Raw genomic sequence first — 144,179 nt, 5'->3', positions numbered from 1 at the left:
GTGCGGCGGCCATCTTGGATTTCAAAAATGATCACAAAATCGTTCTCTGCACCCTCGAAAACCTCGGACACGATATCCATATTTCTGAAATCATAATTTTGTGTGGCTGCCATCTTGGATTTCAAATATGATCACAGAATAGTTCTCTGTACCCTCGAGAACCTCGGACATGATATCCATATTGCTGAAATCATTATTTTATGCGGGTGCCATCTTAGATTTCAAATATGATCACACAATCGTTCTCTGCACCCTCGAGAACCTCGGACACGATATCCATATTGCTGAAATCATTATTTTGTGCGGCTGCCATCTTGGATTTCAAATATGATCACACAATCGTTCTCTGCACCCTCGAGAACCTCGGACACGATACCCATATTGTTGAAATCATATTTTTACGCAGCGGCCAACGAGGATTTCATAAATGATCCCAAATTCGTTCTCTACACCCTTGCGAAACTCGAACACGATAACCATATTGCTGAAACCATAATTTTGTGCGACGGCCATCTTGGATTTCAAAAATGATCACAAAATCGTTATCTGCACCCTCAACAACCTCGGACACGATATCCATATTGCTGAAATCATAATTTTGTGTGGCAGCCATCTTGGATTTCAAAAATGATCCCAAAATCGTTCTCTGCACCCTCGAGAACCTCGGACACGATATCCATATTGCTGAAATCATTATTTTGTGCGGCTGCCATCTTGGATTTCAAATATGATCACACAATCGTTCTCTGCACCCTCGAGAACCTCGGACACGATACCCATATTGTTGAAATCATATTTTTACGCAGCGGCCAACTAGGATTTCATAAATGATCCCAAATTCGTTCTCTACACCCTTGCGAAACTCGAACACGATAACCATATTGCTGAAATCATAATTTTGTGCGGCGGCCATCTTGGATTTCAAATATGATCACACAATCGTTCTCTGCACCCTCGATAACCTCGGACACGATATCCATATTGCTGAAATCATAATTTTGTGCGGCACCATCTTGGATTTCAAAAATGATCACAAATCGTTATCTGCACCCTCGAGAACCTCGGACACGATATCCATATCGCTGAAATCATAATTTTGTGCGGCTGCCATCTTGGATTTCAAATATGATCACACAATCGTTCTCTGCACCCTCGAGAACCTCGGACACGATATCCATATTGCTAAAATCATAATTTTGTGTGGCTGCGATCTTGGATTTCAAATATGATCACATAATCGTTCTCTGTACCCTCGAGAACCTCGGACATGATATCCATATTGCTGAAATCATTATTTTATGCGGCTGCCATCTTGGATTTCAAATATGATCACACAATCGTTCTCTGCACCCTCGAGAACCTCGGACACGATATCCATTTTGCTGAAATAATTATTTTGTGTGGCTGCCATCTTGGATTTCAAATATGATCACACAATCGTTCTCTGCACCCTCGAGAACCTCGGACACGATACCCATATTGTTGAAATCATATTTTTACGCAGCGGCCAACTTGGATTTCATAAATGATCCCAAATTCGTTCTCTACACCCTCGAGAAACTCGGACACGATATCCATATTGCTGAAATCATAATTTTGTGCGGCGGCCATCTTGGATTTCAAAAATGATCACAAATCGTTATCTGCACCCTCAAGAACCTCGGACACGATATCCATGTTGCTGAAATCATAATTTTGTGTGGCTGCCATCTTGGATTTCAAATATGATCACACAATAGTTCTCTGTACCCTCGAGAACCTCGGACATGATATCCATATTGCTGAAATCATTATTTTATGCGGGTGCCATCTTGGATTTCAAATATGATCACACAATCGTTCTCTGCACCCTCGAGAACCTCGGACACGATATCCATATTGCTGAAATCATTATTTTGTGCGGCTGCCATCTTGGATTTCATAAATGATCCCAAATTCGTTCTCTACACCCTTGCGAAACTCGAACACGATAACCATATTGCTGAAATCATAATTTTGTGCGACGGCCATCTTGGATTTCAAAAATGATCCCAAAATCGTTCTCTGCACCCCCGAGAACCTCGGACACGATATCCATATTGCTGAAATAATAATTTTGTGCGGCGGCCATCTTGGATTTCAAATATGATCACACAATCGTTCTCTGCACCCTCGATAACCTCGGACACGATATCCATATTGCTGAAATCATAATTTTGTGCGACGGCCATCTTGGATTTCAAAAATGATCACAAAATCGTTATCTGCACCCTCAAGAACCTCGGACACGATATCCATATTGCTGAAATCATAATTTTGTGCGGCAGCCATCTTGGATTTCAAAAAAGATCCCAAAATCGTTCTCTGCACCCCCGAGAACCTCGGACACGATATCCATATTGCTGAAATAATTATTTTGTGCGGCGGCCATCTTGGATTTCAAAAATGATCACAAAATCGTTCTCTGCACCCTCGAAAACCTCGGACACGATATCCATATTGCTGAAATCATAATTTTGTGCGGCGGCCATCTTGGATTTCAAATATGATCACACAATCGTTCTCTGCACCCTCGAGAACCTCGGACACGATACCCATATTGTTGAAATCATATTTTTACGCAGCGGCCAACTTGGATTTCATAAATGATCCCAAATTCGTTCTCTACACCCTTGCGAAACTCGAACACGATAACCGTATAGCTGAAATCATAATTTTGTGCGACGGCCATCTTGGATTTCAAAAATGATCACAAAATCGTTATCTGCACCCTGAACAACCTCGGACACGATATCCATATTGCTGAAATCATAATTTTGTGTGGCAGCCATCTTGGATTTCAAAAATGATCCCAAAATCGTTCTCTGCACCCTCTAGAACCTCGGACACGATATCCATATTGCTGAAATAATAATTTTGTGCGGCGGCCATCTTGGATTTCAAATATGATCACACAATCGTTCTCTGCACCCTCGATAACCTCGGACACGATATCCATATTGCTGAAATCATAATTTTGTGCGACGGCCATCTTGGATTTCAAAAATGATCACAAAATCGTTATCTGCACCCTCAAGAACCTCGGACACGATATCCATATTGCTGAAATCATAATTTTGTGCGGCAGCCATCTTGGATTTCAAAAATGATCCCAAAATCGTTCTCTGCACCCCCGAGAACCTCGGACACGATATCCATATTGCTGAAATAATAATTTTGTGCGGCGGCCATCTTGGATTTCAAAAATGATCACAAAATCGTTCTCTGCACCCTCGAAAACCTCGGACACGATATCCATATTTCTGAAATCATAATTTTGTGTGGCTGCTATCTTGGATTTCAAATATGATCACACAATCGTTCTCTGTACCCTCGAGAACCTCTGACATGATATCCATATTGCTGAAATCATTATTTTATGCGGCTGCCATCTTGAATTTCAAATATGATCACACAATCGTTCTCTGCACCCTCGAGAACCTCGGACACGATATCCATATTGCTGAAATCATTATTTTGTGCGGCTGCCATCTTGGATTTCAAATATGATCACACAATCGTTCTCTGCACCCTCGAGAACCTGGGACACGATACCCATATTGTTGAAATCATATTTTTACGTAGCGGCCAAATTATATTTCATAAATGATCCCAAATTCGTTCTCTACACCCTTGCGAAACTCGAACACGATAAACATATTGCTGAAATCATAATTTTGTGCGACGGCCATCTTGGATTTCAAAAATGATCACAAAATCGTTATCTGCACCCTCAACAACCTCGGACACGATATCCATATTGCTGAAATCATAATTTTGTGTGGCTGCCATCTTGGATTTCAAAAATGATCCCAAAATCGTTCTCTGCACCCTCGATAACCTCGGACACGATATCCATATTGCTGAAATCATAATTTTGTGCGGCGGCCATCTTGGATTTCAAAAATGATCACAAAATCGTTCTCTGCACCCTCGAAAACCTCGGACACGATACCCATATTGTTGAAATAATATTTTTACGCAGCGGCCAACTTGGATTTCATAAATGATCCCAAATTCGTTCTCTACACCCTCGAGAAACTCGGACACGATATCCATATTGCTGAAATCATAATTTTGTGCGACAGCCATCTTGGATTTCAAAAATGATCACAAAATCGTTATCTGCACCCTCAAGAACCTCGGACACGATATCCATATTGCTGAAATCATAATTTTGTGCGGCAGCCATCATGGATTTCAAAAATGATCACAAAATCGTTCTCTGCACCCCCGAGAACCTCGGACACGATATCCATATTGCTGAAATAATAATTTTGTGCGGCGGCCATCTTGGATTTCAAATATGATCACACAATCGTTCTCTGCACCCTCGATAACCTCGGACACGATATCCATATTGCTGAAATCATAATTTTGTGCGACGGCCATCTTGGATTTCAAAAATGATCACAAAATCGTTATCTGCACCCTCAAGAACCTCGGACACGATATCCATATTGCTGAAATCATAATTTTGTGCGGCAGCCATCTTGGATTTCAAAAAAGATCCCAAAATCGTTCTCTGCACCCCCGAGAACCTCGGACACGATATCCATATTGCTGAAATAATTATTTTGTGCGGCGGCCATCTTGGATTTCAAAAATGATCACAAAATCGTTCTCTGCACCCTCGAAAACCTCGGACACGATATCCATATTTCTGAAATCATAATTTTGTGTGACTGCCATCTTGGATTTCAAATATGATCACACAATAGTTCTCTGTACCCTCGAGAACCTCGGACATGATATCCATATTGCTGAAATCATTATTTTATGCGGGTGCCATCTTAGATTTCAAATATGATCACACAATCGTTCTCTGCACCCTCGAGAACCTCGGACACGATATCCATATTGCTGAAATCATTATTTTGTGCGGCTGCCATCTTGGATTTCAAATATGATCACACAATCGTTCTCTGCACCCTCGAGAACCTCGGACACGATACCCATATTGTTGAAATCATATTTTTACGCAGCGGCCAACTAGGATTTCATAAATGATCCCAAATTCGTTCTCTACACCCTTGCGAAACTCGAACACGATAACCATATTGCTGAAATCATAATTTTGTGCGACGGCCATCTTGGATTTCAAAAATGATCACAAAATCGTTATCTGCACCCTCAACAACCTCGGACACGATATCCATATTGCTGAAATCATAATTTTGTGTGGCAGCCATCTTGGATTTCAAAAATGATCCCAAAATCGTTCTCTGCACCCTCGAGAACCTCGGACACGATATCCTATATTGCTGAAATCATTATTTTGTGCGGCTGCCATCTTGGATTTCAAATATGATCACACAATCGTTCTCTGCACCCTCGAGAACCTCGGACACGATACCCATATTGTTGAAATCATATTTTTACGCAGCGGCCAACTAGGATTTCATAAATGATCCCAAATTCGTTCTCTACACCCTTGCGAAACTCGAACACGATAACCATATTGCTGAAATCATAATTTTGTGCGGCGGCCATCTTGGATTTCAAATATGATCACACAATCGTTCTCTGCACCCTCGATAACCTCGGACACGATATCCATATTGCTGAAATCATAATTTTGTGCGGCACCATCTTGGATTTCAAAAATGATCACAAATCGTTATCTGCACCCTCGAGAACCTCGGACACGATATCCATATCGCTGAAATCATAATTTTGTGCGGCTGCCATCTTGGATTTCAAATATGATCACACAATCGTTCTCTGCACCCTCGAGAACCTCGGACACGATATCCATATTGCTAAAATCATAATTTTGTGTGGCTGCGATCTTGGATTTCAAAAATGATCACAAAATCGTTATCTGCACCCTCAACAACCTCGGACACGATATCCATATTGCTGAAATCATAATTTTGTGTGGCAGCCATCTTGGATTTCAAAAATGATCCCAAAATCGTTCTCTGCACCCTCTAGAACCTCGGACACGATATCCATATTGCTGAAATAATATTTTTGTGCGGCGGCCATCTTGGATTTCAAATATGATCACACAATCGTTCTCTGCACCCTCGATAACCTCGGACACGATATCCATATTGCTGAAATCATAATTTTGTGCGACGGCCATCTTGGATTTCAAAAATGATCACAAAATCGTTATCTGCACCCTCAAGAACCTCGGACACGATATCCATATTGCTGAAATCATAATTTTGTGCGGCAGCCATCTTGGATTTCAAAAATGATCCCAAAATCGTTCTCTGCACCCCCGAGAACCTCGGACACGATATCCATATTGCTGAAATAATAATTTTGTGCGGCGGCCATCTTGGATTTCAAAAATGATCACAAAATCGTTCTCTGCACCCTCGAAAACCTCGGACACGATATCCATATTTCTGAAATCATAATTTTGTGTGGCTGCTATCTTGGATTTCAAATATGATCACACAATCGTTCTCTGTACCCTCGAGAACCTCTGACATGATATCCATATTGCTGAAATCATTATTTTATGCGGCTGCCATCTTGGATTTCAAATATGATCACACAATCGTTCTCTGCACCCTCGAGAACCTCGGACACGATATCCATATTGCTGAAATCATTATTTTGTGCGGCTGCCATCTTGGATTTCAAATATGATCACACAATCGTTCTCTGCACCCTCGAGAACCTGGGACACGATACCCATATTGTTGAAATCATATTTTTACGTAGCGGCCAAATTATATTTCATAAATGATCCCAAATTCGTTCTCTACACCCTTGCGAAACTCGAACACGATAACCATATTGCTGAAATCATAATTTTGTGCGACGGCCATCTTGGATTTCAAAAATGATCACAAAATCGTTATCTGCACCCTCAACAACCTCGGACACGATACCCATATTGTTGAAATAATATTTTTACGCAGCGGCCAACTTTGATTTCATAAATGATCCCAAATTCGTTCTCTACACCCTCGAGAAACTCGGACACGATATCCATATTGCTGAAATCATAATTTTGTGCGACGGCCATCTTGGATTTCAAAAATGATCACAAAATCGTTATCTGCACCCTCAAGAACCTCGGACACGATATCCATATTGCTGAAATCATAATTTTGTGCGGCAGCCATCTTGGATTTCAAAAATGATCCCAAAATCGTTCTCTGCACCCCCGAGAACCTCGGACACGATATCCATATTGCTGAAATAATAATTTTGTGCGGCGGCCATCTTGGATTTCAAATATGATCACACAATCGTTCTCTGCACCCTCGATAACCTCGGACACGATATCCATATTGCTGAAATCATAATTTTGTGCGACGGCCATCTTGGATTTCAAAAATGATCACAAAATCGTTATCTGCACCCTCAAGAACCTCGGACACGATATCCATATTGCTGAAATCATAATTTTGTGCGGCAGCCATCTTGGATTTCAAAAAAGATCCCAAAATCGTTCTCTGCACCCCCGAGAACCTCGGACACGATATCCATATTGCTGAAATAATTATTTTGTGCGGCGGCCATCTTGTATTTCAAAAATGATCACAAAATCGTTCTCTGCACCCTCGAAAACCTCGGACACGATATCCATATTTCTGAAATCATAATTTTGTGTGGCTGCCATCTTGGATTTCAAATATGATCACACAATAGTTCTCTGTACCCTCGAGAACCTCGGACATGATATCCATATTGCTGAAATCATTATTTTATGCGGGTGCCATCTTAGATTTCAAATATGATCACACAATCGTTCTCTGCACCCTCGAGAACCTCGGACACGATATCCATATTGCTGAAATCATTATTTTGTGCGGCTGCCATCTTGGATTTCAAATATGATCACACAATCGTTCTCTGCACCCTCGAGAACCTCGGACACGATACCCATATTGTTGAAATCATATTTTTACGCAGCGGCCAACTAGGATTTCATAAATGATCCCAAATTCGTTCTCTACACCCTTGCGAAACTCGAACACGATAACCATTTTGCTGAAATCATAATTTTGTGCGACGGCCATCTTGGATTTCAAAAATGATCACAAAATCGTTATCTGCACCCTCGAGAACCTCGGACACGATACCCATATTGTTGAAATCATATTTTTACGCAGCGGCCAACTAGGATTTCATAAATGATCCCAAATTCGTTCTCTACACCCTTGCGAAACTCGAACACGATAACCATATTGCTGAAATCATAATTTTGTGCGACGGCCATCTTGGATTTCAAAAATGATCACAAAATCGTTATCTGCACCCTCAACAACCTCGGACACGATATCCATATTGCTGAAATCATAATTTTGTGTGGCAGCCATCTTGGATTTCAAAAATGATTCCTAAAATCGTTCTCTGCACCCTCGAGAACCTCGGACACGATATCCATATTGCTGAAATCATAATTTTGTGCGACGGCCATCTTGGATTTCAAAAATGATCACAAAATCGTTATCTGCACCCTCAAGAACCTCGGACACGATATCCATATTGCTGAAATCATAATTTTGTGCGGCAGCCATCTTGGATTTCAAAAATGATCCCAAAATCGTTCTCTGCACCCCCGAGAACCTCGGACACGATATCCATATTGCTGAAATAATAATTTTGTGCGGCGGCCATCTTGGATTTCAAATATGATCACACAATCGTTCTCTGCACCCTCGATAACCTCGGACACGATATCCATATTGCTGAAATCATAATTTTGTGCGACGGCCATCTTGGATTTCAAATATGATCACACAATCGTTCTCTGCACCCTCGAGAACCTCGGACACGATACCCATATTGTTGAAATCATATTTTTACGCTGCGGCCAACTAGGATTTCATAAATGATCCCAAATTCGTTCTCTACACCCTTGCGAAACTCGAACACGATAACCATATTGCTGAAATCATAATTTTGTGCGGCGGCCATCTTGGATTTCAAATATGATCACACAATCGTTCTCTGCACCCTCGATAACCTCGGACACGATATCCATATTGCTGAAATCATAATTTTGTGCGGCACCATCTTGGATTTCAAAAATGATCACAAATCGTTATCTGCACCCTCGAGAACCTCGGACACGATATCCATATCGCTGAAATCATAATTTTGTGCGGCTGCCATCTTGGATTTCAAATATGATCACACAATCGTTCTCTGCACCCTCGAGAACCTCGGACACGATATCCATATTGCTAAAATCATAATTTTGTGTGGCTGCGATCTTGGATTTCAAATATGATCACACAATCGTTCTCTGTACCCTCGAGAACCTCGGACATGATATCCATATTGCTGAAATCATTATTTTATGCGGCTGCCATCTTGGATTTCAATTATGATCACACAATCGTTCTCTGCACCCTCGAGAACCTCGGACACGATATCCATTTTGCTGAAATAATTATTTTGTGTGGCTGCCATCTTGGATTTCAAATATGATCACACAATCGTTCTCTGCACCCTCGAGAACCTCGGACACGATACCCATATTGTTGAAATCATATTTTTACGCAGCGGCCAACTTGGATTTCATAAATGATCCCAAATTCGTTCTCTACACCCTTCAGAAACTCGGACACGATATCCATATTGCTGAAATCATAATTTTGTGCGGCGGCCATCTTGGATTTCAAAAATGATCACAAAATCGTTATCTGCACCCTCAAGAACCTCGGACACGATATCCATGTTGCTGAAATCATAATTTTGTGCGGCAGCCATCTTGGATTTCAAAAATGATCCCAAAATCATTCTCTGCACCCCCGAGAACCTCGGACACGATATCCATATTGCTGAAATAATAATTTTGTGCGGCGGCCATCTTGGATTTCAAAAATGATCACAAAATCGTTATCTGCACCCTCAAGAAACTCGGACACGATATCCATATTGCTGAAATCATAATTTTGTGCGGCAGCCATCTTGGATTTCAAAAATGATCCCAAAATCGTTCTCTGCACCCCCGAGAACCTCGGACACGATATCCATATTGTTGAAATAATATTTTTACGCAGCGGCCAACTTGGATTTCATAAATGATCCCAAATTCGTTCACTACACCCTTGCGAAACTCGAACACGATAACCATATTGCTGAAATCATAATTTTGTGCGACGGCCATCTTGGATTTCAAAAATGATCACAAAATCGTTATCTGCACCCTCAACAACCTCGGACACGATATCCATATTGCTGAAATAATATTTTTGTGCGGCGGCCATCTTGGATTTCAAATATGATCACACAATCGTTCTCTGCACCCTCGATAACCTCGGACACGATATCCATATTGCTGAAATCATAATTTTGTGCGACGGCCATCTTGGATTTCAAAAATGATCACAAAATCGTTATCTGCACCCTCAAGAACCTCGGACACGATATCCATATTGCTGAAATCATAATTTTGTGCGGCAGCCATCTTGGATTTCAAAAATGATCCCAAAATCGTTCTCTGCACCCCCGAGAACCTCGGACACGATACCCATATTGTTGAAATCATATTTTTACGCAGCGGCCAACTAGGATTTCATAAATGATCCCAAATTCGTTCTCTACACCCTTGCGAAACTCGAACACGATAACCATATTGCTGAAATCATAATTTTGTGCGACGGCCATCTTGGATTTCAAAAATGATCACAAAATCGTTATCTGCACCCTCAACAACCTCGGACACGATATCCATATTGCTGAAATCATAATTTTGTGCGGCGGCCATCTTGGATTTCAAAAATGATCACAAATCGTTATCTGCACCCTCAAGAACCTCGGACACGATATCCATGTTGCTGAAATCATAATTTTGTGCGGCAGCCATCTTGGATTTCAAAAATGATCCCAAAATCATTCTCTGCACCCCCGAGAACCTCGGACACGATATCCATATTGCTGAAATAATAATTTTGTGCGGCGGCCATCTTGGATTTCAAATATGATCACACAATCGTTCTCTGCACCCTCGATAACCTCGGACACGATATCCATATTGCTGAAATCATAATTTTGTGCGGCGGCCATCTTGGATTTCAAAAATGATCACAAAATCGTTCTCTGCACCCTCGAAAACCTCGGACACGATACCCATATTGTTGAAATAATATTTTTACGCAGCGGCCAACTTGGATTTCATAAATGATCCCAAATTCGTTCTCTACACCCTCGAGAAACTCGGACACGATATCCATATTGCTGAAATCATAATTTTGTGCGACGGCCATCTTGGATTTCAAAAATGATCACAAAATCGTTATCTGCACCCTCAAGAACCTCGGACACGATATCCATATTGCTGAAATCATAATTTTGTGCGGCAGCCATCTTGGATTTCAAAAATGATCCCAAAATCGTTCTCTGCACCCCCGAGAACCTCGGACACGATATCCATATTGCTGAAATAATAATTTTGTGCGGCGGCCATCTTGGATTTCAAATATGATCACACAATCGTTCTCTGCACCCTCGATAACCTCGGACACGATATCCATATTGCTGAAATCATAATTTTGTGCGACGGCCATCTTGGATTTCAAAAATGATCACAAAATCGTTATCTGCACCCTCAAGAACCTCGGACACGATATCCATATTGCTGAATTCATCAATATCATATCATCATCTTGGATTTCAAATATGATCACACAATCGTTCTCTGTACCCTCGAGAACCTCTGACATGATATCCATATTGCTGAAATCATTATTTTATGCGGCTGCCATCTTGGATTTCAAATATGATCACACAATCGTTCTCTGCACCCTCGAAAACCTCGGACACGATATCCATATTTCTGAAATCATATTTTTACGCAGCGGCCAACTAGGATTTCATAAATGATCCCAAATTCGTTCTCTACACCCTTGCGAAACTCGAACACGATAACCATATTGCTGAAATCATAATTTTGTGCGACGGCCATCTTGGATTTCAAAAATGATCACAAAATCGTTATCTGCACCCTCAACAACCTCGGACACGATATCCATATTGCTGAAATCATAATTTTGTGCGGCGGCCATCTTGGATTTCAAAAATGATCACAAATCGTTATCTGCACCCTCAAGAACCTCGGACACGATATCTATGTTGCTGAAATCATAATTTTGTGCGGCAGCCATCTTGGATTTCAAAAATGATCCCAAAATCATTCTCTGCACCCCCGAGAACCTCGGACACGATATCCATATTGCTGAAATAATAATTTTGTGCGGCGGCCATCTTGGATTTCAAAAATGATCACACAATCGTTATCTGCACCCTCAACAACCTCGGACACGATATCCATATTGCTGAAATCATAATTTTGTGTGGCAGCCATCTTGGTTTTCATAAATGATCCCAAAATCGTTCTCTGCACCCTCTAGAACCTCGGACACGATATCCATATTGCTGAAATAATAATTTTGTGCGGCGGCCATCTTGGATTTCAAATATGATCACACAATCGTTCTCTGCACCCTCGATAACCTCGGACACGATATCCATATTGCTGAAATCATAATTTTGTGCGACGGCCATCTTGGATTTCAAAAATGATCACAAAATCGTTATCTGCACCCTCAAGAACCTCGGACACGATATCCATATTGCTGAAATCATAATTTTGTGCGGCAGCCATCTTGGATTTCAAAAATGATCCCAAAATCGTTCTCTGCACCCCCGAGAACCTCGGACACGATATCCATATTGCTGAAATAATAATTTTGTGCGGCGGCCATCTTGGATTTCAAAAATGATCACAAAATCGTTCTCTGCACCCTCGAAAACCTCGGACACGATATCCATATTTCTGAAATCATAATTTTGTGTGGCTGCCATCTTGGATTTCAAATATGATCACACAATCGTTCTCTGCACCCTCGAGAACCTGGGACACGATACCCATATTGTTGAAATCATATTTTTACGTAGCGGCCAAATTATATTTCATAAATGATCCCAAATTCGTTCTCTACACCCTTGCGAAACTCGAACACGATAACCATATTGCTGAAATCATAATTTTGTGCGACGGCCATCTTGGATTTCAAAAATGATCACAAAATCGTTATCTGCACCCTCAACAACCTCGGACACGATATCCATATTGCTGAAATCATAATTTTGTGTGGCTGCCATCTTGGATTTCAAAAATGATCCCAAAATCGTTCTCTGCACCCTCGATAACCTCGGACACGATATCCATATTGCTGAAATCATAATTTTGTGCGGCGGCCATCTTGGATTTCAAAAATGATCACAAAATCGTTCTCTGCACCCTCGAAAACCTCGGACACGATACCCATATTGTTGAAATAATATTTTTACGCAGCGGCCAACTTTGATTTCATAAATGATCCCAAATTCGTTCTCTACACCCTCGAGAAACTCGGACACGATATCCATATTGCTGAAATCATAATTTTGTGCGACGGCCATCTTGGATTTCAAAAATGATCACAAAATCGTTATCTGCACCCTCAAGAACCTCGGACACGATATCCATATTGCTGAAATCATAATTTTGTGCGGCAGCCATCTTGGATTTCAAAAATGATCCCAAAATCGTTCTCTGCACCCCCGAGAACCTCGGACACGATATCCATATTGCTGAAATAATAATTTTGTGCGGCGGCCATCTTGGATTTCAAATATGATCACACAATCGTTCTCTGCACCCTCGATAACCTCGGACACGATATCCATATTGCTGAAATCATAATTTTGTGCGACGGCCATCTTGGATTTCAAAAATGATCACAAAATCGTTATCTGCACCCTCAAGAACCTCGGACACGATATCCATATTGCTGAAATCATAATTTTGTGCGGCAGCCATCTTGGATTTCAAAAATGATCCCAAAATCATTCTCTGCACTCTCGAGAATCTCGGACACGATATCCATATTGCTGAAATAATAATTTTGTGCGGCGGCCATCTTGTATTTCAAAAATGATACCAAAATCGTTCTCTGCACCCTCGAAAACCTCGGACACGATATCCATATTTCTGAAATCATAATTTTGTGTGGCTGCCATCTTGGATTTCAAATATGATCACACAATAGTTCTCTGTACCCTCGAGAACCTCGGACATGATATCCATATTGCTGAAATCATTATTTTATGCGGGTGCCATCTTAGATTTCAAATATGATCACACAATCGTTCTCTGCACCCTCGAGAACCTCGGACACGATATCCATATTGCTGAAATCATTATTTTGTGCGGCTGCCATCTTGGATTTCAAATATGATCACACAATCGTTCTCTGCACCCTCGAGAACCTCGGACACGATACCCATATTGTTGAAATCATATTTTTACGCAGCGGCCAACTAGGATTTCATAAATGATCCCAAATTCGTTCTCTACACCCTTGCGAAACTCGAACACGATAACCATATTGCTGAAATCATAATTTTGTGCGACGGCCATCTTGGATTTCAAAAATGATCACAAAATCGTTATCTGCACCCTCGAGAACCTCGGACACGATACCCATATTGTTGAAATCATATTTTTACGCAGCGGCCAACTAGGATTTCATAAATGATCCCAAATTCGTTCTCTACACCCTTGCGAAACTCGAACACGATAACCATATTGCTGAAATCATAATTTTGTGCGACGGCCATCTTGGATTTCAAAAATGATCACAAAATCGTTATCTGCACCCTCAACAACCTCGGACACGATATCCATATTGCTGAAATCATAATTTTGTGTGGCAGCCATCTTGGATTTCAAAAATGATTCCTAAAATCGTTCTCTGCACCCTCGAGAACCTCGGACACGATATCCATATTGCTGAAATCATAATTTTGTGCGACGGCCATCTTGGATTTCAAAAATGATCACAAAATCGTTATCTGCACCCTCAAGAACCTCGGACACGATATCCATATTGCTGAAATCATAATTTTGTGCGGCAGCCATCTTGGATTTCAAAAATGATCCCAAAATCGTTCTCTGCACCCCCGAGAACCTCGGACACGATATCCATATTGCTGAAATAATAATTTTGTGCGGCGGCCATCTTGGATTTCAAATATGATCACACAATCGTTCTCTGCACCCTCGATAACCTCGGACACGATATCCATATTGCTGAAATCATAATTTTGTGCGACGGCCATCTTGGATTTCAAATATGATCACACAATCGTTCTCTGCACCCTCGAGAACCTCGGACACGATACCCATATTGTTGAAATCATATTTTTACGCTGCGGCCAACTAGGATTTCATAAATGATCCCAAATTCGTTCTCTACACCCTTGCGAAACTCGAACACGATAACCATATTGCTGAAATCATAATTTTGTGCGGCGGCCATCTTCGATTTCAAATATGATCACACAATCGTTCTCTGCACCCTCGATAACCTCGGACACGATATCCATATTGCTGAAATCATAATTTTGTGCGGCACCATCTTGGATTTCAAAAATGATCACAAATCGTTATCTGCACCCTCGAGAACCTCGGACACGATATCCATATCGCTGAAATCATAATTTTGTGCGGCTGACATCTTGGATTTCAAATATGATCACACAATCGTTCTCTGCACCCTCGAGAACCTCGGACACGATATCCATATTGCTAAAATCATAATTTTGTGTGGCTGCGATCTTGGATTTCAAATATGATCACACAATCGTTCTCTGTACCCTCGAGAACCTCGGACATGATATCCATATTGCTGAAATCATTATTTTATGCGGCTGCCATCTTGGATTTCAATTATGATCACACAATCGTTCTCTGCACCCTCGAGAACCTCGGACACGATATCCATTTTGCTGAAATAATTATTTTGTGTGGCTGCCATCTTGGATTTCAAATATGATCACACAATCGTTCTCTGCACCCTCGAGAACCTCGGACACGATACCCATATTGTTGAAATCATATTTTTACGCAGCGGCCAACTTGGATTTCATAAATGATCCCAAATTCGTTCTCTACACCCTTCAGAAACTCGGACACGATATCCATATTGCTGAAATCATAATTTTGTGCGGCGGCCATCTTGGATTTCAAAAATGATCACAAAATCGTTATCTGCACCCTCAAGAACCTCGGACACGATATCCATGTTGCTGAAATCATAATTTTGTGCGGCAGCCATCTTGGATTTCAAAAATGATCCCAAAATCATTCTCTGCACCCCCGAGAACCTCGGACACGATATCCATATTGCTGAAATAATAATTTTGTGCGGCGGCCATCTTGGATTTCAAAAATGATCACAAAATCGTTATCTGCACCCTCAAGAAACTCGGACACGATATCCATATTGCTGAAATCATAATTTTGTGCGGCAGCCATCTTGGATTTCAAAAATGATCCCAAAATCGTTCTCTGCACCCCCGAGAACCTCGGACACGATATCCATATTGTTGAAATAATATTTTTACGCAGCGGCCAACTTGGATTTCATAAATGATCCCAAATTCGTTCACTACACCCTTGCGAAACTCGAACACGATAACCATATTGCTGAAATCATAATTTTGTGCGACGGCCATCTTGGATTTCAAAAATGATCACAAAATCGTTATCTGCACCCTCAACAACCTCGGACACGATATCCATATTGCTGAAATAATATTTTTGTGCGGCGGCCATCTTGGATTTCAAATATGATCACACAATCGTTCTCTGCACCCTCGATAACCTCGGACACGATATCCATATTGCTGAAATCATAATTTTGTGCGACGGCCATCTTGGATTTCAAAAATGATCACAAAATCGTTATCTGCACCCTCAAGAACCTCGGACACGATATCCATATTGCTGAAATCATAATTTTGTGCGGCAGCCATCTTGGATTTCAAAAATGATCCCAAAATCGTTCTCTGCACCCCCGAGAACCTCGGACACGATACCCATATTGTTGAAATCATATTTTTACGCAGCGGCCAACTAGGATTTCATAAATGATCCCAAATTCGTTCTCTACACCCTTGCGAAACTCGAACACGATAACCATATTGCTGAAATCATAATTTTGTGCGACGGCCATCTTGGATTTCAAAAATGATCACAAAATCGTTATCTGCACCCTCAACAACCTCGGACACGATATCCATATTGCTGAAATCATAATTTTGTGCGGCGGCCATCTTGGATTTCAAAAATGATCACAAATCGTTATCTGCACCCTCAAGAACCTCGGACACGATATCCATGTTGCTGAAATCATAATTTTGTGCGGCAGCCATCTTGGATTTCAAAAATGATCCCAAAATCATTCTCTGCACCCCCGAGAACCTCGGACACGATATCCATATTGCTGAAATAATAATTTTGTGCGGCGGCCATCTTGGATTTCAAATATGATCACACAATCGTTCTCTGCACCCTCGATAACCTCGGACACGATATCCATATTGCTGAAATCATAATTTTGTGCGGCGGCCATCTTGGATTTCAAAAATGATCACAAAATCGTTCTCTGCACCCTCGAAAACCTCGGACACGATACCCATATTGTTGAAATAATATTTTTACGCAGCGGCCAACTTGGATTTCATAAATGATCCCAAATTCGTTCTCTACACCCTCGAGAAACTCGGACACGATATCCATATTGCTGAAATCATAATTTTGTGCGACGGCCATCTTGGATTTCAAAAATGATCACAAAATCGTTATCTGCACCCTCAAGAACCTCGGACACGATATCCATATTGCTGAAATCATAATTTTGTGCGGCAGCCATCTTGGATTTCAAAAATGATCCCAAAATCGTTCTCTGCACCCCCGAGAACCTCGGACACGATATCCATATTGCTGAAATAATAATTTTGTGCGGCGGCCATCTTGGATTTCAAATATGATCACACAATCGTTCTCTGCACCCTCGATAACCTCGGACACGATATCCATATTGCTGAAATCATAATTTTGTGCGACGGCCATCTTGGATTTCAAAAATGATCACAAAATCGTTATCTGCACCCTCAAGAACCTCGGACACGATATCCATATTGCTGAATTCATCAATATCATATCATCATCTTGGATTTCAAATATGATCACAAAATCGTTATCTGCACCCTCAAGAACCTCGGACACGATATCCATATTGCTGAAATCATAATTTTGTGCGGCAGCCATCTTGGATTTCAAAAATGATCCCAAAATCGTTCTCTGCACCCCCGAGAACCTCGGACACGATATCCATATTTCTGAAATCATATTTTTACGCAGCGGCCAACTAGGATTTCATAAATGATCCCAAATTCGTTCTCTACACCCTTGCGAAACTCGAACACGATAACCATATTGCTGAAATCATAATTTTGTGCGACGGCCATCTTGGATTTCAAAAATGATCACAAAATCGTTATCTGCACCCTCAACAACCTCGGACACGATATCCATATTGCTGAAATCATAATTTTGTGCGGCGGCCATCTTGGATTTCAAAAATGATCACAAATCGTTATCTGCACCCTCAAGAACCTCGGACACGATATCTATGTTGCTGAAATCATAATTTTGTGCGGCAGCCATCTTGGATTTCAAAAATGATCCCAAAATCATTCTCTGCACCCCCGAGAACCTCGGACACGATATCCATATTGCTGAAATAATAATTTTGTGCGGCGGCCATCTTGGATTTCAAATATGATCACACAATCGTTATCTGCACCCTCAACAACCTCGGACACGATATCCATATTGCTGAAATCATAATTTTGTGTGGCAGCCATCTTGGTTTTCATAAATGATCCCAAAATCGTTCTCTGCACCCTCTAGAACCTCGGACACGATATCCATATTGCTGAAATAATAATTTTGTGCGGCGGCCATCTTGGATTTCAAATATGATCACACAATCGTTCTCTGCACCCTCGAGAACCTCGGACACGATATCCATATTGCTGAAATCATAATTTTGTGCGACGGCCATCTTGGATTTCAAAAATGATCACAAAATCGTTATCTGCACCCTCAAGAACCTCGGACACGATATCCATATTGCTGAAATCATAATTTTGTGCGGCAGCCATCTTGGATTTCAAAAATGATCCCAAAATCGTTCTCTGCACCCCCGAGAACCTCGGACACGATATCCATATTGCTGAAATAATAATTTTGTGCGGCGGCCATCTTGGATTTCAAAAATGATCACAAAATCGTTCTCTGCACCCTCGAAAACCTCGGACACGATATCCATATTTCTGAAATCATAATTTTGTGTGGCTGCCATCTTGGATTTCAAATATGATCACACAATCGTTCTCTGTACCCTCGAGAACCTCTGACATGATATCCATATTGCTGAAATCATTATTTTATGCGGCTGCCATCTTGGATTTCAAATATGATCACACAATCGTTCTCTGCACCCTCGAGAACCTCGGACACGATATCCATATTGCTGAAATCATTATTTTGTGCGGCTGCCATCTTGGATTTCAAATATGATCACACAATCGTTCTCTGCACCCTCGAGAACCTGGGACACGATACCCATATTGTTGAAATCATATTTTTACGTAGCGGCCAAATTATATTTCATAAATGATCCCAAATTCGTTCTCTACACCCTTGCGAAACTCGAACACGATAACCATATTGCTGAAATCATAATTTTGTGCGAAGGCCATCTTGGATTTCAAAAATGATCACAAAATCGTTATCTGCACCCTCAACAACCTCGGACACGATATCCATATTGCTGAAATCATAATTTTGTGTGGCTGCCATCTTGGATTTCAAAAATGATCCCAAAATCGTTCTCTGCACCCTCGATAACCTCGGACACGATATCCATATTGCTGAAATCATAATTTTGTGCGGCGGCCATCTTGGATTTCAAAAATGATCACAAAATCGTTCTCTGCACCCTCGAAAACCTCGGACACGATACCCATATTGTTGAAATAATATTTTTACGCAGCGGCAAACTTGGATTTCATAAATGATCCCAAATTCGTTCTCTACACCCTCGAGAAACTCGGACACGATATCCATATTGCTGAAATCATAATTTTGTGCGACGGCCATCTTGGATTTAAAAAATGATCACAAAATCGTTATCTGCACCCTCAAGAACCTCGGACACGATATCCATATTGCTGAAATCATAATTTTGTGCGGCAGCCATCTTGGATTTCAAAAATGATCCCAAAATCGTTCTCTGCACCCCCGAGAACCTCGGACACGATATCCATATTGCTGAAATAATAATTTTGTGCGGCGGCCATCTTGGATTTCAAATATGATCACACAATCGTTCTCTGCACCCTCGATAACCTCGGACACGATATCCATATTGCTGAAATCATAATTTTGTGCGACGGCCATCTTGGATTTCAAAAATGATCACAAAATCGTTCTCTGCACCCTCGATAACCTCGGACACGATATCCATATTGCTGAAATCATAATTTTGTGCGACGGCCATCTTGGATTTAAAAAATGATCACAAAATCGTTATCTGCACCCTCAAGAACCTCGGACACGATATCCATATTGCTGAAATCATAATTTTGTGCGGCGGCCATCTTGGATTTCAAAAATGATCACAAAATCGTTCTCTGCACCCTCGAAAACCTCGGACACGATACCCATATTGTTGAAATAATATTTTTACGCAGCGGCCAACTTGGATTTCATAAATGATCCCAAATTCGTTCTCTACACCCTCGAGAAACTCGGACACGATATCCATATTGCTGAAATCATAATTTTGTGCGACGGCCATCTTGGATTTCAAAAATGATCACAAAATCGTTATCTGCACCCTCAAGAACCTCGGACACGATATCCATATTGCTGAAATCATAATTTTGTGCGGCAGCCATCTTGGATTTCAAAAATGATCCCAAAATCGTTCTCTGCACCCCCGAGAACCTCGGACACGATATCCATATTGCTGAAATAATAATTTTGTGCGGCGGCCATCTTGGATTTCAAATATGATCACACAATCGTTCTCTGCACCCTCGATAACCTCGGACACGATATCCATATTGCTGAAATCATAATTTTGTGCGACGGCCATCTTGGATTTCAAAAATGATCACAAAATCGTTATCTGCACCCTCAAGAACCTCGGACACGATATCCATATTGCTGAATTCATCAATATCATATCATCATCTTGGATTTCAAATATGATCACACAATCGTTCTCTGTACCCTCGAGAACCTCTGACATGATATCCATATTGCTGAAATCATTATTTTATGCGGCTGCCATCTTGGATTTCAAATATGATCACACAATCGTTCTCTGCACCCTCGAAAACCTCGGACACGATATCCATATTTCTGAAATCATATTTTTACGCAGCGGCCAACTAGGATTTCATAAATGATCCCAAATTCGTTCTCTACACCCTTGCGAAACTCGAACACGATAACCATATTGCTGAAATCATAATTTTGTGCGACGGCCATCTTGGATTTCAAAAATGATCACAAAATCGTTATCTGCACCCTCAACAACCTCGGACACGATATCCATATTGCTGAAATCATAATTTTGTGCGGCGGCCATCTTGGATTTCAAAAATGATCACAAATCGTTATCTGCACCCTCAAGAACCTCGGACACGATATCTATGTTGCTGAAATCATAATTTTGTGCGGCAGCCATCTTGGATTTCAAAAATGATCCCAAAATCATTCTCTGCACCCCCGAGAACCTCGGACACGATATCCATATTGCTGAAATAATAATTTTGTGCGGCGGCCATCTTGGATTTCAAATATGATCACACAATCGTTATCTGCACCCTCAACAACCTCGGACACGATATCCATATTGCTGAAATCATAATTTTGTGTGGCAGCCATCTTGGTTTTCATAAATGATCCCAAAATCGTTCTCTGCACCCTCTAGAACCTCGGACACGATATCCATATTGCTGAAATAATAATTTTGTGCGGCGGCCATCTTGGATTTCAAATATGATCACACAATCGTTCTCTGCACCCTCGATAACCTCGGACACGATATCCATATTGCTGAAATCATAATTTTGTGCGGCGGCCATCTTGGATTTCAAAAATGATCACAAAATCGTTATCTGCACCCTCAAGAACCTCGGACACGATATCCATATTGCTGAAATCATAATTTTGTGCGGCAGCCATCTTGGATTTCAAAAATGATCCCAAAATCGTTCTCTGCACCCCCGAGAACCTCGGACACGATATCCATATTGCTGAAATAATAATTTTGTGCGGCGGCCATCTTGGATTTCAAAAATGATCACAAAATCGTTCTCTGCACCCTCGAAAACCTCGGACACGATATCCATATTTCTGAAATCATAATTTTGTGTGGCTGCCATCTTGGATTTCAAATATGATCACACAATCGTTCTCTGTACCCTCGAGAACCTCTGACATGATATCCATATTGCTGAAATCATTATTTTATGCGGCTGCCATCTTGGATTTCAAATATGATCACACAATCGTTCTCTGCACCCTCGAGAACCTCGGACACGATATCCATATTGCTGAAATCATTATTTTGTGCGGCTGCCATCTTGGATTTCAAATATGATCACACAATCGTTCTCTGCACCCTCGAGAACCTGGGACACGATACCCATATTGTTGAAATCATATTTTTACGTAGCGGCCAAATTATATTTCATAAATGATCCCAAATTCGTTCTCTACACCCTTGCGAAACTCGAACACGATAACCATATTGCTGAAATCATAATTTTGTGCGAAGGCCATCTTGGATTTCAAAAATGATCACAAAATCGTTATCTGCACCCTCAACAACCTCGGACACGATATCCATATTGCTGAAATCATAATTTTGTGTGGCTGCCATCTTGGATTTCAAAAATGATCCCAAAATCGTTCTCTGCACCCTCGATAACCTCGGACACGATATCCATATTGCTGAAATCATAATTTTGTGCGGCGGCCATCTTGGATTTCAAAAATGATCACAAAATCGTTCTCTGCACCCTCGAAAACCTCGGACACGATACCCATATTGTTGAAATAATATTTTTACGCAGCGGCCAACTTGGATTTCATAAATGATCCCAAATTCGTTCTCTACACCCTCGAGAAACTCGGACACGATATCCATATTGCTGAAATCATAATTTTGTGCGACGGCCATCTTGGATTTAAAAAATGATCACAAAATCGTTATCTGCACCCTCAAGAACCTCGGACACGATATCCATATTGCTGAAATCATAATTTTGTGCGGCAGCCATCTTGGATTTCAAAAATGATCCCAAAATCGTTCTCTGCACCCCCGAGAACCTCGGACACGATATCCATATTGCTGAAATAATAATTTTGTGCGGCGGCCATCTTGGATTTCAAATATGATCACACAATCGTTCTCTGCACCCTCGATAACCTCGGACACGATATCCATATTGCTGAAATCAAAATTTTGTGCGACGGCCATCTTGGATTTCAAAAATGATCACAAAATCGTTATCTGCACCCTCAAGAACCTCGGACACGATATCCATATTGCTGAAATCATAATTTTGTGCGGCAGCCATCTTGGATTTCAAAAAAGATCCCAAAATCGTTCTCTGCACCCCCGAGAACCTCGGACACGATATCCATATTGCTGGAATAATAATTTTGTGCGGCGGCCATCTTGGATTTCAAAAATGATCACAAAATCGTTCTCTGCACCCTCGAAAACCTCGGACACGATATCCATATTTCTGAAATCATAATTTTGTGTGGCTGCCATCTTGGATTTCAAATATGATCACACAATAGTTCTCTGTACCCTCGAGAACCTCGGACATGATATCCATATTGCTGAAATCATTATTTTATGCGGGTGCCATCTTGGATTTCAAATATGATCACACAATCGTTATCTGCACCCTCGAGAACCTCGGACACGATATCCATATTGCTGAAATCATTATTTTGTGCGGCTGCCATCTTGGATTTCAAATATGATCACACAATCGTTCTCTGCACCCTCGAGAACCTCGGACACGATACCCATATTGTTGAAATCATATTTTTACGCAGCGGCCAACTAGGATTTCATAAATGATCCCAAATTCGTTCTCTACACCCTTGCGAAACTCGAACACGATAACCATATTGCTGAAATCATAATTTTGTGCGACGGCCATCTTGGATTTCAAAAATGATCACAAAATCGTTATCTGCACCCTCAACAACCTCGGACACGATATCCATATTGCTGAAATCATAATTTTGTGTGGCAGCCATCTTGGATTTCAAAAATGATCCCAAAATCGTTCTCTGCACCCTCGAGAACCTCGGACACGATATCCATATTGCTGAAATAATAATTTTGTGCGGCGGCCATCTTGGATTTCAAATATGATCACACAATCGTTCTCTGCACCCTCGATAACCTCGGACACGATATCCATATTGCTGAAATCATAATTTTGTGCGGCGGCCATCTTGGATTTCAAAAATGATCACAAAATCGTTCTCAGCACCCTCGAGAACCTCCGACACGATATCCATATTGCGGAAATCATAATTTTGTACGGCGGCCATCTTGGATTTCAATATGATCACACAATCGTTCTCTGCACCCTCGAGAACCTCGGACACGATATCCATATTGCTGAAATCATTATTTTGTGCGGCTGCCATCTTGGATTTCAAATATGATCACACAATCGTTCTCTGCACCCTCGAGAACCTCGGACACGATACCCATATTGTTGAAATCATATTTTTACGCAGCGGCCAACTAGGATTTCATAAATGATCCCAAATTCGTTCTGTACACCCTTGCGAAACTCGAACACGATAACCATATTGCTGAAATCATAATTTTGTGCGACGGCCATCTTGGATTTCAAAAATGATCACAAAATCGTTATCTGCACCCTCAACAACCTCGGACACGATATCCATATTGCTGAAATCATAATTTTGTGTGGCAGCCATCTTGGATTTCAAAAATGATCCCAAAATCGTTCTCTGCACCCTCGAGAACCTCGGACACGATATCCATATTGCTGAAATAATAATTTTGTGCGGCGGCCATCTTGGATTTCAAATATGATCACACAATCGTTCTCTGCACCCTCGATAACCTCGGACACGATATCCATATTGCTGAAATCATAATTTTGTGCGGCGGCCATCTTGGATTTCAAAAATGATCACAAAATCGTTCTCAGCACCCTCGAGAACCTCCGACACGATATCCATATTGCGGAAATCATAATTTTGTACGGCGGCCATCTTGGATTTCAATATGATCACACAATCGTTCTCTGCACCCTCGAGAACCTCGGACACGATATCCATATTGCTGAAATCATAATTTTGTGCGGCGGCCATCTTGGATTTCAAAAATGATCACAAATCGTTATCTGCACCCTCGAGAACCTCGGACACGATATCCATATTGCGGAAATCATAATTTCGTGCGGCGGCCATGTTGGATTCCAAATATGATCACACAATCGTTCTCTGCACCCTTGCGAAACTCGAACACGATAACCATATTGCTGAAATCATAATTTTGTGCGAAGGCCATCTTGGATTTCAAAAATGATCACAAAATCGTTATCTGCACCCTCAACAACCTCGGACACGATATCCATATTTCTGAAATCATAATTTTGTGTGGCTGCCATCTTGGATTTCAAATATGATCACACAATCGTTCTCTGTACCCTCGAGAACCTCTGACATGATATCCATATTGCTGAAATCATTATTTTATGCGGCTGCCATCTTGGATTTCAAATATGATCACACAATCGTTCTCTGCACCCTCGAGAACCTCGGACACGATATCCATATTGCTGAAATCATTATTTTGTGCGGCTGCCATCTTGGATTTCAAATATGATCACACAATCGTTCTCTGCACCCTCGAGAACCTGGGACACGATACCCATATTGTTGAAATCATATTTTTACGTAGCGGCCAAATTATATTTCATAAGTGATCCCAAATTCGTTCTCTACACCCTTGCGAAACTCGAACACGATAACCATATTGCTGAAATCATAATTTTGTGCGAAGGCCATCTTGGATTTCAAAAATGATCACAAAATCGTTATCTGCACCCTCAACAACCTCGGACACGATATCCATATTGCTGAAATCATAATTTTGTGTGGCTGCCATCTTGGATTTCAAAAATGATCCCAAAATCGTTCTCTGCACCCTCGATAACCTCGGACACGATATCCATATTGCTGAAATCATAATTTTGTGCGGCGGCCATCTTGGATTTCAAAAATGATCACAAAATCGTTCTCTGCACCCTCGAAAACCTCGGACACGATACCCATATTGTTGAAATAATATTTTTACGCAGCGGCCAACTTGGATTTCATAAATGATCCCAAATTCGTTCTCTACACCCTCGAGAAACTCGGACACGATATCCATATTGCTGAAATCATAATTTTGTGCGACGGCCATCTTGGATTTAAAAAATGATCACAAAATCGTTATCTGCACCCTCAAGAACCTCGGACACGATATCCATATTGCTGAAATCATAATTTTGTGCGGCAGCCATCTTGGATTTCAAAAATGATCCCAAAATCGTTCTCTGCACCCCCGAGAACCTCGGACACGATATCCATATTGCTGAAATAATAATTTTGTGCGGCGGCCATCTTGGATTTCAAATATGATCACACAATCGTTCTCTGCACCCTCGATAACCTCGGACACGATATCCATATTGCTGAAATCATAATTTTGTGCGACGGCCATCTTGGATTTCAAAAATGATCACAAAATCGTTATCTGCACCCTCAAGAACCTCGGACACGATATCCATATTGCTGAAATCATAATTTTGTGCGGCAGCCATCTTGGATTTCAAAAAAGATCCCAAAATCGTTCTCTGCACCCCCGAGAACCTCGGACACGATATCCATATTGCTGGAATAATAATTTTGTGCGGCGGCCATCTTGGATTTCAAAAATGATCACAAAATCGTTCTCTGCACCCTCGAAAACCTCGGACACGATATCCATATTTCTGAAATCATAATTTTGTGTGGCTGCCATCTTGGATTTCAAATATGATCACACAATAGTTCTCTGTACCCTCGAGAACCTCGGACATGATATCCATATTGCTGAAATCATTATTTTATGCGGGTGCCATCTTGGATTTCAAATATGATCACACAATCGTTATCTGCACCCTCGAGAACCTCGGACACGATATCCATATTGCTGAAATCATTATTTTGTGCGGCTGCCATCTTGGATTTCAAATATGATCACACAATCGTTCTCTGCACCCTCGAGAACCTCGGACACGATACCCATATTGTTGAAATCATATTTTTACGCAGCGGCCAACTAGGATTTCATAAATGATCCCAAATTCGTTCTCTACACCCTTGCGAAACTCGAACACGATAACCATATTGCTGAAATCATAATTTTGTGCGACGGCCATCTTGGATTTCAAAAATGATCACAAAATCGTTATCTGCACCCTCAACAACCTCGGACACGATATCCATATTGCTGAAATCATAATTTTGTGTGGCAGCCATCTTGGATTTCAAAAATGATCCCAAAATCGTTCTCTGCACCCTCGAGAACCTCGGACACGATATCCATATTGCTGAAATAATAATTTTGTGCGGCGGCCATCTTGGATTTCAAATATGATCACACAATCGTTCTCTGCACCCTCGATAACCTCGGACACGATATCCATATTGCTGAAATCATAATTTTGTGCGGCGGCCATCTTGGATTTCAAAAATGATCACAAAATCGTTCTCAGCACCCTCGAGAACCTCCGACACGATATCCATATTGCGGAAATCATAATTTTGTACGGCGGCCATCTTGGATTTCAATATGATCACACAATCGTTCTCTGCACCCTCGAGAACCTCGGACACGATATCCATATTGCTGAAATCATTATTTTGTGCGGCTGCCATCTTGGATTTCAAATATGATCACACAATCGTTCTCTGCACCCTCGAGAACCTCGGACACGATACCCATATTGTTGAAATCATATTTTTACGCAGCGGCGAACTAGGATTTCATAAATGATCCCAAAATCGTTCTCTGCACCCTCGAGAACCTCGGACACGATATCCATATTGCTGAAATAATAATTTTGTGCGGCGGCCATCTTGGATTTCAAATATGATCACACAATCGTTCTCTGCACCCTCGATAACCTCGGACACGATATCCATATTGCTGAAATCATAATTTTGTGCGGCGGCCATCTTGGATTTCAAAAATGATCACAAAATCGTTCTCAGCACCCTCGAGAACCTCCGACACGATATCCATATTGCGGAAATCATAATTTTGTACGGCGGCCATCTTGGATTTCAATATGATCACACAATCGTTCTCTGCACCCTCGATAACCTCGGACACGATATCCATATTGCTGAAATCATAATTTTGTGCGGCGGCCATCTTGGATTTCAAAAATGATCACAAATCGTTATCTGCACCCTCGAGAACCTCGGACACGATATCCATATTGCGGAAATCATAATTTCGTGCGGCGGCCATGTTGGATTCCAAATATGATCACACAATCGTTCTCTGCACCCTTGCGAAACTCGAACACGATAACCATATTGCTGAAATCATAATTTTGTGCGAAGGCCATCTTGGATTTCAAAAATGATCACAAAATCGTTATCTGCACCCTCAACAACCTCGGACACGATATCCATATTGCTGAAATCATAATTTTGTGTGGCTGCCATCTTGGATTTCAAAAATGATCCCAAAATCGTTCTCTGCACCCTCGATAACCTCGGACACGATATCCATATTGCTGAAATCATAATTTTGTGCGGCGGCCATCTTGGATTTCAAAAATGATCACAAAATCGTTCTCTGCACCCTCGAAAACCTCGGACACGATACCCATATTGTTGAAATAATATTTTTACGCAGCGGCCAACTTGGATTTCATAAATGATCCCAAATTCGTTCTCTACACCCTCGAGAAACTCGGACACGATATCCATATTGCTGAAATCATAATTTTGTGCGACGGCCATCTTGGATTTAAAAAATGATCACAAAATCGTTATCTGCACCCTCAAGAACCTCGGACACGATATCCATATTGCTGAAATCATAATTTTGTGCGGCAGCCATCTTGGATTTCAAAAATGATCCCAAAATCGTTCTCTGCACCCCCGAGAACCTCGGACACGATATCCATATTGCTGAAATAATAATTTTGTGCGGCGGCCATCTTGGATTTCAAATATGATCACACAATCGTTCTCTGCACCCTCGATAACCTCGGACACGATATCCATATTGCTGAAATCATAATTTTGTGCGACGGCCATCTTGGATTTCAAAAATGATCACAAAATCGTTATCTGCACCCTCAAGAACCTCGGACACGATATCCATATTGCTGAAATCATAATTTTGTGCGGCAGCCATCTTGGATTTCAAAAAAGATCCCAAAATCGTTCTCTGCACCCCCGAGAACCTCGGACACGATATCCATATTGCTGAAATAATAATTTTGTGCGGCGGCCATCTTGGATTTCAAAAATGATCCCAAAATCGTTCTCTGCACCCTCGAAAACCTCGGACACGATATCCATATTTCTGAAATCATAATTTTGTGTGGCTGCCATCTTGGATTTCAAATATGATCACACAATAGTTCTCTGTACCCTCGAGAACCTCGGACATGATATCCATATTGCTGAAATCATTATTTTATGCGGGTGCCATCTTGGATTTCAAATATGATCACACAATCGTTATCTGCACCCTCGAGAACCTCGGACACGATATCCATATTGCTGAAATCATTATTTTGTGCGGCTGCCATCTTGGATTTCAAATATGATCACACAATCGTTCTCTGCACCCTCGAGAACCTCGGACACGATACCCATATTGTTGAAATCATATTTTTACGCAGCGGCCAACTAGGATTTCATAAATGATCCCAAATTCGTTCTCTACACCCTTGCGAAACTCGAACACGATAACCATATTGCTGAAATCATAATTTTGTGCGACGGCCATCTTGGATTTCAAAAATGATCACAAAATCGTTATCTGCACCCTCAACAACCTCGGACACGATATCCATATTGCTGAAATCATAATTTTGTGTGGCAGCCATCTTGGATTTCAAAAATGATCCCAAAATCGTTCTCTGCACCCTCGAGAACCTCGGACACGATATCCATATTGCTGAAATAATAATTTTGTGCGGCGGCCATCTTGGATTTCAAATATGATCACACAATCGTTCTCTGCACCCTCGATAACCTCGGACACGATATCCATATTGCTGAAATCATAATTTTGTGCGGCGGCCATCTTGGATTTCAAAAATGATCACAAAATCGTTCTCAGCACCCTCGAGAACCTCCGACACGATATCCATATTGCGGAAATCATAATTTTGTACGGCGGCCATCTTGGATTTCAATATGATCACACAATCGTTCTCTGCACCCTCGAGAACCTCGGACACGATATCCATATTGCTGAAATCATTATTTTGTGCGGCTGCCATCTTGGATTTCAAATATGATCACACAATCGTTCCTTGCACCCTCGAGAACCTCGGACACGATACCCATATTGTTGAAATCATATTTTTACGCAGCGGCCAACTAGGATTTCATAAATGATCCCAAATTCGTTCTGTACACCCTTGCGAAACTCGAACACGATAACCATATTGCTGAAATCATAATTTTGTGCGACGGCCATCTTGGATTTCAAAAATGATCACAAAATCGTTATCTGCACCCTCAACAACCTCGGACACGATATCCATATTGCTGAAATCATAATTTTGTGTGGCAGCCATCTTGGATTTCAAAAATGATCCCAAAATCGTTCTCTGCACCCTCGAGAACCTCGGACACGATATCCATATTGCTGAAATAATAATTTTGTGCGGCGGCCATCTTGGATTTCAAATATGATCACACAATCGTTCTCTGCACCCTCGATAACCTCGGACACGATATCCATATTGCTGAAATCATAATTTTGTGCGGCGGCCATCTTGGATTTCAAAAATGATCACAAAATCGTTCTCAGCACCCTCGAGAACCTCCGACACGATATCCATATTGCGGAAATCATAATTTTGTACGGCGGCCATCTTGGATTTCAATATGATCACACAATCGTTCTCTGCACCCTCGAGAACCTCGGACACGATATCCATATTGCTGAAATCATAATTTTGTGCGGCGGCCATCTTGGATTTCAAAAATGATCACAAATCGTTATCTGCACCCTCGAGAACCTCGGACACGATATCCATATTGCGGAAATCATAATTTCGTGCGGCGGCCATGTTGGATTTCAAATATGATCACACAATCGTTCTCTGCACCCTCGAGAACCTCGGACACATATCCATATTGCTGAAATAATAATTTTGTGCGGCGGCCATCTTGGATTTCAAATATGATCACACAATCGTTCTCTGCACCCTCGATAACCTCGGACACGATATCCATATTGCTGAAATCATAATTTTGTGCGGCGGCCATCTTGGATTTCAAAAATGATCACAAAATCGTTCTCTGCACCCTCGAGAACCTCCGACACGATATCCATATTGCGGAAATCATAATTTTGTACGGCGGCTATCTTGGATTTCAATATGATCACACAATCGTTCTCTGCACCCTCGAGAACCTCGGACACGATATCCATATTGCTGAAATCATAATTTTGTGCGGCGGCCATCTTGGATTTCAAAAATGATCACAAATCGTTATCTGCACCCTCGAGAACCTCGGACACGATATCCATATTGCGGAAATCATAATTTCGTGCGGCGGCCATGTTGGATTTCAAATATGATCACACAATCGTTCTCTGCACCCTCGAGAACCTCGGACACATATCCATATTGCTGAAATAATAATTTTGTGCGGCGGCCATCTTGGATTTCAAATATGATCACACAATCGTTCTCTGCACCCTCGATAACCTCGGACACGATATCCATATTGCTGAAATCATAATTTTGTGCGGCGGCCATCTTGGATTTCAAAAATGATCACAAAATCGTTCTCTGCACCCTCGAGAACCTCCGACACGATATCCATATTGCGGAAATCATAATTTTGTACGGCAGCTATCTTGGATTTCAATATGATCACACAATCGTTCTCTGCACCCTCGAGAACCTCGGACACGATATCCATATTGCTGAAATCATAATTTTGTGCGGCGGCCATCTTGGATTTCAAAAATGATCACAAATCGTTATCTGCACCCTCGAGAACCTCGGACACGATATCCATATTGCGGAAATCATAATTTCGTGCGGCGGCCATCTTGGATTTCAAATATGATCACACAATCGTTCTCTGCACCCTCGAGAACCTCGGACACGATATCCATTTTGCTGAAATCATAATTTTGTGCAGCGGCCATCTTGGATTTCAAAAATGATCACAAATCGTTATCTGCACCCTCGAGAACCTTGGACACGATACCCATATTGTTGAAATCATATTTTTACGCAGCGGCCAACTTGGAAACTCGAACACGATAACCATATTGCTGAAATCATAATTTTGTGCGACGGCCAACTTGGATTTCAAAAATGATCACAAAATCGTTATCTGCACCCTCAACAACCTCGGACACGATATCCATATTGCTGAAATCATAATTTTGTGTGGCAGCCATCTTGGATTTCAAAAATGATCCCAAAATCGTTCTCTGCACCCTCGAGAACCTCGGACACGATATCCATATTGCTGAAATAATAATTTTGTGCGGCGGCCATCTTGGATTTCAAATATGATCACACAATCGTTCTCTGCACCCTCGATAACCTCGGACACGATATCCATATTGCTGAAATCATAATTTTGTGCGGCGGCCATCTTGGATTTCAAAAATGATCACAAAATCGTTCTCTGCACCCTCGAGAACCTCCGACACGATATCCATATTGCGGAAATCATAATTTTGTACGGCGGCTATCTTGGATTTCAATATGATCACACAATCGTTCTCTGCACCCTCGAGAACCTCGGACACGATACCCATATTGTTGAAATCATATTTTTACGCAGCGGCCAACTAGGATTTCATAAATGATCCCAAATTCGTTCTCTACACCCTTGCGAAACTCGAACACGATAACCATATTGCTGAAATCATAATTTTGTGCGACGGCCATCTTGGATTTCAAAAATGATCACAAAATCGTTATCTGCACCCTCAACAACCTCGGACACGATATCCATATTGCTGAAATCATAATTTTGTGTGGCAGCCATCTTGGATTTCAAAAATGATCCCAAAATCGTTCTCTGCACCCTCGAGAACCTCGGACACGATATCCATATTGCTGAAATAATAATTTTGTGCGGCGGCCATCTTGGATTTCAAATATGATCACACAATCGTTCTCTGCACCCTCGATAACCTCGGACACGATATCCATATTGCTGAAATCATAATTTTGTGCGGCGGCCATCTTGGATTTCAAAAATGATCACAAAATCGTTCTCAGCACCCTCGAGAACCTCCGACACGATATCCATATTGCGGAAATCATAATTTTGTACGGCGGCCATCTTGGATTTCAATATGATCACACAATCGTTCTCTGCACCCTCGAGAACCTCGGACACGATATCCATATTGCTGAAATCATTATTTTGTGCGGCTGCCATCTTGGATTTCAAATATGATCACACAATCGTTCTCTGCACCCTCGAGAACCTCGGACACGATACCCATATTGTTGAAATCATATTTTTACGCAGCGGCCAACTAGGATTTCATAAATGATCCCAAATTCGTTCTGTACACCCTTGCGAAACTCGAACACGATAACCATATTGCTGAAATCATAATTTTGTGCGACGGCCATCTTGGATTTCAAAAATGATCACAAAATCGTTATCTGCACCCTCAACAACCTCGGACACGATATCCATATTGCTGAAATCATAATTTTGTGTGGCAGCCATCTTGGATTTCAAAAATGATCCCAAAATCGTTCTCTGCATCCTCGAGAACCTCGGACACGATATCCATATTGCTGAAATAATAATTTTGTGCGGCGGCCATCTTGGATTTCAAATATGATCACACAATCGTTCTCTGCACCCTCGATAACCTCGGACACGATATCCATATTGCTGAAATCATAATTTTGTGCGGCGGCCATCTTGGATTTCAAAAATGATCACAAAATCGTTCTCAGCACCCTCGAGAACCTCCGACACGATATCCATATTGCGGAAATCATAATTTTGTACGGCGGCCATCTTGGATTTCAATATGATCACACAATCGTTCTCTGCACCCTCGAGAACCTCGGACACGATATCCATATTGCTGAAATCATAATTTTGTGCGGCGGCCATCTTGGATTTCAAAAATGATCACAAATCGTTATCTGCACCCTCGAGAACCTCGGACACGATATCCATATTGCGGAAATCATAATTTCGTGCGGCGGCCATGTTGGATTTCAAATATGATCACACAATCGTTCTCTGCACCCTCGAGAACCTCGGACACATATCCATATTGCTGAAATAATAATTTTGTGCGGCGGCCATCTTGGATTTCAAATATGATCACACAATCGTTCTCTGCACCCTCGATAACCTCGGACACGATATCCATATTGCTGAAATCATAATTTTGTGCGGCGGCCATCTTGGATTTCAAAAATGATCACAAAATCGTTCTCTGCACCCTCGAGAACCTCCGACACGATATCCATATTGCGGAAATCATAATTTTGTACGGCGGCTATCTTGGATTTCAATATGATCACACAATCGTTCTCTGCACCCTCGAGAACCTCGGACACGATATCCATATTGCTGAAATCATAATTTTGTGCGGCGGCCATCTTGGATTTCAAAAATGATCACAAATCGTTATCTGCACCCTCGAGAACCTCGGACACGATATCCATATTGCGGAAATCATAATTTCGTGCGGCGGCCATGTTGGATTTCAAATATGATCACACAATCGTTCTCTGCACCCTCGAGAACCTCGGACACATATCCATATTGCTGAAATAATAATTTTGTGCGGCGGCCATCTTGGATTTCAAATATGATCACACAATCGTTCTCTGCACCCTCGATAACCTCGGACACGATATCCATATTGCTGAAATCATAATTTTGTGCGGCGGCCATCTTGGATTTCAAAAATGATCACAAAATCGTTCTCTGCACCCTCGAGAACCTCCGACACGATATCCATATTGCGGAAATCATAATTTTGTACGGCGGCTATCTAGGATTTCAATATGATCACACAATCGTTCCCTGCACCCTCGAGAACCTCGGACACGATATCCATATTGCTGAAATCATAATTTTGTGCGGCGGCCATCTTGGATTTCAAAAATGATCACAAATCGTTATCTGCACCCTCGAGAACCTCGGACACGATATCCATATTGCGGAAATCATAATTTCGTGCGGCGGCCATCTTGGATTTCAAATATGATCACACAATCGTTCTCTGCACCCTCGAGAACCTCGGACACGATATCCATTTTGCTGAAATCATAATTTTGTGCGGCGGCCATCTTGGATTTCAAAAATGATCACAAATCGTTATCTGCACCCTCGAGAACCTCGGACACGATACCCATATTGTTGAAATCATATTTTTACGCAGCGGCCAACTTGGAAACTCGAACACGATAACCATATTGCTGAAATCATAATTTTGTGCGACGGCCAACTTGGATTTCAAAAATGATCACAAAATCGTTATCTGCACCCTCAACAACCTCGGACACGATATCCATATTGCTGAAATCATAATTTTGTGTGGCAGCCATCTTGGATTTCAAAAATGATCCCAAAATCGTTCTCTGCACCCTCGAGAACCTCGGACACGATATCCATATTGCTGAAATAATAATTTTGTGCGGCGGCCATCTTGGATTTCAAATATGATCACACAATCGTTCTCTGCACCCTCGAGAACCTCGGACACGATATCCATATTGCTGAAATCATAATTTTGTGCGGCGGCCATCTTGGATTTCAAAAATGATCACAAAATCGTTCTCTGCACCCTCGAGAACCTCCGACACGATATCCATATTGCGGAAATCATAATTTTGTACGGCGGCTATCTTGGATTTCAATATGATCACACAATCGTTCTCTGCACCCTCGAGAACCTCGGACACGATATCCATATTGCTGAAATCATAATTTTGTGCGGCGGCCATCTTGGATTTCAAAAATGATCACAAATCGTTATCTGCACCCTCGAGAACCTCGGACACATATCCATATTGCTGAATTCATAATTTTGTGCGGCGGCCATCTTGGATTTCAAAAATGATCACAAATCGTTATCTGCACCCTAGAGAACCTCGGACACGATCTCCATATTGCGGAAATCATAATTTCGTGCGGCGGCCATCTTCGATTTCAAATATGATCACACAATCGTTCTCAGCACCCTCGAGAACCTCGGACACGATATCCATTTTGCTGAAATCATAATTTTGTGCGGCACCATCTTGGATTTCAAAAATGATCACAAATCGTTATCTGCACCCTCGAGAACCTCGGACACGATATCCATATTGCTGAAATCATAATTTTGTGCGGCTGCCATCTTGGATTTCAAATATGATCACACAATCGTTCTCTGCACCCTCGAGAACCTCGGACACGATATCCATATTGCTGAAATCATAATTTTGTGTGGCTGCCATCTTGGATTTCAAATATGATCACACAATCATTCTCTGTACCCTCGAGAACCTCGGACATGATATCCATATTGCTGAAATCATTATTTTATGCGGCTGCCATCTTGGATTTCAAATATGATCACACAATCGTTCTTTGCACCCTCGAGAACCTCGGACACGATATCCATATTGCTGAAATCATTATTTTGTGTGGCTGCCATCTTGGATTTCAAATATGATCACACAATCGTTCTCTGCACCCTCGAGAACCTCGGACACGATACCCATATTGTTGAAATCATATTTTTACGCAGCGGCCAACTTGGATTTCATAAATGATCCCAAATTCGTTCTCTACACCCTCGAGAAACTCGGACACGATATCAATATTGCTGAAATCATAATTTTGTGCGGCGGCCATCTTGGATTTCAAAAATGATCCCAAAATCGTTCTTTGCACCCCCGAGAACCTCGGACATGATATCCATATTGCTGAAATAATAATTTTGTGCGGCGGCCATCTTGGATTTCAAATATGATCACACAATCGTTCTCTGCACCCTCGATAACCTCGGACACGATATCCATATTGCTGAAATCATAATTTTGTGCGGCGGCCATCTTGGATTTCAAAAATGATCACAAAATCGTTATCTGCACCCTCGAGAACCTCGGACACGATATCCATATTGCGGAAATCATAATTTTGTGCGGCGGCCATCTTGGATTTCAATATGATCACACAATCGTTCTCTGCACCCTCGAGAACCTCGGACACGATACCCATATTGCTGAAATCATAATTTTGTGCGGCGGCCATCTTGGATTTCAAAAATGATCACAAATCGTTATCTGCACCCTCGAGAACCTCGGACACGATATCCATATTGCGGAAATCATAATTTCGTGCGGCGGCCATCTTGGATTTCAAAAATGATCACAAATCGTTATCTGCACCCTCGAGAACTTCCGACACGATATCCATATTGCGGAAATCATAATTTCGTGCGGCGTCCCTCTTGGATTTCAAATATGATCACACAATCGTTCTCTGCACCGTCGATAACCTCGGACACGATATCCATATTGCTGAAATCATAATTTTGTGCGGCGGCCATCTTGGATTTCAAAAATGATCACAAATCGTTATCTGCACCCTCGAGAACCTCGGACACGATATCCATATTGCTGAAATCATAATTTTGTGCGGCTGCCATCTTGGATTTCAAATATGATCACACAATCGTTCTCTGCACCCTCGAGAACCTCGGACACGATATCCATATTGCTGAAATCATAATTTTGTGCGGCTGCCATCTTGGATTTCAAATATGATCACACAATCGTTCTCTGCACCCTCGAGAACCTCGGACATGATATCCATATTGCTGAAATCATTATTTTGTGCGGCTGCCATCTTGGATTTCAAATATGATCACACAATCGTTCTCTGCACCCTCGAGAACCTCGGACATGATATCCATATTGCTGAAATCATTATTTTGTGCGGCTGCCATCTTGGATTTCAAATATGATCACACAATCGTTCTCTGCACCCTCGAGAACCTCGGACACGATATCCATATTGCTGAAATCATAATTTTGTGCGGCAGCCATCTTGGATTTCAAAAATGATCCCAAAATCGTTCTCTGCACCCCCGAGAACCTCGGACACGATATCCATATTGCTGAAATCATAATTTTGTGCGGCGGTCATCTTGGATTTATCTTTCTTCCCTAAAGTACATATATACAAAAATCCCACGTGGCATAATATTCAAAATAATATTACGTAAATTTTATTTTAGTACTTTCCGACTTACATCTACCTATATATTTCAACAAATACGCTGTCGCAAAATCATTATTTTTTTACTATGATTCCCGCTTTGTACTTGTTTGCTAAAATCTTACGTGATGTGAGCACGAGAGACACGAATACAGTAACTTCCTTGACAGTGGTCACGGGCGTACTGCTGGCTTGAGCGAGCATGCAACCAAGGCGTAGCGTTTGGTTTATTACGAAAAAAAATAATATAAAATAATTCACAAAGCGTATTGATAAATCCCACAGTGAAAACTTATAAATACTAATAAACTATCGAATAAAATAAGTTTTGTGTTTATAACTATCATAGTTTTATGATAATATAAACAATTCAAATAAAAAAGACTTTTTTTCAAAAAATAATATATCGAGATTTTTTTCGTAATCGTGTTTTCGAAACAGCGATAATTTAGATAAAGAAATGAAGATAAACATGTCAAAAAATTGGAACCGTAGTATTTGTAGTAGTATTTTAGTAGATTTTTTAAAATGTTACTTTTTAGGACTATAGCGCCTTAAACGAGATTAGTAGCCGAATTCTAATAATATTATTTATTTCTCTCGCACGTTATGTCGCTTTTGACATTAGCGAAAACTATCACTCAGACAAAAACTTAAAATATTGTTATGGGATCTAACGAGTTATTTTTTTTTTCATTTATTGTTCAAAACAAAGCATGCAATAAAATTTCTGGGAAGTTGTCGCTCGCGATTTCAGCGTTACATTACTATAATTATAAATATTAAATAATTGTATATTAATATTTTCATGAGTCTTCACATAAATATGGTTGTTCTATAAATGTTTTTTTTTATAACTCTGTATATTTTCCATTCATTTCATATAAATTTCACAGATCTGGCAAAATGCTTAAAATATTAGGTATATCTATACTACTTAGCATTTTTGTGCCATAGATATTTTTGGTCTTTGGAATAAAATATACCCAATTTGAAATATACTGTTTGTTTGTATTTATAGATAACAAAACAATTAATTTATTAATGCTACTATGGAAGTCCTACCTGTTTCCTGCGTTAAACAGCTCTTCGGAACACTCCCCGTGATAAATGCGGTAGAGGACGCACAATGAAGCGACGTCTTTACGGCACGCAAAATGCCGTTCACAGAGCACTGGGTCCCCGACTATTCTATTATAGTTTTGTGTATCTTGCCCGTGATGATAGGTTTTAGGTTGCTTTGTTAGGTACTAACACATTATAACCCTTCGTTGGTTGAAATAAAGGATTTTATTACTATTACTATCATATATCATATTTATTATAATTCTTATAATATTATATCTATACAAAAAATGTGAAGTTAAACGGAGTACAAGAGTAATGGTAGATGATTTATTTAGACCATTAGTCGAGGATTTCAAGTATTCAACATTGTTTCAAACGACATGATCTTGGGGATCTGAAGACGTGAAATATAGGGTAAATATACCCTATTATTGCTACTATAAAGATTGATCGTGGGTGTCTATGGGTGGTATGTTGACTCGAAAACCCAACTATTTCACAGTCGATTTATCGAGCACAGAGGCGTGTTTAAAGCCTCATAGAGTACGATAGAGCACAGGTAACCTCAATATGCTTGACAATAGTATAAAGAAAGAAATTTTAAAATACCAAACTATATAGGTATTATAAGAAGAAAATAATCATAAAATGATTATGAAATTTATTTGCTAGATTGGCTAATGTCCGCAATTGCATCCAACATTGACAATATATATGTATAGTAAAACAGGTCTACCTGGCACCAAAAGCAGCTCCCGTTCACTAGTTGACGCATAGACCATCCATGTACTACGTATTACCATACCTACGCATATTATTTGTATGAACCTACTATACTTAACCTACTTTAAGTTCTCTGTGGCACCAAACAACTCTGCTTTTCAATTGACATTGTAGTACGGTAAACAATACTTTTTTAGGCCATATAGTGAATTTTGCAAAGACTCAATCATGTATGTACTTTTATTCAGCCTAACGAAACTCTCTTAGAAAAAAGCGATTTGCTCGATTGTATGAAACGTGCAGTCATTCATAGATTGACAGATGACGGCTACAATCTTGTAAAAAACGGAGATAGCCGAAATCCACTACGTTTTAAGCAACTGTCCGCTTTCTCGCTTTCAAACTTAACCAGATTATACTTCATCGCCAATCGCCATACTGTAATTACTACTATTTCAAACGAATGTCAAAGAACTGCACGTTTAATACTAAAGTAAATTTCAATTTTTTACTAAGGCAATTCGGCCTCTTATTACGTAGTATTTACATCCTCTTTGATTATGGCTGTTTGAAATGACAAATAAAAAGTAAAGAGGAGTAGAAAAATAATCATAACAACCAACAATCTCAAGCAAAATAACGATGATGGTGAAAGGTTTGAATATTTGGAATTGGTAAGGGTGCGTCTGTAACAGAATTGAAATCCATGTCGAAATTAAGTTTATCTACAACCATGCTTCAAATCCTCTATTAAAGATTCTAAAACAGTTAGCTTATTGCCAACATTAAAACACCCATTATCCTAATAACCATTACATCATCCAAACGAATGTTGTTATGTTGTACTGAATTTCATTACAACACTCGTTTGGATGATGTTATGGTATACATCTTGCATGAAACTGTTGATAATTAGGTATGAAAACACTCATCTGATGCTATTATCTAAGCCCACATTCATGTTTTAATACCCCATATTACACAATAATAAATAACTATTATTCAAATTTCGTAATGTATAGCGGAATATCATGATTATCATTCATTTCGACCACGTGATAATAATATACTAGCAGCGAAACATTTTCACAACGTTGTGGAAGTTAAAATGAAAATAACTGCAACCGATGGAGCAATAGAGGAGTCAGAATAACGACGGAAAATATTAATCTGAATTTGTTTGAATGAGAGAGCGATGCCTTTATAAAACGAACGATCATCGTTCACATTTGAAGTTCAGTCATGATAAAGTATATAACTAGAATCTCATAATATTTGTTTATACCACATTATAAAGACGATTAATATTTACAGGTGATACAAATTGCTATTCATTCTAGCTTCAAAGACAAGACATTTAAATTCAAATTCAAATATTTTTATTCAAAATTGGATATTATATCATTTATTGAAAGTCAAAAACTACTCAAGAATATATTGAGAGGCAACAGTCAAGATGTTCATTTCTTTAAATTTTGCCCTCGATGATTCTTTAGAACCAAGGTTATAAATAGCGCGAATAGCCCTCTTCTGCAGCACAAATATGGTATTGGTATCGGCAGCATTGCCCCATAGCAATATACCATAGGACACAATACTATAACATCCATGTTAATTCTGAAAATTTAATAACTCAAAAGATGTTTGACACCATAAATGTTACAGTAGATAATAAGTATTGAAAATAAAATTAATTCAATAATAATCTAGAATAGAATGGTAACTGACTAAAACCATACTAAACTAAAGTAAGTATAAATAAGCTGCCAATAGTTCCTAGTTTGACAATTAGTATGCGAAACAAAGTGCGCGTGATGCTTCTAGTTTCAATAATTGAGAATCATTATGAATAACGTTACTTCCTAAGATGAATTGTGTTAATAAAACGAAATGTAACAAATTGTTTTATATTTTGCTCAATTTTGTATAATTAAAAGGCGTCCTTAAGATATTCATTCTACAAGAAGTCCATTAAAGGCAAATGCGTTTATTCTTATCCTCAAGCAATGAAAAAGTTTGAGCACATCTCAAAAAAATTAAGACATATTACGAATACAAACAAGATATACGTCATAAATATTGTTACAATTAAAAATAAACAAAATATTACATTTGAATTTGGAATTTGTTGTGTTCATTGAGTTTTCTCATCTTAGCGCCAATACATTGTACAATATTTCGCTATATTAAAATAATGTGGGGTGATAAAGAGAACCGAATCGCCGTGATTGCATTAGACGAAGTAGGTATGGAGCCAAATTCAATTTCAAAATTCTCCATACGCTTGGTATTAGTAAAATGTTTGTGTACCGGGCTTTAAATAGGTCCAACAAGACCTCCTCTAATAAATATATGTATAATAGCACACTTATACATTCAAGAGAACTTAAGACCGTTTGTCCAGCGCCTCCGTCACCAAGACATCACTGAAAAAGAGATGATATGATATGAAAAAGAGATGAGATGACGGCGGGTTAGTACGGCGCTGACGCTAGAACTCGGCCCGAGATTATGACGGGCCAAAGTAGCGGCAATACAAAAAAACGTTTTAACGTGTCCATCTACATATACATACAAGTAAGTTAAACGCAGCAATTCCTTGGTTTATTTTATTTCTACTACCACTACGCACAAAAACTACAGCATTCTGAACAGCCTAGCGAAACTCTCTAAGAAAAAAACGAATTGCTCTATTGTATGAAACGTACAGTCAATGATAGATTGACAGATGACGGCAGTAATCTCGTAGAAAATCTATCCACTACGTTTTAAGCAACTGTCTTGCAACTGTTCGCTTTCAAAGTTAGCCAGATTATACTTCGTCAACATAATATTGTAATTACTATTTCAAACTTAAGCCAAATCACTGCACGTTTCATACTAAACTAAATTTCAATTTTTACTTAGGCAGTCCCGCCTCTTATTACGTAGTGCTTACATGCTCTTTGATGCTGACTAAACCACCGAGATCGTCGCAGTGGACAAACGATCACCGTCATGTCAACTTGATCTCGGCAAGAAATAATTTCGCTCTCGGTGACGTCCCGGTTGCGGTGGACACACGGCCTTAAACTTCAGATGTCCTCACGTTAATTACATCGAAATGTAAAACACATACGGGTGAATTATTTTTTAAGCAGCACATTAATATCTCTAAGTAAATGACCATCTGACTCACATTGTTCACGTCACGATGCCATGATAAGGGTCTGACATTATAAAAGAAATACTTACTTTTTCCATTGTTTGTGACGTAATCACACACAAGAGCTCTCGAATAATTCTAAATAAGTAAACAGTGAGACTGATAGAGAATTGAGAGAGATAAAAATCTGGTATATTATAATATACCAGATTTTTATTATACTAACAAAATGTTACTTTTTTTACGTCTGTAAAGCTAGAAAGGTCAAGTCGGCAGAATCACTCGTAATATATCTCAAAATTTAGTGCTCATTTAGTGCTAATTTAGTGCTGATAACATATATTTGGTGCTGTGATAGGGGAACTAAAAATGAGAACACTGCTAACTTTTCATTAAGCTAGCAGTGTACTATAGTGGCTAGAAAGGTCAAGTCGGCAGAATGTCTCGTTTTATATCTCAAAATTTAGTGCTCATTTAGTGCTAATTTAGTGCTGATAACAGATATTTGGTGCTGTGATAAGGGGACTAAAAATGAGAACACTGCTAACTTTTCATTAAGCTAGCAGTGTACCATTCGTGACCGCTTTATGATACAGTTGGTGCGAGAGGCACATCAGTTAATAATTTAGTGCTCAATGAGTGCTGCCTGTAGAAGCAAACAGATTTTTCAAAAAAAAAATCCGTTTTTAATTATAGATAACTGCTGAGTTAACGATACGAGCAATCATCTATGATTGCTCGTATATTCATAAAGTTTCAGCTAGAGCTGAAAGATGACTTTAAAATCGGTATTGGTGAAATTGAAAAAAAAAATTACTAATTAGTGCTCAATTAATGCTACCGGTAAACCCAGATTTTTTTTTAGAAAAACCAATTTTCAACTGCCCGCTAAAAAAATCGAAGGTTTTCAATAATTGAAAAGTAATGGTTATTATTCTGTATTGCAAATATCGAGATGTAGCCGCTGTGTATGTGTGTTAAAAAAAAAGAGGAGTTGCACTCGGGGACTGCCGCAGTAAAGCTATTGCATAGCATTTTTTATCAACTTATGCAATTATAATTATTTATTTATTTTATTTATGCAGTATTTTTTTTATTTGATATTAGTTCAATTTACACTTTTTGAGCGTGGTGACCGATAAGAAAACAATTTTTTTTCTTTTATTAAATAAATGAGAAGTTAATATTGTTCAAAATCTTAAATCTTTAAACGAGCAATTCTTGTATATATATATATATATATATATATTCTGAATCTCGGAAACGGCTCCAACGATTTTAATAAAATTTAGTATAGAGGTAGTTACGGGGGCGAGAAATAGATCTAGCTAGGTTTCAATTAAAAAAAATGTAGTTTTATCCGTGTTTTAATGAGAAACAGCTACAATAACATTACAATACAAACGTAAATTTCGCTACTAGATACAAGACTATAATAGCTCATTGGGTGATCCGGAAAGCAGAAGACCCCGGTTCGAATCCAGATGTACAATTTTTTTTTTGTTCAAGTTTTGTACAATCCTAAAAATCCGAGCAAGGCTCGGTCGTCCGGATATTATTATTATTATCTTACAATACATGTAGGTTATTCAAGAATATTTATCATTTAAACTATAGGTTTATGGTAACTGAAATAAGAAACATTAGTTTCAGACTTGATATCTAAATATCTGGAAAATACCGCGTCAATGGTGGTCCCATATTTTGTTGTGGATTCATTTCAAATTCAATATTTTCGAAAGAAAAGTTGTCAACCGCTCTGATTTTTATTCAGCGAAGTTGATGTTGAAATCGCCAGCCAAAATTAGAGGAAATTTAGAACCATTTGCACCAAGTATTTTCGGCTCTTCTTCTTTTTTTTTGGATACACTAAGTGATCCAAAAAAGTGTAAAGAAACTGGTAAATTTATTTATCGTAGTTATATATTTTAACACAAGATGGCACTCGTTTCCCATTGAATGAACCACAACTGTCGACTGACACATTTTCATATTATTAATATTTCAAAAACAAGAATGTAAATAAAAAAGTACCAGTATAGCAAAGGATTTCTGAAAATTAAAATTTTTTTCAAATCAACTAAAAAAATATTGTTAAAAACTCCCTTACTTCAACGACAGCACTAATTTAGCATTAAATAATGACTTTCAATTTCATTAATTTCCGTTTTAAAGTCTCTCTCTAGCTCTTAAGGCTGCTAGCATCGTTATACTAGCAGTAGTTGATTTGAAAAAAAAAATATTCAAAAATCTTTTGCTGTACTGACAGCACTAATAGAACACTAAATGGTGACGTCATTAATTCCATTAGTTTCCGTTCTATAGTTTTCTTCTCACTCTTAAGATTTCTGGCGTCGTTATATTAGCAGTAGATGCTTTGAAAAAAAAAATTTAAGCTATTGCATAGCTATAATCGCGGGCTTTGAGCGTGGAGACCGAATCCAGAAATTCCGTAACGAAAATAACCTAACACTCCCCCTAGATGTATATAGATATTTTGCCACGGACATTACAGTTGCCGTGGAACAGCGGTTATCACGTATGCTTTTTGAGCAGAAGGTCCCAGGTTCGAGCCCGGGGTACGTCTTGATTTTTTTTAATTTTATTATTTTTTTTATCACTTTTTTTAATTTTTATTACTATGATAAGCATTTTTATTTAGTTTCACCTGTCCCGATGACTGTCTGTAATCAAATATTGCAAGATAAATTTTACTAACTTCCCGTTTGCTTTTTTTTTAAATTAATTTTATCAAAAATAACCTCAATATTATTACTTTTTTATTTACATTCTTGTTTTTGAAATATTAATAATATGATAATGTGTCAGTCGACAGTTGTGGTTCATTCAATGGGAAACGAGTGCCATCTTGTGTTAAAATATATAACTACGATAAATAACTTTACCAGTTTCTTTACACTTTTTTGGATCACTTAGTGTATCCAAAAAGAAAGAAAAAGGGCCGAAAATACTTGGTGCAAATGGTTCTTAATTTCCACTAATTTTGGCTGGCAATTTCAACATCAACTTTGCTGAATAAAAATCAGAGCGGTTGACAACTTTTCTTTCGAAAATATTGAATTTGAAATGACTCCACAACAAAATATGGGACCACCATTGACGCGGTATTTTCCAGATATTTAGATATCAAGTCTGAAACTAATGCAACCCCGAGTCTCCGAGTGCAACTCTTCTTTTTTTTTAACACACACACACACAGCGGCTACATCGCGAGGGGAGTTAGGGTAGTTTTCTGTTACCTTATAAGGTTGAGATCTGATGAAAACTCGATATTTGCAATACAGAATAATAACCATTACTTTTCGATTATTGAAAACCTTCGATTTTTTTAGCGAGCAGTTGAAAAATGATTTTTCTAAAAAAAATTCTGGGTTTACCGGTAGCATTAATTGAGCACTAATTAGTAACTCTTTTCAATTTCACCAATACCGATTTTAAAGTCATCTTTCAGCTCTATGATTGCTCGTATCGTTAACTCAGTGGTTATCTATACTTAAAAACTGAAACTTTTTTTTTTTGAAAAATCTGTTTGCTTTTGAGCACTAAATTATTAGCTGATGTGCCTCTCGCTCCAACTGTATCATAACGCGGTCACGAATGGTACACTGCTAGCTTAATGAAAAGTTAGCAGTGTTCTCATTTTTAGTCCCCCTATCACAGCACCAAATATCTGTTATCAGCACTAAATTAGCACTAGGTATAGGTATAGGTATAGGTATTCACGGGCTACTTTCCGCAACTCGACGACTGCTGTGCGCCTATTTTACGTCATAGGGTTGGGTTGCTAATCTTGCCATCCCAACTCCTCAAGGAAGTTACTCAAACCTCTGATGTCACCCATGACCTCGGGGAGAGTCCTCGGTGACCCCAGGTGTTTGGCCCGGTATGTGGCCACACCGCAGCACTCCAGGATGAGGTGTGTGGCCGTTTCTTCTGTCTCCATGCAAGCCCTGCACAGGGGACTGTCAGTGATACCTATATTAAACAGATGTTTGCTAAAGGGGCCGTGACCCGTTATTACATGAGTTATCTTACGTAATCTTGATCGTGTGTGTTTAACCAGCTTACGAGAGAGCCTCTGATCTATGCATGGTAGAGCCTCTTTTGCTTGTCTGCATCCACTCATCTCCGTCCAGTATTTATTATGTAGCTCCTTGGTGTGCTGCCTTATGACTGATGTGGGCCAACCAGAGGGGAGTGGGGATGATCAACTTGACCATCAGGGCTGCGTCGGGAGTATAGGCCCCACTGGGTGATGCACATGCGCGACATCAGGAGTTCGAGATGAGTGGCTGGTGGATCGATCCGTTCCACCAGGTCCTCCACCCATTCTTGCCCCGTCAGCATGGCCGGACACCGATCCCAGCCGAACCTCGCCTGTGGCCCTGCCGTTGCAGGGACACGAGACCATTACCCACGTGGCGGCTACTCACGGGGCTACCGTTTAGCGTGAAATCAGGGCCAAAGGGAGCGTATTGCGTTACAGGGGTAACTGAACCCCGACCCCTGTCCCGTTCAACTCCCCAGGATTCCGTCATCCCCGCGTACGGCGATCGACTGCGCAGGCCTAGACACAGGTGGACGCTATAAAATCTTCCGGTTGGCATCCACTAACCGCCGGAAGAGTAGAGCAGATATTAGCCATCAGCCAGCAAAAGACAGCCATTGCACAGCGATTAGTGAAAATCGCAGCACAATAACTATCAATCACTGACCAATGTTACCAGGACGCACCGGGGTGGTGAGTGTCGCTCCATTCAGATTGTGGGTAACACTTCTTTACGGAGCGACGCCCCCGCCCACACTTGGAGGTTTCTGCTAAGCGCCCCAAATTAACCATGTTATTTAACAGTGTTATTAACCATGTTATTTAACACTGTTAAATAACACTGTATAATAACATGATTAATAACACTGTTAAATAACATGGTTAATAACACTGTTAAATAACATGGATAATAACACTTTAAAATAACATGGTTAATAACACTTTAAAATAACATGGTTAATAACACTGTTAAATAACACCTTTAATTTTTACCTCTATTTATTTGACACTGTAAAATAACATGGTTAATAACACTGTTAAATAACATGGTTAAATTACACTGTTAAATATAACTGTTAAATAACATGGTTAATAACACTGTTAAATAACACTTTTAATTTTTACCTCTATTTATTTGAAACTGTTAAATAACATGGTTAATAACACTTTTAAAATACTTCTGGGAATACCCGCGACGTCTCTGGAATTTGACTTGAGATGTCGCTTTAATGTTCTCGAGGAAAGGTGATGCGACCTTAGAACGGGTCCACATATAACGAATGACAGCGGAAGAACGATGGAAGGAACGAAAATCATTTACTTGGTGTTTTGAATAGCGCAGAACTAATTTGGGCTCATTGCTTAAATCCAATATGGCCGTCACTTATAGCTAGACTAGCCGAGGTTCTTGGAGTAGCTTAGATCGAATTAAAAAATGTAAATACATACATATTATATTGTAGGGTTCCGTGAAAAATTACGAAGTCATTTTACGATTATTACTCATATTTCCGCCTTCCTGTCTGAAAAAGTATACCTTTCTCATTTTAGTCCATTCGTACCAGTGGGCTAGTTATATATTTTTAGTGTTTATTGGCTTATATATTTTTTTAATTTTAATATTCGTCGGATAGACTTTGGACACCACAAAGGCGCCTATTTCTGCCGTGAAGCAGTAATGTGTAAGCATTATTGTGTTTCGGTCTGAAGGGCGCCGTAGCTAGTGAAATTACTGGGCAAATGAGACTTAACAGCATATGTCTCAAAATGACGAATGAATGGTTTTCAAGAATCTCGTCCCTTATTTTCATTAAAAAAAGACGTCTGTAAAGCTAGAAAGGTCAAGTTGGCAGAATCACTCGTAATATATCTCAAAATTTAGTGCTCATTTAGTGCTAATTTAGTGCTGATAACAGATATTTGGTGCTGTGATAGGGTAACTAAAAATGAGAACACTGCTAACTTTTCATTAAGCTACCAGTATACCATCGTGACTAGAAAGGTCAAGTCGGCAGAATGTCTCGTTTTATATCTCAAAATTTAGTGCTCAGTTAGTGCTAATTTAGTGCTGATAACAGATATTTGGTGCTGTGATAGGGGGACTAAAAATGAGAACACTGCTAACTTTTCATTAAGCTAGCAGTGTACCATTCGTGACCGCGTTATGATACAGTTGAAGCGAGAGGCACATCAGTTAATAATTTAGTGCTCAAAAGCAAACAGATTTTTCAAAAAAAAAAGCTTCAGTTTTTAAGTATAGATAACCGCTGAGTTAACGATACGAGCAATCATAGAGCTGAAAGATGACTTTAAAATCGGTATTGGTGAAATTGAAAAGAGTTACTAATAAGTGCTCAATTAACGCTACCGGTAAACCCAGATTTTTTTTTAGAAAAATCATTTTTCAACTGCCCGCCAAAAAAATCGAAGTTTTTCAATAATCGAAAAGTAATGGTTATTATTCTGTATTGCAAATATCGAGTTTTCATCAGATCTCAACGTTATAAGGTAACAGAAAACTACCCTGACTCCCCTCGCGATGTAGCCGCTGTGTGTGTGTGTGTTACAAAAAAGAGGAGTCGCACTCGGGGACTGCCGCGGTAAAGCTATTCCATAGCATTTTTTATCAACTTATGCAATTATAATTATTTATTTATTTTATTTATGCAGTATTTTTTTCCTTTGTTTTTTTTTTTATTTGATATTAATTCAAGTTACACTTTTTGGGCGTGGTGACCGATAAGAAAACAATTTTTTTTCTTTTATTAAATAAATGAGAAGTTAATATTGTTCAAAATATGTAGGTTATTCAAGAATATTCATCATTTAAACTATAGGTTTTTGGTAACTGAAATAAGAAACATTAGTTTCAGACTTGATATCTAAATATCTGGAAAATACCGCGTCAATGGTGGTCCCATATTTTGTTGTGGAGTCATTTCAAATTCAATATTTTCGAAAGAAAAGTTGTCAACCGCTCTGATTTTTATTCAGCAAAGTTGATGTTGAAATTGCCAGCCAAAATTAGTGGAAATTAAGAACCATTTGCACCAAGTATTTTCGGCCATTCTTCTTTTTTTTGGATACACTAAGTGATCCAAAAACGTGTAAAGAAACTGGTAAATTTATTTATCGTAGTTATATATTTTAACACAAGATGGCACTCGTTTCCCATTGAATGAACCACAACTGTCGACTGACACATTATCATATTATTAATATTTCAAAAACAAGAATGTAAATAAAAAAGTAATAATATTGAGGTTATTTTTGATAAAATTAATTTAAAAAAAAGCAAACGGGAAGTTAGTAAAATTTAACTTGCAATATTTGATTACAGACAGACAACGGGACAGGTGAAACTAAATAAAAATGCTTATCATAATAATAAAAATTAAAAAAAGTGATAAAAAAAATAATAAAAATTAAAAAAAATCAAGACGTACCCCGGGCTCGAACCTGGACCTTCTGCTCAAAAAGCATACGTGATAACCGCTGTTCCACGGCAACTGTAATGTCCTTGGCAAAATATCTATATACATCTAGGGGGGGTGTTAGGTTATTTTCGTTACGGAATTTCTGGATTCGGTCTCCACGCTCAAAGCCCGCGATTATAGCTATGCAATAGCTTAAATTTATTTTTTTTCAAAGCATCTACTGCTAATATAACGACAAATAGAGGTAAAAATTAAAGGTGTTATTTAACAGTGTTATTAACCATGTTATCTAACAGTGTTATTAACCATGTTATCTAACAGTGTTATTTAACAGTGTTATCTAACCGTGTTATTTAACAGTGTCATTAACCATGTTATTTTACAGTGTCAAATAAATAGAGGTAAAAATTAATAGTGTTATTTACCAGTGTCAAATAAATAAAGAGGTAAAAATTAAGTGTTGAATAAATAAAGTGCTAAACTTAACAGTGTTATTTAACCTTAAAAACATTAAAAATTGTTTAGATTTGCAGGAGCGACATCTCAAGTAATTTTCCAAATATGCAAATATTGGGGTTAAGCAGTTATCAACTGTACAGTAGATCCTGTAGAGAACACAACCTGAGAGTTGAACAAAGCATACAAGATTTTATCAACGATACATCTCTCGTACGGTTGACACAATTGGAATTGCGCTCGCATGGAACACGAGAAGTCGCGCGTTTGAATCCCGCATCGTACGTAAAATTTTGTTTTCATGTTATACTTTATTAATAAGCGTGTTATTCATTAACTCGCAAATGATTTCAGTAAATATATTTCGGTAATCGTTTCTTCATTAAATGTATAATTGCATTATAAGTTATTAAATAGAAATCACGCGTTCACATAAAACTCCTTTTCATGTAATAGGAACAAAGAGGCAAAAATGAATCGCGATATAATTAACAAAGTTAATTAAATTTTTTCTTGAACCTTTACAAAGTTGTAAAAAATCTTCACTTAGATTTTAAGTAGAAGGAGGCTTTGTTGTTGAAGCAATTTCTAAATCACGAGTTAACGAACTATGCTATTATTATGAAGGTGAGCGAGTAACCCAGTCGGAGTTACAGACTAATTTGCAAAGTTTGTAAATTGGTTACCTATTTTGGTGCAACAACTTTGTCTCAGAAAGTTGTCTCAAAATTTCAGTAAAATATGTCTTATTGAAAAAGACTTTACAGATGTGACATTTTTACCATTAAGTAGCTACGGTCTACATACATGTGAAATCCTTCCCTATTGTTTTAATTGATACATGATTTTAGTTACTAATAAACATTTGTGCTTATAACTAAATTACTCATCATTAGATAACATTGTATATAATTAATGCTTAAGTAATGAAAAATGTAAGGGGAGTTTGACAAATTTTTGACAAATATTGTCAAGGATGCTACTTGAACGTGAAACCCTTAAACTGTAACATCAGCTATCTATTTGAGTACGTCCTAACCACAGGTCCTAACAATGAAATAATTTACTCAAACATACCTGACATGCAGACAGAAATTAAAAACTTTTAAATCATTTCCAAATTGATCATTTTTAAGATGTGATCAAAATATTCATCTTTTGATAATATGTTTTATTTTTACGAGATTCCAACATCAGATTCAATGCTAACCAGTGGGAGGCTTCTTTGTACAGGATGCCTAGATTATGGGTACCACAACGGCGCTTATTTCTGCCGTGAAGCAGGAATGTGTAAGCATTATTGTATTTCGGTCACAAAGGCGCCGTAGCTAGTGTAATTACTGGGCAAATGAGAATTAACACCTTATGTCTCATGGTGACGAGCGCAAATGTAGAGCCGCACAGAATTTTTGGATTTTTTAATAATCCTGAGTGGCACTGCATTGTAATGGGCAGGGCGTACCAATACCATCAGCTGAACGTCCTGCTCGTCTCTTCCCTAATTTTCATATAAAAATCAATTATTTTATGTGCTATATTACTAAATCGCACACATATAATCTATAATATGATCCATCGAGCTACGTTCTACATAAATATCTTATAAATATAATAAAACAAGGCTTAACTAATGCAAGGGCAAAATTCATTCAAGCTAAAGCAGGGTTGGTTATATTACGGACGAAGTGTTGTTTGATGTTTCATATACAATATTAGACAAGTTTAGGAGCAAAGTTTCACACGCCCTTGGGTGAAACAAGTTAATTTAAATCATTCAATTAATTTACACATGCCCTGTATACCTTCTAATTTGATTACACTAGGATGACCTTTATTTTTAGAGAAATTTACGTGATCGGATGTTTATTTTTTGTTTATGAAAATAAGGGACGAGACGATCAAGACGTTCAGCTGATGGTTACTGATACGCCTTGTGCATTACAATGCAGTGCCGCTCAGGATTCTTGAAAAACCTAAAATTCTGAGCGGCACTACACTTGCGCTCGTCAACTTGAGACATAAGATGCTAGGTCTCATTTGCCCAGTAAGTTCACTAGATACGGCGCCCTTAAGACCAAAACACATTACTGCTTCACGGCAGAAATAGGTGCCGTTGTGGTACCCATAATCTAGCCGGCATCCCGCGCAAAGGAGCCTCCTACTGGTAAGCTTATTGTTAAGATTATATTAATAAGGCTGAATAGTTTAAACTTAATGATATAGTTTGTAAATGTCGCAGGCAAATCGCATAATTTGGCGTTTTACAAACGGCGTCGTTCGTTTACAAACTCTAAAACAAGCTCACTGTTAAGAAATATGCCTTGGGCAAATTGATAACTCATTGAATTGCTATATTTTCTACCAGTAGGATGACCATGATATAAAACAGATTGAACAAAGCAGACTTTATTTCAGTAATCAGGTACCATGAAGTCTTAAGATAAAAGCATAATACATATCAATGTGTGCCATGGCTGGATCTGGCGTGTGCTGGATCCGAATCGGCCCATGTTCATTAGTAAGCCCCGAAGACAAATTTAGACTATTAATCACAATGCACGTCACGAGTGTAGCGTGCCACGGCAGCGTACCCAGGTAAATCATAAGACATATTTAAATATTTTTTTCATTTTTACATTTCATTTTACCACCTTATTGTTTAAAGAACTTGCGAGAATGAGGTAAATTAACATACACTATAGTTATAAATTATTTTGTGGGCAAGAGAAAAAAGTAGTAGTAAGTAGGTATTTTGCAAGCACTTTCCGAGTGAATATTATCTAAGTGTGTACAAAAAATATCGGTTTACTCACAACTTCGATATGAAATTGCACTCTTTTGTCCAGTATATAATTCCACAGGTAAAATGTATTGTTTGAAACAATAGTCTCTAAGGATTGCCGTCACTGAAATTCATTTATATTCCATGTCTATGGAGGGAAACGGTGACAAATATGAAATTCTTGCGTCCATTGTTCAATAGCTGTATTGTAAGGTGGTTATTTAAAACCCTATTGTTTAAATTCTATTGTATGTCATTTTAATTTAACCGTGACGAGTGCCTGCGCAGTAATTAAATATAATTATTAGGTGTATTTTGGCTTTTGTTTTAGAGCAATAATCTTGCCATTTTGAGAGTCTTTATCAGTAATAATCCACACAATGATTGAAATAGCAGTGATGGAAATTCAGACTGATATTAACTGGAATAAATCCAAGTTGGCTACAAAGTTAAGCCGTTCGCATACTACTTTTTATATACTTTACCTATATACTTTTTACCAGTGGGAGGTTCCTTTGCACACGATGCTGGCTAGATTAAAGGTACCACAAGTGAAGAAGTGAAGCAGTAATGTGTAAGCATTACTTTATTTCGGTCTGAAGGGCGCCGTAGCTAGTGAAATTACTGGCCAAGTGAGACTTAACATCTAATGCCGCATAAGCGCAGTTGTAGTCCCGCTCAGAATTTTTGGGGTTTTACAAGAATCCCGAGCGGCACTGCATTGTAATGGGCAGGGCGCATCAATTACCATCAACTGAACGTCTTGCTCGTCTCGTCCCTTATTTTTATAAAAAAAAATACTAGCTTGTATACCGTCAGACCAATGCGTAAGACCTTTCTTCGTGTCATTAAACATACCAACAATACCAAGCCTACTACTACTATACTACAGATAGATTTTTACGCCCGGGCTCACTTACACCGGTATAAAAAAAGAGGCGACATGAGCCAGTGCCAGCTGTGGCACGCGCATCGCCTCACAATACACGCTATGAGCCCTCGGGTTTTTAATAAACTCCCGGACTATATTATCACAAGCGTGTCAAATTTTAATTAGGTTAGGTGACATATAATAAATTTATAAGTTAGTTATATTGTAATATTAAGTGTATATGACGTGTAAATAAATACAGGAACTTGTTCAAAATAAACTGACGCCTGGAATTCTACGCGTGCTAGCCCTACACCACACCCCATGTTTACGTCACCTCAATTTATTTAGATAAATATATAATATTTTTATTTCACATCACAAATTAATTTATAAAGTATTACTAACACCTAAAACTAAAACATAATAATATCGCTTAAAGTTAAGTAATATTTGTGAAAATATATAATTAAGAAAACAATCACGAATGATGGGAAAATGGACACCGCCCAGCGTATGCTGTAGCGAGAGCTACAGCGAGTGCTACAGCGAGAGGATGGATATTGGATACTTACAGGATAACACATACTTAAAACTGAAAACCTACCCAAATAACTTATACATAGAAAATACAACATCGAAGAATGAAGAAAGAAAAAATTACCAATATAAAAGTTACAAAATAAGCAAAAAATAAAAATTAATATGATACGCAACAAAAAGAATAAACCAATTGCGTAATCGTTGCTATTAAAATATAAAATAAAGCCCGATCAGAAAAAAAATGTATATTCAGTTAGAATGTGTCTGAATTTCCATCACTGCTATCAATTATGTTCTATACAGTTTAAGAACGTTATTGACTGCTACCAAACATTTTGCACAAACTGAGAGTTGAACAAACATTCCAAGATTTACGGTCGATGCGTCACTCAGACATTTGGCTCAGTTGGTAAGAGCGCTCGGACGGAATCCGGGAGGCACGGTTTCGAGCCCCGCAAAATCCATAAATTTTGAAACAAATTTAATTTGTATATTCCAAACATTGTCCTAGATGTATAATTATAACTACGCATTTGGCACAAATAATATATTTTATATACAATTATAATGTTATTCTAATTGGATAACAAGGACTAGATTTAATCAAATCAAATCAGCCACCTTAAGTAGAGCCCGTTTACGAGCTTGACGCATGGACCAGCCATCACCTCCCTTGATCGCATTTTAGGAACTGAATCACCGATTAATGAATATCAAACTTGGTATATCGTAGAGTTTGCTAGAAGTGGTTTACCGCCTTCATTTTAATATTTCCTATTAGGGAAGCTACTTGACAAGTTCCGATTTCGGTGGTACCTCCTTGCTATGAAATAAAATACACAAAAAAATATTTAACTTGATGTTGTTATTTATTTAAGGAACTATGTATACTTGATCCTTAATTTGTAATGTTAATCGGATGTTTAATACGAATCAAATATTAAATAACTAGTTTGTTTGTCTAATATGTAGACACCTTTACCAGTGGAAGGCTCCTTTGCACCGGATGCCGACTAGATTATGGGTACCACAACGGCGCCTATTTCTTCCGTGAGGCAGTAATGTGTAAGCTTTGCTGTGTTACGGTCTGAAGGGCGCCGTAGCTAGTGGGATTACTGGGCATATGAGACTTAAAATCTTTTGTCTCAACGTGACGAGCCCAGTTGTGGTGCCTCTCAGAATTTTTGGGTTTTTCAATAATCTTGAGCGGCACTGCATTGTAATGCGCAGGGCGCATCAATTACCATCAGCTGCAGGTCCTGCTTGTCTCGTCCCTGATTTTCATAAAAAAGACATGATATCTCTATTAGTAATGTCTACAGCCGTCAGTTCTAATGTCAGCAATTTAAAGTGTAACAGGAACCCATAACTATAGAACTACAATCAAGTGGACAAGTTAGGATTGGTTTATAAATCAGTATACCCCGAGGTAGCAGTCCTCATCTAAACTGAGACTCAAAGAGCTATTGTTTCTGAACAACCAATGAGAGTTGCATTCTGTATTATACAATTAAAGTTTTGCACAATGAGAAATTTTTTCGTTTATATAATCTATTATTATTCTTAGTTATAATGAAAAGCGTTGTTGGTAGTCCATTTAGTGACTAAGTAAATTAATAATCAGTTATTTGAGCTGTTGGGGTGATTTTTTATCTCATATCTAAACAGGATAATGTGGGCTGGGCTTAGCCTATCTGTAAATATTGTAAAATTGGAAAAAAATAACTATAGCACTTTTGAATATACCTGTCATTCTTGTATTTTATATATTAATAGTTGACTTAATCTTATTAGTGGAATGCTTTTCATAGGCTTATGTACGTATTTTTTATCATACAGACACATTTCTACACAAATTATCGTTAATACGGTATACATACCTTCTTAAACATTACCGAGTGGCTAGCGACCCTACCTACTAGAGGTCACGGGTTCGAGTCCCGGTAGGTGGAAACATTTATATGATGAATTTCGATTTTTGTTTCCGAGTCATGGATGTTTATGTTTATTTATATGTATTTAAGTAAGTATATCGTATTAAATACTTCGTTGTCTTGCAACCCATAGCAAAGGCTATGTCTAATTTGGGGCAAGACAATTTGTATAGAAGTGCGTCAATATTATCATTCTTATTATATTGAACATATATAATTACAAAAGTTATTACAATATTCGTGAAACATAAATAATTAAACCACACGTAAATACATAATATAAACATTCATCACTCAGAAATAAACATCTACATTAATCACATTAAAAATGTTTGCACATTTGCCGGTTCGATCCCGGAACTTCTAGCTCAGTTGACAGGGTCACTTACCACTGGGCTACATTAGTGTTGACAGTGAACTCCTCCTGAACAGCTAGACCGATTTGAATAAATTTTTTGTGTGTGTTCAAGTGGATTCGAGGATGGTTTAGATTCACAATTGAACTACTTCCTAAACGGCTGGACTGATTTTGATGATTTTTTTGTGTGTTTCAGTGAATTTGAGAATCATATAATATATCCATATATAATTCTCCTTCCCATGTGTATGTGCGTGAACTCCTCCTAACGGCTGGACCGATTTTCAATTTTAAGAGGTGAATACAGGACAAACGTCTGTCGGGTCCGCCAGTATTATATAAATACATTACTCAACTAATTAAAGTAATCTTTGGTCGACATAAATACGTCATCTTGCACCGTCACTAACAAGTGATGGAAGCTATTAGCTAGATGTGATGTATCACCTCTGAAATATTGCTTTTATGTGTATCTAGGTACTTAAGAAACTCCACATAACATAATGATTTTCTTCTGTACGTATTTATTTGATACAACAGGTAGGTAAGTTAAAACAGTTGATTTAAAAAATTTACAATAAAATATTTGATAATCTTTCACGATTCATTCAGATTTATTGTAATAATTGAGGAATAAATTCCACTGGAAATATTTAATCGATAAAATAATACCACTGGAATAAATGATTCTGTTTGCTGACTGATGTAATGAAACTCAACGATTGACTGGAACGGTACTGCTATAAAGTAATAATTGTATCTTATTATGCCTACTACTTGGCTAGGACCACTTAGTAAGTCTTTTGTGAAGTGATGTATATGCTTTCACAACATGACCGCAGAAAATGTACATAAACAAATATTTTACGAAAATCAAAATAATTTTCAAAATAACATAAATCACTTAGGCTGGTTGCATCCTATTAGCTGTTATAGTTAACGTCCAGTCAAACTTAACGTTAACAATTACGCTGACTTTAACATAGACTGCGAAATGTGTTGTACCATTGTATTCCTTGGCATAGTTAATGTTAATGTTAAAATTTTGAATATCAAGTCAATATCGAATATTTATTTTAAACTTAAATAGAAGCTTAAGCGAAGATTAGACGGTTGAAATTGTCAAATGGTGCATCACACTTTTTGCTTAACCAGTACTTTAACTTGTTTGTTATTGCTAAAGTTAGTAAATGCAACCCAGCCTTAACAATTTTTATGGAATAGGAGGACGGAAACTAGCGTACGGGTCATCTGGTGTTAAGTGATGTACGCCGCCCACATTCTCTTGCAACACCAGAGGAATCACAAGAGCGTTGCCGGTCTTTAAGGAAGGTGTACGCGCTTATTTTGAAGGTACCCATGTCGTATCGTCCCGGAAACTCCGCACAAGGAAGCTCATTCCACAGCTTTGTAGTACATGGAAGAAAGCTGCTTGAAAACCGCACTATGGAGGACCGCCACACATCCAGATGGTGGGGATGATATCCTAACTTGTGGCGTGTCGTACGAAGGTGGAATTCGGCGGCAGGAATTAGGTTAAACAGCTCTTCTGAACACTCCCCGTGATAAATGCGGTAGAAAACACACAATGAAGCGACGTCTCTACGCAACGCCAAGTGATCCAGCCGTTCACAAAGCACTGGGTCCCCGACAATACGAGCTGCTTTGCATTGCACGCGATTAAATGGATCGATGATACTGGGGTGCGCCAGACCAGAGATTACAGCAATACTCCATGTGTGGACGGACCTGCGCTTTGTAGAGCGCTAGAATGTGGGCCGGCTTGAAGTATTGCCGTGCTCTATTAATGATGCCCAGCTTCTTCGAAGCCAATTTGGCTTTGCCCTCCAGATGGTCACGGAATTGGCAATCGCTCGAGATATCGAGACCCAGTATTCCGATACTAGGCGAGGCTTTAAGGGAAGTGTTGTCGAAGAGCGGTGATACGACAAACGGGGTTTTTTCGAGGAGGAAAATACATTTACGTATTGAAGACCCCGAAACGGGGCCCATATGTTGGACTCGCCCCCCCCCCCCTACCAACTAAAAACCTCCTCTATGCTGTCAGCCCTGAAGGCTTTTACAGCGATATAGGACGTGTGCCGGAGAGGCCGCAAAGACTACGCAACATCAGTCGCGGGGTGTCTCCTAAGGAGACTCGAACCTCGTACCGGCTGTGTACTTGTGGGAGGTGTCGACGCTAGGGAGACATCGCCTTTTATAGACAACTTCACCCTGTCCACCTGTCACTGTCAATACTACAATATCAATGTGACGAAGCTGAATATGTAATTAAGCTAGAACGACGCACATGCTGCCGCTTGTTGCAATGTCAGGAATGTACTCCTACAGAATATCAACATCTTAGTATCCATCTTTTCATTACCAGTGGATGACTTTATTGCACAGGATTTTTTCCACCGGGAAGCAGTAGTACGATGCTGATGTTCGATGCAAATGATGAACTTTACTCGGAGAAGGAGATATGCCCCGAATTTAACAATTTTTTCAATAGGAATTTTAATAGTTCATCTAACATACATAGATTCATTCAATATGAACAGATTCGGATCTTATTCTTTTACTATTCAACCTGTAACAGAGGTTGAAGTTGCAAATACCTTTCGAAAATTGCAGTCAAACGCAATTGGTCCCGATGGAGTCTCACTGAATATGCTGTTGTTATCTCTTCCTTATACACTAAGTCCACTTACCAAACTAATTAATAAATCAATTGCTTCAGATATATTTCCGGATATTTGGCGTAATGCACTAGTAAGGCCTATCCCCAAAAAAAACGACCCGCTCGAAATTAACGAATTACGACCCATTAGTATTTTGCCTTGTGCTTCCAAAATTTTGGAGAAGATTGTACATAGTCAACTTCTGACCTATTTAGAAAAAAACAATATTCTACCTACATTACAGTCAGGTTTTAGGAAACAACACAGCACAACTACAGCCTTAATAAATGTAATAGACGATATACTTTCTTCACAAGATAAAGGGGAAGCTACTGTTATGGTTCTATTAGATTTTTCCAAAGCATTCGATTCCATTAATTTTGATCTTCTCTTAGCTAAATTGCGATTCTACGGCGTAGAAGAAAGAACTTTGCGGTGGTTTTCGAGCTACTTACGTGACAGACATCAATTCGTTGAAATTACTAACCATGACGGAAATGTGACCACTTCGCGGCCTCTCCCAATTAAAAAAGGGGTACCTCAGGGGTCTATCCTAGGTCCCTTATTATTTACTCTGTACACAGCGGACGTGGTTCAACATATCAAATATTTTAAATTTCATATGTTTGCTGATGACATACAAATTTACCTGTCTTTCAAGCCGTATGATAAGGAAGCCTTCAATACAATTACCTCAGACCTTAATCGGATCTTTGACTGGTCGAAATCCAATGGATTGCTATTAAATTCGAAAAAAACGAAATATATGGTTATAGGTACTCGGCATCAAGTTAAAAAAGTAGTAACTGGTAAACCCAACATTAAAATTAATAATGAACAAATAGAGAGGGTAACCGAAGTCCGAAATCTTGGCTTGCTCGTAGACGAAAACTTACGTTTCGAAAAATATATACTTCAGATTGTTCGTAGTTGCTTTTATAGACTGAAAGTACTATACCGAATCAGAAACTCAATAAAAAAAGACCTACGTGTACTCCTCTGTGAATCTTTGATTCTTTCCAAATTTAATTATATGGATGCAGCCATAGGTCCACGCTTATTGGAGCGTACTAAACGTCTCATACAACGTGTTCAAAACGCTTGTGCAAGATATTGTTTCTCCATTCCGCGGCGCGACCACGTTACCCCTTATTTAAATAGAGAGTCATTATTAAAAATGGGAAGTCGTATGAAATTGCACTTTGCTACCTTACTATTCGGTATAATAAAGAACGAAATCCCTATTTATCTATTTAAAAAGTTAAAATGGAGAAGTGATGCTAACATTCCACATAAGACCCGCGCTTCGCACGATTCTTTAAATATACCCATCTTCCACACAACCGCATTTCGTGGTAGCTTTCGCTACGCAGCCACTAAGTGTTGGAATAACCTGCCACCACCACTTCGAAATTTGCACTCAAAGGAATCTTTTAAGAATAACTACAAAAAGCTATTATTGCAAGAGCAAAAACTAAATTAAATACATCGACTGTAGTGAGGATGGGTATCATAATGGATATATTTTATCTATATAATATTAAATTACTCATGCATTTTTTTATATATATATTTATTATATACTTGTCTAGCTAGTGGGGATGTACGTAAATGCGTGTATACGCATCACTACTTGATATAAATATTTTCTTTTCAGATTTATAAATTTATTAAATTCTGAGCTTTGTTTATTAGATAGAGGATACGATAAATATTTAAATATTATAATTATTTGTTTCACTCATTACTGCCAAAATAGCTTTCACGGAAAAAAAAAAAATATAGGAAGTTCATAATATCAGTGTTAGGAAAATACGTCCTAACGTTTGCTGAGAACTTTCCTTTTTGCGAATCGCGCTGCTGCCTGGTTTGTTATCATTCTACATAGTTAGTTTTAAAGCATTAATATCTCTTTCTTTATTGTTTTTTAAACATTTGTATTGTTATTTTTCTTTTCTTTATAAAATGTTAATTGTCATATCTATTGTACTTGTAAAAAATTTGGTGGCAGTTTTTTCGCAAATAAAAAATTTATTATTATTATTATTATTATTATAACGATCAATCCTTGCATGGAAATATTGTTGCTCACGATCCACTACACACTATTCATACGAATGAAAATTTTATAATGGAAGTACTCAAAAACATTGATACTACTAAAGGAGCCGGTAGTGATGGAATACCAGCGTTATTTTACGCCAAGTGTGCGAAGTGTATTGCGCAGCCTATTTCATGTCTGTTCAACCGATGTTTTCGTGAAGTGTACTTCCCGAAAATTTGGAAATCAGCCCATATATTCCCTATTCACAAAAAGGGCACGAAGAAATCCATTGAGAACTATCGCCCGATCTCAATACTTAATACACTTAGTAAACTCATGGAAAAAATAGCTAATATATAATAATCAATATTTTTATCGAACGTTGTATTGCAATATACCTGCACAACAACATGGATTTATAAAAGATCCACTAACACTAACCTAGCCATCTTCACTAACGACATATTGCAGGGTATGGATGGTGGCTCGCAGGTAGACGTGATCTACACGGACTTTGAGAAAACCTTCGACCGACTAGACCACACCATCCTGCTACGAAAGTTACAGGACCTAGGTATTTGCGGTGATCTCTTGAGATGGACTGAATCTTACCTGCGCAATCGCTGCCAGGCAGTAGTAATAGGTGAGCGTCGTTCTGACTACACAGACAACCCTTCCGGCGTACCACAAGGCTCAGCGCTCTCACCTTTGTTATATGCCGCATACTTATATGATGTAGGAAAATGCTTTCAATACGCAATTTCTCATGTACGCAGACGACACAAAAATCTATTTTACGTATTAATAATCCAACTGACTGTCTATTAACTGACCAACTCCAAACTGACCTTAATAATTTGAACAATTACTATAAGACTAATAAAATAAAAATTAATGTAAGTAAATGCAAGTTTATTACTTTCACCAGAAAGAAAAGCACCATCATCTTCAATTATATTATAGATACCACGATCATTCAGCAAATTAACCAATCCATGACATAGGAGTTTTAATGGACACTAAAATGACATTCAATGAACACCTGTCAGAAATAGTCACCAGGACATACAAAAATTTGGGATTTATTCTGCGCGTCAGTAAACCTTTCTTAGACATAAAATGTATTAAAATACTATATTATGCTTACGTAAGAAGTATTCTTGAATATTGCAGCAATATATGGAACCCACGATACATACATAACACATGTCCAAGAAATTGAAAACATACAAGCAAAATTTTTAAAACACATCAACCATCGCGCACAACACAATTATGTGGACTACCCAGGTTTCATAATATGATGACGCTTGAGGACAGGCGCAAGGTTCTGGATCTCTCTTTCCTTCATAACATAGTTCATGGTAGGATCGACAGTACAGAGCTAACTGTAGTTCAGTACATACAATTACGAGTGCCGTCAGTTCGCACTAGACACACGTCTCTATTCCAAGTCCCGCTGAGTCACACGAATTATTATGAAAATTCGGTAATCTGTCGCACTCTATGCTGCTATAATAAGCAATTCAACAGTACTGAACTTTTTAATAACAGTAAAGGCTGCTTTAAAAGGAGTGTTAATAAAAATTTAAAGGAAGGTTAAATTTAGAGTAGTTCACAAACACACAAACACACACACACACACACACACAAACACACACACACACACAAACACACACACACAAACATTTTTTATTAGGTATCTTGGAGTACTGATTGACGCCCGTCTTAGTTTCAAGAAACATGTTGAAAGCATAACAGCAAAGTCAACAGCAGTGGTGGCCAATCTGTCACGACTAATGCCAAATGTCAGAGGACCAAAACAGAAAAGGCCACTCTTGCTGACCTCAGTAGCTACATCAGTGCTGATGTATGGCGCTCCTATCTGGTCAAATGCACTTACTAATCAAGAATCTCGTACAGACATCTGTGTACAGACTAAGTGCATTGCGGGTAGGAAGTGCGTTCCGAACTGTCTCCGAGGACCTCACAAGAGATAGCTCCCACCTGACTCCAACCGAACTGAGGTGTAAGGAAAGAAAAGGGAGCCTGGGTCATTGGCAGGCACACTGGGACGCCTCAAGTAAAGGGAGATGGACTCATCGGCTCATACCAAAAGTAGAAGTATGGTTAAACCACAAACACGGAGAAGTTGGGTACTACCTCACACAAATGCTTTTTGGACATGGTTGCTTTCGCGAATACCTGTACCGGCTTAAGCATGACGACTCTCTGGAATGCCCTACGTGCACTGGGACCAATGAAAACGCGGAGCACGTATTCTTTGTCTGTCTACCATTTGAAGCTGCCCGAAGTAAATGGGAAGAGGCGATAAAAAGCACAACCAGGATTCAGCCAGAAAATATTATAATCATACTGCTGGAATCAAAGAAGCTTGGGATGCTACAAACGGCTATGCAACTGAAGTGCTACGCACCCAAGAGAGGGAAAGATCCCAAATAAGTCAAGCATCGAGTGGAAGTAGCTGCTAACAGCTAAGTCCCCCCCCCCCCCCCGTGAAGAAATGCTTGACACGGCAATGAAGTAAAACAGTTAAAAAATATAAATAATCTTTATGAATAAAATTATAGAGGTTTTCATTTGTGTCATTGAAAGACCCATGACACAGGACAGGATATACAGACAAGATACAATACATACATTCAGAATCATATTTGATCACCCCTAACACGTTTCGTGTTTAAAAAAGGAAGATTGTAACTTATAAGCTGGATATTGGAAGTAAGGGATTCAGATGATCGTGAAAAAGCGGGAAAGTTGAACGACTTTCAATACAGAATTGAATTCCGCGGTTCATTGCTTTTCAATTCGTTGCAGGGAACGTTGCTTGGCACTTAACGACGCTAGAAAGTATCTTCGCTAGAACTCAGCGGATATTACTAAACGCTTCTTTTCTCTTTCTTGGATATCATAAGATATTTATGAGTGTAATTTGATACTTCATAAAGTTTTCTATTGTCGCATCAGATGGTAAGAAGTCTTCCGTACTGTTATAACATATTTTAAGAACTTTTAATAATTAGAGACACTTCAATTATACAATAATGTTTTTCCTTCCTTATAAATATATAGCCACAAAATAAAGTTCAATTGATTAACAAAATATGCGCCCTAAGATAGAGAATAGATCCATTTTAAAGGTGACGCTCAAATATTATATTTGCGATAGAATTTAAACATTAGTTGGACTGAAAAGTTTTTAATGATTAGATTTGAAAGAGCGACATCGTAAGTCAATTTCCTAATTTGCAAATATTGAGTAGTTTATCAACTGTAAAGAAGATTCTCTAGATGAAGCCAAACCTGAGAGTTGAACAAGATATACAAGATTTATCACCGATACGTTACTCAAACGATCGGCTCAGTGGTAAGATCGCTCGCACGGAACGCGAGAGTTCACGGGTTCGAGTCCCGCATCATTAATAATGCCTGAACAGTGGCTGGCACTTTATTATAAAAGCGTATACACCCTTAAAGCTTTTATATATCTTATGAAGCCTACTAGAATTATTACTACAAGCAATACCTTATTTCTAGTGTAACAATTATGAAAGTCACTATTTATCGAAAAGATTATATTATGAGGTAACAATTTAGAAAAGCGGATATGTTAGATAAAAAAGGCTGTATAAATAATAGACTTATATACTTCTAAACGTTCAAGAACAAGAGTTCTGTATCTGACATTTCAATTTAGTACATCTCTATCAATTGATGAAATCCTTTTCATTTGTCACGATATTGTTTAGATCTTTATTTACCTTTAAAGCAATTTATACATTTGTGTTTTTGTATGTGTGTTTGTAATGTTTTCAGACAAAAACTACTGGACCAATTTCAATAATTCTTTCACGTTTGGAAAGTTGCATCTTCACTGAGTGACATAGGTCATTACATTATTTTTAAATAGGGATCCTTAATAAAAATTCCATAATACAACACAAGATGTGAAAAAATTTGTCTTAAAAATCTGCCATCGCGTGCGCTGCGGAAACTATTGATGATAGAACGAAAAAATGTTCTTCAGTATTATAGAATGCATCATAATATTGTTATACCATATTATGTCCAACTACTGTAGTTACGCCACTATGGCTATATTTTACATTTAAAAGTTGATAGAAGTGCCGACAATAATCAAACCGAAATTCGATGTGTTTGACGAGGTATCCTCAGGAGATAATATTGACTCGCCAAATTCTACCACGAGACTGTCTATTATACTTACAACTCAGAAATAAAGCAAAGATATTATTGATTCTTGTAAATTTATTTAAACAAAAAACACGTCCGTTCAATTCGTCGTAACAAGACCAACTGCAGGGATGGGACGTTTTCAGAAGACTGTAGTGCCATCTGTTAGTTGGCCCAAAAATGAAAGCTTTGTCAGCTGTCACTCGCTTTGAAACCTTTCAACTTTTCTTTATTTGTGTCACTGACCACTGGTCATAAAATGACGGCTACATCTAGCGTTTACGCATGTATGTAGCTCTCGTGTTCCATTTTGCATATTTACACTGCTAAATCTAATCTTTATGTTCTATTATGTGGCAAAATTAAATAACTAACTCTATGCGCAATTTTAACATGGTAAAAATTTGCAATATCTACATTAAAAAGTAGAGTTAGTTATTTAATTGTGTCACAACATTAAAAGTGAATTTTATAATTTCGATGTTATATTTAGTTATTTTTGGGGCCAATATCTAGATGGCGCTAGTTTTCAAATAGACAACTCATAATGCGTAGAGAAGGCTCTCTTTTCCAATATGGGTATACGTGGGTAGCACTGGAAATGTTTAGAACTGGCCAGTTAGAAATATTGCTAATGAATACCTTTTTTGAATTTCAATTTTAGAACTCTTTGGTAACCTAATGTAGTATATTACATTTATTTATCATTTGTTTTTGTGAATTGGCGGCAAATCTAAAACAAGTTACAAGTGAAAATGAACCTAACGCGAGAAAATTTTCGGTCAATGATTTATTATGACTTTCATTGTGGGCCTACTCAACAACACAGCTATGATAGGCTACGATTAGCATTTCTTAATGAAGCCCCATCTCGTACCACTATTTACAATTGGTTTTACGAGTTTATGAATGGACGTAGCAATCTCAATGATGATCCGCGTGAGGAACGTCTTTTAACAGCGACTGCTGAAGATAACATCAGTGCTGTGCAACGAATGATATAGGAAGATAAGAGAGTGACCTATCTGTTAAAATATGTCTATAAAATCTCTGTACGCATACTGTTTAATCTATGTCATTCCTTTAGTCTTTGTCAGAGTATAAACAATGCATACTTTATAGAATTTGTTTTTTCTCTTTGCCCTTCACCGTAAAGGAAGCTACACGAAGATTACGACACTCTTGTTAAATAAGTTATGATTAAAAATACATCTTGCATAAAAACAGTTTACTAATTTCAATCCAAAAAAAGCAAATACCGGCAAGCCTAGGCATTGGTATGAGTCAAGTTCAAAAAATATTACACGAACATTTAGGCGTAAGGAAGCTTTGACCAGATGGAAGGACAGTTACTGTAGACTGGTATGTCAATCACTGTTTGCCTCTTAACTTGGAAAAAATTCGACAGCAGCGCAGTGTATATCTTAATATATAATATAAATTACGTGACACGTTGTTTGTCCGCGATGAACTCCTAAATAATGAACGGATTTTAATGGGGATAACTTCATGGAGTGCAGTTTAGTCCAACTTGAGAGATAGGATAGTTTTTATTTCGATTTGGGATTATACCCATAATTATTTTTATTTTCAATATTTGTTTTGTATGAACATATTTTCTGTGAGAATTTATTGACGCACCGTTTGATAGTTCTGCTGTGAAACAATTTCACTATAACAACAAGGACATATTCATAAAAAAAAAATAGTATTTTATTATTATATGTACAGAACAAAGTCTGTCGGGTCATCTAGTCTTATATATACAATTCTCGTGTCTCGGTGCTTGTTACCAAACTCCTCCGAAGCGGCTAAACCAATTTATTTGAAAATGTGTGTGTATGTCGGATAGGTCTGGTCTGAATCGGTCAACATCTATTTTCCATACCCTAAATGAATAAGGTTCACCCACCCCTTAATTGTTGTTTTTATTTTTTTTTGGCAATTTTTTTATTTTTATTTTATTATGATTCAGTGACATCCAACTTCAAATTTGTATCGCGATTTAACATTATTCTATTTGAAAATTTATTGAAGTAGGCGTTACTTTGCGGAAATCCATAATTATCCAAATGTTTTGAGTTTTCTTTAGTGTAGAGTTCTTTAGTCTCGTGCCAGAGTTTCGCGAGTCAACATCTCCTGAGGATGCCTCGTGTAGAGGCGAAACACGTGTCGAATTGTCTAAAGACAAATATTGGTGGAATTAACACTAAAGAAAACTCAAGACATTTGGACAATAATGGAGATCATCTTTATCACGTAATTTTTTTGAGTTACCGATTGAGAGCTTGATGAATTCTTTATTGGGTATATTTATAACGAATGTCGGTGAATAAGTCCTTTTTTATGACAATAAGGGAAAGACGAGCAGGACGTTCAGCTGATGGTAATTCTGCGCTCTAAAACTGCGCTCGTCACCTTGAGACATAAGATGTTATGTCTCATTTGCCCACTAATTTCAATAGCTACTTTGCACTTTTTGGATGAATTTATAATAAATTACCAGAATATGTGAGAAACTGGCATAAAAAGGAATTAGAACATAAACATAAAATATATATTTAGCACATACACCTTTTAGATAACAAATACATTATGAAAAGTAAATTATGTCTTTATTCGATAGATAAGTAGCAAGTAGCCTATTCGTAACTTTACTTGGATATTGTGAAACAGCCCCTTAGTATTCAAAATAGGATATGCTAATTACTTATTTATAAATCGCAAAACTTTTCTTAGCTTATCATTTATTTTAAAGTGAATTTAAAAATATTGATACATACAATGAGTATTGAAATAATTAATCAAATAAGTTATTTATCACTTCGCAAAATATAAACTGTTTCAATTCAATATCAAATTACTAATATTGCAACTGTCAAATAAGTTAAATTTTCAACCAATCTGGATAAAGTGATGTAATACTTTCAAAAGATATTTTGAAGAAATGGCAAAGATGAATGACTTTCAATATGAAATTGAATTTCGTGGCTCGAAGCAACTCAATCTACTTAAGAGGTTGGCTATATTATGTAAGCTCTGTGAAAGCAGTATTGCTGTTTTGATACAAAGTAATTTAACAAATTAATCAGAACAAAATATTTAAATTGAATGTAATTATAAAAATATGTATTTTTGAATGATTATAATATACCTTAAGATTTAAATGACAAATCTTAGTTTTGACCAGTTTTAAATAAAACTGTTAATACTCAACTTTTTACTGCAAACAAAATAATATAATGTCAAGCCTTCATTTACGGATAGAATTTTAATAACGTATTAATGTTTTCGTTAAGCCTGTTCATTAAAACTGGGTCTTCAAGAGTGACTGACGAATGCTCGACGAGTATATGAAACAGGCCACAAATTCCTATAGCTTAACCTAGATGTAGAGTCCTGATGGCATGACGTTGATTCTTTGGAGTCGTGGAAAGCCACTGGTGTGGACGCGCTAGCCCCCTCTCATATTGAACATCTAGGGTGGCAGGTGCAGTGGCGGACACTCCCAAAAATCTAAAGCGGAGGAAATATGCACCATTCGGTAATGGGTACATATTTGTTCCCTTTGGGGTGGAGATGATGGCTCCTTGGGGTTCATCGGCACAAAAACATATGATATAATAATAATAGTATTGACACACCTTTACACAAATTATCTTGCCCCAAATTAAGCATATAGCCTGTACTATGGGTACAAGACAACGATATATTTAATACAATATACTTACTTAGATATACATAAATACATATTATATATACACACATAAACATACATAAATACATATAAACATCCATGACTCGGAAACAAACATCAATATTCATCATATAAATGCTTGCACCTACCGGGATTTGAACCCGGGACCTCTAGCTTAGTAGGTAGGATCGCTGACCACTCGGCTATTCATATAACAGAGTTATCCGTCTTACCGATTTGAAAGGTGACCCAAGATCTGGTACGTACCTCTGACAAAGGATTAGTTTGCCCATACAGAGAGGTAACGTAGCTACGTACGTTCTTAAAGATATTTACTATATGTAATTTATTTTATTAGATTGCTTAAGTTTTACTTCATTATTTTTATAAAAAATAGTGTTATTAATTATTAATTCTTATATGTATAAAACCCTTATGACCCTAAAATCGTGCAAAAAAAGAAGAAAAGACACTGTGGCACTAGTTCCTAAGTCAAGACGACACATTGAAGACAGTTCAATAAGCGCTCTGCGAAATTATATTATTTAATAAATAAAGAATTACAGATCTATTCAAAAAACATACATGAATGTATACTAGATTGTTAACCTAGAGTCGAAAGAATCAATTCCCGAGGTATTTAGAATCCCGAGCGCAGCAAGGGCGGCTATAGTACGAGTAGGAATTGATTCTTTTACCCGTGTTGAACACTATACTTTTCATTTCCAGTACAAGAAAAATTAAAACTAGTTGTTTATCTAAACTATTAATTGATAATATATAATAATATTAGTAATACCTATATAAATGAATTGTCAAATTAGGACAATTTACGTCGACTTTTTAAATTTTAAATATGGAACTCACCGCGTAATTGTTGCGGCTTATCGCTCAAAGAAGTTCGCGCTAAGTTCACACTGGCTGTTTAGAAAGTCACATGGCCGCAGATTTTTTTTAAATTAGTTTTTTTACATAAAACTCTTTACAGCTGACAGCAGTTCATCCGGCTCTTAGGTGGAAAGTAATTTGTTTGAGTTTTTCCCTCTCTATGGAGGGAAGCAGCATTTTCCACCCAACAATCACATCTAAACAACATTACTTTCCGAGTATTGAAAAATGAAAAAAAAACTTACATCTAACTGGCTAGAACCCAATTTCAATGACTGGGTAGAACAGTTGCTGATAAGTATATATACACACACACGCACACACACTAAACATACATTTCCCTTATTTCCCCCTTCTCTGATCATGTCTATTTTATAAATAGTAGTAACGTAAAGTATAATGGTAGAACTTTCATAAATAGTTTTAAAGTACATATTATTTCATTTGTGTAATTTTGCGTGTTGTAAAAAAAGGATAAAGTTATATTTTTATTAGTTAACTTTTACATGTATAAATAGCTCTTAAGTATAATATAATTTTGTTTGTTATTAATAAAGGTTAAAGAGCGGTGACTCCCAACACAGGCGATAAGCTTAACGGGAGACACCTGCCCCTAGTTTTTAAGTAGTTTTTGTTAAAGAAATAAACAATTTATTATTATTATTTATTATGTAAATAATATATAAAATTAATATCCACCTAGATGTTAATTTTCTTTAAATATACAATAGTCCAGTCATTATAGTAAGTTCATCTCGGAATTCGAGATACCCAGCTGTAAGTCTCTAAATACTTGTATATTGACACCCTAAAAGTTGTCTCAAAACCTACATATGGTAGGGTGTACGCAACTATTAAATTTCAAGGTCAAAGGTTACAAAAATCTGTTTTTTGCGCTTTTTTTTGTAAATATCTCATTTCCTATGGGTTTTTTGCTTTTTGTTTTTATTATCAATATTGTAGAATACAACATTCTCTACAAATTTTGTGAAAAAAAAAATTTTATACGGTGAACCGTTTTCGAGAAAGAGGGCGGAGAGAGCGCGGTCACAGCATCACTTCAGGTCAACCGGTGCCTCCAGTCGAAAACACGCCATATATAGTTCATGAACCATTGATAAATTAATGATTATAAATATTTGTCAATTTTTATTAACTATTATATATATATATATATATATATATTATATATACTATATAACTATATTATCATTTTCTTCATGCATTAAATCTATATCTATTCAATAGTACTGATAACCGTCAAACATAACATCAACATTTCAAACGTGTATATTATCAAGTTCAAACTTGGTTAGGGCATGATTTGGAACTCCATGTAAGGGGTTGGGCAATGCGAAAAGATTTTCTGGAGCCTATCATGACAATTTTACCACCTGCTCCAGAAGATTTGCTAAATACAATTTTCTGCAATTGCTAGTAGTAAAATGTAGTATGTTCATAAATGTTTTCTTTATATATAAACAAAATGAGAATATAAATAATAATTACATGCAATTTACTCATAAGAATAATTTTTTATTAATATTATAAAGATGTTTTCTTAAAATTAATATGTTGTCAATAAGTTCGTAAGATAAAATTCATTTTTCCTCAAACAATTTGTGAAAAGGAAATGTGTGCTCATAATTTATATTCCACATAGATCCAAGAGGCCGGTTCATATTATGTGTCCGCCTGGCCGCAAGCGATAAGCCAAAGCTCCGCTATATCCCTCAAAGAAAGTAAACAAACCTTTTACACTTACATTTTTCTTACATTCTGAATGCAATATTTTGTAGTTTTCACACTATTGTTTTATAATGAAATTACATAGTTTCATATTATTTTTAAATAACAAACAGATACTTCATTTTATTTTTACAATAATTTAATAGATATTATTTTCATCTCTCCAACACGAAAAGGGCGCTATTGCTAAGTGAAAACTCGCAGCAAAAACGCTTTTTGCTGCAAGCAAAGTGATTGAAATTTCCGAACCCCACGTGACCATCCGGGAATTACTCCGAGTTGAAAAAATAAACAATTTTTTTACCCAAAATACCTGTGTAACTTCAGTGGATAGTAAAGCTCTAATAATTATGTTTAATATTATTACAATTTCATCTCAACGATCTGAGTTCGGAATTCACACATACTAAGGGCGTTCTATATTTATAGTGAGAATGAGGTGCAAACTCTTTAGAACCACAAATACGGGCTGGTACAGTATCGGGTAAAAGGCAAAATTCGAGTGATAAGAAGAAAAATATGAGAATTTCCCTCTTGTTATCAATCATGTATCTTGTTGTTAGTAGGTGTAATTGTAAGTAGGAGCAAATGCTTCACCGTATTCAACAGTTGCACGTTGGTGAGCCAATTTTAAATTTGGAAGAACATTCACTAAAGTAGACCTACGCTCGCGTAACCCATCAAAGATAAACCGACCGACAAAATCCTTAAAAATGTGAAAAAAATATTTCATTGCTGAAGATCCACTTACTCTTTGGGATGAAAAAAGTTACCACGAGCAGGGTTCCCAGAATATTTATCGATGCGAAAAACATAATATGAGACTGAACATTTCTCGAGTTATTTGGAAGTTTTACAAAAAAATCACGAATATATTTAAGCTCGATTTATAATCATGGATGAAATGTCGCTTCACTATTACGACCCAGAAACAAGATTATAGCCTGAAAGAGACCCCAATCTCCAACCTCTTAGTAGCGACAAGTTTTAAGCGAGTTGTATGGTGGGAAAGATCATGAGATCATTTAAAGGGATAGTAAAGAGTTCGTCACGATTCTTGAGAAATGGTGAGGCAAACTAGTATTACTTGTTCGATACATCAAGATATTCCCACAGCGCACAGGTTCGCCGTTAATATGGCTGCAATTTGAGGTACTGGTTTCGAAATATTTGGGCATCCTCCATATTCTCTCGTCTCTGCCATGATAACGATATCGTCTGCGAATCGTTGATGAGTGATGTATTCACCGTTGATGTTGATGCCCAGTCCGTTCCAGGCCAGAAGCTTAAAGACTTAATAGAGATTCAAAGACTATGAATTCTTATTCACTGCAGTATAGGATTTATTACTGAAAAGTTTTTTTAAGAAAGGAATCTTAAGTTTAGAATAAAGATGTTCCAAGTATTTTTGGCGTCCCAACTGCCTCTCCGTATGAAGCTGTGCGTATACAAGGCGTGCGTTCGTACGTGACTCACCTACGCAGCCATCGCTTGGTTTACGCTGAAAAGCGAGACGAGTCGCAAGTCACTGCGAGCGCAGCAGTTGCTGACGCTCCGCACCATCTCCAAAGTACCACGATTCGTGTGGAATCAGGTGACTCCAGAGATCTGCGCATGGAGAGCCTTGAGAGCTTGAACACCTCCAAGGACACGACTGCTTCCTTTCCTGACTGATGGGCGCTCACCGGTACACTACCGGCGGGCCCGAACTCGCTGAGCGGCGGGTGCAAGCTAACCACTGACGCGGGCTCGATCGCACTGCAGCAGGATACCTATAGTTGCAAGCAGCGATGACATCACTGAGAGAGGCCATTGCCCCGAACAGTTACCCCGAGGCCTGTGAGGGCCTACGCGGAAGATCCAGAAGTGACCTAACAATACGCCTGCTTAACGGGCATTTGCCCAAAGCTAACCTCAGGTGGTGTTTAGTGGGTGCCTACCCACTAAACTTAGGTTTAACGTGAGTCCCACATAACCAAAAAAACCTGACAAATGGTTATTTCAACACTGTTGTGCAGTGATTATTTGTGTGGTGAGTGTACAATTGCAGTTTATTATTGATTTCCATTAAAGCCATTCATGTTGCTATTATAATGCACGAGGTTGTCTCTCGTCATGCTTCAGTTAAAACGTAGTTGTTGACAAGATAAACGCCATAATCTATGAGCAGGTATTGTTGTTTGAACAATACAGTAACGATGCAGCGTAGAATAAAGCACTCTTAGCAAAGAGGAAAAGATATTTCAGTTAAATAATATGCATTCTTACCTAAAATATTTCAATATTGGTCTTTTAGTCGTTGTTGTAAAGTAATTGCAGAATTATTCCATAGTATAATGTATGTTATGCTTTATAAAATCAAAATAGTTGTTAAATTCATGACAGATAAATATTAATTAATGTTGCAAACCTTTGTTGTTCGTTGTTTTAAGGAATGAACTTCACGAACAAATCACTGAAAAGGTTAAATTTTCATGAACAGTTCATTATATAGATACCTGATGGTATGTTAATATATAACGGCTCACACTCTTTAAACACGACAACGCGTTTATTCCGGCACTCATATACAAAAGGCGTAGTCCCTGACTTATGGAAGTCAGCCCTTGTCCATCCGATCCAAAAAAAAGGAGACAGTTCGGATTTGGCAAACTACAGGCTTATAGCTATTACCTCCCTTCTCTCCAAAATCATGGAGAGCATAATTAACCGCCAGCTCTTGGTATACCTAGAGGGTCACTATCAACGACCGGCAATACGGCGTTTGCCATGGTCGGTCGGCAGGTAATCTTCTGGTATACCTAACAGATAAGGGGGAAGGCCTGGCAGTTAGCCTGGATATAGCGAAGGCCTTTGATCGTCTATGGCACAAGGCGCTCCTCTCAAAACTTCCATTATTTGGGCTTCCCGAGAGCTTATGCAAGTGGACCTCCAGATTCCTCACTGAGCGCAGCATGCAGGTCGATGTCGACGGTTATTGCTCAAACCCGAAGCCCGTAAACGTTGGTGTGCCCCAAGGCTGTGTGCTATCTCTCGCACTGTTTCTTCTGCATATCAATGATATGTTGGATACTTCTAACATACATTGCTATGCAGACGACAGCACGGGTGATGCCGTATACACAGGCCTTGCAGGTATCTCTAGGGAAATCGTCGACCAGTGCCGGGAGAAACTTGTGTCTTCTATCGAGTCCTCTCTTGAGAAGGTCGCGGAATGGGGAAAATTGAACCTTGTCCAATTTAACCTCCAGAAGACTCAAGTTGCGCGTTTAACACTAAACAAACCCCATTTGTCGTATCACCACTCTTCGACAACACTTTCCTTACAGCCTAGCCGCGCCTCGCCTTGAGCGATTGTCAATTCCGCGGCCATGTGGAGAGCATAGCCAAATTGGCTTCGAAGAAGCGGGGCGTCATTAATAGAGCTTCAAGCCGGCCCACATTCTAGCGCTCTACAAAGCGCAGGTCCAGCCACACATGGAGTATTGCTGTCATCTCTGGGTTGGCGCGTGGCATCCGTGTCATCCATTTGACCACGTGCAATGTAGAGCAGCTCGAATTGTCGGAGACCCAGTGCTCTGTGAACGGCTGTCATCGCTTTAATGTTTGTCCTCTACTGCATTTATCATGGCGAGTGTTCCGAAGAGCTGTTTCACCTGATTCCTGCCACCGAATTCAAGTTAGGATATCATCCCTACCATCTGGAAGTGTGGCGGTCCTCCACAGTGCGGTTTTCAAGGAGCTTTCTTCCACGTACAACACAGCTGTGGAATGAACTTCCTTGTGCGGTGGTGTTGCAAGAGAATGTGGGCGGCGATGATCACAGATGACCCGTATGCTCGTTTGTCCTCCTTTTCCATTAAAAAAAAACACACGTACGTACGTGGTGAGCGTTGTTCGAACTGGGGGAAACGAATATGTAATATGTACAGAAGTTTCACTCCGCATAATCAATTAAAGAAATAGGGTTTCTTGCGTTCATACAACAAGATGTAATTCAGGTCGCATAGCGCTATTAACCTACATTTTAATCACCTAGAATTTGCCTCTCTTTCTATCGCGTGACTCTTACCTCTTCTGACGACATTAGGGTTGTTCTTTACCTAAAACTACCTTGGTAAGGTCAAATTACAAAAATAACTCAATTTTTTATAATCTAAATAGGTATGTAATCGTAATCTAAATTCAATGTTCGAAATTAATGTTTGCATTGGAATACCACCACATTGTCAAACCTACCTAGGAAATAAATAGGTAGCTGACATGAATGGTAATTGCATTAAAAAAATAATAATTACTTTAGATTAGATTTTTTCAGTGTCTTTAATATGCTATGTTTTTTTTATGTTTTCCATTTTTAAATGATTGGTCGGAGGTGACGAACGAATCTAGCACGTGCGTCACTGCTCGCTCGTGAGTCCTTACTCGATAGCCTCTCTGTAGAGGCCGCCGCGCATACTTACGATTTCGATACCTACACGGGGAGTGTGACAAGCCTGCTGAGGGCTCCGTGGCGAAAGACAAATCTTCTCCCTATAGAGCCACCGTCGCTTTTACATTATATTTTAAATCTCACACTTATCAGTATATGACTGCAAACATAGTAGTCATAGTTTTTATTATTATCTAGCCTAAAATGCGAAGGGTTATAGATAATTTTTTTTTCTCGAAACAATAATATGTTTGTTATTGGTAATTTTTTGTCAAAAGTTTAAAGTTTAATTCATTCTATATAAGAAAAGAAAAGCGTGAGTCTAACTCACATACTGAAAGTGTGGAACTGAAGAATTAGGAAGGACAAAATCTTTTTTTGTCATTAATACTATTTGGAAGTTAAGTTGACGTTTCGAATCTTTTTTATATTTCAATGGGAGTATCTTTATAACTAGATATTATATATTTTCTGAATTTTACAACTGAATACCTCCACCCGTTTATTCTAAAAATCTCTGAACAGGCGAATACACGCATAAACATGATAAGAAGCCATCTTAGTAATTAAATTCTGCCAGGAAATTGTACTCTGAATGTCTAAAGTAAAGGACACATTTATAAATAATACACCCAAGTCGAAGAGGGTAATCATGTTACATTAATAACACGAGGTCCAGACCTACGACTAAGTGCAGAGTCATGTAGCGGTCTCAAAATCCCTAGTATGTTCAATTTTACGTCAAAGCCCTTGTATAGTTAAATACGTTTCAATTTTCCAAATAATTTTGTTCTTGTTTGAAATTTTAAGTACTGAACTCATTCGTTAAACTTCATTAATTATTGTGACGACCCCTACAGCCCAGTCAGCTTATTGTCCATTTTCTCTGTGACCTTAAAAACGTAACATTCGTAAATAAAAAAAAATATGTTAGAGTCTGTAATATTTAATAGCTAGTCGTAAAGTTTTATAAGTGAATCAAATCATCGAGAAGAAAGTAATACGATACCAGCGGAAGTTTATGAATAAAATTATCTTTTTGTGGAATTGATTCTGCGGAACAGTAACTCGTGTTATAGAACTAGCGAAGATTATTGGCCTTTTAATGTATTATAATTTAACTCTTTATTATAACATAGATTTATATTGGTTTCAGTTGTGAAAATGTGTAATGAGAGTTCATATTTTCATATTATTATGTTTACATATTTTATCTTAGTGCGATTTATTCATTACTATTGAGAAAATTTAATTCTGATACTAATTGCGCTGGAGAAGGGTTTATAACTTAGGTAAGATTATAAATAGCGCAAATAGCCCTCTAAAGAATCATTGAGAGAAAAATTTTGAAAAAAGCAATTTAACTGTTGCCTCTCAATATATTATTGATATTGTTAAGCATGTACATAGGTACCTAAGTGAATTTGCTAGAAACTGTCATTACCAAGAACAAGCATAAACTTATTATGCTACTATCCCGCTTAGTCAAGATAGTAATTCTTTTGTGGGGTGATGTAAACATCAGCGTAAACGCTTTTACAACAAGATCCCAGAAAATGTTCAAAACAAATGTAGGTATTACGAAATACAAAAGAATTGTTAAAAACGTTTGTTTCATAAAGGTTTACTATAACATTAATGACTTTCTTAATGATACCACTTATTAGGAATGGAGCGTACCCCACCACCCTTCGGCTATTAAATAATAAATTTTATCGTAGGATATAACATAATATTAACGAATTTTTTATGAAAATAAAAGTAAATTTCTTGCGTCAGTTCTTCTTAGGTCTGAGGCATACTTATTCGAATTTGTGATAGTTTTTGACTTTCAATAAGTCATTTGATATTTTGAATAATAATATTTAAATTGGAATAACTACTCGTATTTATTTCCAGAAATGATACGACTTAGGGACTTAGTACTCTACTCCAAGCTTAGCGCATAAGACGGACAACATCGTATCTTTTAACCCCTAGTATTGTGGAGTTCCATGGGCGGTTACCTCACCACTTCCCAACTCTTGTATATTTGCCACCTCTTTTATAAAAATAAACTTATTGTAGAAGGGTTTGGTAATTTAAACGCACATAATAAAATTGAAATATCTGTATTTTACAGGTTCCATTAATAATCACAATTTGGACAGCGTTACCACTTAGAATTCACAATAAGTAATGCCCACTCGAAGTTTTTTTCGAGAGGAGGAAAATATATTTACGTATTTGGGCCCCGAAACGGGGCCCATATGTCGGACTCGAGTGTCCGCGCAAGCGGACACCCCCTACCGACTAAAAACCTCCTCTATGCTGTTAGCCCTGATGGCTTTTACAGCGACATAAGACGTGGGCCGTGGAGGGCGCAAAGACTACGCAACAACAGTCGCGGGGCATTCCACTTGAACTTAGAGCTCTGGCTTATATAGGGCACGACCGTCTACCGTGATGATGCTACCAACTGTTATTTGGCACTGCTGTAGTGCCAACTAAGTTACACGAATCAAGTTAACTAAAGACCTTAATATTATATGCTATTGTAGTTATTTCTAATCATAGTGATAATTATATTAAAAAGTATTTAAATATTAACATTACTTATAAAATGTAATTATTTGTTGGGATATCGAATGACAGTTCATGAAGTTGGTAGCGCTTTTTAACACATCAAGCTGACATTATTAATAGTTACAGAACTTATGATACAGACTTGGTATTTTATAAACGATTGGCTCAAGCCCAAACGAAAGCGGTGACGACAGACCTCGAATGCTGTTCCTATCGGATGTACGAGGCTCGACATTATTTTTCTTGAGAATACAAATACTGTGCCAAATTGTCTGCCATCGAAATAGTCTTACTTTGAAAGCAATTTCGCAAGCTATTCGTTTAGCAATCACATCAAATATTATGTAAATGTACATGATCTAGTCTTGCTATGTAGCTATATTGTATATTATTGTTTTTCTGCTCCTTGCATTAATTATCAATATGTCGTTTAAATTCAGTCCTCCTTCTAAATCCTGCAACGGATTTTGATAGGGTTTTCTCGATAAACCTTTTTTTATGAAAATAAGTGACGAGACGAGCAGGACGTTCAGCTGATGGTAATTGATACGCCCTGCAAATGACAATGCAGTTCCGCTCAGGATTATTGAAAAACCCCAAAAATTCTGAGCGTTACTACAACTGCGCTCGTCACCTTGAGACATAAGATGTTTAGTCTCATTTGCCCAGTAGTTTCACTAGCTATGTCAACCTTAAGAAACTAAAGGCTTAAACTTCAATTTTAAAGTAAAGGTTAAGAAATTCACAACAAACAAGAAATAATTTATTCGCTTAGATCATAAATGACATTTAAGTTAAAAGCAGTGGCAAGAAATTGCCTTATTTTAAATATTTCATTAACCTTCAGCATTATTATATTATATTCATACAATATATACAAGATGGTGAAAAAAATATTCAACGTTTCGATTCTATTGTTGTGGTTGAAAAAAAAAGTATTTAAATCATAAAGAAAAATTCAAAATAGTAACGAGTGTGTTACATGGATCAATCCACGTACATTGGTAATGAGTAAAGGTATTAGGCGAGTATTTTATACAAATCAAGATTTTTATTTCATTTATAAACTATAAATCAAAAGAAATAATAATTACTTTAAAATATGTTATTTTATCAACATAAAAATATTTGGCAGTGTTGCAGACCAGGCACTACAAGCGGTGCCCGTTCACGAGCATGACTTACGGACTAGCCATAGTTTCCTTGGCATATATTTTAGACAAGAAAACCCGCCCTACGTTGTCGCTACGAATAATGACATTTAAACGAGAATGACAAACCCATAATACGAATTGGATAACAAAACAGAATTATGTAAAAATGGTTGACTAAAGAATTATAGTTTCAAAAATCATTAAACTAAATTCTCACTTTTACGGTTGACTTTAGGGTAGCTTTATTATTTCTTTATTATTATTTATTAATATATTTATTATCAATGGGCAAACTCTTTTAACTTACCAGTAAATAATAATAATATTTTTTTTACACATATTACTTTCTAATTATAAACAAACATGGTTTTAATGTGAACAGATAATAAACTTGTATTACATAAATTAATTCAGTTTATCTGGTAGTTACTGTTTAAATATTTATTAATATTGCAGTATTAATCCTTTATCAAATAACTAATATGATCGTATTCTTTTAATAGTACTCATTAAAAGTAAATTAGTGGGTTTTTTCAACTCAAATTCAAATTATTCACCTCGCTTTTTCTAAATTACACCCGTGCAGAGCACTCGTTCGTAATTATAATAAATTCATTCTCGTTAAGGGTACTAATATCGTGACTGACTCTGAAACAAATTCAATTTCAAATATTTTAATTCAAAATAGGATGTGACTTCACTTATTCGACCGTCATTTTCACGAAGCATCCTAACACAAGAAATGAGGTGAAGCTCTAAAGGGATGCATCCAATATACGATAATTTATATACATATTTATGCATTTAATTCTTTATTACTATTCATGAAATAATTAATATTATTTAAACAAGACTCAGCACCTTACAAACTACTTTGTTATGTATATACTCAGCTATTGTAAAATACTTACTCTATTTGATTGAAAAGAGTGGCCGTTGAGTTTATTATATTATGTTCTTCTCACGAGCTCAACTTTCTTACAAACGTAATATGGTAAATTCAGTAATTTATAACAAATATTTATTGTGACGATTCAGAAGTTATAAATCATATAGATGACTATTTTAATGTTTTCTCGAGTTATGGAATAATTATTGGATAGCAGAATCGTTACGGAAACGGAAACGCTCAACTCTAAATAGATTTAATATCATATCACATCAAAGACAAAAAATATTTTGTGGTAATTTACACAAAGGTGTAATAAATAATTCAATTTGAATAACTAGTTACTGAATTTACTATAATTTTTCAAGCAGCCGGATATTTTACATAAAATTAATTTCATTACATTGACTTTGCTCAAGAAAATTTAACGTATTTTGGTAAATTCTCAGCTTCTAAGCTTTTAAGAGCATGGATGTGTCGGAGTTAAAAGTCATCTTACTTAATAAGCTTTAGTTGGATTGAATAGCTTGGATAGTTGAAAAGGGATTGCCTTCACACATCTACCGTTACTATATTGCAGTAAAAATACAGAATATATATAAAGTTTTCAGTAATTTTGTTCAAGTTATGCACGTAGTATGTGGTCGTGTATATGATCAGCTATTTTTATATAATAATAATATAACTACTGACATACTCTAACACAAATTATCTTGCCCCAAACTAGGCATAGGTACTAAAGGTGCACGATAACGATATATTTAATACAATATACTTACTTAAACATAAATAAATCCATATAAACATCTATAACTCGGAAACAGATATTAATATTCATCATATAGATGATTTTAACTGCCGGGATTCGAACGCGGGACCTCTAGCTCAGTAGGTAGGGTCACTAACGATTGGGTTATAGGGGGTCGTCTATATTCTTAAAAATATTATACAATTTTTTTTCAATTACTTTAAATGGTATTCTTGATCCCTCTTATAAAGTTTCTTCCGACGATATTTTTGTTTTATTTCTCAGATTTCTATTTTGCAACTTCAAGCTGGATATGGAAGTAGCTCTAGTGACCATGATTCTATTCTTTTTTTCCCAGTGTTATATCCATTGGACAAATCTCAAGAAATTTCACTTATTTTAATTTAAAATTTCGAAGGTTTATGTACATGAACATTTGCTCTTACTTTTATTGCGTTAATGATAAAGAAATTAGTAGTATATAATATTCTGGTACAAAATAAAACAGAATATCGATATGAATATTTCTTTGACTATGAGTTTGCGACGAAAATAGTGATGTGTGATTAAATGCTAAAGTTTAATGAACTAATATTTTCAAGGTTTTTTTATAAACTGTTTTTTTATGTAATAGGAGGACAAACGAGCGTACGGGTCAGCTGGTGTTAAGTGATGAACGCCACCCACAATATCTTGCAACACCAGTGGAATCACAGGAGCATTGCCGGCCTTTAAGGAAGGTGTATGTGCTTTTTTTGAAGGTACCCATGTCGTATCGTCCCGGAAACACCGCACAAGGAAGATCATTCCACAGCTTTGTGGTACGTGGAACAAAGCTCCTTGAAAACCGCACCGTGGAGGACCGCCACACATCCAGGTGGTGGGGATGATATCCTAACTTGTGGCGTGTCGTGCGAAGGTCGTATTCGGCGGCAGTAATCAGGTCTTCGGAACACTCCCTGTGATAAACGCGGTAGTTATAAATGCACTGTTACATACACTTTGCAACATATCGTGTTTATTGTATTTCACAAAGAGCAATATCGCGACATATTTCTCTCATAATTTTGCCGGGAGTGAGACATTTTAATATTGCCAGTAGTGCTATACACCCACGTGCACTCCAGCATTCACGGGCTTCGGGTTCGAGCAATATCCGTCGACAACGACCTGTATGCTACGCCCAGTGAAGAAGCTGGAGGTCCACTTGCACAAGCTCTCGGGAAGCCCAAATGATGGAAGTTTTGATAGGAGCGCCTTGTGCCATACACGATCAAAGGCCTTCGTTATTTTCAGGCTAACTGCCAGGACTTTCCCCTTGCTTTCAATAGCCGTCGCTCATCTATGTGTTAGGTATACCAAAAGATAGATGATCGTCCGACCGACCATGGCGAAAGCCGTACTGTCGGTCGTTGATTATCTGATGACCCTCTAGGTATACCAAGAGCTGGCGGTTGATTATGCTCTCCATGATTTTGGACAGCAGGGAGGTAATAGCAATAGGCCTGTAGTTTGCTGGATCCGAACTGTCTCCAATTTTTTTGGATCGGATGGACAAGGGCTTACTTCCATGAGTCAGGGACTACGCCTTTTGAATAAGAGTGCCTGAATAAATGCGTTAGCACCGGCGTCAACTCAGGGGCACACGTTCTAAGCACGATTGGAGAAATGCCATCCGGCCCGCTCGACTTCCTGACGTCCAACGAAAACAGAGCTCGCCTAACAGTTTTCTGTCGGAACTGTACTTCAGGCATAGAGCTCTGACACCGCGGGATGGTCAGCGGTGTTTTTCCGTTGTCGTCAAGAGTCGAGTTGGAGGCAAAAAGAGCGCACAGGAGATCTGCCTATGACCAAATCTGCTTATGATATGTAAATTATTGTATGCATGAGACTAAAAGATTTAACGGAATGGATAAATGTTGTCATCTTACCGTGAAATAAATAATAATAATATGTGTTGAAATTTTATTTAAACCCCTATTACTAAGTATTAACTCCCCTCTGGCCTTAACCAAAAATAATAAAGCTCATTAATAAACAGTAATGTTTATGAACTGAAATGTTGAAATCTCGTGAAAGTTTTGCACAACAATAGAATAACAGAGCTGGTAGTGAAACAAAGAGATTCATTGTTACTTGAACGAGTTTGAATGCAACCTGTGTCAATGAAATAACAACACAATATTTAATTTAGAACACTTATGGCGGACACACGTTTTGTATATTACTTACGGTAACTGTTTTCTGAGAAAATGTGACCAGGTGAACAAGATATTCACCCAAAGCTATGTGATACGTCGTGCCCACTACAGTGCAGTACCGCTGAAGATCCTTGATTGAACCCAAAATTATTTGTGGCATCACAATAATTGGGCTCTTCAATTTGAGACATCATTAATGAAATTGTAATAATATTACGGCTTTGTTAATATACCTTCGGACAACAATAATAATTATATTATTTTCTAATATAACTAAAGTAAGTGTGAAAATTGGCGAGTGCATGATATTTACTGACGACACACAGATTTACGGTCGTTTCAATAACCTATCGATCCTTAGTTTAACTTACTAGAGGTAGACAAATCTATCATTTTACGCTTAGTTACATTTCTACATACCTATCGACATAAAGCATTGGACTATAACTATATTGGACATAACTATGGATAGATAAGATCTTGTCATTAAACGGTGATACCAATATATCCGTAACTAGAGCTACGTTATTGAAAACGGCCATAAAACGATATATTTCCAACCCTGTTCCCAATACACCGCTTAGGGTCATCCCAATAATTTTGAATATAATATAAACATAATAAACATAATGGTTGCACCGCAATTGTCTATTCTCTTTGTTTTAATTTTTTGCTATGGCAAACTGTAGAGCAGATAGTTCCTGTAGAAATAGAGATATACGTATAGACAACAGACGCATTGGTATCTGATTGGCTAATCTAATGCCAATTTGTGGTTAACGGAATAATCGCATCGCATCTAAGTACTCGGTAACACATTCAGTCACCAAACGGCGAGTAGACACACATTTTAGCACCTCAAGAAAGTTCCTGTAGGATTAGCGTGGGCTGCAGACCATCTCTTTTTCAGAACCGCACTTGTATCACTCAACACCAAACAGGAACGCATTGGAAAAATATTTAAATCTTAACTGGTGACCGCTTTCCATTCTCAATTGAATTCTATGTTAGAGTTTCGGCTAATTAGACTCAAATTTTTGCAAAATATGATAATTATTTGACAAAAATGTTAACAACATTTCATAAGTAGTGTTTTAAATTTTCTACATTAAGTTTCATTTCGTCATAAAATTAACACAAATAATATCAATAAAATTTGATTAGGTCTGTAAATTGTTGATTATCATAACGTTATAAATATTCGTAAGCCTTTCTATTTGAAACAATTCAAATATACTCTGTGAAATGTATGTATATATTGGTTGTATTACACGGACAATGTGCTTATGTTCCAGGCCATTTGTCGGGGGTAAGTTTAAACGACGGAAAAACGTGACAAGAAAATACAATTGCTACAGTAAGCTTTATTTATATCCACTGACATTGTTCTGTGGTGTGTCTAGATCTAAAGATAAAGCTAAGTCTTAACTTTTTAAATTAAAAGACATAATTTGATTAAAGAAAGCTGTATTAACAATATTAAGTTCAATTTATTAATGGTCGACAAGTCAATTTACAAAGTCTAGTATTGTTTATGAAATCATTTGGGTTTTCTCTCTTGCTGTTAGACAACCGATGAAAACAGGGCATCAATATTAGTGTAGTGCGTGATAAGCTACGTCTTAAACTCTGTTCAAACTGAGGCTACCATCGCGCGGGACGCGGAATGGAAGTCGCTCGCGCCGATTGTGTCAGCTAGCTTGTTTGGACGTGTTCAAATTGACGCGAGTAGTCGGTCAAGTTGTAGCGAAACAAGAGCAGGACGCCCGGCGGGATTGTTTGATCACGCAATGCATGATGTTTCTCCACTGAAGAACCAAAAACGACCCGCGGGAAGTCGTGTCAGTTTGAGAGGCTAAGCGGGAGAGCGAATTGCTCTACAACGTCCCGTGTCCCGCGCGTTCTTCACCTCAGTTTGAACAAAGCTTTACACTCACTATATGTGTTAGTGCGCGTGAATTGGTCAAAATAGAGGTTAATTCAAAAGTCTATTTTTTCGACATTTTCACAGCTATCATAGTCTATCTATAAATAATCTAGATAATTAATTTTGCAGTGTCGGTGGTGGTATAGGTTAACCTTTGATTCTGATCACAGTTCAATCCTCTCCCGATAATATTAACAATGTGTTTTCGCGTTTTGATTCCAACGCTTTAAAAGATCAGTTACGCTTTGGTGAAGCTTATGAGCCGCGGTGATTAAATTAATCAAACAAGACAAGATAGAAAAAAATTCGTTCACAATGATAACCTTGAATCCAAGAATTTTCTTTCCATAAATCCAGCTTTTTCGTCGATTATGCTTTCTTAAATGCCACATTACGCTCAAATAATATAATTTATTTACCGTTTGACCTTTCAGTGAGAATTCCAAGTGTTTTCGGTGTCGTTTTTTCGATTTAGGTTCAGTTGACTCAACTGATTTCTTGACAACTTGTTTGCAATGCGTTTCATAAATGTTGGGTCGGAATTGGCTCGTTCTGGGATGTCCTCAGAGACTCTTATGCGATAGAGTTTTTGAGAAAATTCAGGACGTTCACGTGATTACTTAGAATGAGACTCGTGAGATTCAAATGAGGATTTTCAGTCACAATTTTTCTCACTTTTCCGATGCTAACTACAGTTGAAAACGTTGTGGCCTATCAGAGCGCGGATCAGCGGAAAAAGTCATATAAGTGCACTAGATTTTTCAGATTACACCAAAATCGGAAGTGCTGTACGGCACACTATTCCCTTACTAAGGTCTGACCCTTATTTTGTTTATTAGATGGTTTATTTTACATGGACTTATGGCTTGTATCCATAGCTTTTAGTACATTCACTCAAATCATCCTAATTATAATCAATCTATTAATACACGTAAAATAATACGCATTGACAGAACGCTGCGAGCGCGCATCGTTACAGTTAACGTAAACGTAAACTAGCTGGTAATAACAAAAACGTAATTTGGATGGTAAACGTGAAATATAGATTAATCGTAACCAACTATAGGTAAAATGGGCTGGTATTTCAGATGTTGATGATAAATTTTAATAATGACGTAATTGTTATAAAATTAACATTGGAAACATATCATTGCTTGTTTCATTAATGCTGATAAATTATTTGTATTTTTTTTTATGGACTAAGTCTATTTTAACGATGACGTCTTTATTTTTCGGAGCGAAGCAGTTTAAAAAAATCCATCTTACACATCATGCTATGGTGTAAATAGGCGGCAGGAATCAGATCAATCACTCCTTTTATGAAAATACAAGAGTAGACGAGCAAGGCGTTCAGCTAATGGTAATTGATTCGCCCTATACATTACAATGCAATGCCACTCAGAATTCTTGAAAAGCCCTAAAATTCAATTCTGAGCGGCACTACAATTGAGACATAAGATGTAAATCTCATTTGCCCAGTAATTTCAGTAGCTACAGCGCCCTTCAGACCGATGTACAATAATGTTTACACATTACTGCTTCACGGCAGAAATAGGCGCCGTCGTGGTACCCATAATCTAGCCGGCCTCCTACGCAAAGGAAACCCACTGATAAAATATATTAGTTATACTCGTATGTACGTACGTTAAAATAATGAAATTCCTTAATGTAGTTGGAATTGTTTCGGTACGCAACTTAGAAAACGTTTGCGAGACATTCTATTATATTTTTTCCGATACATATAACCACGTTGGCATTTTTTATATCATTTCGATTTATATATAAGAATACAATATTATTATATTTTTATTTATTAAAGAATGTGTAATCCACGTAATATTATAAACATAAAGCCGCCTTAACGGATTATTATCTCTGTTTTGGTAATCTCGTTATTCACACGGCCCAACAATTGAGCGACAGTATTAATTTTATATAATATCTGTTTTATTAGTTTATACATTTTGAAATCTCTATGAAATTCGTACTGAAGTCTAGGCTCACCGACACAGCAAACATTTATCAATAACATTTAATCTTTATTAAACAAATTAAATTTTAAAACAATATTTATGAACGATGCGGGACTCGAACACACGACCTGTCGCGTTTTTGCGAGCGCTCTTCCACTGAGCCAACCGCTCAATTGACGTATCATTGATAAATCTTGTATGTCTTTTTCAACTCTCAGGTTGTGGCTTCAGACTTGAACGTGTATGTCTTACAAGATTTATCATCGCAAAGGTGGCGCGGAAGGTCGAATCCCGCATCGATCATAATTTTTTTTTCCGAGAAGTGAGGTTTATCACTGGAAAAAATAACAAATTGTTAATCTTAATTCCTTGCATAAAAATTGTTTCATAAAATGAGCGGTAATTTCTATATAACTTTCTTGAAAGAGGAAATAATCTAACATCTCACTGTCGCGGACTTATGGCCGTTTTCAATAACGTATCTCTAGTTACGGATACATTGCTGTCACCGTTAAATGACAAGATCTTATCTATCCATAGTTATGTCCAATATAGTTATAGTCCAATGATTTATGTCGATAGGTTATTGAAATGTAAGTAAGCGTAAAATGATATATAAGATTATTGTCTACCTCTAGTAAGTGAAACTAAGGATAGATAGGTTATTGAAAGCGGCCGTAAGGGGGTAATAATGACTTATCGGGTATATTTGGGACAGCTTAAGATTATTTACAACTGAAAGTAGAAGGTAGTAATTTATCTCTATCTGTAGATAGTATATTGGTAACGGCCGTAAATACAAAGTTTCATGGTGTTATCTTCGATGATGACGAACTTTCACACAAATTTCCATCCCCTATGTCAACCCCGCCAAGTCTTTTATACGCGATAAAAGGTATATGCCTATGTCCTTTCCCAAGCTCTTGTCTATCTCTGTACTAAATTTGATCTAAATCCGTTTGGTGGTTTAGGCGTGAAAGCGTAAGAAATAAAACTTACATTCATCGACATCATCAGCCGCAAGACGTCCACAGCTGGACAAAGGCCTTCCCCAAAGATTTCCTCGACGATCGGTCCTGCGCTGCCCTCGTGCAACGAATTCCAGTGATCTTGAACACATCATCGGTCCATCTTGTGGGGATAGTTAATTACTTACTAATCATCAACTTACATTCACATTTATAATATTAGAAGGGATGTTGCTGCGCCCTTCCAGAACTTAATTTTTAATTTTACGTGATTTTGATTTGATTTGATACATAACAAGAATTGTTTAAAAACATAATACGGACAAATTTATCACAGCAATTTACAGTCGAGAAACAAGATACATTTAATCTAAAACATTGTTGTGTAAGAAACTCGCTTCATAAAAGGTAGGACAAAGACGACAGTAAATGCATTGGAAGATAAATTTGTTGTACGTGAGGTCTAGCACAGCATATTATGCAATGATCAAGAATTTGTACAATGAAAGAACAAGTGTTTTACCAGCAACGGTTTACTCCCTTTATGAATAGTTTTAAATGTAATGTTAACTAATTTTAGGTCGTAGACTAAAACGTCTTCTTCACAATAAGCACTTTATTAGAATTTACAATTTCTGCACTTAATAATTGTATGCAATCTACGAATATGGTATTAGAAGGCAACCATACTGGTCAACTGTTGAAGATCAACTGGCTTGCTGATCGTTTGTGTTAAACACGCTAGTAATCGATTGACAACTTACTGAACAAAGAGGAGGTTAAGTTGCCAGGAGGCAGATTAGATAGAACCAACATTGTGTGTGGAATTAAAGTAAAGTAGTCTAATGGTTTAATATTTCTAACACTAACGAGTAAATATATGTGACGAATTGCATATAATTGAATTTACCAGTGGGTGGCTCGTTTGCACCGGAAGCCGGCTAGATTATGGGTACCCCAACGATATCTGCCGTGAAGCTGTAGCTTACTATGTGTGCACACATTACTATGAGTGAGCAATTCTGTGTTTCGGTCTGAAGGGCGCCGTTTCTAGTGAAATTACTGGGCAAATGAGACTTCACAACTTATGTCTCAAGGTGACGAGTGCAATTGTAGTGCGGCTCAGAATGTTTGTGTTTTTCATGAGCAGAACGTATCAATTACCATCAGCTGCACGTCCTGCTTGTCTCGTCCCAGATTTTCATAAAAATATTATATGTTTAAATTTTTTTTTGTAAATTTGTTGTTTCCAACGGCATCGTGGGGCATGTCATTTTATTCGCACTATAAAGATAAAATACAGTGAAGTAAGTCGTGTTGGTCCATTAGCGATACTTGTGAATGAGCGCTGTTCAGGTTAACTGGTCTATCCAATCGTCAAGATCATCTATCATCTCCTAATGTTGGTAATAAAAAGCTTAAAGTTAGGCAGGACGTATCAGGTAGGTATATAGGTTTTGTGATTTCTTTTGTAATTAACAGAAGGAAGTCAAAACGTTTGTATTTAAAATTGAAACCTAGCTAGATCGATTTCTCGCCCCGAAACTACCTGTATACTAAATTTCATTAAAATCGTTTCCAATATTCAGAATAAATATATACAAGAATTGCTCGTTTAAAGATATAAGATAAGATTTAGCCATTTCATTAACTTCGCGCATTTATACAAACTCTTCACATACTTTAGTAATATTTAACAGAATCAATATTTTTCGCCTTTTAAATCGCTTACGTTAGGTATAATTATTTTAGCCAAGTCAAACTATTATCATAAAATTCTTTGTCATCGAATTTGTTATAGTTTCTTAATTTTTGCACACAAGTATATGAAGGTGTTTTAGAAGTTTTTACATTTGTTAAAATTTATATGCATGTAGTAGTGGTTGGTAATTTAAACGCATTTAATAAAATTTAAGTATCTGTATTTCACAGTTTCCCCTAATAATTATAATAATAACTGTCTCAATATAATTTGGGCAGCGATACCCCTTAGAATTCACAATAAGTTATGCCCACTCGAAAAAAAAATTCAATTTTCAAATTTCTATATATTTTGTTAATAAAATATATATACAAAATTAATTATAATCTACTTATTATAGCAATCAACAATTAAGTCTTATATATGTAGGTCTCAGAAAACTTATCTCTACAACCCTATCTACGTGTTGAGGGACAAAACTTTATTAAGTATTCTTAAAACTAATACCTAAGGTTTGTGGGGAAAAATCCAGGAAACTTCGAAAACCTGGCTATTTGTCAAGTGCCCACTCGAACTTAGTGCTCTGGCTTATAGGCCACGACGTCTATCGTGATGATGCTATCAACTGTTTGTTGGCACTGCTGTAGTGCCTAACTAACTAACTTACACGAATCAAGTTAACTAAAGATCTAAATATTATATGCTTTTATAGTTAGGTCTTATCATAGTGATAATTATAATAAATAGTTTTTAAATATTAACATGTAGTAACATAAATGTTATTATTAATTGGGATACTTTATGGCTGTTCATGACGTTGGTAGCGCTTATTAACACATCAAACTGACACTTATCAATAAAATCTATCATAAAGTAACACTAGCTGCAGTAAAGTCATTAATCTTATAGAAAATGTTCTATAAAAGCAACATAAGCCGGACTCACGCGTTGGCGCACAAACATGTCAAACGATGACTCAGCCAAATCGAAAACAGGATGATTATTAAGAGTGACCAAACAGAATATCTGATGAAGATAAAGTTGACTATTTTTGGCTTTTTTAAAGATCAACACGAAAACTTTAGTGCGATATTGGAGGTTCGGGTATTCAAATGATAGTCAGACTTATAGTCAGCGATTATAAGCTCCTTTATTAGGGTTCCCGAGCCAAATGGCTAAAAACAGAACCCTTAAAGATTCGTCTTGTCTATCTGTCTGTCCGTGTATCTTACAGCCACTTTTTTCCAAAACTTTAAGAAGTATATATAATAGTTGGAACGTGGTAAGTAGGTGTATTCCGTGAACAGCATTATTATTTCACATAAAAATAGAAAAAAAAACAAAATATTTTGGAGGCCCCATACTTAGAACTGAAACTCAATAGTTTTTTGTTTATAAATGATGATAGCTCATTTGCACTGTATGATTTTCAGCAAAGATTTTCTGTCTTTTCTATTTAAATAATTTAATATCATTTTCCTTTTTGTATGCTATTTTTATAGTATGCTACTGCTTATACACTAGTTGGAGAGATGAGTGTGTGCATATGTGTATAATATACACACTACATTTACAAGTAGAACACACATATTGGTGTTTCAAACACGGTTTTTAGAAAGATCTATGAGTATAAATGCGTTATTTTCTTATGTATTGATAACTCCATACATATTTCTTATGTATGTAGGTATGAATGAAGAAGATAATATTTGAATCAGATTCTTAGAATTATTTCACGCTAGATTTAATTACTGATGTGTTTACGGTTTTGTGTTTTCATTTCAAAATTAACCCAATGTTATTCGAATTAAAATGAAAGAATAACTTTTTAAATAAGCGAGCAGCAAGATATAATCCGTAATAGAATAGTGGCATCAATTTCAGAATCACTTCATTAAAGCTCACAAAAATGTGAGTCTAATGACAAATAAATAATATTTGGGATAGCTTAAGGTTGGACAACAGAACTGGTTCGACTAGCGCCATCTAGTAGTAATACTAAATGCATAATGTACGTACTACAAAATACAAAATATAATCTACTTATTATAGATGCTAGACTGTTGTGAATTTTTATGTGGGTTCAATATTAAGTTCCTGGCAATACGCGTACATATTTCTAAATGGTTGGCGACGCTCCTGTGATTTCTCTGACGTTACAAGAGAATATGGCTGGCGGTGATCACTCAATATTAGGTGATGTGTAACGCTTGATTGTCCTCCTCTTCAAAAATTTCTCAATACACAAATTAAATTTATAAACAAAAATTGTGAACGATGCGGAACTCGAACCCGCGACTTCTCGCATTCCGTGCAAGCGCTCTTAGAGTGACGTAACGTGTATAAATCTTGATGTCTTGTTCAACTCTCAGGTTGTGGCTTCTTCTACAGGATCTACTTTACAGTTGGTAACCTGCTCAACCCCAATAATTGCATATTAGAAAATTTACTTGAGATGTTCTTCGCTCTTTCAAATCTAAACAATTTTTATTTTATCAATAATCCTCACTGGGATTAATTACACAAATAACAATGTCGAAATAATTGTTGAGTTAATTATTTAGCGTATTAAAACGTCACTATTACGAATTTACATATTATAAATTCATAAGATTTTTCAGACTTCTATTTAATCCTGATTAAGTCAGGGAAAAAAATCAATTAAAAAAAGGGTATCAAATGTATTTTAATTAAGAATGAGTTGATGGCTATCAAAGAGAATTTAAACACTACGTTCAGTAGCCATTTGTCTGTAATTGAAATGTCAGCATTTATCGATTTTGGCTTCGACTTATGTCTTTTGACCAAGTAGAGTTATTATATCTATCCTGTTACTTACTTAAACATTACTTTGACTGTCTTGCATACTATTGCTTTCATTTCCATTATAATAAGATTCATTCCTAAGATCCATTCCTTCAAAATAACAATAAAAATGGCCAACCGCATATAAACTACTACTCACTATGCTGCATACCACCAAGAAAAAAAAATATTATCTTAATGACTTGTCACTGTCATGTCATTCGTGTTTGTTAGTTCATAGTTGGCGCGTGTTCTTTTGTGAATTTTCTGGTTATTTTTCGTGTTAATTTTCTGACTTAGAATTCCTCCGGACTAGAGTTAATATATAACATGTCTATGTTCCGGACTCAGAAGTGCATCCTCTCGGCTCTCGTGATTGTTGAATTTTCTTGCCAATTTATTCCGATATTATTTTATCAACGATATTTTGCTGTGGACTAGGACTATGATTTTTGCGGGGGCTTCTATAAACTCTATAGATTATATATATATACATCAAAAAAACTGTGTATGTCAGGCATAACCTCAAAAACTTCAAAGTGGAATATATTTCTTTCTAGGCTTACTACAGTCTTATTCTTAGCGTCAATCAACTCAGCAATACAAGCTCTACATTATTGCATATTTTTCATACAAATACGCTAAAAAAGAAGTTAACAAAAATTTGTATGAAGGTTCGCCATTGTTCTTTATGAACGATGAACTCAAAACCTTGACCTCTCGCGTTCCGTGCGAGCGCTCTACCACTGAGCCAACCGTTCGAGTGACGTAACGTTTATAAATCCTGATATGTTTTGTTCAACTCTCAGATTGTGGCTTCATCTTTGAGTCCCGCATCGTTCAAAAATTTTGTTTTGCAATTTTATTTGTTCATTATTTCTTCTCGAATTGAATTCATTCAAATTAAAAACTTTCTTGAATTCAGTAATGTTTTTTTACGTACATAATATTGTTATACATATATTGTGAGGGTGATAAATGCGCTCTAATAATAAGTTATATCCTTTACTTTTTTTGTGTTTTTAATTTTGTTTTAACATCTTTAACACAAAAAATCGTTATTTCATAAATATTTAGATTTATACCTTATCTGGGGCATTTCATATTTTAAATTTCTTTTGAAATAAAAAAGTTTTATTAAACTACGTGTGCGTACATTATAAAACACTGGCATTTTGTAGAACATCGTGCGATGCGGTTGTGTCGCACGCCCATGCCGGGAGCACTACATTCTTATTATGTAATATAGCTGTTATGTGAAGTGTAACAAAAGTGATGGTGTTTTACTTGCTTTCGTGTTCAACGCCCACAACGTACAACCACGAAGATCCTGACATATCCCGGCCTTGTCCCTTCATATATATTATAAAATTAAATATGTTAAGCATAGTTTAATAAAGTATCGTCAATTTATTATTGTGTATTGGTTGGTTCTTAGTTAAAATATTGTTCTTAATTCACTACAGTTATAATTTGCCACAGACTAATAATAAATAGGCTGTAGTTAGTTGTAGTTTGAAGCTGTAGTAGTTGTGACACAGAATAAATTCACTACAACTAGTAAGTTGATACACCTTTAGATTTATGTCAACTATTCGCATTAATAAGGTCCAGATTAACATAAAAAGCATACTCTAAAACACAATAGCTTCATAAAATATAATAAGGTTGTACCTTGTCTACGGAAACAGGTCAACGTTATAACCGCAAGGTATTTTATGTGGACAACCTCAAAATATGTTGCATATTTTATATTACAATATCGTGAAGAGCAACCGGAGGGTCTATTGCTTCTCCCCTGAAATGAGAAGATAGAAATAATGAAACAACTTAACCACAAACATTTATATAAGACAGTATCTTATTGCCATATCTATTCTTCTTATTATATTCTATTATTAAAATAAGTCAAAAGTCAAAAATATTTTATTGACATAAAATCAAAAGATTGCTCGTCAACGTCAATCACAAAAAATACGATTTAGATACATACATATTACTTACACAAAACTTTAGACATATACATATTTTTTAAATAATGCAATCCAGTAAAAAAATACAAGGCTGAACTATACCATCCTTAAAAAAAAACAACTATAATACTATTCAATTCCATATTGTAATATCGTGAACGTAATCTTCAATACTGTATAATAAGCCTTCGACATAAGTCTGCGTTTAATAAAAGATTTAAATTTTTATATTGATAATTCAGATGCACTTTTTGATAATTTATTGTAAAATTTAATACCATCGCATGCAAAATAATTGTTTATTTTACAGAGCCTAGTAGGGGGCACTATAAGCTTGTAGTTATTTCAAGTGTTCAAATTATGTTTGTCGCTTATTTTACTGTTTAAATTATAATGTTTATGTACGTGCAGCAGATTGCTATAAATATATTGGCCGTACAAGAAAAAACTTTGTACCGCTTTTATTGGACGTTTGAACTATTGACGAACGTGAAATTTAACACTGAGTTTATAAGGCGAATAAGCGCATAAAGCTATTTATTTTATGTAAAATGCCTTATCATAATCATCATCTGCCGGAAAAGGTCCAGGTAGTCGGGCGATCTTGACCAGATCGTCGGTCCATCTTGTAAGGGGCCTACCAACACTGCATCTTCCCGTACGTGGTCGCCATTCGAGAATTTTACTTGTTATTAAAATAGCTTAACTTACGTTCAATCAGTCCAGGTACTGATAAGTTACAGTGCTAGAATGGGCGCGATCGCGAACTCATGAACGCTGATAAAGAACCTGCGATTGCTCCAAAACTAGTCTAGTTACCGACCACGATTGAGCGTGAGTGAAGCCATTTGTATTATATAATAATAAATAAATAATATACAATGTTATAAGAATATAATATTCTGGAGCTTAGATAATTTGTACGTCTAGATAGACTGTGGCAGCCGTGAACACGTCGAAAAAAATTGCGGAGAACTGTTAGCCTCTTTTTTCAGCAACACACGGACACTAAAACAAAATGACTGATGTATCACGAGTGTAAGACGTAGTTGTCATGCCCGATTAAGAAATAAACGTTGCCTGTTGTCATGCGTTGCCTAACAGCAAGGGTCTCTATCCGGACGTAAAAATTATCAAAAATCAACGAATTGGAAATTTTCGGTGAAACCTTGAAACAGCATTACTAGCAGCGTTGAGTTATAATAGTATTATAATTAGCCGATCTACACAATGATATTTAGGTTTCATTTAGTGCTCAACCGACGGTCAGCGCTGGCGTCGGCCAAGCTAAGAGTAGCTTTAACAATGAAAACATATTATGATCGCGTTCAGTCCAGCTTTTATAAATTGCTACGGGCGTACAGCTACCTCACGCTGACGAGAATTGTCGGTCCATCGTACGTCGGTCCGTTGACGCGCTATGGGGCTAAATTAGTGTGTTGAGTGCGACGCTGACCGACTGACCGAGTGTACGCACGTTCGCAATCTCGTAATCAAAAATTCGTGTTCTGGCATATTCAAATATATTGTATAAATTTTTCCTTCAATTTGACGCTCCATATTAATTGGGTAAACATGATAATATCTTCTCCTTCTTATATTCCCTATTCGTTTGCGTAAATAGTACGCACATATTGAAGGTTAAAAATATTCGCTTCGCAATTGTATACGCGCAATCAAGTGCTGTCAGCTGAGCATTAGACACATCATGGTCAGCGCGTACGGGTACGCGCTACGCTCGAGCGAGTCAGCGCTCACCGTCGGTCGAGCACTAAAATACATATATAAAAATAATAATATACACTTTTACACAAATTATCTTGCCCCAAACTAGGCATACCCTGAAACTATGGGTACAAGACAACGATATATTTAATTCAATATACTTACTTAAACATACATAAATATAAATAAACATCCATGACTCGGAAGAAAACATCCATATTCATCATATAAATGATTGCACCTACCGGGATTATTATTATTTGGCTTACAGAATAAATTTTGAGATTTATCAATTTATTTATTAACTAGAATAAATAAATATTGGCAAATCATTGGCGTTCTTATTATTAGTGAAATAATTTAAATAATAAGTTATATTTCGAAATATTCCTAAAATTGTTCGATTAATTGACAATATTATAGTATAGAGGGCTTAATAGATTATATAATAGAAGAAAATAATGCATAGTTCTTGTGTGGTCTTGCGTGTGACATCTCAAATTGAATAGTATTATAATATTTAGTAGGCTAAGCAAATTTGTTATTATCTGACTTAAATCTTTTATGTCAAATAATAACAAATTTGCTTGGGCTGGGATTTTCTTGTCAGTTTTTCACGCAATGTCAAAGCTCTTTTACGAACTGATGTAGCTTTTTGTCGTTTACCAAATGTTGTTACAATATGTTATGTTATTGCCACTCCATAAGGTAAGTAAATATATTTCTATTCTATTCTCTTCGGATGTGAGATGACAATGATCAACATTCTTCTCTCTTATAAATAATTGTTGAATAATAGCTTCTTATAAATAAATAACAAAAATAAAATAACCCTAAAATTATCTAAACACCACTTACTCCATGTAGAACATATAACAATATGTACTTTAATTAAAATATCTGTGCATGTTATGTTTCACTAATGTTTATCATGAAGTTTGTGAAGAGACCGGTACAGCAGCGACCGTATCTTAGATTAAATCTTGCAAACAGATCTTTGAAGGGGGATGAGCCACCTTGATCCTTACTTTTGGATCTAGAAATTCTTGAAGTCGATTCAGTTCTAGTTTTTATTTTTGTATTGTCAATTATTTTATCAAAATGTAACATTTTACAGTTGGTTATTATGCTAACCTTATTGGTTTTGAATTATTCTTAACACGATTTGATGAATTTTGTTGCTTGAACAAAATTAATAACGTCTCTTATTAACAGAATATCGATATCGAGTAGATAATCGAGTTTACAGTAACCTGATCCTGAAGTGATCCCCGCTGCAATATAATTCAAATCCAAATATTTTTATTCGAAATAGGATATAATATCACCAGGGGTACCACAAGGGTCTATTCTCGGACCGTTCCTCTTCCTTATCTATATAAATGATCTTCCTAATCTTATAGAGCAAAAACATAAGGTAGTAATTGTTTGCGGACGACACTTCACTGATTTTCAAAGTGAAAAGAAACCAATCTATGTATGACGAAGTGAACGATATTCTATCTGACATCGTGTACTGGTTTAGCGCAAATAACCTGTTAAACATAGCAAGAAAACGAAATATATAAAATTTACCGTACCAAATGTCAAAAATGTTGATGCAAGTGTTTTGTTAAACGGAGAGGTGATAAAATCGGTGGAATCTGCTAAATTTCTTGGCATTACTCTGGATTCCAAATTACAATGGGCGAATATATAATTAAAATATTGAAGAATTGGCGAACAGACTTAGTTCTACAGCATACGCGGTTAAAAAGATTAGACAATTAACTGACATAGATACGGCGCGACTTGTATACTTAAGTTACTTCCATAGTATTGTGTCCTATGGCATATTGCTGTGGGGCAGCGCTGCCGATATTAATACAATATTTGTGCTGCAGAAGAGGGCTATTCGCGCTATTTATAACCTAGACCCTAAGGAATCATTGAGAGCAAAATTGTAAGAAATTAACATCTTGACTGTTGCTTCTAAATATATTCGTGATAATGTAATGTATGTTCATAGGCACATAAGTGAATTTGCCAGAAACTGTCATAACCATAATGTTAACACTAGGAACAGACATAAGCTTATAATGCCTACTACTCGACTAAGTCGAGTTAATAAATCTTTTGTGGGGCGATGTATATGCTTTTACAACAGGATCCCAGGATAAAAGTATTACATTATTCAAAATAATTGTTAAAAAGCGTTTGTGTGGTTAAGGTTATTATAACATAAATGACTTTTTTAATGATACCACAGATTGGGAATGGAGCGACCGCCCTCAGGATATTAAATAATAAGTTTAATTGTACAATGTTACTTAGTAAATGTTACTTTAATTGTAAAACATATTTTTGATGGAAAAAAAAGCCCGCTGAGTTTGTTGCGCCCATTTTTCTCAGGCTTGAGGCATTCATTTTGGAATGGGTGGTAGTTTTTTGACTTTCAATAAGTGATTTCACATCCTATTTTGAATAAAAATATTTGAATTTGAATTTGAATTTATCAGTTATTGAAAGTGACCCGACTTGGACAGCAAGTATTATATATTTCATATAAATTACCGTCTATTGGATGCATCGACCTTTAGAGCGTGAAATTATTGTTTGTGTGAGGATGCTTCGTGAAGCTGATAACTTAATGTTAGATAGATGAGCCTATACTGTTTTTCATAAATCTGGCTAGAGACGAGTAGGTCCAGAGATTACCGGGTTCAAATAAAAAACCAAAAAAAACTCTTGAGCTAAGTAAAGATTTCCTTCACGTCACGACCTAAAATTAAAAATACATACCTGACGTTAGTAGGGGTAAAAACTCATCTGTTGGGGTAGTAGTAGTAGCGGACATTACGAGACGCAATTTGTTACCGTATAGCCTTAAAAACCCACATTTCATTGTTCACCATCTCATCTCTCCACGTATTGTGTGCTTTCAAGGGTCACATTCAACTTCGTTAAGTTAAAGTATCGTGTCTTAAAATGAGAAAGAATTTATTTTCTTAATCTGGATGCTTTTGCAAGTTTCAATGTTCCCTTTGCCACGTTCTATCTAAATTTGCTGGAAGGTTATTAACGAAATGTCTATTTCCAGTAATTTAGATTAGTGAAGTGATTCTCATGGATTTTGTTTTCATTTATTACTTTTCACCGAGTTAAGTCGATTAATTTTTATTCATTTCTAAGAATTTAAAGTAATTGATTAACGAACTGTTACGTTGTTGGTTTACAGTGTAAATAAAAAAAAACATTACTTGTGTAGGTCAAGGAAATTACACTTATGAATTTCAAAAGTTTTCTTTTCGTTTTACATTTACCACCACTTCGGAAAACGTTGAGCTTTTATGCGAAAAAGTGGCAAGAAACTCGTTGCCACTCTTTTAAATCAACATTTACAATTTCATCGTTTTATAAATCATTTCAATAACAATATATTATTATGTAAAGAAATGAAACTAAGATAATAATTCGTTATTCTACTGATTGTTATACATTTACCGAACACAATTCAGTAATTGTCGAAAAATCTCGAAAATATTAGTAGCGCGTTAAAAAGTATGCGCGTTTACCACTAAGAAAACCCTATTTGTCGTATCACCGCTCTTCGACAACACTTTCCTTACAGCCTCGCCTTGTATCGGAATTCTGGGTCTCGAAATCTCGAGTGATTGCCAATTTCATGGCCATCTGGAGGGCTAAGCCAAATTGGCTTTGAAGAAACTGTGCGTCATTAATAGAGCACGGCAATACTTCAAGCCGGCGGCCCACATTGTAGCGCTCTACAAAGCGCAGTTCCGGCCACACATGGAGTATTGCTGTCATCTCTGGTCTGGCGCACCCCAGTATCAGCTCGATCCATTTGACCGCGTGCAACGTAGAGCAGCTCGAATTGTCGGGGACCCAGTGCTCTGTGAACAGCTGGATCACTTGGCGTTGCGTAGAGACATCGCTTCGTTGTGTGTCTTCTACCGCATTTATCACTGCCCAAGTGTTCCGAAGAGCTGTTTCACCTGATTCCTGCCGCCGATTCCACCTTCGCACGACACGCCACAAGTTAGTTTATCATCCTCACCATCTGGATGTGTCCTCCACTGTGCGGTTTTCAAGGAGCTTTATTCCACGTTCTACAAAGCTGTGGAATGAACTTCCTAGTGCGGTGTTTCCGGGACGATACGACATGGGTACCTTAAAAAAAAGCGCGTACACCTTCCTTGAAGGCCGGCAACGCTCCTGTGATTCCTCTGGTGTTGCCAGAAAATGTGGGCGGCGGTGATCACTTAACATCACGTGACCCGTACGCTCGTTTGTCCTCCTTTTCCATAAAAAAAAAGTATTAGTAGAAATACACATGACTGAACTATTACTGAACTGATTTTTTTTAAGATCGCCTGCGGTGATAACTGACCATCAGGTGACACATATGCTCTTTGATTCTCCTCTTCCATAAAAAAAATAAATCAAAAAGTGAGTTATGTATCGGGCGTCGGGAATTGAGTTTTTAAAAAGCACTTTATTTAACAATATTTAATGTTACTGACAGGTAAATTGGAACAAGACTGATTAAACAATATTATAATTAAACTAAAGAAATGTAAAAAACAATGGGTGCTCGATCAGCACTACGTCGGGGTACGGGGTGGCAACCTATGCAGGTTTAGCCGTGTTGGGCCTGCGTAACTCCTCCCTCCTTAAGCTGGAAGCTGAACCGGCAGCTTCCCACAGTGTCCTCACTGTGTTGTACAGCGGTGTCCTTGGCTGCATGCGACTTCCTCCAGCTAATGATCCTTGTGACTCCAACAGCAATCAGCAAGCCATATAGGATAAGGGTAGTCCAACTTGGTGTTGCCATCATGGTGGTCCAGTGTGGTTCCTCTGTCACAGATATGTCTTGAGCTGTCTCCAGAAGGTGCTGCAGGTTGTCCAGTTCTATATTTTCCAATTTTATATGATACTGTACTGGTACACTCTTTTCAATATTTCTAGGCAGTGGAACAACTTCATTAAATGTCATCTCTTTGCGGTTTGAGTTTAATGTTTTATTCAGTATCTCAACTTGGCATTCCTCTGAATGTAATTTTTACGTTTATTTCAGCAAGTTCTTAAAAAATTATAGGTACTCGAAGTATTAATAAGTAATTTCTAATAAAAATACCGACTGGGGTAAGGAACAGACGACATTAGTGAAAAATTTATCAATGTGAGTCTTATAGTAGAGTCTAAACCGACTCTCTGACGTTATCTGAAAGGGCAACACGACTGAAGTAAAACCAAATATTATAAATAAATATTGCATTGTAATTATTGTATATTGTTCAAGAACGAATTGAAATAACGAAAAAATGTAGAAATCTACGTTCGCGTCACGGTAGCTTTCGCTCGTAACGCATTCTGAAGCTTATTTCCCAGAGTACTAAAGAAGTTCTACCTCAAATATATAATGAGTGGAGGTGTTCGCCAACCATAACGTGGGCACAAAGCTTTTGATAAATGTTATATTAAAAAGAAGGTTGATTTAGATTTTTTCGATATTTCTTATGGTTCTTCACAACAGAAACTTAATAAATCATATTATAATATCCGTATCAATGGACATTCATGTTAAGCCAACATTAACCAGACATCTCGAGGTGGTCTGATTTATACGAAAGCTAATCTGATTTTTCTCCTCAACTTACCAATTCAAATATCTAATTACTTCCAACTGGATTTCCATAACTCCATCAACAAGTATTGAACTAAAGTTTCTCATTCGTATTTATATAGTTATGTATTTTTAACTATCCCAAGGATAATTGTATCCCTGATCTTGACGTAGTTGCAATCGTCATGATCATAGGGCGACTAATATCTTGATACCACCATTGCGGGGTGACCAGGAATATCAAAACAGATTTCTCATTTTTTTTATTAATTTTGCTAATATTTTGTTCTATGCGGTAGCAACACGAAGTAAACACGCCACGAAAATTGCGAAAAAAACCTCTGTCAAAATTAACCGCCAAAAAGCACCGATTATTTTTTTTTACTTTGGTTTAATAGCAGGAATAATGTGTTTTTGGATAATTAAGTTACGGGTTGCTAATTCGAAGAGGCTTAAGAAAAACCCACACATTTTAAAATATCAACCGAAAATAATATATGTTATGGGGTTCATATTCCATAATGTAAAATAAAAAAGTAGCCTCTTAGATAGTAGACCAGCGACAAAGTAAACAATCAGGGCATTTCCTTTGACAAATCTGTAACTTGGATACCACAAATGACTGAGCTGAGCAGAAAGATATTTGGTGCAGTCGGTGAAGATAGCGTAATGATCTTCCTATGCCTACTAAGGTTGCGGTGTCTCAGTCTCTTCTTCCACCAATCCTCGTTTACGCTGATACTTGTAATCTTAACCTAACTCACGACCAAATGAACAAACTTGAGCTTCTTGAAAATCTTTGTATAAGGCTTATATTTGAGCTACGAAGGTATGACCACGTCTCCGAGTACCGCCATAAGCTCAAGTGGCTCCCGATTCGTCTTCGCAGGAATATTCACTTCTTCTTCTTTACTGTATACTTTTCAACCCTTTTACTCTTCTATATCTTAAAGAACGATATGATACACAATCTTTTTTTCCGTTTTCAAAATAAACTACGAATGAAAATGCTAAATCATTTACTGTTACCGTCATACTCCTATGGTTATTCTCTCCCGTTGTTTATCAAACAGTCTTATTCACTATCTATTTTCAAAACGAAATTGAAGCTATTTTATTTATTCTCAATTTGATGCGTTTATTTATTTATTTTTACTTTTAATTCCACTTATCTGTCGTATTTCCTTCTCTTATTCATTTTTTTTATCCATATACATATGTGTATTATGTGTATTTACTATATTTAATTAGTACAGTCCTTTCGTTTTCTGTAATCCATATTACTCAATAATTTTTTATTATATTCTCTTTCCTAAGGTTGCCTAGAAGAGATCGTTATTTTAGCGATAAGGCTGCATCTGGTACTTGCAAACATCTTTGTCGTACTTCTGTTGTTTTGGTTTTGGTTGTATAATAAAGAATATTTAACTTTACTTTATATTTGGGGTGAGTAGAACTGTCTAAAGGGGTCAAGACAGAAACTCAAAAAGTAACAACTATAGCTGAATTTCTGTACTCTCCCCTCTAGTGTCTCTTATAACCCGTGCCAGGTTAAGTAGGGTTCACGCACTTTTGTGTGTTTATTGCATAAAATATCAATACAAATGACCTACGAACGAGGTCCAAAAAATTAAATATAAGCTGTTGGAACAAAGTCTACTAAAATTGTATCAGGTCCTAACAAGAAAAAAAAATGTTATAATTGGCTTGAATGTGTCTAATTCAACTCTTGCTCACTCTGTTTTACCTAGTACGGTTCTTAATGGCTGATAAATAAATCTTTATATTTTCTAATATATTATCACCACACTTTTTTGTACTACTGTAAATATCTTCCGGTTGCGGTATTCCCGAAGGATATATAGGAATTTGGAACATTAAGGCTTAGAGTTTACCTTGAAGACTGGCAATTGATTTCTTGACATCTGTTATTACGGATGTCTATGGAAAATTGTTTTTTCAGTTCATATTACGTACGCCTCTTCGCCATTTGCCCAATTTATAACAAAATTGCTACTAGCGGTTCCCAATTTAATGAATTTTATATTAAATATTAGAAACGTAAGTGTTACCCTCAGCGCATTACAATGTTATGCCATGCGCAATTTTTGATTGTGCCCGAAATGCTCGGTGCCATCACAATAATGTTCGTTACTTTGAGATGCTAAGTCTCATTCAAATTTAAATAAAAATATTTTTATCTAAAATATACAGCTTTATCAAAAACTACCAACAATTCGAAAATAATGCCTCAGACCTGAGAGGAGTGGTTTTATTTAATAAAATTTCTATACAATCCAATTTATAATTTAAATATTCTAACGGCGGTCGCTTAATCACCAAACTGTAACGGTATATTATTAAGAAAATAATTTATGTTATAGTAAGCTTTACTCATAAACGTTGTTTAAAATTCTATTGATTTTCGTAATATATAATATTATCTTTTGAATATTTTTGGGACCTTGTTGTAAAAGCATATACATTGAACCACTAAAGACTTACTAAACTCGACTTAGCCGTAGTCATACTAAGCTTATGTTTTTTCCTGGTGTCAAAACCATAATTATGACAGTTTCTAGAAAATTTACATATGTGCTTATGTCACTGACCTCTACTATTTACTACTGGACTGGCGGCTGTGAAAATGCTTTTGTGCCTGTTTGATATTCGCCATTTTGGCGCTGATGCTCATATAGCGAGAGTTTGCTGTACTAAGACTAGTGATGACAACCCCAGCTAAACAAACATCGATAGGAAATCTTACTGTGTACTTTAATACGTTGATTCCTGGAGTATAAATAACACGGAAAACGACCGAAATTAATTTAAAATGCAATAATAATACTTCAGAGTATTGTACGCTCCACTCGCAGCCATTTGTATTACTTATACGTCAAAATTCGTTCTCTGGACGCTCGCGAGTGGCGTTTGAAATAGGCAAAAATATTTGATGTCAAACATATGAAACAGCCTGTCCAGTGGTATTTATACAGGTCAGTGGCTTTTGTACATACATAACATTGTATAAAATATATTGAGAGGCAACAGTTAAGATGTTTATTTCTTTAAATTTTGCTCTCACATACTTAATACACTAGCTGCATCGCTTAAAACCGACACATAATAATGCTGGAAAATTTCTGTTTGACAGCAGAAAAATTCCTCGCAGTGGCCCGCATCGTTCATAAATTTTGTTTTCAAATTTAATTTGTGTTATTAGGAACTCCCAGAAGTGAGGGTTATAACTTCAAAAAAATTATCCAAATTTGATAAAAAAATTGTATGTATTAAATTTTGCCAGTGGGAGGCTCCTTTGCACCGGATGCCGGCTTGATTATGGGTACCACAACGGCCACCTATTTCTGCCGTGAAGTAGTAATGTGTAAGCATTACTGTGTTTCGGTCTGAAGGACGCCGTAGCTAGTGCAATTACTGGGCAAATGAGACTTGACATCATATGTCTCAAGCAGACGAGCGCAGTTGTAGTGCCGCTCAGAATTTTTGGGATTCTCAATAATCATTAATGCATAATAATGGGCAGGGCGAATCAATTACCATCAGCCTGCTCGTCTTGTCCCTTAATTTCATAAAAAAAATGCATGAAATGCCCAATAATTATCACAAATCAAACGAAGGTACCAAATTATTATTGTCTACCTAATTACTTATTCTCTCTTTCAGTCCAATTATTTAATAATACGTTAACAACACATTCATAGCACAGTGCTCATTATAAATTAAATATAATATTCTGTTTATAGTTTCTGCAAATCTCGCTGGAATTCGCGTGAATTGTTAAATTTCATCTCTGGTAGCCTATTTACACCTCAAGCGTTCCTACTTCGTAAATAGAAATTAATAATGTACAAACTTGCGACGCTGTGATATGAAGACACAGGCTTGGGTTGACAAGTGAAGTGATTTTATGACGATTAATTTCTAATGAAAGACCCTTGCACATACCTACATGAAATAATATGCCTAGAGAAGTAGCTGTGGTGAAAGTTTTAAGCTGGAGTTAACTCTGCGTTGCTCCTAATAAGATTATAAAAGCTGTTTCTTTTTATTTTCGAGTTAAATTATAACATTGTATTAATACCTTCTAAAATAATAATTCATTAGTTTCAAGATGACTCTAGTGGTCGCTTCAATAAAATAAAAATAAAATTTAACAAAAAAAACAACCGACTTCAAAAACACTATTCTAAAACAAAACATGTAATATGCACTAAAAAGGAAAAAATAATTACGTATTTTTATATAAAGCAATTAACCTAAGCACATTGCAATTTGTTTACAGACAGAAATTCTGCGACACATCTCACCCTCGTGGTTGAAGATGTGCATTGATCATCATATTCGAGTATGACCATAACGATGGTACGGTAGGTGACTTAAATATCCGGATAACATAAAAAAAGATTCGGCCAAGTATCGTTAACTTGCTCCTAAGAATTGAAGAGTTCCTTTACTTTTGTGATGGATCCCATAATCAGAACATAACAGAACTTTCACCAAACTACTTTTCCAATACAAAAAGAATCATCTAAATTCGTTCACGCGATGATATTGAGTTATTCGTAAATTTGTCGCGCACATACTTAGCAATAGCAAATTTAAGACTTTAAGGTTGTCTCATGGATGCCATTGTCAGATCTGTACCAATTGCAATGAGACCACTCGGAAAGCACCAGCTTTCAAATAAAAAAAGAATGATCAAAATCGGTTGACCCAGTCGAAAGTTCTGATGTAACAAACATAAAAACAAACCGACAAATTGAGAGCCTCCTCCTTTTTTGAAGTCATTTAAAAAGAGTGTGTGCTTGGTGTGAAAGTGAAACTTCATTGACAATCGCAATCAATTTATATGCAAACATTTATATGATGTATATGGATGTTTGTTTCCAAGCGATAGATGTTTATATGTATTTATGCATAGAATAATAACGCTCAGAACGATAGTTTCATTCATAGTTCCTGTCAATATAGAAGTAACATTATAATTCATGTGTGCGTGAGCGTCACGTACTTACACTCGCCATCATACACACAGACAGCCAAATAATGTTGCAAGTGAATACACATTTCCCTAAATGAGTAAATTGTAAGAAATTCTAGATTATATGTCATAAATAAAGATGAAATAAAATATAAATTTAGAATTTAATAAAATCATCACGTATTTAATTATTATTGCAACAATTTTTGAAGTGTAAGTAAAGAAGTTCTTTAACATAGTTGTTTTTTGAAACTCGATGAAACGAAAAAACGAGACGATAGAGGCGCCCGAGGATTTCTAGGGTCCAGAGAACGAATTTGGAATAATTTTTGATATACAAGATGGCCGCCGTGCAGAATTTTGATTTCAACAATATATATATCGTATCCGAGGTTCTCAAGGGTGCAGAGAACGGATTTGGGATCATTTTTGAAATCCAAGATGGCCGCCGTGCAAAATTATGTATTCAACAATATGGATATCAAATCCGAGGTTCTCGAGGGTGCAGAGAACGAATTTGGCATCATTTTGAAATCCAAGATGGCCGCCGTTAATTTAATTCTATAATATAAATTTTTTCTACATAGGACGCAATGAGTTTTTGATAACTAAAATAAGAAATAATAATAATTATGTTTTGTTTATAATGTTTTTTCAATATATAATATTAGCACGATAAACCACTATCTTCACAGGCAAACCTCATAATGGAAACCAAATAATTGTAACAATAATTATTATTACGTATTAATTGACTATAGTAAACACAGAAATACAACAGCGAAGAGCAGCTAACTGTCTGTTGAAAACTCTTGTATTCAGAAAGAATATTCGATAATAGCGCTATTAATATAATTTATCTACATCCATGCTTTAAATCCTCTATTAAAGATTCTGAAACAGATATCTTACTGCTAACATTAAAAAAGCCAGTCGTAATAACCATTATATCACCCAAACGAGTGTTGCAAAGTTATACTGAATTTCATTACATCACTCCTTTAGATGATGAGGATTCATATTATGGGTGTACATAAAGTCTTGTATGCCACTGTTGATAATTAGGTAGTAAAACACGAATGTGGATTTGTGTGATAATAGTATCACATGAGTGTGTGCCCTTATTACACAACAGTTGCATAAATAACTAATAACTGTGGGATGTCTAATAATACAACGAAAAGCAGAAATATTAGACAGTAAAAGAGGAATGCGTAAGTCTATAAGCCCTGGTTTGAGGCTCGGTAAGCTTTGGTCGAGCTCGTGCAATCCGCATTATACCTAATTGTGATTTAATGGTTCTACGTTCGTTGAATTTCATTCATTAAGTATCCTATGTTATTTTCGATTATTTCACCGGATAATTTAATTTAGTTTAAATATAATGCTTTTGACTTAATTATGGTACACAGAAACACATAATTGAAGATATTGGTTGTGGCTTACCTACGCAGAGTATAATCGAATTAAATCTATAATGTTAACTTAACAAACCTCAAAACAATGGTATATATTTTCATACTAACTATAAAGTAAAGCTATTAAGTCCAATCTGGCAAAGTAGAGGTTACACTGTTAATGCTACTTACAATGGATATTAAAAATTGACAAAATGGAAAAATGTATGGAAATTTTTTTTCTCATCGATCAATGCGATTGCGATGTGAATTAAGTTTAATAAAGGGATATTGATATGAAAATTGAAAATACACTGGCCTTGAAAAGTAAGTATCACACTTTTAAAATTGGGATAACGTTTTAAGTTCACAAGATATACTTTCGAAATAAAAGGACTCCAAAGAGAATTTAATTTTGTACATAAAAACTTTATAGTCGGTAACCTTCTTTTAAGAATTGGCTGAAAAAAAACTTCAAAAACAAAACCATTCCATTTTCAAAGTGGACGTTTCCGATTTACAATTATACCATTCACATTTTTCTTTCTGTTTTAAATTTTTTTCAAGATCGATGGGTCTTTTTTTAAAAATTTATGCTAAAAAGCACATAACATTTATTTATCATGCCTCTTTCAGTTGAAGAATGTGCTCGGATCATGGCTTTTCTGGAACTAGGCATCAGTATGCGTCGCACTGCAAGAATGGTGGGTGTGACGATACGAACGGTCCACAAGGTAAAGCGAAGGTACGAAGAGACTTCTGAGGAGACCTTGTAATAGCAGACCCAGGTGTACCAGTGCCCGAGAAGATCGTTATATTATTTCCACTGTGTTAAGAAATCGCCACCAAAATGCAGTTGAAGTCCAGCAACAGCTACTTCAGACCCGGAGGGACTACATTAGTGTAAGTACAGTGAGAAGTAGACTTGCTGAAGCAAATTTGAAACCCCGAAGACCAGCGAGTGGCCCAAAACTCGAGAGACAGCTTCGAGTAGCGAGACTGCGATACGCCCGTGAACACATGCAGTGGGATGAAGAAGAATGGTCAAGAATTTTGTTTGCAGATGAGTCTCGATTCTCCCTTTACACTTCTGATGGAAGGCGAAGTGTTTACAGGCGACCTGGTGAGCGATACCTTCAAGCCTGCATCTCAGAAAGAGTCCAATACAATGGAGGCAGTGTACATGTACGGGCTGGCATATCTTCAGAAGGTCGCACAGAGCTAGTAGCCATAGAAAATGGCACTCTAACTGGGCAAAGATATGCTCAAGAGATTCTCAATGAGTATGCAGGGCTGTATTTAGCAAATATGGGTGATGGATCGATGCTGATGCATGATAATGCCCGGCCACACACGGCTCATATCGTACAAGAGTATATTCAGGAGGTCGGTATCAGCGTGATGGCTTGGCCATCAAGAAGTCCTGATCTCAACCCGATTGAACACGCCTGGGATGAGCTTGGGAGGCTAGTCAGAAATCGCAGACCACCACCTACTACCCTCAGGGTACTAAAGCAGGCCCTGGTCGAAGAATGGGAGAATATTCCCCAACATCGGCTCCGAAACCTAGTGTTCAGTATGCCAAACCGGCTCGAAGCTGTAATCAGAGCTCGAGGAGGCAATACCAGTTATTAAAAATTAAATAACATGTAATACATTTTAGTTGAATTTTTTTACTTTAAACTAAAAGTGTTTCATTGTTTTATCTTTTTTAAGTTAAAAATGTTACTAATGTATAATTTTAGTTTCTAAGAATTAAAGCCTATAAAATTTGCAACAAAACGTTTTTAAACATAAATCTCTACCTCCTATAGTTAAGAAAAAAAATTAATTTGAAAAGTGTGATACTTACTTTTGCAGGCCAGTGTAATTGAATTTTTATGAAATCGTATACATAATATTATCCGAATAAATGAAATAAATCAGAAAAAATGTTAACGTTTACTTGATATCGATTTCATGGTAATTATAATTTTGCTCAACAAAATTTGTTGTAAATTCGGAAGTGTAGCATATTTTTCGTAAAGCGTTCTTATTTTTCATTCGTATTTCTCATTTAGGCACAGTATTAGCGCGGTGGGTAACCGTTGATCAAGTGCCGCTACAAATCATAGTGACGTCACCGTTATTGCAAGGAGTTTGCTGTGAAATATCTACGCGTCTTTCCAGCTAATATGGTATTTTGTAAGAAAGCCCCGCTAGTGAAATGACTATATAAAGAAGATTATATTAATTTAGAACCTTTTGTTTTGTTTTGTTGTGTTTTTATTTTATTTATTTTAAGTGCTTTAACCGGAACTTTTAACAAGTGATAATTATACAAATTGAAAACGATACAACCTTTGAATTGCCGCTTATTTGTTATAAGAAGAGCTCTTCACTCAAAATTCAAATAGATTTTTCATTTAGAACTCTTTATTTTTATTGGCATTTCCAAACGTGTTTGTTGATTCAAGTTCCTACAAAATAACTATATAAATTAAAATTGATTTATGTTGCTACATACTGTGGGCCGATTGTGATGTATTTTACCCTAACATAGGAGTAATCAAAATTCAACACGGCGCCTCCATGTTATTTTTTATGGAAACAGGAGGATAAAAGAGCGTACGGGTCACCTGGTGTTAAGTGATCACCGCCGCCCACATTCTCTTGCAACATCAGAGGAATCATAGGAGCGTTGCTGGCAATTTAGTGAAATAGAAAATTTTATTAAGTGGCCTATATTTCAATTTTCGTTTTAAATGACCATTTTAAGGGATCATAAATGATTTGGATTATTACTACTATAAGCAATTATCTCAAAGATTTTTTAATACAATAAATATATAAATAGCCTATAAAAGCAATGCCCTAAATTATATTCTTTAATTTATCCATCTTAAATCTTTAAGCACAGTCAGCATCAATTTTACTGATTTTGTTTATCGGTTATTAGAATTGTATTAGCCAATGTAGTTCTATACATTGTTATTAGCGCGTGTATTATGTAATGTGTATTGCGTGCGACTCTGTTCGCACTCGACTCGGTGACAATTTTGGTCACGGCACAAGAGACAATTGGCCTTTGCCAATCATGCCAATGTGTCTGTTGTCTATGTGTATCTCTCAATTTTGTACAGGAAGTGTCTGCACTATGGTTTGCCATAACAGTGATATGCTACACTATAGTATGCCATTCCAATGAATAAACTTCCTACATCTTTAAAACAGGAGATAACAATTAAAAATATAAAAGTTAAATTTAAAAAATATTATCTTATAAATTATATTATAAATAGATGAATGCTGTGAGTATGAAACACAAACATGCTGTATATGTCGTAATAAAACTACCTTACCCTTAACAGAGAACAATAATACACAAACGTAAATGAATAGAAGGGTACTTGTAAATAAGTATGCTGTAAGAACTAGCTTTGTTTGTTTGTAATTTAATATAATAAGTTTGTAAAAATTAGAAAAAGTGTTTAATGTAAATAATTTGTAAAATATTTTTGAGGTTACATTGCTATTAGTTCTTACAACTGATATTATGTCGTTTAGTATATTTTTAGTTTTCTCTTAATTAATTACTTATAACATGCGACGAGTGTAGTACACGGTAAAGCCCAAATAGGTTTATGTTTGCATTAAAATTTAAGTTAAATTGTAAAATACTTTTTTTGTGTCTAAATAAAAAAAAATTACAACAAAAAGAACAAAGAGTTGCGGCGCATCCAAGAATTTTGTGTCAACAGATTTTAAAATTAAGAATAATAAGATACCGATTATTTAAATTTGGTCGTTGGCCTATTATTGATGTAATACGTAATCTGCTAAATGAGAAGAGCCGGGCTGCCTCAGTACGTACATTATGAGAGATATATGAACGATCAGTGGACTAATACATGATCACAATGATGACGAGTTATGTCTGGCCTTTTTTTTATTTCATAAGGGACGAGACGAACATGACGTTTTTCAGGTGGTAATAGATACGACCTGCCCGTTACAATATAGTACCGCTCAGGATTCTTGAAAATCCCAAAATTTCTGATCGGCACCACAATTGCGCTCGCCTCCTTGACACATAAGATGTTAAGTCTCGTTTGCCCAGTAATTTCACTAGGTACGGCGCCCTTCAGGCCGAAACACAATAATGCTTACACATTTCTGCTTCACGGCAGAAATAAGCGCCGTTATGGTACCCATCATCTGGCCGGCATCCTGTGCAAAAGAGCCTCCCTCTGGTATACATAATATTTTAAAATAATAGAGTCCCAAAAAATATACATAATCAAAAGTGACAAATTTAACTGTGTTACAATTAAATTCCGATGAAGCGACGAACGTTCACAAAATCGTCACCTTTTTGCTCTTTAAAGTGATTTTAATTTTTATAATACTAGAAGCAAGGGATTGCTTGTAACTAATTCTAGTAGGCTTCATAAGACACATAATAGCTTTAAGGGTAAATGTATATACTTTTGAAGTCACAGACACTGTTGAGGCATTATCTATAATAATAATATAGAAAATATAACTCCACAGATTAATATCTAAGTGATTGGACAGCCCAGGACTAGATAATGATTATTTTATAGCAATAAAAATGACTTTTTATTGTACTTTTTTTTTAAAAAGAGCGCAAAAAAAAAGAAGGAAGAGTTTCTTGAGCGGTAGTAGTATTATAAATGTCATGGAAAAGAATTTTAAAGGAATCAATTTTGAGAAAATTAATGCCTTTTATACCTAACTGGTTAGGTCATTTCTTCCACCTTCTTCCTACGGGATCTAATCCCGTAGAAGGAAGGAATTTCCGATTCAGTTAACCCGCAATCCAAAGAGGACTCAGAAAACATACCAAAATAAGTAATACTCATATTATACTGACAAAATTGTTTCTTAATTATTAGTATCAATATAATTTTTGCATGAAGCTGCATAATATTCTACACTTTGAATAAATTTTTCAATAAACGAAACCGATGTTAGGCGAAGCTGTTGAGGAATTCCTTCAATATTAAATTTATTCCGACACATCTCAATGTTATAATATGAAATTCTCAGCGGAAAATATGTGGTCAACTAAAAATATTTTACAAATGTCAGTGAACATGTATGTGATGAGAATATTATGTTACGAGACGAACAGGATGTTTAGCTGATGGTAATTGATACTCCCTGCAAATTACAATCAATTGCGCTCAGGATTCTTGAAAATCCGTAAATTCTAAGCAGCACTATAATTGCGCTCGTCACTTAAGTCTCATTTGCCCAACAATTTCACTAGCTACGGTGCCCTTCTGACCGAAACACATTACTTCTTCACGGCTGAAAAATGCACCGTTGTGGTACCCATAATCTAGCTGGCATCGTGTGCAAAGAAGCCTCCCGTTATTAAATGCCCTAAATCGCCTCTTACGACACCCTTGGGCCTGAAACGAAACCGCAAAGGGCAAAATATGTATTTTGATTGTGATCAATTTACGATAATGGTCACCATTGTTCTTTAGTTAGTTTGTTTCTTTCTTTAGTTCTCACCACAACATTAGTGTTGATAGTTAAATGAGCTTTGCTGACCTTACATTAAATAATGTATCTCATTTGCCCAGTAATTTCACTAGCTACGGCGATATTCAATTTATAGAATATTCAGTAATATATTATATTAGGTTTGGTCCATGTCAGATGATTCAATTAACTGTACCACATATATTTATATATTATATAACATTCAGTCACCTATTCGGTTTTTTGTGCTTACATAAAAATTCAAAAATAATTAATTGTTTAACGTCAATAAATTATATTAATTATAAATTTCAATGTAATGGTTTAATATTTCCACATTGCCACACTTTTAAATCTATATTGCCGGTTAAATTTTAACAAAATAATAATAAAATTATTATAGTTCTGGTAGTTTGGAAAAATGTTAAAAAACTTTCATGAAATATTTTACTTTAAATTTACCACCAACAGCCTTTGCTTCACTCGAGATATTTTAGAGAAGGGAAAATCTGCCCCAAGATTCCGCCTCGAGCATACATACATAAGCATACATATATACAGCTATTCTCACCCTTAATCAAGCTCAGCCTGAAGAAGTAAGGAAATTTTGAGTGTGTTTTTGATCAAGAACCAGTTTTAGATCTTTGACTAACTTCTAACTTTAAAATAAATCTTTCATTATTAAACTGCATTACTATTTTATTTATATTCACTTACTTCAGTACATTATTATTAGTTTTTGAATCGTCACTAAAATACATATTTTTCTAATTTACCGAATCTGCCATATGTTCGGAAAAAGACAAGCTCGAGAGAAGAATATAAGAACAAGAAACTCAAGGGTCACTCTTTCAAACAAATTAGTTTGTAAGTTGCTGCACCCAAGTTATGAATATATTATGAACATGTTCAAAGTTAAAATTGTTTTAAATATCAAGTATTACAAAGTAATACACAATAAATTGTATAATTATAAATTATCATATTATATTCGATGCATCAACCTTAAGAGGTTTAATTTATTGTCTGTGTAAGGATGCTTCGTGAACATGATGGTCGTATTTACTGTCATAATAAGTAATCGCTTCCAATAAATACGATGATTTACTAACAATGACAGGTTGACCTGGAACCACAAGCAGCACCCGTTCACGAACAGTGCATGGACCAGCTATCGTTCCCTTCCTACATATTTGAGGGAAGGACGACCCGGCACACGACGCTGCCATTAAAGTCCAACCTTTTCCGAAGTGGTAGTAAATGGTAAAAAGTACATTTAACATTTGTTAGTATCATTGCTTTAATTGATGAATTATATATTAATGATTTTATTTAATTTAATTTTCAACCGACTTCAAAAAAGGAGGATGTTCTCAATTCGTCGTTTTTTTTTATGTTTGTTACCTCAAAACTTTCGACTGGGTGAACCAATTTTGATAATTCTTTTTTTACTTGAAAGCTGGTGTTTCCTGTGTGGTCCCATTTGGTCCAGATCTGACAATGGCATCCTTGAGAAAAATCATAAAAGTCTTAAATTTGCTATACATACGAATAGCAAATTGGATGATAAATTTATGAATAACTCAATATCGCGCCAACCGATTTCGATGATTTTTTTTTGACTGGAAAGGATATACCTCAAAGATAGTTTGATGAGAGGTTGGTTAGGTTCTGATTACGGAATCCATGGCATAGTAACGGAACTCTTCAATTAAGCGCTTACGTTCATTGCTGCATTGAAATTTTTTGTATATCTGCACATATTAAGACAAGTTGTTAGTTAGTGTACTTCAAATTTACTAAAAATCAAATAATCAAAAAACAACGGACTTCAAAAACACTATTCCAAAACAATAGACTTATCTATTATTTTGGAATAGTGTTTTTGAAGTCGGTTGTTTTTTTGTTAAATTTTTTTTTTGTTTTTATAGTAAAGAAAATGGGAAACGCTTGGAAATTTTACTCATGAAAATTGAAGTTGAATAATTCGATACACAATTAATAATTACCTATATTCGCTTATTGAAAACATCAACTGAATTATTAATGGCGTTGCAATTATTAATTATTTAATACACGTATTGATTTGGCTATTATGTTTATTAAACAATGTATATAATTAATTTAGATGACATAGTAAGTCGTAGTAGTAAGTAGTCGTAAGTAGCGGATCAACATTGTTTTGTCAAGAAGTTTACAGTGCCTGAGATGATTTTTATTATTACAAGACTATACATTTTTTTTAAAAGTTACTCTTTTATTTTTTTTAACTAGGATCAAATATGTAACGATAAACATAAATATTTTCGACAAATGAAGGTAGGGCGCTGGTGTGGGACGTGACTTGCGTCTCTCTGGCTTCTTCTCATGTCCAAATTACCTCAGTTGGTGCTGGGGCTGCTGCTTCTACTGCCCAAGACAGCAAACTTCGTAAATATGTCGATCTCAGTGAGTCCCAAAACTTTGTGCCATTCGGTTTCGAGACACTTTGCCCGTGGCGCATAGAAAAGTACAAAGTAAGCGGGAAAAATGTACAAAGTGCTATCTACGTGCTTCAAAAGAGCTACTGGAAATCCAAGCGCTAGCAGCTATTTCGGTCAACGTATCAGCCTAGCTGTCCAACGTTGAATTGCTCCTTGTATTGTTAGTATACTCGTAGTGATGATTATACTTTCATATAGCTTGTAAATATACATAGTTTAATAATTAGCATATAGTATTGTAAATATAGTTTAATAATAAGCATTGTTTTGTTATAAATAAAGTACTTCTTCAATTATAATTTTATACTTCAAGTAAATTATGATTGTTTGCCTCACTTTTTATATTTTGATTGATGAGTTTTATGTTATTCAAACTGAATTAAAAATCGCAAAATTTAAATTTAAATAAATCAAAGTATAAATTACCTAATGCGCTCACTGGATTATATCAAAGATCTGTATCAAAAAAACTGTTGTTTTTTACATTTTTTGTAAAAATTAATTTCAAAATATTTGTAACAAATTAAGTAAATGGCAAAATTTAATTTTCTTTTTGAGGAATCATCAATTGTTCATCATGGCTTTTGTAATTGTCTCATAAAATTAAATGTCGTGTCTCGGCTCTATGAAATTGCGATAAAATAACCTTAAAAAAGATTTGATTACTTTAATTACTATTGAAACCTTATTATATTACATAAAAGGTAACTATACGCTTCAGAGGAGCATAATATAATAGAGATTTTTTTAAACAAAATACCTACCTATTGCATTTATTAACCTGATTACATTAATGTGGGTTTAATGAAGTAATAATATTTTCAGTGAAATTATGTATATATTTAAAACATTAAACTGTAATCAAAAAAAAGTTTATATATTAAGTTAGTATATAAAGGAAATATCATAATAAAATACTACATTTTTCTTATAAACAACATAAATGCTTTTTTAAACTTTTGATGAAAAATAATCAGTCAATACTAATTATTTGGCTTAAAGAAATTCAAAGCAAACATAATTTTTGTGTTCGCCGAGAACTGTTTTCTTGCTTTTGGCGCAAGTCATCTTTGACATTCTTTTTTAACTCGTACAAGACGTGCAGTATCGTCTTTTCTTGGCTGCAGCTTCTACTTCATCATCCAGAGGGTTTCGCACTACGGTTTTGGAAAAATATTTGTCATACTGTCGTAAATAAAACTGGGTCTTATATATTTCGACACATATGCGCTTGGTCTCTGTGTGCTTACAGCAGATAATCTTCTGTGACTTTGTTATTTTATTGTTGACTAGCAATGATGGTTCTTACCTCTTTGATCAGAGTCACGAACTGATGTCTCCAAACTTCCTGTGGTCTCCGAAGATGCAGGCGAAATTAAATGCCGACGTGGGCACCTCTAAGGCCAAGGTTATCTTTTAATTGTAAAATTTATTATAAATCCTCGGAGGAACAAGATACAAAACTGACCTAAATGAGAAGTTGTTAAGTAGTAGACTCATAATATTCCGCTGGAGTAAATGTCCTGTTATAATCATTTCAACCCCATAATATTAAAATTTTTAAAAAATAATACATTTTTATATAAAAATAAACCTGGACAAAGTAGTTGTAGATATTTATCGTTTAAGCTTGCAATAAATTTCTCGGCTCACAAATCCACTTTGTGGAATCAATTACCGACTGCGTATTTCCCGAACCGATACGACTTAGGTACATTCAAGTATAGAGCATACCTCTCACTTTAAGGTCGGCAACGCATTTTTTGGTCCCCGTTGTTGCGGATGTTCATGGTTGCCTCTTGCCCATTCACCCCCTTTTATATATTAAAAAAGCAGGTCATGTATTAGTTAATCGTTCTGGCCATTAAATGCAGTGCCTGCTTAGGGTTATTGAAAAAAAAAAGAATTCTGAGTGGCATCATAACTGCGTACGTCACCTTGAGACAAAAGATTTTTAGCCTAATTACTATTACCCAAGCTATGAAGGAGGCTTCCTTGCACATGATTCCAGCTAATACTGGGCTAATGAGAATTAAAATCATATATTTTAAAATGACTAACGCAGTTGTTATGCAGAGTAGAATTTTGAGTTCAATAAATAAATAAAAATTTGGAACATCTTTACAAGACTAATACATGGGGCACACTAAAAGTTTTGCACTGATAGCTAATCGGAACTATTTGAATTTCGAATGTTATATTTTCTGAAACGTTTCAAACGTCTTAGTAATAAAAAAAACAATTGGCGGGAAATCATTTGTCAATTGTTTTTATCACACATCAAAGTTCTACGTATGCAACGAAAATGGAATTAAGTCGAAAAGATTTTACAGTGATGATTTTTTATGACTTTAAAAGTTCTCTCTCTCCGCAAGACTGTGCTGCTCGTCTTCATAATGCTTTTGGGAGAGAAGCACCTTGCTTGAGTACCGTGAGACGATGGTTTGCTGAGTTTGGGAGAGGTCGGGTTTGTTTACATGATGAATTTCGTGAAGGGCGACCTTCAACTGCCGTCAACGAAAATAATGTGGCTATTGTTAAGCGGCTAATTGAAGAAAACCATGATTACCTATGAGACAATTCGAGGACTATTGGAGATTGGTATGAGCCAAATTCAGAAAATTTTACACGGATTTTACTTTTTAAGAATTGAAAGTTCGGAAACTTTCTTGTCTTTGGATCCCTCGTGAACTGACAGCGGAGCAAAGGCGAACTCGCTTGGAATGGTGCTCACAGATGCTAATGAAGAACCACGGACATTCTAATGCTGTTTAAGACATTGCCATAGGAGACGAAACGTGGATTTATTGTTAGGAACCCGAAAAAATACAGTAATCTTGTGAATGGGCGTTTCAAAATGAGAACAGGCCAACAAAAGTGAAGCAAGCGAGAAACGTTGGTAAGAAAATGATCCCATTTTTTTCTCAGCTAAGGGTTCTATCTGCACAATTCCACTTTAAGATCAAAAAAGTATTAATGCCAAAATTTGAATCCCTATTAAACGCCTACAATGCTTGGATCATTCGCATTGTACAGATCTCAGTGCTTATAACTGTAAAATCTCAAAGGAATTGCGTTCTGCGCATTTTGTTTATGACTGTTAAAATCCCAAAGGAAGTGCGAAATGAACATGAAATTTATGCACAACAAGCTTTTTATTGTTCAATTATAGGCTGTATGAATACAAATCGCTATTTTTACAAATCTCTGGCGTGCATTGAACTTATTTGCTACTCTCCGATATACAAACATCTATTTCTACTATTCAGATTAGGATAGTTCCTAAGGGACAGTTATCAAACTTTACGTGTTGGATTAAATTTTGCGGCTGATTTATTTGTTTCATTTGTTTTGATGTAATATTGTAATGAATTATGTAAAAGAAAATTGAATGTGACAAGCACAAAGCAAGCATCTTCTTTAGGACAAATACCCATAATTTCTTGTACTTACTACAATTGATATATTATTATTATTATTTGAAGAGGTTCGCTATTTAGTCCTTGTAACACCGCGTCCAAAATTGAACGATTGTGTTCGCCACTCATACTTATAGCTCGTCGTCAAGCCTTTCCGCATTTAAGAACCTCAGTATCTACTTGATGTGAGTATTAAAAACCACCTGGGAGCAAGGTGTAGTCACCAAGGATGGTGTTACGCTTATGCATTAGTGGGCCGCAATTGCAGAGAAGATGAAGACGCCTTAAATCAGACTCACGGCAAAATTTGCAAGTAATATCGTTTTTGATTTGAACCACACTGATCATTTGTCGCAACACATCCGGGTTTGTTTTCTTATCAAAATTAATGATCAAATATAAATCAAAAGTTAGTATTGTAAATTTTTTAAAATCAAACTGTCACTGATAAAAATATTTGATTGCGAAGACAGTTTAAATGATTTCTTTAACTTCTATTACAATAATTTGTGTTGCGTTGTTTGCTAAAACAATTGACTCTTTGGTAAAGTGCACAATCATGTATTGTTTGCCAAAACCCTCGCGAAATTGTTCCTGATTAATGTGTTCTGTGATTAAGTGCATAGTTTAAATTTTATTTCTTGCTTTATCCTTTGGAATTTATTACTCGAACCAATGATCTATGCTGGCTGAAATATTAATAATAGACTAATAATTAGAATTAGAATTCATATGAAACAGCTTGACAGAATTTTTTACCAAGCCCGCTTCGTAGCAAGGCGTAAATGTATATTGACAGTAGCAGGTTCGAATCTGAATTTGGCAAAAGGACAAAGATATTATGCTCTAAATATATTCAAATTTAAATATTGCGCGAAATACGACATAGACCTGAGAAGAACGGGCGCAAGGAACTTAATTTTATTTTTCTTAAGGAGTGGACTTAATTTTTTTTTCATAAAAATATGGTTACAATGTAATCGTTACAAAGCCTGAGGGTGGTCGCCCCATTTACAATCTGTGGTATATTATTGTAACACTCCACATAGACGCTTCTTGACCAAACTTAAATTTTGAATACAATTTGGACCGATAATAATAATAGATTTTGAGAAATCTCAAAACAACTACGAATTTTTTTTTAAATAGTTTTTAAGTGGCTTCACCAATAGACTGTAAACTGCGTTTAAATTGGTTTTTTCAAGCGCTTAAAGCCATATTCGTTAATATATAATACAATACAAAATACAACGTCATATTGATCGATGTGTGCCAATTAATAATTTAACCTTCAATTTCTTATTTTATTTATTGAGTGAAAATTTTAAAACGTGCAAGTGGTATTAACGAATTATATGTTAAATGAAAAGTTGTACTCTTTCATCAATAAATCAGAATAAAAGAGAATAACAAAAACCCAACAATGACTTGACTTGTAAAAAGTTTTTATTTTCTAATGAATTAATCATTCTTTGTAAAATAAATAAAATCTCACTTGCTTAAATAATATAGTTTTACTTCAATCGCGTGCGAATATTACTTTCACACACTTTTATTTTTACCAGTGGAAGGCTTGTTTCCAAGGATGTCCCCTAGGTGGATACCACAACAAGCCTTTTTTTGCCGAGATGAAAGCTCAACCTTTTCCGAAGTGGTGGTAAATGTATAAAGAAAATAAATCTTTTGACATTCACAAGAGTCATTTCCATGATCTACATGAATGAAGTGCTTTTGATTTGATTTAACAATTATCCTTTGTCTCAAAGTGACGAGTGTAATTGCGGTGCCGCTCAGAATTTAGGATTCAATCAAGAATCCTTAACTGCACTGAATTTAAGTTATGAGGCATAATCAGGTGAAACTCTTGCTTGTACTAATTATTTTTTTTAAATAGAAGATAATTATACGCTGGCTATAAAAATAAAGATCTCAAGCAAAATTTATAAAAAATGTCTCAACCTCATGTTTATGAATATATTGTAAATTATAATTACTTTTTCAGCATTGAGAAAGGTGAAAATCATCGATAACCTTTTACACAGCTTTTAAACCGAAAATTCGATTTAAAGCTATGAAAATTATAGAATAGAGTGCTTCTTTGATTTCGTATCTCTATTTTAATCTATAACATACACATGAATGTCTACTACTTAATTACTTGGTGACATACCAAATATACTTGAAAAAGAAAATGATTCCAATAATTCTTATATCAATAGAGTCCAAAACATTGTGGTATACAAGCCACATAGCTGTGAAACACTATTCTCTTTGCCCAGAATACCTATTATTGGTGTGGTTTGGATCCGATCCATCCAACTCTACACAAAAGTATCGAGTCACAGCCGTGCTGTGCTGTTGTTGAAATTGTTTTGAACTGTATTACGGCTCGATGAAAATAATAAAATAAACGGCATTTCACTAGTTATAAAAGTTAGGAATTTAAGTTTTTCAATAAATACAATTGATTGAGGAGACTCATATAACGCACGGCACATTCGTTTACCAGTGGGAGGCTACTTTGCACAGGATGCCGGCTAGATGACGAAAACCACAACGGTGCCTTTTTCTGCCGTGAAGCAGTAATGTGTAAGCGTTATTGTGTTTTGGTCTGACGGGTGCCACCCGGGGGTGACGGGGGTAGCTAGTGAAATTACTGACAAAACATCATGTCTGAAGGTGATGAGCACAATTTTAGTGCCGCTCAGATTCTATGGGTTTCTCAAGAATCCTGAGCGGCACAACATTGTAATGGGCAGGGCTTATCATTTACCATCAGCTGAACGTCCTGCTCGTCTCGTCCCTTATTGATATAAAATAAACCATTATTGATATTCGCGCATAATACCTATTGAGATAGTTTGGATGGATAAAATTCAACCGTTTCATATCTCAATCTTATTTTCAATTCTGACGCATAATGTATCATAATATACGCTAATCTGACCTACCGACCTGTCTGTAGCATCGTAAATGTCAAACACATATACAATTTTTTTTTATGGAAAAAGAGGACAAACAAGCGTAGCGGGTCACCTGGTGTTAAGAGAGTGAGTACCCATGTCGTATCGTCCCGGAAACACCGCACGAAGAAGACCATTCCACAGCTTTGTAGTAGGTGGAAGAAAATACCTTGAAAACCGCACTGTGGAGGACCGCCACACATCCAGGTGGTGGAGATGATGTCCTCATTTGTGGCTTAGTTACTTAATTACATTAATTAAGCGTGATTATTATCCTACGTCATTAAATACATACATATCACAAATACCAGCCAACAATGATAATCATAATGTAAGCGCTACGAACAAACATAAACTAGTTTTGCTTTTAAAATGGAATCCGTGAAAATGTACCAAAACAAATGTTTCACGAAATCCAAGAGCAAATTTATTGAATTTAGTACAAATTTAAAAATTGCTGTCAGTTAAAATTGGATGATGTTTAATTTGAATAAATGTAAATGCAATCATATTTAATATTAGTGAATTATTAAATATGATTAGTCAATTATTATTAGTGGTTTCAACTACTATGATTAAGTAACACTCTCTGAACCAAAATAACCATCACTCTTTTAACTTTATTTCATTAAGATCATTCATTAATATCCAGACGACCGAGCCTGATTTTTAAGAATGTACAAAACTTAAACAATAAACAAACGACGAGGACATGTGGATTCGAACCGGGGTTTTCTGCTTTCTGGATCACCTAATGTCCCATCTGAGCTATTACAGTCTTGTATTTAGCAAAATTGACCTTTGTATTCTACTGTTATTGTAGCTGTTACTCATTAAAACACGGATAAAAGAACATTTTTTTATTGAAACCTAGCTACATCGATTTCTCGCCCCCGGAACTACTTGTATACTAAATTTCATAAAATCGTTGGAGTTGTTTCCCAGATTCAGATATATATATTTATATAATATGTAGGTATATTTTATATTGCTCGTTTATTTCATTAAGATAGATATACTTGACAGGTAGTAATGATAGTACCGCTATTAAAATAAATGACGTCACACATTTTCCACTAATTCCTCCTTAACATTTTACCTGCTTGTCGTCAAATCATTATTCATTTTATTGTGTTCTGTCGCGTTCACGACTTTTCTATTCACACCTATTTGGGTTACTTTGGCACAGCAATTTTGAAAAGTCACTCTTTAATTCGTGAAAGTAAAGGGTTAGTAGCAAGTAAAATTCACTTTGAAATATTTTTTTTTCTTTTTTTTTATGGAAAAGGAGGTTAAACGAGCATACACCTGGTGTATATTTTTTTATGGAAATAACGGACAAAACGAGCAGGACGTTGAGCTGATGGTAATTGATACGCCCTGCCCATTACAGTGCAATGCCGCTCAGGATTCTTGAAAAACCCCAAAAATTCTGAGCGGCACTAGAACTGCGCTCGACATCTTGAGACATAAGATGTTAAGTCTCATTTTCCCAGTAATTTCACAAGCTACGGTGCCCTTCAGATCGAAACACAACAATGCCTTTGTGGTACCCCTTATCTAGCCGGCATCCTGTGCAAAGGAGCCTCCCACTGGTAAATGGTGTTAAGTTATCACCGCCGCTCACATTCTTTTGCAACACCAGAGGAATCACAGGAACAATGCCGGCATTTGATGACATTTACGTGCTTTGATCATAAATTATTGATCATATTATTAGTAGCTGAGGTATAATTATATTTCTTAACTTAAATTAAGAAAGACGGAATTTCATAATGGATTCTGGTAAGATTTCATCATTTTAAGCAATGAGCAACTTTCTAATTAGTTCCATCAAAATTAATTAAAAAAGCATAAATCTTTCAGTCAAAGGCAGGTGAGATTAATTCATTTTACAGTTTTACAGGTTCAAAAAATACAGTGAATTTTTGCTAATAAAATTTCAAACTAACGGCTATTATGAATTCTAAAGACTAAAGAAAAGTTCATTAATTATTAAATTTATTCATTATCGTATACACTTCTATAATATGCACTGCAATAACTGAAGTGACAATATCTGATGAATTCTCTTAGAACAAAGTTGCAGAACCACCTTATGATCTGAAGCATTCAATTATGCAAACAATATGAACCGAATGATTTTTTTTTATTTAAAATGTTATTACAATATGAAAAGTCATTAGATGTACAGTTACTAAGCATGGACAATTCGACCAAACGATATTATGTGATGTAAATATTTATGATATAAACAATTGAAAAAAAAACATTTTCAGTGGACTAAATTGTGAATTGGGAAGTCTCGAATTCACTATAACACACAATAACGAAACGGTCCAGACGTGCAGGAGGCGTTTACTAATAAACTGAATTGAAAATCGGAACCACTAACGAATTCACTGTATCATACAACAAAAATTATCAAAATTGGTCCGAACATTTCAAGTACTTCAATTATGAATCGAAATCATTCCAAATCGACCTAAAGGCACACAAAATTTCATAAAAATTGGTCCATACAAAAACATACTTTTTATAAATAAAGTACTATTAAGGGTAACTTGCTACCTACAAAAACAACTTTAATTTAGAATTAACTAGCCGTTACCGCCCGTTTCGCCCCAAATTTTAAAAGGAAGAAACGTTGGAATTCGAAAAATAATAACCATTTAGGATAAATTTCGCATCGAATGTTGGTAGTTTTATGTCGATAGGATCAGTGGTTTAGACGTGAAAGAGCCTCAAACAAAGACCATTTTCATTATATATTATTTATTATAGAAGATATACCTGACTGTCAACCAAATGGAACGAATGATACATATTAAAAATATTGCAAAGACTCATTAACTACTCATTTTAATGTAAAGATTTTTTCGAAACATAAGTAGTATTGGGGGTTGGCATTGTTGCAAAAGTATAAAACGATTTTCGGAGGGATAATGGTCGCCAGTTCTCAACTCACAACAGCTGTTTCAAATTTCTCTGTTGGTTTTGTTGTGAAATTTTGTGCTGTAGACACCGTACAATAGCTACTGTGGCGACACGAGTTTCGATGCTTATGATTTTGAATAATTTTATTAAATTACTTAAGAATTTGAATTGGTTTACACTCTCTAATAATAATAATATTGACAAACTTTTACACAAATTATCTTGCCCCAAACTAGGCATAGCCTATACTATGGGTACAAGACAACGATATATTTAATACAATATACTTACTTAAACATATATAAATACATATAAACGTCCATGACTCGGAAACAATCATCCATATTCATCATATAAATTATTGTACCGGGATTCGAACCTGGGACCTCTAGCTTAGTAGTCAGGGTCACTAACCAATCGGCTATATGGGTCTTCAAAAGATAAACAGCGAAAGAAACGTGGTGCTTACTATGATATACAAATTGAAGTGTGTGTAATATTAAAATAAAAAAATGACAGTGACAATGGAGAGGGCCAAACTCAGAATTTGCCTGCGAGATCGAATCAGAAATGAGGAGATACATAGTAGAATCGAATTCACCGACGTAGCCCAAATGACTGCTAAACTGAAGTCGCAGTGGGCAGGGTAGATAGCTCGACGAACAGATGGCCGGTGGTGCAGAAAAGTCCTCGAATGGTGACCACGTACCCGAAGACGTAGTATTGTTAGCCCCACACAAGATAGGCCGACGATCTGTACAAGTTCGCTAGAATAGGTTGGATGAGGGCAGCGCAGGACAGATCGTCGTGGCGATCTTTGGGGGAGGCCTATGTCTACCAGTGGACGACTTTCGGCTGATAAGATGTTGATAATGACGTAATGTTAAAATAAAGACCTTTCATTTTATTTATATATAATACTAGCTGCCCCGACAGATGTTGTTCTGTAGATAGTAAAAAAACAACTGTTTTATATTTCAAACCATCAAAAATTATTTCGTAAATATGCTCCCTGTTGTTAGAATGAAATTGTTTCACAGCGGAACTGTCAAGCCGTGCGTCACTAAATTCTCTCATAGAAAATATGTCCATACAAAACAAATATTGAAAATAAAAATATTTATGGGTCCCAAATCGAAATAAAAACTATCCTATCTCTCAAGTTGGACCAAACTGCACTCCATGAAGTAATCACCATTAAAATCCGTTCATTAGTTTAGGAGTCCATTGAGGACAAACATTGTGACACAAGATTTATATATATTAAGACAAGCAACGAATTATTATACATAGACACACATTTCTTTAATTTTTGTCTGCTTGCCATCTTCTAACTATTCCACCTACGGCCGTTTTCAATAACCTATCTATACTAAGTTTAACTAACAAGACAGACAAATCTATCCTTATACACTTATTTACATTTCAATTACAGTAATTAAAATATGGACTTGGTGCGATACTTTAATACATGTGTATTCAAAACGCTTAATTAATTAACACAACAACAAAATTTATACAGATATATACATAATTTAAAACTTATTATATGGGGGGGGTTGTGTGGTGCACACCCCGTTTTTATATCTTCTAATAAATTAATGAAGATGAAAAATCAGATAAGTCTTGCAACGCGAGTGACAAGTCAATATATTGAAGGCATGATGACAATAATTTAAAATTACCTCGTGCATTGAAACCGTACCTGAAAATGTTAAAAATATCAAACCGATGAACAGAAAATGAACAGGTTATCAACTGTAAAGTAGATCCTGTAGATGAAACCACAACCTGAGAGTTGAACAAAGCATACAAGATTTTATAACGAACGGTTGGCTCAGTTGGTTAGAGCACCGGCACGGAACGCCGGGGCTCGTGGGTTCGTGTCCCGCATCGTTCATAAAATTTTGTTTTTAAAATTTTATTTGTGTATCTGTATTCTATTTGTAAAATTAGTTTATGCATTTATCGTAGTCTTAGTCATGGGTCGTAAAATTGGTTGACTCAGTTGGAAAGTGCGCTCGGATGGAACCAGAGAGGTCGTGGATTCTAAGACATTCCATCCTATGTAAGCTTTTTTGTATAACTCTTTTTTTAATGAAAATAAGAGACGAGACGAGCAGGACGTTCAGTTGATGGTAACTGATACGTCTTGCCCATTACAATGCAGTGCCACTTAGGATTCTTAAAAAACCAAAATATTCTGAGGGGCATTGCCCTCGTCACCTTAAAACATAAGATGTTAAGTCTCATTTGCCCAGTAATTTCACTAGCTACGGTGCCCTTCAGACTGAAACAATAATTTTTACACATTACTGCTTATTACTTAGAAGGCATTTATTTTCTCAAAATTGATTCCTTTAGAAACCTTTTTGATGTCATTACTAATATACTAGATACTACTACCGCTTCGGAAACAAATGGCACTCTGAGAGAGAAGAAACTCTCCGAGAATTTTTTTTGACACTCATTGTCAGCGTGTCGCCTAGAGCAGGCCATGCCTTTAAAACTGGCTGTATCATATCAGGGCTAGACAAGTTTAGTAGACTGGCGTTTCCATTGTTATAAATTAAGCGAAGCTGTTTCATATTCCGTGTCTTGTGGTCTTGCTCAGAAGTTGGAGGTACATTTTTGAGAGCCTATTGCTAAGTGGCTTCATAAGAACATCTAAAACAGTGTTTTAATTTCTATCTATATGTCATTTTGGCTGAAGGAATTCTTTCTCTCTAATTATGATAGTTAATTACTGAGGCAGTCTCTTTTGAATGGGTGGTATTTTTGACGTTCAATAAGTGATTTTAAATCCTATTTTGAATAAAATTATTTGAATTTGATTTGCAATTGAATCATATATGTTCAAAATTATGTTAGCTGGCAGTGTTAATACTGTCATATAGCAACACTAAATTGTTGAAATAGCATTGAAATGGAATTGGAATATTAACGTTGTCTCTTTAAAGCGAAAGAACGAATGGACGAAGTGAACGTCGGTGCACGGTCATTAAAGGCCATTGCTAGGCTGGCCTTATAAAATATAATATAAATGTTGATATTCGATTAGATATAAGATTTATAATCACTTGCTATGTATATGAACATAATATATAATATAGCTACAACAGAAATAGATTGACGCAGGGAGTGGAAACAATGCTGGAATCTGAGTGACATGATGAATGTAAAAAATGAAAATGACTAAGAAACAAAAACTATTTGATACCTTTGTACTACACGATATGTTTTCCATGCCCGATATGGTTGCGTCTTGTGAAATCAGGTTAGCATACTACACACATGAAACAAACAGACAAAAACGAAAGATCTTATTATGACCATATGAAAGCAATAGTGGAAACTGACTAGGCATAACGATCAGGAGAAATGAGTAATAATCTAAAACTATAATGTTTAAAATAAGGCCGTATTGAAGGAAGCGAAAATGGCCCACATAAAGATGAAGAAATAAATGCTACATCTGATAGTAGGGCAGATAAGGATGACTAGAGTTGGAGGAGGTCTTATCCAAAACTGATTCAAACTTTAAGTTCGAGGCTGCAGACAATTTTAATTTAAAATATTTTATCACAACTGTAGATCTAATTTATATTTACTTTCTATTTCGAAATAGTTCTGTTTCACTTGGAACAGAAAAGCACAACTGGAAAAGTTGTATTAATAAAGTTGGCGCCAGTGCAACTGTTAAATACAGCTGTAATTATGTATGTTAATACGTTCAAGGTGGTTCAGATAGCGTCTAACGACTTCCTTCGATAAAAATAAAGTTGCGTTGAAATTCAGTTCCGTAGTTGCAAGTTTATTGCCAATTTGCGTGTCAAGTTTGCAATCTGTATCACCATCGCCGTGTATAATATAGACATTGATTAAATTTGTTTTTCAACGAGATGATGGTCATGATAAAGTTTCATTAGACTGAAAATTACATTTTCCTAATAGACACAGCTTTTATTACTATAATTTTCCATTGAATAATTAAAATAATTTTTATTTCTTGCCAGAGTCTTCAGCATGTAATCAAAATTTGAATCGAATTAAATAAATGAGTTAATTTTTATGTGTTTAATTTCAAATAAATGAAATTTTTAATAATGTTAAATAAAATGGTTGCATTTGAAAAAAATAATTCCACATTCAATGACGTTCTATACATTAAACGTCATTGGCTACATTCGATGAGGTGATGAGGTGAGGTGTTGATAATGCCACACCCACCAAGTTTTATCAGCTGTTCACCCCTTCGCCTCGTTTCACTGAGACCAATGCTTCAACTTACCAACCCGTTCTACTTCAACAAGTTCTTCGTAGCGATCATCGGTAAGGAGAGTTCTACCGTTATAGGTAGTCAGGTAAATAGTTTTTAAGCAGCCGGCATTTTTAACCCAGGGATTCTTAGCACCCTCTGTCCCGCTGGTTCCCTGACCGCTGCTGTAGTCGGGAGCAGCAGGGCCTTGTTTTAGTGTATTTTATCATCACGGAAGGTATTTGGCCTTGAAACGCCACGCTGGCCACCTGCGGGTTGTCGAGTCTACTCTTTCTGAGGTGTTTTAATCCTTAGTTGAACATACACATACATTCTCTTTTATTTATACAGATTAATATCTGCAAAGAGAGCTTGGTAGGCACGGATAAATTTTAATTAACTTTCTTAAAATATGGGCGAGCTGAAGAGCTATTGTCTGTAAACAATTGCTTGGAAAGTTAGTGCTAATGAACTGCGATATGAACCTGTCTGTATTTCTTAATTAATTTTATATACTTAATTTTATATAAACACAAGGTTATCCAACAACTCATTCAACTTTGTCTGCATATACTTCAGAACTACGTCAACCCTGATAAAATTAATTTTATAATTAATTAGAATTAGACAGTTCAGAAAGCTTCGTAAAATCTTCTCGTCCCAAATACTACAGTGTCTGAAGACTAAGTTTTTCAACCAGAGTGTGTTGCCAGTGATGACTTACAGCACGCAGACGTGGTCGCTAATTATAGACCTGATGAAAAAGAGTCGCAGGGCAAAGGAGAGGGCTATGTTTGGAGTTTCGAGATCGAATCAGAAATGAGGAGATCTGCAGGGGAACCAATGTCACTGACATAGCCCAAATGATTGCGAAACTTAAGTTGGATGGCCGGTGGGGCAGAAAAAATCCTCAACTGGCGACCACATATCAGAAGATGCCGTGTTGGTAGGCCTCACAAGACCGATAATCTGGTCAAGATCGCCGGAATACGTTGGATGAGGGCAGCGCAGGACAAATCGTAGTGGAGATCTTTGAGAAGCCTTTCTCCAGCATTGGACGTCTTCCGGCTGATGATGATGATCAGACAGTGTTTTAGTTTCCTTATGTTTCCGTGTCTATCTTGCACCTTCTGCCACGCATACTTATCTTCGAGACGCGGACGCGGCATTAATACGGGATTGACATAAGTGAAGCCTAATCTGTATACCATTAAAAATGTTTCATTCTATTGATTTGAGCTCAACTAATTATTGATATTATACTGACATTATAATATTATCATTCGATTTTAAATAGCCTATCAACTTCGCTTCAACTCCAATATGTTATCAGTTATTTATTAATTTCACCAATATCGGTAGGCAGATCTGTGTAATAATATTGAATAGACTTATTTTAAGTTATATTATCATGTCCCAGTTTACGTCAGTTGGTGCTGGGGCTGTTGCTTCGACTGCCGAAGACAGCAAATGTCGCAAATGACATATTTGAGGTCTCAGTGAGTCTTACATCTTTCTGCCATTTGTTGTCGAAACACTTGGCCCGTGGCATAGGCGCGAAGAATGTACAATCTTCTCGCCTCAATAGGGCTACTGGCAAACCCAAGCGCTGGCAGCTATTTGGGTCAACGGATCGGCCTAGCTAGCCAACATGGAAATGCTGCGAGTGCCATAATATTTTTAATTGAATGTAATCATATTGTAAATTAAGTTATATAAATTTGTTTTGTTTGAATAAATCTTATTCATAACTTAACATCTTACTCAAATTCTTAAAAAGTAATAATGGAACAGACAAATTTAGAAATTAGTATAGTGAACGTTCTCCTTTTATGAAAGAAAAAAACACTATTATCTTTAGCTATACAAAGCTATTAAATGACTTGTTTCATCCTGAAATAAACACACAACGTGTAATTATTTCAAAGATCGTAAATTCATGTTTCGTTCACAACTTCCTATATTCGTATGTTTTGTATACGCCTCATTCTCTATGATTTATGGACTTGAAAAGGCTTTGAAAGTGATTTGGACTTCACAAGTGAGTAAGTTTTTATTCAGTAGGTAAGTGTTTTAAAATAAAACTGTATACAGTGTGAAACGCGGAGACTATCAATACCTGTCGAAGTGAAATATGCAATTAAAAGAGTACAAAATTCTTTTATTCGCTAAACGTAGGCGAAGGTGATTTACATTACCCATTAGTATGAAAAGATCTTTTGTAAACTGCGAATTCTTAAGATTTTTCGATTACCGTTGCTATTATTTTAAATTGCTTGTATTATGTAGTACGTATGTAACTATGTACTTAAAGGCGAGTGTTTAGCAAGATGGGGCAATCGTGTAGTTATTAAAGTAAACAATAATATTCTTGATATGTTAAAAATTTATTTTTTAGCCAATAAAAAATATAAACGTAACTTTGAAGACTTAGCCAAATAGCTTTTTTTATGCATATAAGAGACGAGACGAGCAGGACGTTCAGCTGATGGTGGCTGATACGCCCTACCCAATAAAATGCAGTGCCGCTCAAGATTCTTGAAAACCTAAAATTTCTGAGCGACACTACAATTGCGCTCGTCACCTTGAGACAGAAGATGTTAAGTCTCATTTGTCCAGTAATTTCACTAGCTACTGCGCCCTTCAGACTGAAACACAGTAATGTTTATACATTACTGCTTCACAGCAGACATAGGCGCCGTTGTGGTACCTATAATCTATTATTATTATTATTTGAAGAGGGTGGCTATTTCCTGGTCCTAAAAGATTCCTAGTAACACCGCGTCCAGAATTGGACTATTGTGTTCGCCACTCATACTAAAGCTCATCGTCAAGCCCTGCCGCCTTTACGAACCGCAGTAGTTCCTTGACGCGAGTGTTGCAAACACCATCTGGTGGCACGAAGTAGTCACCAAAGATTGTGTTACGCTTATGCATTAGTGGGCCGCAGACGCAGAGTAGATGAATAGGTGTTTCATCATCCTCAAGGCAGAACCTGCAAGCTTTGTCGATTTTGATGCCGACCACACTGAGGTGCTTGTTTAGGCGACAGTGCCCGGTTAGCATCCTAGTGAGTATGCATAGATTTTTCCTGTTCAATGATAGGGCTTCATTCGCATAGCTACTGTTGAATGCCCTTATCAGTGCTTTAGAGTGGTTTAAACCTGAAGAGTTGTTCCAGCGTTTAAGTGCTACTTGTTTGCATTGGTTACTCAGGGTGTGTCGGATGGCGCTCTTGGGCAGTCCACAAATGGGTTCCGGACCATATCGGACTGCTTTAGCCCCAGCTCTTGCGAGCTCATCGGCCATTTCATTGCCTATGATTCCGGCATGCCCTGGGACCCATCTGAGAATCACTCTGTTTTTCATGCCTAATGAATTCAGGCATTCAACGCAATTATTGACTAACTTAGACGACGTCAAGTCAGCGTCTAAAGCCAACAATGCTGCCAGACTATCAGAGTGAATGTATATGTTATGATTGAAGTAGCCTTTTTGGATATTGGTTTCCGCGCATTCCAGGATGGCGTACACCTCTGCTTGAAATATGGAGGTAAAGCTTCCCAGGTTTGTGCTGGATTTAAACCTGGGGCGTTCTCCATAGACCCCACAGCCGACTTCATTTTCCATTTTGGACCCATCGGTGAACCACATGAGGCTCCCGTCCTTCCACGTGACTTTGTTGTTCATCCAGTCGTCCCTGGAAGGTAGTTCCACGTATTGGGTTTAACAGAGATTAATTGTGGAATCATCTGATCAGGTAACATGTCTAATATGTGGTCTCGCAGAACTGTGTCCTCTAAAGTCCTAAGCGTTTGCGACATCCAGTTACATGAACCCCCCTGGGCGATTGCCCTCAGCATGCTTGCCTTCGCCTCTTGCTGTATGAACAGTGGAAGAGGCGGTAGGTTTAGCATTGCTTCAATGGCCGCACCAGGAGTAGACGTCATGGCCCCGGTTACCAACATACAGGCAAGCCTCTGCAGGCTATTTAGTCTGTCTGCAGTTGTTTTCTGGCTGGCTTTGTTCCACCACACAATGGAGGCGTATGTGATTGTTGGTCTCACAATTGCTGTGAATAGCCATAGGAGGATATTGGGTCGCATTCCCCAATATCTCCCTACCAGACGTCGACATACACCCAAGGTTGTTTTAGCCTTTTTCACGGCTTTGTCGATGTGAGAATTCCATGTGAGTTTCTGGTCGAATGTGACTCCCAGATACTTGACCTCAGCTGAAAATTCTAATGTAGAGCCGTTCAAGGTGGGAGACTTCAGTTTGTTAAGTGTCCGTTTCCTCGTGAATGGCACAATAACAGTCTTTCCTGCGTTGACTGACAGTTTGTTGGCTGTACACCACTGTGTAGTGTAGATAGTGTTTAGCGCCTTTTGCAATACAGAGCTTAGTAGGCTTTGGCAGAAACTTCTGACGATAATAACTAGGTCGTCTGCGTACCCTAGTGCATCAATCCTGAGATCTGCCAGCTTACTAAGTAGTTCGTCTACTGCTAGTGTCCATAGAAGTGGCGAAAGAACGCCACCTTGTGGGCAACCTCGCGTAGTGTATAGCTCCAGTGATGTCCCATGGAGGGAGATTAGAGATTTGCGATTTGAGAGCATTGACCTTACCCATTTGACAGTGGTGGAGTCTACCTTTTTGTTAATTAGTCCCTTCACTAGCGTGTCTGTCGGGGTATTGTCAAAGGCGCCCTCAATGTCTAGAAACGCACAGAGTGCAATCTGTTTGTCTTGTAACGCCTTCTCGACTCTATCCACAAGTTGTAGAAGGGCCGTTTCTGTAGACCTGCCTCTACAGTAGGCGTGTTGAGAACTATGAATGGGCTTTAGGCTTAGAGCATCCTCTCTTATGTGTCTTTCCAAGACTTTCTCAATAACCTTCAGGAGAAAGGAGGTAAGGCTTATGGGTCTGAAGGAGCTTGGCAGGGAGTAGTGCTTTCTGCCTGCCTTAGGTATAAATAGTACTTTAGCCCTGGTCCATTGTTCTGGAAGATAGCCCCAGGCAAAGCTTACCCGGTATATCTTGACTAGTAGCGGTACTAGAATATCCAAGCCTTTTTGAAGAAGCGCTGGAAAAATGTTGTCTAGACCACTTGACTTGTAGGGTTTCAGATTCTTGATGGCGCACCTTATATCCCGGGGTCTGATTATCTTTGCCGCTCTATGACAGTTGCCTCGTCAAGAGGCCGTTGTGTGACGTTGCTACAGATGGTTGATGGGTAGCCCCCGGAAAGTGGTGGGCCATCAGTACTCTTACGTTTTCTACCTCTTCGGCTGTAAAAGATCCATCTGGTCTCTTAAGCAGGCCGATTTGGCTAGGTTTGTCCTTGGCGAGCAGTTTGTGTATTCGGGATCCTTGGGGAGTTTTAGATAAATCCTAGCAGAACCTCTTCCAAGATGCTCGTTTGGTCTTCCTAACTTCTCTGTTGTATTCTGTTAGGGCTTCTTCTTCCCATTCTTGGGTCTTTTTAGCCCTGTTAAACAGCCTTCTGGATTTCTTCCTTAGTTTGTTCAAGTTTGAATTCCACCAAGGCACTTTCCTGTTCGAGTGTTGTAAGGAGAGAGGGCAGCTAGCCTCGTAGGCGTCAGTGATGCCATCCGTGGTTACTTTCACTGCCAACTCTAGCTCATCCAGGGTTCTGATGCGCTTAGGGATATTCTCCAAATTACTCCTGAGTTTCTCTTTGTAGACAGTCCAGTTTGTTTTCTTTGGATCCCTAAATGTATATGTTTGTTTTTCGAGGCAAGCCAAGATGTCAAATGCTATGTGTCGGTGATCCGATAGCGAAATTTCATCACTGACTCGCCAGTTTGATATTCGCCTGGCAATGTTGTCGGTAGCGAAAGTAATATCTAGAACTTCCTGCCTGTTTGAGGTAACGAAGGTTGGCTTATTACCTCTGTTTAGTACCTGTAGGCCGTTAGTGTCTAAGAAATTAAGAAGTTGCTTACCTCTGTGGTTGACGTCGCTGCTTCCCCAAGTTGTGTGGTGCGCAATGACGTCGGCCCCGACAATCAGTTCGGCGTTGTTGCGTCGTGCATACTCGACCACTCTCGCCAATTCTGTTGTCGGGTCTCTTTCTTCATATGGAAGGTACGCCGAGCAGACGATCACCTTGGTGCCTTCCCAACCTTTGAAACAGATATACGCCGCAACAAGGTCGTCGGTGCAGACCTCTGTAACAGGTAAGAAATTAGTGTTCTTGTTAAAGACTATGCAAGCTCTGGGTTTTGATCCGCTGGTATTGTAGGATAACTCAGTCCCAGTATTTTGCCGGTGTTAACCCACGGCTCTTGTAGTAGGGCAAAGAGGATCTCACTACTCGCGAGGCATTTCTCCATTACTGCAGTAGCAGCTTTGGCGTGGTGGAGATTTGCCTGGAGTATCCTCGCCCTATTTTTGCGGTGCGTCATTGGATCCCACCGGAAGTGGAAGGCTTAGGTCGGTCTGTCTTCTGGTATGGGTGTTTCCGCCCGCGGCCAGAATTAGCCCGACTCTGATCCTTCCCTCCCCTGAGGGGACCTAAGACGTTCCTCGACATCGGCCCTTTGCCCCGGAACGTAGTTGTGGGGGCAGCCGGCCGTTGCAGGGTCCTTGAGATCCCGGATGTTCCCGGACGCACAGGCCCGCTGGTCTGGGTGGGTTGCTGTCCACTCGCTGCTGCGGAACCCTCAGAGACGCCCTTGATCTTAAAATTAATCTTTCTAAAACCAAGGGCAGCTCTGCACTCGGACTCTTTCAGAGTCTCCGCGGAGGGATCGTCCAAGGAAAAAGTGACCACTTGGCCTCCCTTGTCCTCCCTCGCGTGGAGCACCTTCCAGTGTTCGGTGTTCAGTCCCACATTTTGCGCTCGGATCAGCTTCAGTGCCTCTTCAACTGTGTCAGCCTCAGTGTTCGGCAGAAAAGTCGTGGCTATGGAGGGTTTGGGCAGTTGTTCCTCCGACATGCATGAGAGCTCTGCCTCCGGCCACGGCTTCAGATCCTTGACTTTGTCCACAAGCCACTCTCGGCTGAAATCATTTTCACAAGTCACCAGAATCCAGCCAGGCTTGTGGGCAAAGCCCAAAAATGTCGGCCCGGTACCTTGTTCAGCCCCGGTGATCAAAGCAAGAAGTGCGCGGCGCACTTTCCGCATTTCGTCCTAGCTCATAGTATGGGTATGTCGAATGCCCACACGTGAGGACCCGGTTACCTCCTTGAAGCTAGGTCTCCCCGAGGTTGACTGAGTGTCATCTAGCCTGGGTACCTTCTTCGGCTGGGTTTTCGGAGAAATCTCCTCTGACCTGCCACGTTTTTCAGCTTTCGCTTCAGGTGGTGGAGGGTTGTGACCTGCTTTCTGTAGGTCATTCCAAGGCATTTTGGCTAACGCCTTGGCTTCCTCTACAGGCATATCCGTTTGGAGAAGCTTTCTGAATCTTTTCCGGGCTGCACCGGACAGCTTCTTTGGCTTCGTCTTTATATTTCTCAGTTTCGAGTCTGTTTCCGTAGGCGTTGTGGTTTCCTTAACGGTTGCCAGCTCGCCTGGGATTGGCCTCTCGACCTGAGGTAAGTTTTCGGTTCCCTTGGAGGCGTCTAGCCGCTCACTCTCGGGTTCCGAGATAGATAGGTTTGCACCTATGTTAGACAAAATAGAATTTAATATATTATTTTCCTCCACTTTGTTCCCACGAGAAGCTAGGGAAATAAAGGTCTCGAACCAGCAGAGCCCCGCTTACTGGCCAAAGGGCATAAAATAACACTCCGAGGTGCCCAGGTATCGGAGGTACACCGTTAAAGTCTGAGCTCTCCCCCAGACACGCAGCCCTCGTCACGGTACGTCTCACAACTTGGCTTGGATTCCCTCCTCCTTTATCCGGACTTGGGACCAGCACCATACCAACCCTTTGATATAGGGAAGGATATGGAGGCGGAGTTACCCATAATCTAACCGGCTCCCTGTGCAAATAAGCCTCCCACTGGTAGCTGCCAGGGCTTGGGATTCCATCTTCTCTATTGGGATGCATTGGTAGATAGTATTATGAACAACGGGGACTCGACACCAAACAGCACAAATATGAAAGACTCACTGAGGCCCTCATATTTGTGACTGTTTTTTTCTTACGGTGGTCAATTACAAAGCTTGATTGATGACTTCCTACCGTGGACATTGTACTCTGTCACGCTGCCAATAATAATATTGTAACGTGTCCAAGAACGACTAAAAACAGATACACTGTATAGCACACAGAGCGCCTAGCACAGCAATTTGCCGAAAACCCCGTTCGATAAATAAAACAGTACAACGAATCTTCGGTAATAATTTAAGTAAGACGTATTGCATTTCGCTTCATTGTGTGTCTTCTACCGTATTTATCACCGAAGAGCTGTTTCAACTGATTTCTGCCGTTGAATTCCACCGTCGTACGACACGCCGCAAGTTAGGATATCATCCCCACCATCTGGATGGGTGGCGGTCCTCCACAGTACGGTTTTCAAGGAGCTTTCTTCCACGTACTACAAAGCTGTAGATTAAACTTCCTTGTGCGGTGTTTCCAGGACGATACGACATGGGTACCTTCAAAAAAGCGCGTACACCTTCCTAAAGGCCGGCAACGTTCCTGTGATTCCTCTAGTGTTGCAAGAGAATGTGGGCGGCTCGTTTGTCCTCCTTTTCCATAAAAAAAAAACTTAAAACCAGTTTTATTAAGTCTTGTTGAGCTAATTAATACCATCGAATTTGTGCGATAAAATTGTGTATTCTTTGAAAGGAGTACTTCCTCGCTAGTTCTATGGTCATCTGGTCATATGGTTTGGATCTAATGATGGAACCCTTTTAATTTATATAAGCTATACTTACCTACTTAAACTATCTTAATTACTATGTAAGTACATAGTAATTAAGTAAGTACTGTGCGCTTTAAGATGCAATTTTGTAACCCACTTTTATGCAATTTTGTAAAGGATTATTAAAAGTAAGTATTATGAAAAAAATTAAAGAAAAAATAAATTACGGGTGATCTGAGGTTGGGAAGTGGAAAAGTGGAAAAGTGGGGGTGTTTAAGCGTAAAAAACGGTTTATCTCGATTTCCAGCGAAAGTCGTATGGATAAAAGTTGTATATCAAATTAGGTAATAAAAAGATCTAAAACTTTTGTTTTCACACTTTGTTCACGTAACCTCAAAATTAATCTGAAAAATTCAAATAACCAAGTTTTTGGTTTATTATTTTTATCTTTAGCAAAATATTTGTTTTCCATGCAATTTGGTGAAAAGTTTCCTTTTAATATCCCAAATACACTGTATTTTCACCATATCTTGACTTAAATCTTGAAAAAGAACCCTATTTTTCGATCAAACATTTTCCCATCAAAATATCAGCTTTTTCAAAAAAGTCGGTGGGCCTTTCGTTCCTTGAAATCACTACTTTTTGATGGTGTTAAAAAAATATACATTACCATGATAAATGTTCGGAAAAGTTAAGCCCATCAAAAGGCATGTCATAAAGAATTCATAACTGTTATCTTCAGATATGATTAAATTACTTTTGAAAGCAGTGACATGAAATTGAAATTTATAATTTTAAAGCAAGAAGTTTTTCTTGTTTATAACCAGCGGAAGAAACTTCTTACAACTTCAAATGAGATCTTGTATATCACTTATAAGTTTTATTAGCGATCTTATGAAAGAAGGTGGGTGCCGGTAATAAATTGCAACTTTTAACTAGATTCTAATAGTCTTCAAACTTTATTGTCTCGTTATATTATTAATATTATTTCATTTACGTGCGTAGACTTTTATATTAAATTATTAAAAAAAATATATACACATGCTTCTATATTGTGTTCTAAACACTTTTACGAACCACTAGAATAGAATATATATTCAATAATTTCACAACTATATACAAAGTAACACTAAATGATTTATAAGAGACACTTTCGACAGCCACAACAAGAAGTACCCAATAGCTGAGAGAAATTCGTAACAGTTCCCTACTACCAACTTAATATTACGAAACTACCAACTTCATAATAAATTGATATCACTAATATTTTGCATGTGATTATATAATATTACAATTATTAAAAATATAACTAAAACAATTTAATATTAACAGGTTACAAATTGTTCTATTAATACTATCATAACTGAATGTTGGTACTTATTTGAGTTTCAAATATAAAATAACCACTTCAATAGGTAGGTAGACAAAATAATAACGCCGACTTATAATTATTGTATTTGTTTTAATATTGGTTCTCTTAGAAGTTTATAATATATTTTTTATAGAAGAGGAGGACAAGCGAACATATGGGTCACCTATTGTTGTGATCACTGCCGCTCACATTCTCTTGCAACACCAGAGGTAAAGTTTGATAATGGCATGTTTTCAAATAATAATTCGTTTAATTTATTTTGATGAAAAAGTAATTATATTATATACCTTTCTCCCTTCGCACGACACGCCACAAGTTAGGAAATCATCCCCACCATCTGGATGTGTGGCGGTCCTCCACAGTGTTTTCAAGGAGCTTTCTTCCGCGTACTACAACGCTGTGGAATGAGCTTCCTTGTGCGGTGTTTCCGGGACGATACGACATGGGTACCTTCAAAAAAAACATGTACACCTTCCTTAAAAGCCGGCAACGCTCTTGTGATTCCTCTGGTGTTGCAAGAGAATGTGAGCGGCGGTGATCACTTAACACCAGGTGACTCGTACGCTCATTTGTCCTCCTATTCCATAAAAAAAAAACTCAGCTTGTAACAATGTTCGATGTAACAATATTCAAAAAAATTCAAAATTCGAAATATATTGATTATTTCTCTCAATTTCTTAAAATCGATATTTATACATTGCTTTAATTGCAAAAGACCAGTGCTTGAAATGGGTCATGAATACCTGTGCTATAAGTAACCGGGTCCTCAAAGTACATGGTTGATCTAAGTACATAGTGATGTCTTCAATCTCATTCTCTTGAATATACAAAAAATAAATATATTAATAGATTAATTGAACTTAATTAAATAAAGGAAACTTAATTAGATAAAGTAGTGTAGAACATGCACAGCTCGAGACTGGCTCGAGTACGCCAACTTGCGCGAAGTATTAGTTGCCGTACTTTGCGACTACGCCTGCGGTATCTAGTTGGAGCGTAGCGGAGACCTGTCCTTAATCTAAGATTATAGTAATTAAACTTTGGTCAGTTGAAGTTTCTTGAAACTTTCATAGTATGTAGTATTACTAAGTACTAGTTGGTTTGCATAGAACAATTATTAATTCAATTACTTAAGTCTAAAATAGAAGCTTAAATAAATATTTACATATGCACAGTACAGTTAATACAACTTTGTTTTATGCATCAGAAGTCATAGATACAAGGGCTCACTGGTTATTAATAAGCCCCTTGTATAAATACTTAAGCAGCAAACACTCCAGTTTCTCCATTAGCAGCGTGCATTGTGTGTTGGGAGTTTTAATTAAAAGTGGAAAACTAACCTGTAATAATATACCTAGTTTTGGCGCAAATACTACAACAAAGAAAAAATAATTTTGTATTGGAAATAACATTTATTACTTCTACAGTGTGTTAGTTTAATACATAAATATAAAACAATTTAAAATCTAAAAACTTATTCAAAGTGGTCTCCATTGGCTGCAATACAGTCTTTTTAACTTTGGCGCCAGTTATCAATAGAAGCACGCACTCTTTCCATGGGAAAATTCTTCACTGCCAATCGTACGGATTGTTTTTGGAAATTCAAATTATCATAGCGTAATCCATAATCTCTAAAACTGGCCCTAAATCATAATCACGCGGGATAAGATCGGGACTAGACGACGACAAGATTTCAGCTATGATGAAGTTTGAAACCTTCGATTCCAACCAAAACTGCGTAGACCGGGCTTCATGACCCCGCGCCGGGTCTTTCTGGAAGTACCATTATTGGTTATTGAACAAAGTGTTATTAAGGGCCTTCACTACCTTCTCAAGAATGGTATCTTGATACACTTGTGCCGATGTTTTGATACCTTTTTCACAAAAGTATGGCTCAGTCACTCTTTCATAGCTAATACCCCACCAAACCATCACTGAAGTTGGATAGTGCCCACGTTGCACTCTGTTGACTAATTGGGAAGCTTCCTTAGAGCTTTGAGCATAAATACAGTTATTTTGTTTGTTAAAATGTTCCTCAATTTCTAATTCGTAAACAAAATTTTTCTGTGACCTCCCTTTGCGTATCGCGAGGAGGTCTCATTATACCTATTAATAGCCAGGTGCACAAACATTTTACTAATACCCAGCGTATGGAGAGTTTTAAAAAAATGCATTTGTGTCCATACCTACTTTGTGTAATGCAATCACAGCGATTCGGTTCTCTTTATCACCCCATTCCATTTAAATATCGCAAAATATTGTACAATCGCC

The sequence above is a fragment of the Leptidea sinapis genome, chromosome 7 (genome assembly GCF_905404315.1).
Source record: "Leptidea sinapis chromosome 7, ilLepSina1.1, whole genome shotgun sequence".
NCBI lineage: Eukaryota > Metazoa > Arthropoda > Insecta > Lepidoptera > Pieridae > Leptidea > Leptidea sinapis.
The sequence above is the reverse complement of the archived record's forward strand: the minus strand, read 5'-3'. Positions refer to the sequence as shown.